The sequence below is a fragment of the Pseudopipra pipra genome, chromosome Z (assembly GCF_036250125.1).
Source record: "Pseudopipra pipra isolate bDixPip1 chromosome Z, bDixPip1.hap1, whole genome shotgun sequence".
NCBI lineage: Eukaryota > Metazoa > Chordata > Aves > Passeriformes > Pipridae > Pseudopipra > Pseudopipra pipra.
Window position 1 is genome coordinate 12,320,847 of NC_087581.1, and position 144,179 is coordinate 12,465,025.

At 38.5% G+C, this 144,179-nt stretch overlaps 4 protein-coding genes across 15 annotated transcripts; 1 reads left to right on the plus strand and 3 right to left on the minus strand.

The window, feature by feature from the left end:
• Positions 1-19,872: 19,872 nt before the first annotated feature.
• On the minus strand, positions 19,873-33,806 carry TMEM267 (transmembrane protein 267). Of its 3 annotated transcripts, none has more exons than XM_064641873.1 (4): positions 33,678-33,806; positions 31,346-31,533; positions 28,578-28,959; positions 19,873-23,340 (listed from the first exon to the last, which is right to left on the minus strand). In XM_064641873.1, the coding sequence occupies exons 3-4, from the start codon at positions 28,899-28,901 to the stop codon at positions 23,005-23,007; spliced, it is 660 nt and encodes a 219-aa protein (XP_064497943.1). In that variant the 5' UTR covers positions 28,902-28,959; positions 31,346-31,533; positions 33,678-33,806; the 3' UTR covers positions 19,873-23,004. The 3 variants fall into 3 exon arrangements, with proteins under 3 accessions (XP_064497943.1, XP_064497944.1, XP_064497945.1); XM_064641874.1 differs by lacking the exon at positions 33,678-33,806 and adding an exon at positions 33,580-33,603; XM_064641875.1 differs by lacking the exons at positions 31,346-31,533; positions 33,678-33,806 and adding an exon at positions 29,629-29,907.
• A 191-nt stretch (positions 33,807-33,997) lies between these two features.
• Positions 33,998-47,097, minus strand: CZH5orf34 (chromosome Z C5orf34 homolog). Its single transcript, XM_064642243.1, is given in 14 exon segments — positions 33,998-34,593; positions 35,321-35,361; positions 36,155-36,247; positions 36,978-37,066; positions 37,716-37,793; positions 37,795-37,887; positions 38,193-38,262; positions 38,476-38,566; positions 38,795-38,825; positions 39,348-39,471; positions 40,718-40,813; positions 41,420-42,066; positions 43,674-43,763; positions 44,012-47,097. Coding segments are annotated over 14 exon segments (1,947 nt in total). The 5' UTR covers positions 44,222-47,097; the 3' UTR covers positions 33,998-34,399.
• A 480-nt stretch (positions 47,098-47,577) lies between these two features.
• Positions 47,578-71,731, minus strand: PAIP1 (poly(A) binding protein interacting protein 1). 6 transcript variants are annotated; one of them, XM_064641866.1, is made up of 14 exons: positions 71,616-71,677; positions 71,018-71,084; positions 70,169-70,285; positions 69,078-69,281; positions 66,684-66,865; positions 61,261-61,449; positions 59,290-59,402; positions 56,970-57,081; positions 55,353-55,478; positions 53,123-53,229; positions 51,539-51,656; positions 51,352-51,406; positions 50,685-50,778; positions 47,578-48,627 (listed from the first exon to the last, which is right to left on the minus strand). In XM_064641866.1, exons 5-14 carry the CDS (start codon positions 66,792-66,794, stop codon positions 48,534-48,536), a joined length of 1,119 nt encoding a protein of 372 aa, XP_064497936.1. In that variant the 5' UTR covers positions 66,795-66,865; positions 69,078-69,281; positions 70,169-70,285; positions 71,018-71,084; positions 71,616-71,677; the 3' UTR covers positions 47,578-48,533. The 6 variants fall into 6 exon arrangements, with proteins under 6 accessions (XP_064497936.1, XP_064497935.1, XP_064497932.1 ...); XM_064641865.1 differs by lacking the exon at positions 69,078-69,281 and adding an exon at positions 68,253-68,304 and having other exon boundaries at positions 71,616-71,676; XM_064641862.1 differs by lacking the exon at positions 69,078-69,281 and having other exon boundaries at positions 71,616-71,676.
• Positions 71,732-71,774: 43 nt separating this feature from the next.
• Positions 71,775-112,803, plus strand: NNT (nicotinamide nucleotide transhydrogenase). 5 transcript variants are annotated; one of them, XM_064641843.1, is made up of 22 exons: positions 71,775-71,905; positions 72,686-72,880; positions 79,511-79,740; positions 80,854-81,071; positions 82,453-82,540; positions 83,146-83,234; positions 84,292-84,479; positions 85,188-85,321; positions 87,001-87,192; positions 88,118-88,271; positions 89,159-89,320; positions 90,108-90,218; positions 90,931-91,076; positions 91,794-91,989; positions 92,587-92,820; positions 94,632-94,792; positions 95,713-95,892; positions 100,021-100,180; positions 101,509-101,590; positions 108,126-108,244; positions 109,024-109,139; positions 110,109-112,803. In XM_064641843.1, the coding sequence occupies exons 2-22, from the start codon at positions 72,730-72,732 to the stop codon at positions 110,256-110,258; spliced, it is 3,261 nt and encodes a 1,086-aa protein (XP_064497913.1). In that variant the 5' UTR covers positions 71,775-71,905; positions 72,686-72,729; the 3' UTR covers positions 110,259-112,803. The 5 variants fall into 5 exon arrangements, with proteins under 5 accessions (XP_064497913.1, XP_064497912.1, XP_064497917.1 ...); XM_064641842.1 differs by having other exon boundaries at positions 71,865-72,020; XM_064641845.1 differs by lacking the exons at positions 71,775-71,905; positions 72,686-72,880 and adding exons at positions 72,968-75,193; positions 77,201-77,330.
• Positions 112,804-144,179: the final 31,376 nt, after the last annotated feature.

Below are 144,179 nucleotides of genomic sequence, written 5' to 3' on the forward strand. Positions count from 1 at the left end.
AGAGGAGACCAACCCCCACCTGGCTACAACCTCCTTTCAGGGAGTTGTAGAGAGTGATGAGGTCTCCCCTGAGCCTCCTCTTCTCCAGGCTGAACAACCCCAGGTCCCTCAGCCTCTCCTCACAGGACTTGTGCTCAAGTCCCTTCACCAGCCTTGTTGCTCTTCTCTGGACCTGCTCCAGCACCTCAATATCCTTCCTGAACTGAGGGGCCCAGAACTGGACACAGCACTCCAGGTGTGGCCTCACCAGCGCTGAGTACAGGGGAAGAATCACTTCCCTGGTCCTGCTGTCCACACTGTTCCTGATCCAGGCCAGGATGCCATTGGCCTTCTTGGCCACCTGGGCACACTGCTGGCTCATGTTCAGCTTCCTGTCAAAATTATTTTAATTTTTTGGAAGAAGATCACCAACATTAATGACAGAGAAAGTGTCAGGAGTATAATTTAAAAGATCTGCCTTGTGAGGTAGAATCAGGGCCATTATCTTGTTATCTTTTAGAAATTATTAATGCTGTTGCTGGGATTTGTGTTTTCTTTTGCCTCAAGGACTCCCATGCCTGAATGTGTCTCCACTGGGGAATAATCTGCTGAATTCTTTCCTGGTTGCTAATACCATCTTGAAAATAAAAAGTCACTGAACTTTAAAAAGCAGATTGTAATTCAAGGTAGTTTGTGGGGGGGGGTGTTGTATTTTTTTAAAGACAAATACTAACATCTTGGTATTTGATTTTCTCTGTGCTGGCATAGAAAGGAATTTCCTCCATCAGCTCAAGGCCAAACAAAGCTATATTGCTTAGAGATCTACCCAGGATGAAGGTCTCAAGATTAAATCTGTGCTTCAAAGTGAGCACAGAAAGGACTCCTGTGTCCATGAACTAAGGACCATGAACTAATCTGAGAGAAGTGGGGAGAGTGTTCTTCCTATTTGTTTGAATTTTTTTCCTAGCCATGCTGTCGCGTAAGTAATCATTTAGCTTTGAGCACAAGACTCACAGCAATAAAAAGAAGACAGAGAATGAATTTCAGTTTCTGTAAGCAGGAGATAAGAAGTCTGTTCAAAAATTTTCCTGTATGCAAGAAGACTGTGTTCTCTGGTCCTGACAAGAGTGCTTGCTGAGTGCTGGAATTACAGATGCTAGCACAGCTGTAGAAGTGAGTTTGAGCAGCAGGCAGGGGAACAGGAGTTGCTGGAGAGCAGTCACACCATCCACTGCAGGTTGCAGGGGGGCTTTTGTACCTGCGGGGCTGATGACCAATTCCTGGGATTTCACAGTCAGAAGGGAAGGTGAAAGATAGCAACTGGCCTAGCATTTGTCTCCTCAACAACCCAGAGAGAAGGACTATAAATAATCACGTGGTCCAGAAGGACTAATTAAGTGTTGTGTAATTTCCCTGTTGTCCTTTGCTTTTCTCTCTTCAATGCCATACTTCTTGTGAAGCCAATTAATTGATGTTCACAAATGGAAATTCAGCTCATTGAACACCACTAAGTGTAAGTTTTTTTCTGAGGCCTCAAGGCGGCATCTTGCCCCTATCCTACTTTATGTTTAAAAACATCGCTTGTTTTGATCTGATTACTCACATCTAAACCATCAGTATTGCACTTTACAGTGCAACCTTTGAACCGGAGCATTAAAGCCACTGACATCCAATTCACGCAGTTGTACAAAAGCTATGCCTTGCGACGTGAACACGGGTAGCAGACTGCATGTGAAATAGTCAATACACGAAGAGAAAGCAGACTGAAATTCTGTGTATCATGTAAGCAAGGTGGTGCTTATGTTCTTGCTAAAGAGACAAAAGTGTTTCTTATGGAGATTGAGAGGCTGCTAGTAACTTTTTATTGGAGATGTGTGCCTGGGGAGGCTTCTTTCTTTCATTGGTATCTATTCCTCAAGGAATTCTGATCTGCGCTAGTATTTTTAATGAAAAAGAAGCTGTCTCTTTTTTTGGTTTTGTTCTGTGCATGAAACTGCAGCTACAATATGGAAAATAGAAATTAATCCTTTTGAATCACAGATGAATGCATGGCACTGGGGACTTCCTGTCAGGGAACATGACAGTGTCATCAGCAACCTTCTGCTGACAGCGGCATTTGTGATAACTGGTACCTTTTTACATGGGAGCCAGTTTTAAAAGTGATATTTTTTTTCCTGGGTGTGAAGAATGATTAGAGCAGTGAGCCAAGGAATTCCTGTATTTCCCCAGAGCCTAGGAGAGCTGATGCTACTCTCCTGGAGCACTGAGCCATCCTGCAGCTCCATTATTACTCTAACTTCACTCTAATCCTGCAAGTGCAAACAAAGCAGGAGGTAATAAGCAAAGCTAATGATTTCTGCCCAACCCAATATCATAATTTTTTGTGGTTTCAGCATATAAGTCAAGGTTATTAGTAATCATTGATCTAAATGGTAGTTAAAAGGAAAGAACTGTGGTTTTCCATATGGGTGGCCTTTTGTGTGCCATTTATCAGTCAATGAGATTTTTTCAGTGCTGTCCATTTCATTTGTCTCTGTGGCTCAGTGGCACAATCAGAAATACACAGCAGCTTACCGAAAATTATTTAGACCTGTTGTCTGACACTGAGCCTCTTTAACCAGTTGCTGAGGAAAGGACCAACAAGCTTAGTGATGGATCTTGAGACAGGTCCCCTCAGGGATTGCTCTGTTGTTATTTCAGCAGGTGGTATTATCTGTTTTGGTACTTTTTTCCCTGGGAACTCTTGACAGGGAAAGACCTATTGGTTTTTAAGTTATTTAGCACATTTGAAAAAAAACCCAAAACCACTTAATTTGTTTCTCAACAAAAAAAATTCCTAAAATTTTAAATTATTTTTAAACAGCACTCGTTGTTCAAGGAATGTAGCACGTGAACTTAATTTAAACTTCCCATGGTGGCTTGTTTCTTTGGAAGTCTGTCAAATCTTTGTGTCACTTTCTTAAGGCTGAAAGAATCCAAAGCGGTTGGCATTTAGAGATTGGTGTTTTCATCTTCATTCAGCTAGACCTGTTAAAAGCTGTTCTATTAAAATGTTGCTCCTAAATGTAGAAGATCCCCAAAGAGTGTGAGTCAGTGAGTTTGAATTGATGTGATGGGGCTCTGGGGCCTTCAGGACATGGACCTGCTGCAGCGAGTCCAGAGGAGGCCACAAAGATGATCAGAGGGCTGGAGCACTTCTCCTATAAGGAAAGGCTGAAAGAGTTGGGGTTGTTCAGCCTGGAGAAGAGAAGGCTCCAGGGACACCTAATTGCAGTCTTCCAGTACCTAAGGCAGAATGGTGGGTTTACATTAGATGTTAGGAATTAGATGTTAGGAATTAGATGTTAGGAAGAAATTCTTTACTGTGAGGGTGGTGAGACAATGGAACAAGTTGCCCAGAGAAGTTGTGGATGCCCCATCTCTGGAAGTGTTCAGGGCCATGCTGTATGGGGCCCTGGGCAACCTGGTCAGTGGAAGGTGTCCCTGCCCAGGGCAGCAGGGATCTAGATGATTTTTAAGGTCCCTTCCAACCCAAACCATTCTATGATGGAAGTGGAGTACTTCGGAATGAAGCACAGTGAAAACAAAGCATCTGATGGTACGAGACCTCTGTGAGTACTATTCATATATAATGTGTCTTTACACTTGAGTTGATCAATATCAAGTCTCTTTGACTGCCTGAAGTTTCTTTTTCCATTCCCTATTTGCTACCTGGCCAAACTTAGTCCACAGAAACTTTTCTCATCCCTCTGCTTCACTTTTTTCATTGTCATTCTCAAACTTGAGAGCCACATGTTAATCAGTTGAGGAAGGCTGGGTCATGTAGGGTTCAGGCAAGAAATATTAAAAGCAGTTATTGCTGCTTTAGGCAGGACTTGTACAGCTCTTTTCTTCACAAGTTTCACTCCAGCAGTTAGTGTTTTGACCAGGCCTTTGGTGTTCCCTCCTGAATTCTGCTGGCAGCTGTCAGTACTGCTGGCAGAGCTCCTCATTAACCTTTTTGCACTGGCTGTGACCCACGGACTGCTGAGTGAAAGGCCATGCTGTAGTTCTTCTTTTATGTGACCAAAAACCGAGAATAATAGTTCTGGAACTTACACAAACTAAGGGAGCCCAGCAAATATGCATAATGTTACTGAGAAGGACGGGTTCCCCCAAAGCATAAATCTGAGGCATTTGCTGTTTCTATGCTGAAATGTGAGACCTGCCACTAATGTGCCTCAAGTTCATGCTGAACTGATGCAGCTCTGCACCCATTGCACAACTTTGGCACACCTGTGCTATTAGCTGCAAGCATTAGTGTTTCCCAATGGAATTCTTTTGTGGTTACAAAGTAGGCTTTGTACATCTGGAAGAACAAAGCAAAACAAAACAATTTGCATTGATTAATTTGATTAATATCTTGCTTAGCCAGAACATGGAAAGTGTTGATATGCTCCAGTATCAATACAGCCACAGACAAGTTTCAGCCCTAAATCCCATGTTGTTTGCTTATGAACATAGAATCCAGGCTCTGCCCTTGGAGGGAAATCTACTATCACATCGCCTACACTTTAAATTACTGTAAGGCAGCTCATTTAGTACTCATTTGTTCATGAAGCTGCCAGAAAATGTTCCTTTCATTTGAAACAAACTTGAGGCTATTTTAAGAGTTCAGCACCTCAAGGTAGGTCTTTTCAGCTTAACCTAATGCAAGCCAGTATCTATTTCATTGTGCAGAAGGCTCTGATCCTGGCTGGCAGGTGAACAAAGTGGGATGCTAGAATCCTTGACAAATGTAGCACAGCTGTAGTCTGTTAAAACAAGGAGGTTGCTTAATAGCTGGACTTGAGAGGGGAACTCAAATGCTGAAAAATGCGCTAGTGCATCCTTCTGCTTTGACTGCATGGTAATACACACAGTTAAAGCACAATTCTGAGAGATGAAAAAGGATAGAACAGTTTCTAACCTATAACTCTAAATCAAATATAATTAATAATGTAAAATCTATAAATCATACTATATAATTCTGTGGCAAAGAATAAATACAAATGAAGTTATGCAGTGATGTTTTTCCTGTTTTGCTATGAGGACTGCTGTTAATAGGGACATTTTCAAGGCTGGAAGAATGACTGGAGATAGACAGATGAGTATTTCATACACATCAGGATTGTCAGATTGGTCTTTGTCCATCAAATAATGATCAGCTTCCAAGCTCTCTGTCCCTATACAACATCCTTGATGATTATATTACAAAGCACCAAGGAAATGCAGGCTGTAAATTTGCAAAACAGAGTGTAATATTGATGTGGTCAAACAAACAGTAATATCTAGTGCCTCGCCTAGCAAAACCAAACCTCATAATGCCTTGCACTTAAGTGCAAAAAGAAGCTGTCATGTGAATATAGATCTGTTTTTATCTATAAAGCAACATTTTGATAACAGAGAACCCATCTCCAACACTGCACAGATCACTCTAGGTCTCACCGGACGAGCATTATCAGAATAACTTGAGTTGGATAACTGCAGATAATTCTTCTGGAAAGTCTCAGTCAGTCTTATTTAATTGTTATTCCTATGCTGTAGCATCCAACACTTGATTTAGATGCTATTACTGTGTAAGGATTACCAAATTTCTCTCTTCGTGTCTTCAAGATGAAGTACATTTAGGAGATTCTGAAAGAGAATTTCTGTCTTCTCAAATTGAAATTCCCAAACCAATCATCTTTAAAATAAGTTCTCTTGTCCAGCCTGCTGATAGTCTGTCATGCAGTGCTGCTCCCCTCACTGCAGGTATGGCACTGTAAATCCCTGGCACTAAGATGTGATTATAGAAGGCTATCAGGATTTTTTAAAGTAAAATTGCAAAAACTTCTGTCGAATTTTATTATGGGGAGTGGGGGTGGAGGAGTGGAGGTTGTGGCAGGGGAAATCCCCATCACACTCTTGATCTCATTTTCTGGCATTGCCTGGCCAGGCCACATTCTTTCCTGTGGCCAGGTACAGTTTTGGCCAACATATGGCTTTCCTGGCCTCTGTCAACAGCTACCAATTCACATCCACAAGCAAAGTAAACTTTTACAAGTTTACATGTACCAGCCCAAATCTCATTTGGATATCTGTACTGTCACCCTGAAATAAATGGATGCATAATGGAGAGCCTAAGAAGCCTAAGGCTACACTGGGTTAAAGCCAAATCTAGTTCAGCTCATGGTAGGCTGTGCCTGTACCCTGACAGCCAGTTCTATCATTTGAGTATCATTGCCAAGTATGGAGTGTGTTTGGGTGAGGAAAGTTAGGTGGTAAAGGCATTTCCCCTGTGCTAGGTGATTCAGTATAAAAGAATGTTCTAAGAGAACCTTTACTTTGACCTCTGCATGTACGTGCCAGTCCTATTGTGCAAGACCTTGCTGACTGGATAGATCATAAATCTAGTACAAAAGCTTTCCCATGCCAGCAGGTGCAGTTGCCATTTTAACAGGATAAAGTTTTAAGGCAGATTTTGTCCGTGTGTTGTGTAAATTTTTAAGGAAATCCATTATTCCTACTCCTACTGAAGCCAGTGGAGCTTGAGAAAGGCTCACACCAAAGGATGAAGTGCTCCAAAATCTGAGTTATCTTCTCTGTGAACACAGTTTTTTTAACAATAAAAATTACATTGAAAAACAAAGAATTCAAGCACAGCACTGGCCAATCTTGTTTGAATTTTTTTAAAATTTTTATGGAAGTGTTATTAGATCTCCTGAATCCTCAAGACATGCTGCACTGAATGCAGAGCAAAGCTGCATGCCAAACTGCTTTTCTGGTGAGAGAAATCAGTTACTTGAAGTTTATCATAAAAAGGTTTTTGAAACCTTTGCCACCCAGGGCAATTTCACTTTAAAGAAAAAAGATTAAGTGGTTCTCTAAACATATTCTCTCTGAGAAGCTTGGAAAGGAGGCATTCACACCTGAACTAGAGAGATCCTTTTGAAAAAATACTGAAATTTTACTAGGTGCTCCCTCAGGAGATCACTGCTTCTCCTTCAGCAGCTAAAATCTTTCAGCTATCTTCTTGATAATGTCTCCTAGGACAAATAATTCACTTGGCTTTTTCTTGCTTAAGCCACTTCACGGAATGATAAAGTGCCCACATCTGTTGTGGAAACACCGAGTTTGCTGAGGAAATGCTCAGGTGACTCCACTGAAAATGCCAATTGCTCTGTGGAGTTAAGACAGCCAGGTTTCACTTTTTGAATCTTCCCATGCTACAGCAGAGACCTCTAAGCCATCCACTCTGGTCCTGTACAGAGCTGCAAAGGCTTAAGCAAACACAATTCCAGGTAGACACAATTGGGGTCTTTTTTTTTTTTTTCTTTAAGAGAATAAAGTATAGAAATAGATAAAATACAATTTTACTTACTCTCAGACGTCTGACTAACCGTGACTGCTAGAACAACCAAAACAGTGACTAAGTTCATATCCATTCCTCCCAGGAGCTGTGGGAGCACAGCCACAGAGCAGGCAGCGAGCTGAGCTGCAGGACTAACACCTGACCCTACCTCCCGGCTGCTGGGGATGAACGTGGCTTAAAGCCCCACCCTGAGCAGCCGCTTGACGTTGGCTGCGTCCTGTGTGGCACTATGGACTTCAGCAGGATTCCTCTTCCCACCTGTAGACATATGGTTAAGTGTTTTGCCAGACGGGAAAATCGGCTGTATTCCACGTAGGGCCCCAAGATGGTACTGCCTTACAGCCAGGTCCTCACAGCCCCCATTGATGAGGCTCTTCAACAACAGAAATGCCAAGAGTAGAAATAATTCAGAAACAAGTCCTTGCGGGATTAAGGCAAAAGGGAAAAATCCTTTGCTATTACGTATCATCTCCATGAAGCTAAACAAGCATTGTTGTTGGCCAAACCTGCTGTGTTATAAACAGGTACAACCTCAAGGAGATCCGTGCTGTAAGGTCTGTAAGGACCCTGAGCAAGGGCCATATTATTCCTGCCACACTTGGCATTCAGCACTGGTTCAAACCTTAAAAAAACCAAAGAAAGACTAGTGTGCAATCTCAGTCTGAATGGAACACTGGCTGTATGAGTAGCAGTTGCTGTATTCCAGCAGGCTGTCTGCACTGACCTTTCCCAGGGCTGAACCAGAAAAATGAGTATGGAAATTCTCTAGGCTGCTCAACCAAGCTCATCTTTGCTCTGGCTTATTACAGCCATCCTTACCATTCCTAAATTTCCAGAACACAGAAGATATTGCTAACCTCAGGCACTTTAATCTATACTTACACTGTCCCAACACCAGTTTTGCAATTTCATCTAATAATAAATTAATATAGTGCAATCAACCTTTCTGGCTATCATTGTTTTACTTCATAGCTCTTAGTTTCTGCTTGACACTGTTATCTATCGGGATAAGAGACTGGGGCAAATGCAGAGTACAACACTTGAAATGTTGTACTTGAAATGCAAGTCTACTGTTAAGAGGAAAAAGAGTAGATGATAATGATGTGTGCTGTTTAAAGTATGATTTCAGGGAAGTAACTTATGATGAAATCAACAAGCTGATTCATTGTCACCATTTAATTACAGTGAAAAATCTGTATTATAAAAGCTAAACCATGATGGTCAGCAGTAAAACAGCTCACAACACCTTTATTAACTTGAACCTACTCAAGTACAAGACTATTAGCAGCATTAATGTTCTTCAGAGTAGCATGAAGAGGAACAAGTTAGAGTAAAAGAAATACAATAAGATAGGTGTAACTGGAGTAACATGTTAAAGGAACAGCTTCAGTCAATATTAGAATTTGTATTCCAGTGTCTGGTTGATGCTGCAAACTGGGGTGCTTTGTTTCCTTGCAGATAACTAATTAGTTTGTTCTGGCAAATGCTTCACATGGGATCTCCAGGTATAATTTTAAAAGTCTGATGCAGATTACAAAAGTATCACCACAGTGTACTATGTGTACTATGGAGTACAGGGAGCTGTAGCAGTGATGGGGATGGAGAAAGAACCAAAGCACCCTGTGTTTCTTACGACTAGTTCCTGTATGACAAGTTTGAAGTGTTCCCAGGGGACTGCTCAGACACACACACCTGCTATATTCTCAAAAACACAAAGCAAATACAGATATCTGCAGGTATTTATTTTCTCTGCTGCTGGCAACAAACAACAGCACACTGAATAAAACTTATTTCTTTCAGCTTGAACTCAAGTTTTACATCTCATGTTCCCTCAGAGTTCATAGTCTCATTCATAGGTCCAAAATAAAGCAAATGGTTTTATACTTCAATGGGAAAGTGCAGCAAGGAAACTATGATTGTGTCAGACCCGGAACGTGCTTTTCACTTTATGGAGGCTATATAATTTGTCAACAATTTGAAATGCTAAACTAATAGAACTAATAGAACTAAAACTAATAGAACAGGAAAGATGTAAACTGAGGAAACAATGCTGATTTATGAGATTGAGAAATTAAAAATAAAACCAAAGTCAGAGAACAATAGCAAATATTGTGCTATGGCTCCACACGAATGTGTAGGCAGCCATCCAATTTACAAAGGAAGAAGGAGCTAGCCAGAAACTCTTTTCCAAGAATTGGGCTGACAGAGTTGACAGTGGCATTAGTTATAAGTACAGCTGAAGGAAGGCGAAGAGTTCTATTGACATATTGATTTGGATTGCATTCAAAGCTCAAATCAAAGCGCTAACCTGCAGGCAGAAAGGGTTGCAAATGAGAAGCTAGTCATACGTCCGTCCTGAGAAACAAATTCTTGTTTTGATCCTTTCAGAAGTTCTAGCTTTTATTTGAGAATGTAAAACTGCTAGAAAGGCTAAAACTGACAGCTTTTTTAATCCGAGTCTTTAATTTTTGAGCAATGGTTAATGCTTTTAACTTCTTCTACATTAATATGCATTGTAACATGATACCCTCAGTTATATATACCTTTCCCCAGTTACTCAAGTGGAGGCAAGAGTAAATGGCCCTTCTGTAACCCATTCCTTTTCATCAGACAATCTTCTTTTGCCACAGGAGTGCTGATTACTGAGGAAGACTAAACCACTGACTCGTTTGCTAAAGCAGGATAATTCATGTTAAAACAACTTTGGATCTTTGCTGTTTCCAGCAAGACTTAATTTGATGAAGACTTCTGACATACTGATAGATGCAAGAGGGTTTATCACAGTACTTCCCATTACTCCATAAATGATCATAATCATCAACTCAAATAATTATTTTTTTTAACCTAGACTTGCTTAAATTATGAATGGAAGAGTTCAAAAAATTATATTTTGGACTTCCTAGCAATGTCTCCAATTGTTTGTGTGGGCATCAAAATCCCAAACTGTGAACTCCTCAGATGTCCCCTATTCTGGACTGCATTGGCTGGCCCTGTGCCTACCATAAACCCCCTCACTTTAAAATTCTCTGCATAACTCTCATTCAGACTTCTGCATACCTTATCTGTGGGTAGTTTAGTTGGGAAAAAAAAAAAGAGTCCAGAAAAAAACTTTGAGCTGCGAACATTATAAATGGGTAATGCACTTACTAAGAATCTAAGCCAGCCAGATTCAGTTCTCTGCCTGAGAAGAGGGTATGGATAGACCCAATTCTCAGGAAAGCTCCCCAACAGCCAGCTAAAGCCTCAGCAGGGTGTATTTTACACTCAGCATTACACCTTTTTGCTACATAAAACCTAAAAGAAACTTGAGGTGGGACTGCAGCACTCACTTCCCTTCCATCAGGTGAATTTACCCACAAACAGATAATGCTGTCATGCTCCTGTGATGCTCAGCCTCCCCAGGACCCTCTGGTGCACAGAGCTGCAGCACTTCTAGGAAAAGCTGAGAGGCTTGTCCCTGTCTGTGCTGTTGCCTGGCACTTAGGGCATGGACTTCCCACTCCCTGACTGCTAAATTATGACAGAATAGGATGAAAGTTGAGTTTTTTGGAAGAATGTAGGATTTTGTTCTGAAAAAGATATTTTGGGCTCTACAGACCAATAAAACAAAAGAACCAGTTCCGAGTGCAGTGCTAAAATTGCAGAGAAATACCTCTTATTTTCCATTGTTCATTTCAGTAAAATGTTCCATATGGGTATTCTGAATTCCATCGGAAGCAGCTGACACAGACAGACAGAAAGACAGAAACACACCCCACACCCCCCATTTTACCTTTTACCTGGGAGTGTCTCTGCTGGACTTAAGCTCTTACTGTGGCAGCAGCTATCACCACCAATGGAAACAGCACAGAGAAAGCCCCCACCACTAGGCCACAGCAAAAAGTGATTGTTCCTGACAGGAGAGGCCAAACCAAAGGAGAAGGCATAGATACTAAGAGGGATGAGAAGCTGACTGGCATTCAAAAGAGAAGTGAAAATCTCTCTGAAGCGAGAACTATGAGGAAAACTGAGGCTGATACAAGTTCTGTGACTCTGTTCCTCTATGAAGGCAAGAAACAGATACTGCAGGGAAGATGGGCAAAATAATATTGCAGTCTAGGGAGGCAGACACCCAGAAATCCATTACTGAAGAAGCAAGGAGTACCATTTGATAGAATGCTGTGTTAGCGTCTTGTTGCAGATGTTGAACCATTCTGGGAAGTCAGCCCTGAGCAGAGACCCAGGATTCCCCTCAAGAACTTTCTTCAAGACTGCCAAGGAGTACATTATTGCCAGTGAACTGGAAAGTCTGGCTTCCAATGGCATGTTCCCCTCATTTGAGATAGCCAAATTATAACCCTTCCTGTACATCCAATATGACACTTAAGGCTGACATACTATTATGCAGCATTAGAAGACGTCCTAATCCATTGAGGCACTGAGCAAAAGGAAAAACTGAAGACCCTTCCCTTCTCAATCTCTATATTTAAAAAAATCAATCATAATTTAGAGGACCACAAGATGGATGCTGAAGAGAAAGAATGGCAGATGGCTGACTGGTTCAGGAGAAAACCTGATGCTGAGATGCACAAGTGAGAAATAAGTAGACTGGGATTCGTGTTTCTGAATAGAACAAAGACCAGTACGTCTGCATGCTTCCATATTAGTTATAAAATAAACATATTTTCTTGACTACATAGTTTAGTCATTCTTGAAACCAAGTAAAAAATCTAAAATGGAACCATTTACATCAGTGTCCACACAGCCTCTTTCCAGCTCAGCCTCCCAAGAGCCTTTGTCTTTTGTCATGACAAAGCTGAGTGCCAAAGACTAGGTTCCCCTAAGTTTTGGATGTTTTTTTTGTTGTAGGCCTTAACCAACTTTTAAATGAGGAAGTAAATCTATTATTTTGATTCCAAAAGACAAAAATCAAAATAGGGGATGGACAGAAGGTCCACGCACAAAGATGTGCAAACTCATGCCCTACAGAAGCAGTACCTGACCACACAGATCAGTGCTCTGGATCAGCATGATGCTCTGTTTCTAACTTGCTTCTCCTGAGTCCTAAAAAGCTTGATGTTGGCTTTCAGGACAAGATCTGTTATGATCTCCCTATCTTTAAAAACCAACATTGCATGTATAGGGGGACAATAAAAAGTGACAAACGTTCAATGGAAATGTGTTAAATCGTTTTTAGAAGAAGGCTGTTGCTCTTTTCTACCAACACACATAAATACACAGACATTCTGTTTTGCACTTCGACTGAAAATGTGTTTACAGTCACAGGAGACTTGCGCAGGGACAAGAACAAACATAACCTCCTGACAAGGTTATACTAACATGGGTCTGTGTGGAGCACATGCAGCACACTACACCAACGCACGGGGACCAGCAGTCTTGCACCACTTCTATAGGGAAAAAATGTGATTCTCTCTCTTCTCCTGACCCAAATTCACTGACTGTTACAGTAGCTTGTGAAGTCACTACCAACCATGAACTATGATCTCTTGCAGCCCTCGTTTATACCAGGAAATGAAATTTTGTCTTCTAAAACGTCATGCCCTCGTGTTACATTTTTGTTATTTGGCCAGCACTTTTGTACAACTTCACATGACCTCACATCTGGCAGGTATCAGGTAGTTGTCCACTCGCTAAGGCTATGCTATACTCTTTAGTCTCACAGAGTATACATGGTTCCTCATTCAGAGCTGAATTCAGAGTTTCTTTAAGCCCTATGTAGACCAAGACTTTTATGCTTCTCCTAGCCCAGGCTAAGGAATGTTAGGGTGACACTAATGAAGGATCTTTCCTTTCTGAACAGGCCCACTTACTACAAGAGTAGTCTTGCATAAATTTCAGGGTCTTGCATAAATTTCCTATCAATACTTGTTCTGATTCCGGAGCTGTCAGGCAGCTTGGCAGAAGTGGGGAAATTCACCATGCAAGGAGTGGTCATCCCAAACAGCTTCTTCCTTTTTTTTGCCTTTTTTATCTTTTTCTGGTTCTTTTTTTTTTCACAGAAGGGCACAAATGAACTTCAGTGTAAAACTTCATCATATGTTAAGATTAAGCACAATAGACAGGGCTGCAGCTGGGTTAATTTCTACTGCCTCATTTGGAGAAAATCTGATTTGTCATGATTTTGAAAAAGGATGTACTTTACCAACAATGGGAGACATAAAGAGCAAATTTTTGATCAGTAAAATGATGCATGAAATGGATCTAGATCCCCCCTATCCTCCTCCATGATGCCACTGGCTGAGGAAAAGGTACCTAAGAATTTTCTTTTAACGAGAATTTGAAAGAAAATTTTAAAAAGCGTGTGACTATTCTCGGCTGCTCTCTTTTTGGAATACTAGATACATGAATTTCACAAGTCCAAGGGGTATGTGAAATGCCAACATTTTGAAAAAAGAAGTACTGATTTGCCTTTATTAGTTCTAATTTACATTTATAAAGTCTGTTACTTGAACTTAAGATCAGAATCGCTTCCTCTCTTTTCATATTTTTACAGTTAAATGTCACCTACATGATATAAACCAGACTATTTATACTGTATGACCACTTGGGCTCAGACTGTCTTCCCGCTACACAACAGCTAACATAATGAGTGACTGAAACCTTCCTGCGCTACCCAGATCAAATAAATTATTATTAAGGATGCTATTAATAATACATCTGCTTCTGTGGTTCTCACTCACTAATACCGGGAAGGACTTTGGTTGCTGGATTTGGCCTGCTTTTGTTCTGAATCCCACTCAAAGAAATGTGATCACCAAACATTCCTCAGCTGCAGGAAATACTCCTCATTTGCATAAACCAGCACAGCAAACCAAGCTCATCTCACAGCCAACAGATCAAGGCTCCACAGATTTGAGTAAATTGGATTCACAAAAATACAAAGGTACAAACTTGCACTTAAATCACTTTTATGTTGTTAACCACTTGAAGTAGGGCAAGTAAATCTGTGTTTTTGTTTAATCTCATTTACATTCAAGTACCACTGACTGTATGTTTCCAGTTAAAGATGGATGACCATCCAATCTTTGAGTTCAACAAAAAAACAAACCTTGCAAGTAAATGCTGACTGTCCTGCCCAGGCATGGTTCCATGCCCTCCAGAGGATATTACACACATTGTCTTACTTGTAATCTCTCTCAATGCCTTTTTTTTTTTCAAATTATCCAATTGTTTCCAGTCCATCAAATACCTGGATGGAAAAAGAGTCCCACACATTTGTATTTATTGACTAACTTGGGGCATGGAGGTGATTTACTTTGGCAAGTGATTTTCGTATCGTAGTTCCTCATCACTATTCCAAATCCTATTTTCTGGCATTGGAAAGTTGTTTGCAAAACCTGCTCTGTTTTTGTAACTTTAAAACCCAAACTATTTCATCACTTTAGGTCAGCTAGCAGGAAGTGACTGATACATACCATTTAACCATGAAACTCCAAGCTAGTCTTTACAAAATTGGAAGCAAGCTCTTCTCTAGAGCAGGCTTTTTCTTGAAAAACTACATTTCATCATAACATTCTCCTGTCAGCTCTACTTCTTCAGTTTCAAAGGATTTATCTTTCAACACACTTCTTGGCCCAGCTCCCCCACTTTTTCAATTTAGACAGTAAACCTCTTTTCCTCCTATAAACTAACCAGGGACCTAGTGAGCCTGGGTAATTCTTGCAAAGCACATTGAAGATAAATGTGAAATGCTACCACCAGGAGAGTCATGGAGATAGAGGAAAGAAACGACAAGTCATGGACTGGAGAAAAGAAAAGAAATGGCAGTGAAATTTTACTTTGATAAAGTATGAAGGGATAAAACATTTGATAGCATCAAAATGTATTTTATCTAAGTCCCACAAAACCTCTGCTCAACTATTTTGACTTTGAAAGCCTAGCAGAAAGCCTCCAGAACCAAATTTTCTCCTGTATGTCGCTCTGCAAGTCCTATCCTTCTCTGTGAAGTGGATAAAAGCCTGTAAGTATGGGTTGCTTTGGGGTAGAAAGTCAGCAGAAATAGCAAACACCCTTTGTAAGCACGGCTGGATGAGTGTTGTCAGACAACATCTTCAATAAAAAGTATTCTGTTGCATTTTTTCCAAGTCTATATATAGCACAAACTTGGAATATCTTAGTAGAAGCTCTTTTCATTACACAGAGACATCAATGTTTATTACCTCTGTAGAAGTAATAATGTCAGTGTGCCAAAGCACCTGGAATCTCAACTGGAAGCTAAAGCTTCTACCTCCATCAATAAAGTAACTCTGGCCAGGGAAGCTGGAGATATACTGGCATAATGAAGTATCACCACTGCCATGGAAATTACATGTTCTCTACCTTCAGTCAATATTAATCCTTTTGAGCGATTCTTCCTCCGCCCCTACTTGGTATCACACACCACTAACGGAGGAACACAGCATTCTGCTACAATCACTCAACTCACCTTCACCTGTGCACCTGAAACCTTTAATCTTTCACGTAAGCTTGGAGTTTGTGTACACTATGTGGCAACGAGAACAAACTCACCAAAAGACCGGTCCTTCTGCAAGACAGGGAGGTAGAATTACCGGGTGAAGGAAAAAGCAAAGCAACTCTTATCTTCAATTATTTGTTTTTCAATAGCCTTTTTCATGCTATCAGTTCCTTCCTTCCACAGATTCACCTACAGCCTGCTATGTAAGCAGTTTGGACAGATTCTGATTAAATGCTCAGTGTGTGACTAGTCCTAAGCACTTTCCATCTTCTGCTGAATACCCTTCATAACTGTGACAAGTGAATGCTTGTGAATATGTGCCAAAGGCAAAAAAAGTTGTACTCATCATTTCCAAACTTTTGTTCACTATAAAGTGGGGAAATGGCCACACTTGGTAACTAAGAAAACAATGCCTTTTTTGGAAAGCTAATCCAGGCAACAGAGAACCACAGAAATGTGCCAACATTCATTGCTTTTAAACAAGCAGCAAGAATATACTTACTTGTAAATCAAATCACTGCCAAACTGGTTTTCTTATCTGAAATGAGTTTTCAAGAAATTTGATCATTCAACTAGGCTTTCAGTGGCAGAAATTCATTAGGAAAAAACCCTCTTTTTTTGAAAGTCATGATTTTCTTTCTAACAGAAGCCGATTTTAACACTCACAGAATCTACATAATCATGGAGCCTCATACAGCACATACTCAAGCCATGGCTTTCCCTAATGATCCAGCACTCCTTCTTTGCAGTGAGTGTGCAGATGGCAGCAGGGAGAACAACCCACATCTCCCTGGAAGGGCTGAAGAGCAGTATCAGAGATTTCTAACTGCAATGAATATTTATCATGACAAGATCAGGTGATCAGCTTTTATATATTGCCACTAAGAGAGACTGACAGTACCTAGTACAAGCTCTGCTGTAGGATACCCAAGTAGAGCCTCTTCTATGTTTAGTTTCAAGAGAGAAAGAGGTGCAAGTTTTTAATGAATTTCATGTTCCCAGTCCAAGTCCCCATACACTGGAGCTAGAACAAACTATTTTTTCAAAGAAATGCAAAGATTTTACACTGCAAATTTCAGCCATGTTAAATGTACTAACTGCAATTGTGAAATCTTTCAAAGAGAAACTCCTGGCTTTGGACAGATTTTGAGAAATAAAATGGTCTAGTTTTACAATAAATGATTGATCTGCATTTTAAACATTAAAATTCATTTAAAAAGCTGATCATCCCTCTACTGGAATATACTGGTCTAGAAGTAATCATGGAATCAGTGCCTCATGAGATCTGCCTTTAGTTATTTCACTTTTTTATGTTTCCTTGCATGTCAAACAATCTCCTGGATAAAACAATCTTTGAAGAGACAGTTTCCTTTTTGAACAATAGGAAATCATGTGAATGACAGGAAGATAAGCCCAATCTACAATGCCAGTTACAGTCAGCTACCATCTAGTTAGTACAATCTGGGATGACTGGAATGCAATTCAGCATGTACACTGGAAGTATACATCTGTTCTAGGAAGAGATAAATTGCATTTTAAGCACCCTTGAACAGACTGACTGGCTACACACTGAATAAGAAAAAGGGTCTTTACGATGATTTGCTATGATACAGATGTCTACCACTTAGTCTGCTGAACCACGCTTTTCATCCAACCTGAGGTAAGTCAAGCACAAGGAGAGTGCAAGAAACACTGCTGATGTCTCTGTAGCCATATAAAATTACTAGAAATATGCTTGGTCAATAGTTTTATACATATTTAAAATGCAAGATGCATGTTGCAAAAACATGTTAAATTATTTTTCACTTTGGGAAAAATTATACATAAATTGTGTCCATTTTTATGGTACAAGGTTCTAAGTGCCTTTGCTTTGCTCATTTGTATTTAATGTACAAGGCATACAGAATACTCAGCCAAAAGATGCTGGCAAATCACTCAAATTTTCACCTTAGCAAAACAGGTCTAGCAGAAGGAAAGATATCTCTCTACATGAACTAATGAAAAAAAATTACTTGTGCTAAAAGGTTTTGCTAGCTAGAGCATTCTGTATCAAAACTCCCCAAGACACAACCATGTTTCCACAGTAAGACAAGGAAACAACTGAGTGCTTGTATCTACATATTATGTACAGTTAAACGAACAAAAAGACACAGATGATTTTGTTGGAAATACACTGATAAAGCCTTATTGCTTGACTCTTACAGTATTCATTTGGCCCAGAAACACTTCATATTTTTAGCAGTCATGACAAAATTTGCTACTAAATTGTTGGCAGTAATATGTAAAAAGGAGTTGGTTTTGATTATCGGCAATTTAAACTGAAATGTGAAACTAGCAGCATTATAACCTTCTAAACCCCTTATGCCATTATTACGTCTACCATCTTTGATTTAATTTCTTTACTGCAGTTCCTGTACTAGAACTCACAGCTACCAGCTTCTTTGGCTCATCTGTAAAAATTGTTGTGAATAAGATCAAGGAAATTACCCCACACCAGTCCAGGAGCCCTTGCTCAATGTTATGCAATTTTTAAAGGAGAAAAATGAGATCAAAGTAATATTAAATTCCCCTTGCAACATGAGGAAAGCTCCAGAGATATTAGTAACATTCCTTGGTCAAAGGAGTTGTTTCTGTGGTGGATATAGCAACAGCATACAGAGACTTGGCCAATTACCCCTCCAACAGTTTCATTAAACAAATCCATTTTCACACAGACCATTTCACCCATTCTTACTAATAAAAATGTTTTTGGTCAATTAATTTTGACTAAACAAATCTGTTTCTACAAACTGCCTAGAAATCTACTTAACACTTCCATCAAAACTAATACAGTATAATTTCTTTTCTAGTTTTCAATATTCTGAAGATTTCCTTCACACTGAACTAAATTTTTTGCTAAGTAGTAGCACACCTGGGTTCCCCAGTCACAGAAATAAACACTCCTCCTCATCCCAGGAAAAATCAATCCAAAATTAGGTTAAGCAAACTGAGAATTATATATGAAGACAGGAGGAAATATCATCAGTGTTTGATACATATAAACATATGTATCAACACATACACACACATATGAAAATACAAGCACTATTTCACTTCAATAGAGGGTTTAGTACAAGAAAACAGTTCTACAATACAGCATTCAAATTTATAATTCAATGCACAGGATGTAAAATTTGGGAAATTTTAAGAAATAACTGAAGGCACTAATTTATTATTTTCAGGAAAAGTCTTACTCCTGTTTTTCAGTAATGAATGCAAAGGGTACTTAAACCTGACAGCTCTTCCTTTGATTCAATGCAAGGTCTGCCTGTAGAAGGGAAGCAAAACCTAGCTTGTGGACTCAAAATTACCAGTTGATCAAAGCCTGATATGCAAAGTGATATGTAACACTTAGAATACAAAATTCTTCTGCCCTGAAAAATATGCATAACTGACAGAATTGATATTGGCTCAATTACTTAAACAGAAATGTTCTCTTCTGATGCATTTCATCACTTAGCTTCATACTGACAGTAACTGATGGAATAAAAAAAGGTGTTCCACATTAACTATGTACTAACATTTCCTTTCGACTGAATTTTTATCCCTTTTCTCTCTTTCTGGAACTTAATGGATAGGAACTGATAGGAAATCTGTTCACTCATTCTGGTATGGCCACTAGGGAATTAGGAGAAATTTTATCCTATTTCTACAGAACTGGGGAGAAGAAGCATTCCAACAGTTTTCCTTTAACTTGGCAATTATTAGTACCTGCTTTTTACAGCAGCAATCCATTAAAGCAGGAACAAAAGCAGCACAGTTCTAACAGAAAAAAAGTAGGTCAGGAAAACCCCACACTTACTTCAACTTTTTAAGTTCAACTTGAAAATAAAACTGGAAATGGAAAAAATTTAGATTGGCGTACTAAATGAACCATTGGAATAACTAATATTTTAGTGATACGTATCACACATTATGCACAAAATCATCAGCTTGAGTTTGTAAACCATCTTTTGTGCAATTCACATGCTTTTTCGCATTCACATTTACCCTCTGTACCAATGCATGAAGTAAAGCACACAGTCACTATGTTTTTAGCATTTTGTTTTATTTTCGTCGTGGTTTTGCTACACATGGCAGGCATCAATGCATAGCTGAAAAATACCAGTGAATTTGAAATGTACATGAAATACCGGCAAGGAATTGTTAGGCAATTCACCTGTAACAGGCAGGTGTATCTCCCAGGTGACATGGTGTAGCAGGATGCTCTGCCTGGAGTGGGGGTAAAACAACTCCAACAATGCCCTCTTTCCAAAGCTACGGGTGAATGGAGAAGGGGGCTGTCCTGCTGCTTTTGGTGTGGAATAATGCTGAAACTAGCCTGACTCATCAGCCCAGAGTTAAACATCCTGACAGCGAGGTGAAGGTGTGGTAGACCTGGTAAAGTACCTGCTATAGGACAACCAAGTAATACCACTGATAAACTGATTGAAAGATGCTGAGCTGACACAGCTGACCCAGAAACATATGGCCCAGTTTCCACTTTTTAATTTGAGGATCTTGTAACATCCCTCTTCCTGGAGTGTGTGTGAAAATTCCTCTCTGGAGTGGGGATGGCCCTCAAGGTTACTCCTCAAGACTGAGAGAACGAGATTTGCTCACAGTTGTTGGTATGGCTGAGTAACATCAATCTCTGCTTAATAATTGCTTTTGCTAGCTTTGACATAATTGCTTCAATAGAACTGCTTTAATATAATAACTTCAATATTGTGTCAAAAATACCGCACTGCACTATACAGCTACCAATACTCTGTAGTAAATAATTCTGGTTAAGACCTTTTAGTCTAATCATTATCACAATAAAGAATTTATTTTTATATAAATACTGCCATTCTTAATTCTGTGGGACAAAGCTGTATTAAGGTTTAATTCCACATGTATAATCCTTTAGACATAAACCATTGGCAAAGTTTGGGGCTAAGACTGGATCCAGCCATACCTAGATGCCTCTCTGAGAAGGAGTTTAGAAAGCAAGAGGGTCCCTTCTGTGCCTCCTGACTCAATGGGGGGGTACTTCTCTAATAAACTTTTTCTGAAGCTCCCACTCTGCCCGTGACACACAGGTGAGTCAAACAGTTTTAGTTCTCCTTTGTACTCTACTCTGTCTATGTACAAATTACAGCAACGCATGCAACATCTCTGTTTACTTTGTAAAGTTGCCAGTGTCAGCTATAGTTGCCTGAATGTCAGGTTGAGGTGCGAGACTGCCATGCCTGTTTGGAAGGAGAGGGAAAGAAGTCATGTATTACAAGTGCTCGCTACTTTCCTTAACACATTTCCAAGTGGTGTTCACCCATTGCTGTCGTAGAACTGGTGTAAGAACATGACCAGAAAAAACAGTATTTTGAAACACAGCTAATAATTACTGTAAAAACTCACACAAAAATAGCTAGAAATACAGAGAATGAAAATATGTGGTTTTAAACTACTGAAGACATCCCCATTAGTTGATCCTTAAAAATAGCTAGAACAGTACAGTACCAATCTTAAGGACCATTGGTGGACACATAGTTACCAAAAATCCTAGAGCTACAGTCTAAAAGTGAGAAAGTGCAATTCACTTTGTTCCTATATGCATTTCCCTTTGCAACAAATCTGGATAAAGCACAAAATTATACAAATATTATACCATGAAACAAGAATATTGAAAATTTTCTACACGGACTTCAGTGTTCACTCCTTGTACCAAATATATTCATTACTGGCATTCATAGCCTGCAGTTTAAAATACAGGACAGAAGTAAATGAATGAGCAGTGCTTCTCTAGTAAACCATCATGCCTTTGCATAAAAGACAGTTCTTGCTCTGAGGGCTCTAAAGCAAGACATTTCTTATGTTGTTTCTGGAACACTATAAGAGACAGAAATCCATGGCATGAGGATAACCCTTTAAGGAATGTTCTGCTTTTCCAATTTTCTTTCCAAGAAAGAAACCTTTTATTCATTTTATAATAAAGGCTAAACTGTACTGTCAGACAAGTTTGCATTAGCACACATTTCTAACATGAGGAACAAACAGTGCGGAGACTATTCTTTTGGTGGAAAGACACATTTTAAAGGGGTAAAACATTTTCCATAATTAGCGTAGTGTATTGCAAAGAGCCACAGAAGGTCTCTGGTACTGATTAAACCAGTAATCCCAATTAATAATAATAATAATAATAATAATAATAATAATAATAATAATAATAATAATAATAATAATACATTTTATTTAACAATTATGAGGATGATATTGCACTTAACGGAAAATGCCATTTACAAGTACAGTAAGACAGTAATGTCTTTAAGCAAACACATTTTGAGCAATTTTTATTTTCTTCTATCTTCTCTAAAGCTTATGTTTTACTGTAATAAATGTTTGCCTTCACACAACCCTTAAATATTTACTAAAATTCCTTAGTTTCAAATTCAATAGTATTCATAATTAGTGTATTTTTAAAAATTAAAAACAATTTGGTCAATACTATAACCAAACTGCCTTCTCTTTTCTAAGCTAGTAATTATCTGCAAATTTAGTACCAAGCAACTACAGGGGAACAGAATTTACTAAAACTCTACATGATAGCAGGGTTTGAAGAGGTGCATAGACAGCTGCACAGTGTGAAATACAGACAGTGTTTCTTTTAAAACAGTCCAATATAAGAGTCCAGCAGGACTCTTAACAAATAAATAAATTCAAAAGGCTAACATTTTTTTTACAACTGCCATACACTATTAAATCCCCAGTAATACTTAGCATTTATATAGTACTTTTTATTTTTAAAGCCCTATACAAATACTATCTAGATTGAAATGTATTCTCTAAAGGCAAAATACAAATCCAAAGTGAATGGTGATCAGAAGAATGGCACCATGACAATAAAATCCATGACAGTAATGCAATTACTACAGAGAGAGACTAAGAACTTTATAAATCAGCTATCTATGCATGAGCTATCATGGGAGATCACATGCTTTACAAGGGAAATGTATAGATATAAAATTATCACCATTCATTAAATAGGTTCTGTGACTACAAGGAATTGACACAGCTGTAACTGGCTCCACAACCTTAAAATGCCTAACTTGGAAGGTGTAGGAAACAGAAAGAAACCCCTTCAGTAATAGACAGCCAGGAGATAATACAAACAGCCTTTAAAAGCTTTATTGTATCATTCTTACACATCAATGTGGATTCCATGTTTTATGGACATTAATTCTCTAGTGCCTGTTAAATACATGATGAATGAACACAGATGAGGTAAAGATGCTGTAATTGCCACATACAGCCAATATGGCAAAGGAGGAGTTTTTCCAAATGGGCAGATCCAGAGGCCATGACGAATCCCGTCACGGACATGATGAGAAGTCCAGGATATGAACAACATCCAGGGAAGAAAGCACCATGAGTCCTTAAGCCTGAAAAGGTGCATAATAAACTTTAATGTCAGAGCCACAACGGGAATCATGGTAGAACAATGAAGAAGTGGTCTCCGTGGAAGAGTCAGAGCAGCCTGCAGGAAAGAAAAGTATAATAAGGTTCATGGATGTTTACAGGTATACTGTCAGGTGACTAAGTGGAAGTGCAAAGAAAAACCACTCCTTTTCACTACAGTTAATCAAAACTAACAATATGACTATTTTATGCATGAGACCTGTGTGCTCCCCTATCTCTCTATTGTATGATATGAATCATGCATCCTACTACCCATTATCAACAGCAACACAAGGAGGGAGAGGGAGGAGGTATCCTACTTGCCATACAGCCATATGGTGCGCAGGAACTTGTCTTATCTGCTGCACTGACTATTTGTATTTAATTTCAAGATAATTAAAAGGAAAACAAGCAACCAATACACTTGAAATATTTAATATGCTTTACTTGAAATAAATCATATGGTTTAATGGCATTTATTTTAAAAATCCATTTTGTATTTTACTACAGTTAGCACTTGTAAAGTTGTTTCAGTTGCACAATGTTTAAAACAGAACAGTAATTTTCAGTACAATAAAAATGGGATCGAAGTTACATGTATTTTGATTGCCTTGAGACAGACTTCTTCACAGACAGGCAAAACAAAGTTCAGAAGCCCACATCTGAAACATTTGTGACTTTTTTTTTTTTGTATCAACTATTTGTTTAACATTAACTTAGTTGAAAGCCTTATATTTAGTTTTAATCTAGCTAGTGAGATTTGATTTAGCCATTTTAAGAAGTGATAATGTAAATTTAATGTACATATTTCAGAAAATATCCTGTGGACGTACTTACTAGCAGCAGCTAGAACCACTGCCACAAATTCAAACACTGTAAAAAAAAAATGTAATAGTATCTTTAAAGATACTATTGACAAATAAGTAGATTCATTTTTCTGTAAGTACAGGAGAAGCAATAGCACATTACTAAAAGGTGCAGATACTGGTGAACATTTGGAAGGACTGTAAAAGGCACCAGAGATGTAACTTGACGGTGTATCTCACAGTTGTATTGAATAATCCCTCAGTGTAACTAATGCAGAAAGCAAACAGAGCATTGCTGTCCTGTTCAGTCTTTGGTTGTGTTTAATCGTTGCAGGGTTCAACAGCAGGAGTACCTGGTAGTGGGACTCTGGAACAGCTTCATCAAGCTTTCATGCACAATTTAGACAACTGCTTGGAACCCTGTCTTCTCTGTAAAGGAAACTTTGATGTAGCCGTAGCTAAGCAGTACGGAGATGGGAAGTTATGGACTCCCTTGGAATATAACAGCCTCTGCTTTAAACCAAAGCCAACATTACAAGGCCTGCAGAAAGCTTTGCCCTATTAGCTTCCCATCACATGCTTGTCCCTGACTCATATTCAGGTGATGGGATTAAAAATCTCACAAACTGTCTCAACCATTTTTAACTCTAATGTTTACGGACCCAAGTCTGGGTTAATGTTATGGACCTTTAAGTTGGTTCAAAAGGTGTGTTTTCTACAACTTAATTTTTGTTTCACACAAGCAGATGGATTAAAACAGAAAAATCTTGCAATGGTGAAATTGTTTATCACTTGTCCTGCAAAGAGTCAGATTTTCCTCACTGTGAACAAGAACCTCAAAAGTCCATACTAGCCTAATTCTGAAAAAACCTGGACAGTGATACGTTTTGGCAGATAGCCTACTGACTGATCTTTATTTCTGCACTTTGAAAAAATCAGTAGCAAAGTCTAAATTAGTCTTTTCCCTCTGCCCTATTGATGTTAGGCACCAATAGCAACACAGTGAGTAAGGATATTTTTAATGTTACTTACATACCCAGTTTAGCAATATTGGTGCCAATCTTTATCCAGTTTTGGGAAGGTGAGGCTTAAATTTTTTTCCTACAAATTTTAGAGGGCAGGGTTGTTCATACAGCCAACCTGTGTGTTCAATTTCAGCAAGAGAAAACCCTATTTTATAACAGCAGTACAACTATTAGGCTTCTGAAATGCTATGCCCAGCAATAGTTGCTCAGAATAGTCTGTTTCCACTTTTACAGTCTTTGACTAGAGGAACACTTACATCCTTGAGTTGCCAAGCCCAAGAGACAGACAGGTAGTTCTGTTTGGCAATATAAGCAGTTACACTCTCCTAACAGGCAGATTTGTTTGCATTTAGAAATCAACAGATCTTTTAAAAAAAATAAATTAAGTTAGCACAATTTTCTGCCTTAAACTGCCTGAAAAATGTTGCAAACAGAATTTATTCGCAAATGCCCTTTTCCATGAAATGAACCTATATGTTCAATCAGGTGCAAGATGATCTGGAAGTTCCTGCTCCTCCAGCCCCTCTCACGCACTGCAGTGAGCAGCTGGAGAGAGGAGACAATAATCACATGCAGGAGAACTGTGAGCAAACTCTTTGCTCACAGTAACACCATGGATGTTATGTAACCACACAGGCTCCCTCAGGCATATCCTCTGACTCTTCACAAGCCTGAAGTCCTTATTTTATAGTAACATATTCAATGTAACATATATAGTTATATTGTAGTAATAATGTGAACAATACAGTGTCACATTCAACACTATATTATTTGTGTTTGTGCAAAGCTTATTCTCCAGTTCCAGAAATGCCCCTGTTCAGCCCATGTTGATCAGCAGTGGCACATTAACCAGCTGTGTCATGTATATTTGCTGGTACAATCCTGTTTGCTACCAATTGCATTTTCTACACTTCCAGAGTCTTCAGTAGCAATAGAGCAATTTCTGCAAGTCTGTTCTGCAACATGAGTGTCTAGGCTATAATCCTGGGGGACACTGGGAGCAGCCCCTCATGCTTTATCAGCAATCCTGACTGATGACAGGCTGCAGTACCTATCACCTTTAGGGTCAGTCAATTAAAGAGATTCTTCAAACAGTGATCCCCTGATTCTTCTACTCGGGCGCACAGTGCAAAGCACACGGAATACAAAGAAGTACAAATTCCAAGCAGTGAAGTTCTTGTAGATTTCATACTTGTTGCAAAAATAATGTGGGCAAAAGGGCAGATCACATGGTACTGGGTACACAAGTATTTATTAGAGCAAACATATAAATACCACAGGTGACTATTTACCCTGAATACTCCAGAAAAATAATGATGGCCATGAAAAACAGACCAATGGCCACACAATCCAGGTAGTGAGCTGTGTCAGCAGGAACAGAAGTAGGTGACTGGAGTAGTGTGAAGGTAGCAAGTGGAGGCAGAAGGCAATACTGCCTTGCGCTGCACAGAAACGTTAAAGAAGTTAATCTGTCATCAGATTTAAAAGTGATGATAAAGAGCTTTATAGGTAATTGTGTAGAGTAATGTGAAAAGTACTATTGTTACAAATTAGTAATAGTGGTGTGGTTAGTTAATTAGACTTCTTAATTGATTAGTAATGTGTTGCATAAGCAGTAAACATTATAGTGTCATAAATCAATTACTCTCAATCCTGCAATTTAAAGACGAAGAATGGGATTGTAACTAACAAATACATAGTAAAAAAGTATCCCATGAAGTAATAAATTACATAGGAACTAGCCTGAAATTATGACATGAATCTGAGAGGTGCATCATATTAAACTGAGGAAAGAAAAATCACACATTACAATCAGATCTAGCTTGCCAGACAGCACACTGCAGAAAAGTTTATGGGGATTACCTTACATCACAAACCAAAGAGACTGATGGCACTGTAAGAAGACATAAAACTTGTAAAAGGTGATATTTTTCCTTCTTAGAAAGACAAAAATGTTGTTATCTGTGTGCCACTGAAAGGAATTAATCTATGCTATTTGGCTCATATGAAGTCTCAACTAAAATACTACTCATAGTTTGGGACAGGACCCTGAAGATAATTCAGATAAAAGGCAATCCAGAGGAGAGGAGAAAAACAGTATGAGGTTTAGAAAACATAAATCCAGCCCTGTACAATTTTTTTTTTAAAGTTATTTTAATTGAGAACAGAGTTTTTGTAAAGCACAATGGCTTTGCAAGTTGTAATGCTGTTACTGCTCTAAGAGTCAAGGGACCTACACTGGATATGTTTTACAGTTTTTTACATGTTTTTTAAACATCATTTATTAGCCCAGTTTAGATATGGAAAAGGAAGGAGTTTGTAGGCAAATCACTTTGAAAAACCCTTTGGACTTCTTGTGTTCTCCTTACCTCAGCTAAATAAGTTTGGCTACTGAAAGGACTATGATTCTACTGTCCACATTGTGTGTTTCTGATGTGAAAAACATTTTGGGGAAGAGCAGAGAAATTAGCTGTCTTAACCTTAAAGAATAAGAAAACAAGATCTAAATGTCAACAACAGTAGCCTGGATTAGAAAATGAATTGCTAGCTGCTTGGGAATTGAAACAACACAGGAACAAATTAATTCAAGAAATTATAATAATTTACTGTGTGTCAGATACACAAACATTCTCAATCATGGAAAGTGTAAGAATATTTAACCTTGCCTCACTGAAAACAGCAAAGAGACAGATCACCTCCCAGTTCCATGATACAATTCAATACTCAATTTTCCAAACTGACATCAGTGAAGAGAGACATCTAGTGTCCACAATTAAGAAAAAATACTGATAATCATTTCAAATGCAAGAAGCAGCAGTATAATTTCAATAATACTTTCTAATAGCTAATCATTCATTGCATTTACTGATTTTAAAACAAGAAAATAAAAATGAGAATAATTAAGACATTTAAATTCTATTCCATAATGTTAACATTATAGGATCCATTAATCAACCAAGCTGAAGAGTGGGCATAAAGAGAACAGAGCCAGGCTCCTGGTGCCCACTGACAGAGCAAGAGGCAATGGGAATGGACTGAAACACAGGAGGTTCCTGGGAGGGAACACATTTTCACTGTGATGGTGACTGTGTATGGGATCCAAACGTATTACTCAGAAAGACTGAATGAAATCAAACAGCAGCTCTATCATCTACTTTGCAGATAGTTCTGCCTCACATTTCAGATATTTCTAACCCTTACTGTAAACAGAAATGAAATAATCCACTTTATACACGAAAGCGTGCAAGGCAACACTTAACTGCTTAACTTGGGTAACAAAGCAACTACATGATACACATAGGATAGCATGTACAGCTTTCAGAACTCTTTTTCTAAATAGCAGAAACTGAACAATAGAATATTTTATGGCTTTTAAAATCATAAAACCTGCATATAATTCCATATATCTAACTTTCGTGTTTAGGACAATAAAGTAAGCAGTGATGGAGAAATAAAAGAAATAAATTACTGATCTATTGACTTGCCTTTAAGGAGAGGGATCCAGCAAGAAAGAAGTGGTCCACGTCAATGACAGAGGCGAGGAAGCCAGCCAGAGTGACCTCAGTGAAGTCACTTTTCTTCCTGAGTCCAATCACTATGGCCCAGGACCACATTCCCAGTATACCATGCACTGCATTATCAGAGAAGGCTCGGAGCCAGTCATTTTGCTGAATGAAGGAAAACTGCAGAAGTCTGTCTGCTATGAAGCAGAATATCCCCAAACCTAGACTGGAAATAACTGAAGCTGCGCTGAAAGTCTGGAGAAGAGCGTGGGCCTTTTCAGTCTCAGATGCCATGACAAAAGCCATGTCACAGCACACCAAATGTCATCAGGATACACACTGTGCATTGTCCTTTGTATTGTCACTGTTCGGAAAATGTCAGAGATCAGAAAGGAAATTATTAAAGAAAAAATCCATTAGCACAAAGCATTTATCACAACTAAAACTGAGCATAAAAAACCCCCAAATTCAATGTTTGCACTTAATATTCCTAGGGAATTTTTAGTTTCAGTTAATTTGTTGACTTGAACACCACAGCTTGGAATTAAAACACTTGTCCTGTTTTAATTAGAGCAAGCACAAATAACATGGAAAGTTCTAATTGCACTTACTGCAATATTAAATTTTACTAAGTAATTTGAAACATGTCTATGATAATACGTTTCAAGACTCCTTCTGGTCTTAAATACATTATATTACTGAATTAAATACTTTACAATGTAACAACAAAAGATTACCCAATATGGAGGATTCCTAGGACTGATGCTCAAAAATCCCAGATCTCTCTATATGACAACTGTTTAAACTGAGTTTTTAATCTATAATCCAAAGTACTATTTTAACTTACATATTTTGCAAACATACGTATGATCACCCTTGTACACTTTCCTGAGCAACTCCTTGTTCAGTTTGGAGCTGGGACGTAGAACAAGCCTTAAGAAAACCAGAACCACTTACATATCTTCACTATTTATGATAAACACAAAGACAACAACCATTCAGTCAACCAAAGTAACCAAAACTGAGTGCTTACAGGAGAAAACTACATATGCTTTTCCTCACTATGTTCCCCAGCAGCAAATTCTGCTGTTAGTTTTAGGAGTGTTGTCTGCCACATTACCTTCAGAACTCCTCTTTTTGCAGAGAAAAAAAAGCAAATTAACTAATCCCAGTCATTTTACTTTTCAAAAGTTGCTGTTTGAAAATAATGGCATTGTTATATACATTAATAATAATTCTGAAGTTCTTAGAACCTATTTATGTTCTGTGACTTTTATGAAACCCTCTGATAAAAGGTGATTCCTTGGGAATAATTACTTACCTTAAGCAATTAACACTTCAAAAGAAATTCCAAAAATAATTAAAGATCTTAAAGATCTCCATCTCATTCCCCCAAAACAATTATAGGATACCTGGATTACAAAAATACAGTACTCATTTATGTGATAACATTAAAAAGAACACTTTTGGAAAAAAAAGTCCTCATGTTAATGAAGTATTCCCTAGCTTTGTTACGTTAAACATACTGAAAAGATGTCTTTGAAGGACAGTACCAATTCTACCTGTTCTAACTGCTATGCTAGTCTTTTTGGGGAGCCATAGGAATAGACCACAGTTTTGAAGCCTATATCCTATCTAAAAATGGATTCTTCCCATGAATTTGCCATTTTTGTGCACTACATTAAACCTTGATAATCTGTCTTCATACAGTTCTTATTAGGTAAACTTTTGTTCTAAAGGCACTTTTTGTGAGTGTATTGGAATTCCTCTGAAAACGAATAACAATGTTGACACATAACAGTTTATGATTTTAAACATATTATTGATTTTAAGTCTCAGAAAATATGTTTCCTCCAGACTACTTCCATGCCTGCTTATTGTAGAATTATCTGCAAGACATGACTGCTGGCATCTTTATAGGAAAAAAAAAGCCCGCTGAACCATTTCTGTGGAAAACATTAAAAAAAAAAAAAGAGAAGAAAGCACTGTCGAGGACCAAGAATCAGAATGGGAACGATTTCAGAAGTGGAAAACTATGTACAGCGACTGAAAGGACTTTATGATGCAGACTTTACAGTTATTACGTATATACACATTGTATGTTTCCCCAGAATTTATATCTCCCGGGCATGTCCAGCCTCGTTCACTTCCCTGTTTCCCTGTTTCTCTGCTGGTTGGCTGGAGAAGCTGCAGAGAGGAGACAGCCCCCATTCGCCCTTTCCTTCCCCGGTTCCTCCTACGTTCCTCCCCCTTTTGCCGGTGTCCCTATCCTGATTCGTTTCCCCGCTTGTCTGTCCCATGCTCCGCCCCATGTTTTGGCCCTTCCCCCTCCTGAGCTGATAAAAAACAGCGTGCACGCTTGAATAAAGCATTCTACCCGCACCCTACCTTGGATCTGAACCCGTGCTGTGCCACAGCCCCTTCCCCCCATTCGGACCGCGGCAAAACATGAATAATACATAGTCTTGTACAGAGATGAAAAAAAGTAGGTCAAATTTGGCATCTGTTAACCATGACTGTGCCTCTTCTGAATGAACGTGTACACACAAAATATTTCCTGAAACGCTGTAAGTGCAATTTTCTGGTGGATGACTTCACATTTCTGAATAACTTCCATTTTAAAGAAAAAATGGTGACCTCCTCACAAATGTTTCTTCCATATAACCATCATGTCAGATTGGATTTCACTTAAAATTACCATATAATGTGTGTAAGAATCCAATCTGTGCAGAGGTGATGCAGCAACATACCTTTAAAAAGAACACCGGTATTCAAAATCAAACTTATCCTGGGACTAGGAGAACATACTTTTTTTCACTATGCAAGTGGCTTATTCCAGTAGCAGATGTGGTCTCTGCCTCAGAGTTGAGCCTCTGTGCTTTCTGAATCCAGTCTGCCCAGTCCAAAGCAGAAAACACCAAACACCATTTGTTCCATTCTAAATAACAGAAACAAGGCAGCAGTAAGACTGATACTACACAAAGCTCTTCAAACGTGTTACAAAACACACACAAAATCTGAACAATAGTAAAAAAACCCAGAAAGGATAAACATATATTTAATTCATTCATGAACAAATATAATTGAGCTAAAAGCAACTTCCAGCTAGGCCTTTGAATTGCTGTTAAAGAAAGCAGGAAAAAAAGACCATAAAACTAGAGAAGAGCACACATAAAGACAGAACACAATAATAATTAAAAGATAATAAACCCCAAAGTGGTAAACTCAGAAAAGAACACTTCCAGTCTTTTAAGTAACTGCCTTTCAAAATATAGAGCAATCTATTTTAACAGATCCCTTCTTGTGCCTGAAAGATTCCCACCTAATGAAACATTTACGAGTCACAATCAGGGATCTGTTTTTTAATTTCACCCCATTACCAAGTGGCCTTGGAATAGATAAACAGAGATCTAGAGACTGAAACAGCAACAGAAATCGGTGTCAATATGGTGTTAGACTTACACTGTTTTGCTATGAATAGTATTACCATGTGCATAAAGTACCCAAGACAAGTAACACTACAGACTTCAAAAATCCAAAATGAGTATGATTTGAGAATTATGTATCATGAAATAAAGGTAATAATGCCAACTGGACAAGAACTATTGTATGTGAATGGGTTTCTTTCATACAGAATGAAAAACAGGATGCAAAACTGGCTTCAGGTTGACCTCAGTGAAGAGCCATGTCCAAATGTTGTTTTTAAACAGCCTATTTCTGCCACCTTTTTAGAAAAAAAAAATGTATAAAAATCAAGTCATGTTCCCAGGCACAACAACATTAACTATAAATATTCTGCAAATCAAGAGTGAAATCAGACTAGAAAAGGCAAAACTCTATTCAACCAAAATAATCTCTAAAATGATAAATTTAATGTAAACCTAGAAACCCTTTTTTTCTGAAATGATAAATTTAATGTAGAACTAGAAACTTCTTTTGGCTGAAAAATTATGATTTTCAAGCTGTTTACAAAATATCACAGTAAAGTGTCATATGTTTTTCTATCCTATAAATCTCAGAAAGCATATTGGTGGAATTTACATTCCTGTTAAAACATAAAATTGGGAAATAATTCACACAGGAATGCTTAAACTGGGTGGTCAGTCCAGTTAACATGCTGAAGGGAAGCTTTATGTTGGTTTTACATAAAACACAAAAGCTGACAGAGTAACACTGCCTAGAGTTGTGATTTTTCGCGTCATTTTTATATGAGATAAAGCACTATACATAATCTATGCCTATACCCTCAAAATGCAATTTTGCTGATATGTTTAATGTAATTTAAGAAAGTTACCAATAATACCTTACCAAATGCACAGTTAACACTTTAAATTAGTGACACAAGATATTTACGTCAAAACTGTAAGTATGCATTTGGGGAAAAGAGATGGCACTAAGAGGCCTTTCAACTCATGCTGTATGAGCAAAGCAAAATTCCAGTGGCTAAAATTATCACTTAGAAATACTGCTCTCCCAAATTTTTTCTCCAGTTTTGCAAGACGTTATCAGGTATGGGAAAACGTATAGGTATTTAAAGCATAAAATGACAGAATCACAGAATCAATTAGGTTCGAAAAGACCTCTGGGGCCACTGAGTCCCACCTGTGACTGAACACCACCATGTCAACCAGCAGAATTATCTGGACTTTATGCAAGAAGTCAAAAGACTGCAGCCCCTTAAAACTCTATTATCTCCTAAAAACTTCAATATTTGATATTGGATGTTAATTTATATTAAAAACTGCATGACGTAGAATTACCATTTAAGACACCAGCTCAAACCTTAAGCATATTAACTCATGGAAAAGGAGATCCCAGCCTAAGACAATCTATGAAGATCTGGCAGTGCAAGTATTTTTGGGTCAGATAACTATAATCTATTATTGAGGCTGGAGGGCGGGAAAGGACAAAAGCCCAGAAGGAACCCGTAGGATTTACCAAGGCGCTGAAAAACCAACTAAATTTAACCCAGCAGGAAATGAACCTGAAAACCCGGAGTGTGAGGGGAGCCCGGAGCCCCCGAGGGGTGACGGGGCTGGGAGCCGCCGCCGCCGCCCGTGCCCATCCCGCCCCGGATCCCACCTGGAGCGCGGCCGCCGCCATCGGCACCCTCACCCCATGAGGGGAAGGCGCCCCGGCCGCCCCGATCCCGGCAGGAGCGGAGTAGGAAGCGCCTTAGGAAGCATGCGTGGCCGCGGAGCAGCCTGGGACCCGCATCAACCCTGTCTCCTCCCATGCCCGCCCCGCCCCGGTTACGAGGGAGAAGTTTTTCCTACGGGAGGGGGCTTAAAAACAGTGTTTGGGTATTCGTGCTGTGGTTCGTTATACCGCTGGGAGAAAGGCGTCTTCTGCCCTGATATAAATTATTTATTTACTTAAAAAAAAAAAAAAAGAAGAGAATCTAAAGCATTTGGGAAACATTTTATTGGACTGGGTAAGCTTCTGAATAAAAGCACGTTTTTTACAATTAAAACTGCCTATCCCTACCCTAGTCAGTTCAGCAGTTCACTAAGTTGTTCTATAAAATCACTTGATTCAAACACAACTTCATACATTTAAAAGTAGCGAGGTCAGGTCAGCCTTGATGTATTTATACAGCTGTGCTCTACTATTTCACCTGTTCTCTTTGTCTATACCAAATAAACCACTGGCACTGTTACTGACATTACAGTGGCAGCTCACAGACTTCACGGGTGTTACAATGGCGACTTCAGCCTTCCTGTCGCCCCTCAGAGCTCCCTCAGACACAGCTGGGACAGCTCCTACGAGGACACGGAACACAGGTCTTCATCTGCTATGAAGCTTCACTTCCCAGAAGCTGCAAGCAGAGGTTCAATATCCTGAATGACTTTAGAAGTTTTCTCCAAAGCTTTCAAGACACACCTGACACTGAGTTCTTTCGAATCACTCCTGCTTTCATTTTTTCTGACAGCGATACCAGACGGATTGGATTTTGCAGCATTCTTCCTCTCCGGAACATTGCTACTGTCTAATAAAACTAGTGTTACTTTGTTAAGGAAAAGGATCAAACTCTTCCTCCTAATGAGAAAAATAATTCTGCATGTCTGTATTTATCATTCTGCATTGCAAAGTCTCACATTTTGTAGCATGATAATTACATATAGCCAAAGAATAAAGATGGTATATTACTTAAACTGTCTATGACATTAATATAAAAATGTCTTTTAGACTTCAATTTTTCCAAGAGTTACTTTAAAAAGAAAACTAATGTTACACTGGAGTTTAACAGTGTGCACTTTTCACACTAATTGAATTGTACACTGGTTTAAAGACAATTATAGAGTGGCTTTAAGCAGATTCAGGACAGCACACATTTTGAGCTGGCTGAAGACAATAAAACAATAATAAAGTAGCTGATAAACAGAAAGATACTGTACTGCAGCAACAAGCCCCAAGGCAACTGCCTTCTCTGTCTTTCAAGAACATCAGCAGATGCCTCTTGGCAAAACTGATGCAACAACCATTAAAGGGCTTTGTTTTTCGGTGACTTCTTTATTTTGGTGCTGTGATGTAGAAGTTGGACGAGATAAGTGATAAAACAAAAATGATAAATAAGAAAAAGAGGTAATTTTAAGAAGTGAGTAAGGGAGTAAAAGAAAGCAGGAACGGGATAGAGAGCCTTTGATGATCTAAAGTGAATATTTGAACATACAGATGAACAGCAGAATATAAAAGTGAAAAATCTACAGCTTTCAAAAGGACACAATTAAATCTCTGTATTTTTTTGAGCTCAGCATCAGCAGACCTGTCCAAAGAAATAAAGGTTATTAAACTATTTAGTATAATAAAAGGTTCTCAAAGACGTTTTATAACTCAGATTTTATTTAACACTTTCCAGCAATACTGAAAGTTAGATCAGCAGAATCCAAGTGAAAAAAAATGCTTTATTTCTGTCTTTCATACCACTATCCAATGCTGACATTTATTAATCATTTGTGTTCCCAAAAATCAAGGCTCTGCTCTAAGAATAGTCTCTTTGCTCTATGCATCTATAAATATAGATACGATTTTCATTTCATCAGCTATAAAATGTATCAGCTGAATCTGCTATAATTTAAGTAACAAGTACAAGTGTAATTGACGTCAATTAACACATTTTTAATGCCCAAATGTGTTTGCATGTGATGTCAGTAGACTTCTGGTCAGTAGCATGTTAGGAAGGGCAAATACATCAGCAAGAGATACAACTGCTAAGTTCAAAATCCTGTTTTGAATTGCTTGATGTTCTGTTAAAAGACACCTTTCTTTGTCCAGTTTCTCTTTTTTTGCCTTGCAAGATACTATCTCTGTAACATTAATCCTCCTTTAGCCAAGTCACCATAATTCTGATATTTAAGTAAGACAGGCTCAATGAAACAACCTCCACCTGGAACTCACCTAACATTTTAAAAACGGAATGAAAAATATGAAACCATACAAAATAAATGGTCTTTTTGACTACTAGGAAATGCAATCTATAAAATTGGCAGTTTATAATATTTTTGAGTTTTGTTTTCAACATTATTTATAGTCAATTTTTTTAGGACAACAATGAATACCAGTTTTCTTCAGTTACAGAGTGCGCAGTATATTCAGCAATCTCTTTGCTTTCACTCAAACTTCTGCACCATTCTATTGCTGTTCTGATGTACCTATGTAAATATGAAAATTCAAAAAAGCAGTTATTTATATGAAAAACAAACTATTAATTTAAGCAAAAACCTGAAAGTGTTAAGCAATCCATTTGGATCTGAAAGAAAAAGCTATGATTCTAAATCTAGCTTTTTCTGTAGTTCACCTTGTCATTTTTTGATTCACACTTTTTGTCCAGAATCTCCTTCATATTTAGATTTATGCTGTTACAGAAAACTGTAACAAAGCTGTTATAATTTGTGATGAATAGTGTACAAGTGGTTATTTTTGTTTGTGAATATCTGCTTGCTAAAATGCAGCACAGTAAGCTTCTGATGATACCCATAATGAGGCTGTAATTCGAGCAAGGAGATTACAGAAAGTAATCTGCAGGCAGAGGTCATTATCTGTAATAAAGCAAAAATTGGATAAAGTGCTGTCCAGTTTTATGTACCAGCTCTACACAGGACAAATGCTTTTGGGTTTTTTTCTTATCCACTGAGGAAAACGCCAAGTTGCAGCCCTAGTTCTTTTTCTGAAAAGACATTGCAGTAACAATTATGATGTAATGACAGCATGCAGTGGCCCTGGGTCATACAGGTCCTGAATCTTTGCCAGATGTAAGATGGAGCTTTTATCATTATGTGTTTGGTTCAGCCCTCCCAGTATATTGTCAGTAAATACTGCTTCTTCATCTAAATGGATTTGTACAGGATTATTTTATATTTAAATTGCTTAAACTGTTTAAACCTTTCATAGACTCCAGGATGACTTATTTGTATTAACTGCTGTACCCCATCAGGAGTAGTTAACTTACACCAGCCTATATCTTCATTTATCTTAAAAGAAAAAACATTACAAGTATTAATCTTCTGCTGCAGTCTGAAGAAGAAAAAGCAAGTATAATTTGCCAACTTAAGAATTAAGTATCTATGAATGATCCAGTTCAAACACTTATAAGTTTGTGCTTTGCTAAGGATAGAATCTGGTACACAGTCTTAAGCTGTGCCAGGGGAGGTTTAGGTCAGACATTAGGAAGAAGTTCCGTACAGAGTGTGATTAGGTATTGGAACAGGCTACCCAGGGAGATGGTGCAGTGACTGTCCCTGGAGGTATTTAAGAAAAGAATGGATGTGGCACTCAGTGCCATGGTCCAGTTGACAAGGTGGTGCTTGGTCACAGGCTGGACTCGATCTTGGAGGTCTTTTCCAACCTAACTAATTCTGTGATTCTGTGGTATAGTCTGCTATGACTAATGCAGGGGAAAAAGGCCTTGGCATAGCTCCAACACCTGCTTTGTGCTATACAAGAATAAATTATTTCTAAAAGTGCATAGAAACGTCTCCAAACCTGTAGAATTTTCAATTATTTTTTATTTTTGTATTTTATAGGCATCAGAACTTTTGCTTCATTTTCTCATTGATTTCCCAGTAACACTTTTTCAATTAAAAGTTTTAAGAATAGTCCTTCCTCTAACTTATCAGTTACCTGGATCTCACTAGAGGAGGAGCTGAAATCCCAAACCACATTCAGGGTCAACCCATCCCAAAAAGCAGCATGGACTTTTATGATCCGAGTACACAACGAGTCTTCCCATGTTGGGAATAATCTTTTCATACAGCAAAACTAGCAACATTTCTCATCCATCTGTCTCAGGTACCTGGAACCAAACAGATAAATCAAAAACTTGAGGAAAGATTGCTTACATCATTATAGCTGTTTGTATATGGCGCAGATTTTCAATTCACTTGTTTTTCCCCAATTACAACCAGCTCTCTTCATCATGCAATTTCTTTCTGCTTCATAAATATAACTTTACAGTGCATGCTTTTGGTTCCCAAATATCTACCTTCTGATCTGCGAGAATACACTCAACATTCATTCCTCTAGATTTAGTCCTATTCCCTATAGTCTGTATAATCTTCCCTAGAACACTGAAAGATTAGTAAATTTTCAGCTACATACCACTTTCCAGCAGCAGAGATGATAGTTATGACTTAATAACAGTTTTGTCTTGCAGCAATAATGAAGTATTCTGAGGAGAAAAAAACCCAAACAAAATATTAAGCATTTCATTCTTATTATGTCTTCTAAGCAGTTAGGAGCTTTGTTTTTTATGTTTACATATGTCCTCAGTGCTAATATAAATTCCTTTAATTTTTATACTTAATGTAATAATGTGTTACGTGTAATTTTAACTCCTGTCCTTTCTAAGTCAGAAGAATTAATGTAACAAAGGTAAAGTTACTTGGTTGCCTGAGTAATAATGGAGGATATAAAGTATGGATTTCCTGGTACATCAGGAGGAAGACTGTTCACTGAATACATTTTTTCTTCCACTTGCAGTAGAGCAGAAAGGTGAATTAGTTACAGGTACCATAGCATGAAAACAGCATTAAAAGCTTGCAAGTTATGAAATTTCTAATCTCCCAGAAAGAAACTATAATCACATTTAAATCTGCTCCAGAACAACTATCTCCTCAAAAAGTAAAAAAAAAATATTCAGTTTCTCTGCACTCAGTAAGGGCCAAGAAGTTCTCTTATCAGAGTAGACTGTAGTTCATTACTGAGTAACGACATCTGACTATGAGTTAAAGGCTGGGTTTGAAGAGTACAAAGCTGATCCTTAATTCTGCTTTAAAAATACAAGGCACCGCATAAGCACTTGAGAGGATTTCTGCTCTGGGGAAACTTAGCAACAGGAAGACACAGAGAGGCAAAATCCTTTCTCCAGCACTGAACAGCTGGTCTTGTAGCAAAGCCAGAACACATCTTCTAGGTTCTGTCTCCATACAGTACAAAACACTTCCAAGTCCATAAAGATTAATAATCAATATGTTAGTTTAAAGAGTAAACTTCTAAATTAGCGACAAATGGTAGTAGTAGTATCTTACTCTTGGGTTTGATAAAATAAATGTGACAGTGAATAAAATTTTCCTTATTGTGTCTGTAATTTCCAAAAATACTCCTTCTGAAGCAGAAGGAGTAATCTCATTTTTTTGTATGATCGATGGCTTGATACAGGCATAATTCACTATAGAGTGCATAGCCAAATGTATTAAAACTAAGAAAGCTGCTAACTTGAAGGGATTTGGAATATACTTTAAAATAGCTTTATACCTTTTTTGTTCCTTTTTGGACTGCATAATGTATGAAATATTTTCCAAAAAATGCTCCCTCTGACTTGAAAAATGAGTCATCACCAGGATAAATTTCTGTGATGTTTGTCCTACCATGGATAAATCTAAGAAAAATAACATAATTTTTAACAGGTATTTAAAATGCTGTTTCACTAGACAAGCAAAACAGGTTAGTACAGTTGAAGAAAGCAATAAGCAGAAACGTATTTTCAGCAACTCTCATGTGAAAAAAAATTCATAAAGAGCGAAATGTACCAACAATTTCTTTTAACACAGAAGATTAGCATTACCAGGGCTGTTTCTTTGCATGTGTGCATGAGGGGGAGGATTTAAATAAGCTAATTAAAGTTTTTTTGTGTGTTGAGGTAAACGTCTCACAAGAGCTGCTCACATCACTCACCACAAAATACAGTGATTCTGAAGAGAATAACCAATTTTCTTAGTAGACCAGCCCTACCTAGTGTACACAGAAAACTGTCAGACTGAATGATTCCTGAACAATCTGAAGCTCAAACCCACAATACAGCTGTGTGTTTCTCATTAATGTCAATGGTCTTTTATCTGTGATCATATGGTATCTTCGAGCCTAAAACCCACTTAATGACCCAACTCTGTTGTTAGATGCCTGGACTTAGGAGGTGAGACTTTTTTGAGTTAAGTGTGGCTACTCACCATACTTTCAAAGATAAGAGGTTTCTGAGAAAAAAAGCTCTGAAGTGCTGCAAACCTTTTGTTCAGATGAGATGAAAATTTAGGAATTACACTAAGAAAAATGAAGAACACTGGGCAAAAGGATTAAAGGTTTCAACAGCAATGATGCTTTTATCAAAGACCTTGAGATGCTGATAGCAATTATAACAATTTCAATTTGAAAGGGCATTTTAAAGAAAAAAGTCTTTCTTTTTTTAACCATATGGACAAGGTCACTAGCCAGGAAAATCCACAGTTGAACTGCCTGCAACATGTGAATTATGGAGGTTACCAAGACAAACATTTCTAAAGCATTAAATCATTAGTATCAAAAGGAACGCTAAGTAATTTGCAAAGAAACCAAGTACCATGATTGTCAGTGAAATCTGAGGGAAGTCCAGCTGTCCAGTAAACCTTTAAGAAATTAGATCATTTCTTTAGAAGCCTTAAACATGGTTTCAGATTCAGACCTGGAAATACACTGTACTAGAAAATCTGAAGTCCAATGAACAAACAGGAGAAATGAAGAAACTCTTACATGAAGATTGTCTTCAATTTCTCAAAGAGTGATAAATGGACAAAGTAAGACATTTCATCTTAAGGCTTAATTCCCATGCAAATAAAGTCTTCCAATGATGACACACGTGACTTCCTACATACCTACAAAAAACACCCTGGCACCATACAACTTGAATTAGCTGAGGGCATGAATAGTTTTCAGTGTCTTCATTCTGAAAGAAGTCACAGAAAGTCTACCTGTGTAAAATGCAATAAAAGTGTCACTAAGTCCAAAGGTTGGTTGTTTGTTTTTTTTTCTTGTGTGTGTGTGCTGGTAATCATTTCTGGAACTAGAACTGATGCATGCACATCTATTCAAAAGGAAGGGGCCGCATATTTTCAGAGTCCTCCAATTCCTTAGTTATTCACATTAGTTACCAAATTAAACTTCTCAACCCTGCAAATGTTTTTATTTTTAGTGATGCTGACAAAAGAACATGTGCCATTGACCCACCTCAGAAGTATTATCTTCTCAAAAATAAAAAAAAAACCCCAAACCCAACCTAACACCTGTGTACTTTTTTCACTATTCTCTTTTCCATTTATATGTTTATACAGCATGTTAGAAAACAGAATTTATTTTTTTCTCTGGACTAATTACTATAGTTTCATTACAGTAGGATACAGAATGTTGGTTTCACAAATGTCATGTTTGAAGAAGATTCTAAAAAACCCCCAACTGATAGTGATTTTAATTTTTTTTTTTTTTATAGCTAGAATTCAGTTATTTCCCTAGAGGCTGAAGTTCCAAATTGCAGAATTGTGAAACACGTTAACATTTACAGTGTAAAGAGCTTAAATTACCTGTGTAAATGTGGGGCTCTGCAGCTGAGGGGCAAAGCTGTAGGTAAACAAGAAACTGTTTCATGTGTTTCAGGGTCTGTTACAACATCAGCCTTGATAGGTGTGTGGTTATTTTTCCCACATGGCTTCATTACGTTCTTAACAGTATGTAAGTTACAGCACATCAGTGCCAAAGACAAAGGATATTTCCATTCTTCGGGACAGGAGGAAACAGACCAACACTGTGTAACCCATGTGTATTCAGAAGAACAACTGGTGTAGCACAATGGGTCTCCATCTCTGTCTCCTCGGTCCTTTAGTTTGGTTGGTTCTCTATATTTACCTTCAGCACAACCATGTTAATTTTTCTTATTCGCCATTCTTGTTTGTTTCAACAACATTTCTGTAACAGAGTTACTACTTGGTTTTCCATGCTGATCTCCATTTTGATAGTCTCTGTACTTTTAAGAGGAGCGTAAGGATGCTGCAGATGACTGGCTGACTTTGCATAAGAACTCCACTGTAAATTCTTGCTGCAATTCTGACAGGTAAAGGTGAGCATAGCCATCTACAGATGAGATCTTCACACTGCCATTGTCTATACATCTTGTCAGACCAGCTGTTGCAGGGTCAGGCCATCTAATTTCCAAGATATCACTGAAAAGAATCTAATACAAGAAAAAGAACTGGAATGTGCAGCACGATAAAAATGACCTGCGTCTCAGAAATTACAATGGAGGACTTACATTTAAATGAATTCAGTTCTTCTGCAAGGTGATGTATGACATGAAATGTGGGTCTGTATTTATTTGCATATATAAACTCAAGAAGAAGCAAAATATCTAACCTTCATATCTGCTTCCTCCTGTTCTAACAAAGTTCTATCTAGCAAAAAGGTTATAATTTAATAATAATTCATAAAGTAGTGAGGTACAGGGGAATTGACAAGGCACAACTACCCATAGACTGTACGTATTTCCATTTCCAAGAAACTGCTTCTTAAGAAACACTGAGGAGAATGGCTGAATTATCTTGTACATATCAGTTACTGGCTGAGTTCATCAAGAATTGCAAAAGGACCCTAAAAAAAACCAAAACAACAATGACCAGACAATAAAGCTGTAGATAAAAATTCATAATGTGATATAAATGAGGAAAAGCAGTCCTAGCTTTCTATATAAAAGAATGGGCTCTGAGTTGACTGCTACTGTTGGATTTCCTCCAACCAGGAATGAGATCTTGGTGTTATAATTGTCAGTCCCACAAAAACATACTCAATGCTCAACAGCAGTTTAATCAGTGTATTATATGTTTGAAAATTCTATGAAAGGAACAAGAACAAACAGAAGATATAATGATAACACTGAATATGTGTTCACAGTTAACCTGCACTTTGAATACTGTTTGCAGTTCTGAAGAGGCCATACCACTGACAAGATCTCCCTCATCAAGCTGTCTAGAGATGTGGATGGTTAGAGTGGCCAAAGGAGATCCTAAGCACACCATAGTAACAGGTTGTTTTAAACTCAAGCATAGTCCAAGTAATGCAGTACAAGTGTTTTTGTGCCCTGTGGCACATACATAGTGATACTGAGTGACAGTGTTTAAGGAGCTAAGCATTAGCATGAAGTGTGTTACACTCCAAGTGAAGTGTCATCTAGAAGTTTTAAAACTCGCCTGATTTACCAGTTGTCTTAAGACTCCAACACCGGCATGCAGTGGGAACACCAGAGGGATGCTGATGAGGAGTAAAGCTCCCAGAAACGGTAAACTGGTCTCTGGATGGACATTCAGTCTGACCTAGAGTAGCCATTCCTGCAGAGTGATGCTTTGCCCCATTTCTCTCACAGGCCGCAGCAACAGTCTCACACAGGTCCTTCAATGGGGAAATAGTGGAATATTGAACCTGACAGCCTCTTGGAAAACACCATCATCCTATTTCACTGGGTCTTTCCTGAAAGGTTTCTACTGCCAAAATGAAACAACATATAAAACAGCTCATTATATCCTATGTACAAAATCCTATAAAATCTTTTGTCTTACTAGGAGTAAACTAATTTTAGTGTATGGCTACAAAGGATATGCACAAATAGAGGGCTAAGTTACAGTTAAAACTGTAATTTAAAATGGCAATATTCCAGTCAAGCTGACAGCTCCATTGGCAAACTGCACTCGATATATCTCCATGGCCTGTACTCACACAAAAGCATGTGGAGTTACATTAAGTACACCAGGGAAGTTTATTTTACGAAAGCACTGCACGTGTATCTCCCACCTTTTTTCTCTCTGGAGGTATAAGGCGAGAAGGTAATTACGGGGGAGAAGAAAACTTGTTCCGGAAATCTACAGCTCGTAGAAGTTGTTCCTATTGAAGTGTGGAGAAAAACAAAACCACCCCATTAGGGGTTTTTATATGAGGAGATAACATTTTAAACTAATTTCTTACTTATCTTTTACGGAGCTGATCTGAGGAACACCCTCCACTTCAGAGAGAGAAACAAGAACTTTATTTGTGCTGTGACTCCCCTGGGCCGCCCCGTTCCCGCGCAGGGCGGCAGCCCCGGCACCTCCATCTCAAAGAAAGCTTCCTGGGACAACACAGGGACGAGGTACCGCTGCCCTCCCCAAAGGCGATGCCCGTCCCATACCCTGTAGGCACTGGCGGGCGGTCTCCGCCGGCTGGAGCGGGCTGGCGGCGGCGCGGAGCGCCCCTTCATCCAGGTACTCGCAGCCGCACGGAGACAGCAGCAGGCGGGACCCCTCCGCGTGATGCACCTCCACCGAGTCGTCCCTGAACAGCACCATCAGCTCTTCGGCCTCCATCGCACCAGGAGGCCGAGCTGGGACCGCACGGGATCGACCGGGGCCGACAGCGCTCGGGGCGAGATGGCCCTGCCGGCGAACGGCGGGAACAGCGGGGCAGGACGGCGGCAGCGCTGAGCTCCGCCCGAGATCCCGCCAGAGCTCCTCCCGCCAGAGCTCCTCCCAGGTGAGGTACCGCACCACCCCACTCGCCCACGGGAGCCTCACGCAGTACTGCGCTGCTTCTTCCGCCTCCCTACGCACCAAGCCAGCGGCTGGGCAACCGGGCGTTCATTCCTCGCCTCCCCACATCGGCACTTCTGGAAGACTAGGAGGCAGGCTGCCCATCTACAACATACCCCAGAGACAGCCTACTTAAATATAATTCTCTAGTGACTGCTGCTTTACATTCATGTATTCGCAGGGCAGGGAAATTCAACCTGTGTAATTAGAACTGGGTAGCAGAAGTTGTAGCTGAATAGGCAAGGTCTAAGTTCGTAAAGGACAATTTTAAAATTATGCCTGGCTGCCTTTTTGGAAGATTATATACAACACCCTCCCTCCCCTAATATTTAAAATTAATCAAAGCTGGTTTAAGTGGATTGACAGTTTACAGCCAAGTGACAATTCATTATCGATCCCCATTCAAAGCACTTAATAAACACAACTGAAGATCCACACTAGAGCACATGGTCTTCCTGTAACAGTTGTCCCTTACCGACCTACGGAGGTACAAATTTCTCAGATCAGTGCAATCATGGATGAAGCGTGTTCAGTACAACTTTCATTCTCAACAGCTGTTTTCCCAGGAGAGAGTAGATCAGCATCCAGTCAAGTGGCTGCAGGCACGGCCATGCATCAAAATACCCTCATTCTGTTTGCAATACCCTTTTTAATAAGTATTATTCTGTACAGTACTTGCCTGAAGCAAGTTTCAAAGTATATACTGGGATTATGAATGAGTCACGAATATTAGTTTTTATTATGGGTGATACACTGTATTTTGCTGACAATTGCACTACTACAGTTGAAACCTTCACCAAAGAAACTGTGGAAGTAGGTTCCACAGACTGAAGTAGAAGTGGCAAATCAGCAATTCAGGGTACAAACAGTGTACTATCTTCCCTGCTTTTTGTTGTAATGTAATTTTGTGTTCCTGTACTAATTACCAGGATGCACAGGCATAAACTGGATGATTAGGACCATAATTCAATCAGAGAGAAGTTGCAAACTTGAGCTATCAGTAATAGAATGAGTTCTGTGCAGTAGGAAGGAAAGGCAGAATGTGATAAGAAAGTACTGTCTCAGAGAGAAATAAAGATTACTATTCCAAACCAGACTGAATGTCACAAATATTCAGTGCCATAATGGATTACTGTATTGAAAAAAAAAATCCCAGCTCTGCACAATTTGTGATACCTGTGATACCTGACATAGTTTTGCTTCTTTCTGTAGTGCTACAACTAACCTAAAACCCAACAGTCAAAACTGAGTGACCATTTGTTTACCTAAAAAAAAAGAAAAAAAAGGGCCAGTACCAAGACCTTCTTTGTAGGAAACTACTGAGAGTAAGTGGACTTCATTTCTGAATATGAAAATCACTCAACAGCAAAGCACATGCAAAAGAGCAACTCTGGCAGCCCAGTTTGAAATTAAACAAAGTGTGGTTTTCAAATACTAAACATTTCTGTTAAATCACAATTAGATTTTTCAGAGTGGGAAATACTGTGCACACTTTTACTGATCTGTGAAGCTTGGTTCTCCTGTTCAAATTTGAATGTGAAGCCTGTTTCTTTTCAGAACCATTGCTAAAGAAGCTTGCTTCACATCTCCCCCAAAGTTTGCTCTCCATGCTTCTGTGCCTTTGCTGGTTTACCATTACACCATAACGCAAATCCATCTTTTTAAATGGTTATATATTTGCAAGGCATTTTTCAGAAACCTGTAGATGAGAAACATATATGCAGCACTTGAAATGTGTAAATGATAAAATCAGGTGAAATAATCTTTAAGACTCATTTCTATCATACACAGAACAATGGGCAATTAAAAGTGGGCAGACAAGCAGAAAAGGGTGATTCTGACAATCAGAAACCTGCTGCTTTGTTTTGCTCTCCTCACATCTCATTCCACTGTCACTAATTTGTATTAAAGTTCTGTGAGATCTAAGACAAGTAAGAAAGACTTAAGTGTTTAACAAAAAGATTATGGTGTGTTCCTTATGCAGTAGGACAGAGTTATAACTAATTTTTCCCTACTGCGGTAATGGCTTAAAGCTCTTACCAAGCTTCACACGTACAGAGACAGCAAACTTCTCCACTACTTTGAACAAAAGTCTCACTTCATGATTTTCCAGTATTTCTGGTGGATGGAAAAGCTTATGTTGCAAACTTGACCTGAGTGGCTTCGTATATACAATTCCTAGTTCTCAACATTTTAATAATACAGGATGATTTGGCACACTTCTTATCTACATGCAAGATGTACTGTCTCCACAAGCTGACAGTAGATCTGGAACCTGAGAGCTACTTTACAGAAAAAGAAGACTCATCACAACAGATGCAAAACAAATATGAAAAGTGGAGTCCCTCTAAGTCACTATTACTTAACTGTAAAGCATGTATGGGACTTTTAAAAGGCCCAAATTCCTTGGGACTTTTAGTTTTGAGTAAATATGTTTTCCAGAAGACATCTGCTTATAAGGTCAGCAGAAAGTCTGACCTATATTTGGATTACAAATTTTGTATGAAAATTATGCTCAATGAGCAAATGCATGTGTGAAAATCAGCTAATTTTCACATTTCTAGTTTCTGGATTTCAGACTTTGAAACGCTAATACAGTCCTTAAGACCATACTGCCTTTTGATACATTTCATTTTTCCAGTGAGTATTAAAAGATTATTAAGAGTCTCTGCCACTGTGTACTTTGAAGAAAAAAAAGGAGTGTTGGGCAAAGGATCTATAGAAGGAGGTCAAAATTAATTTTTGTTTTAAAGCAAAAGGACAAAGTAGTGAAATTATACCAAAGGAAACAAAGCTAGTTAAATTTTATTTTCCAAAACTCCAACCTAAATAAGTATGTTAAATAACCATCCAAAACCAGTGCTCACTGTATTAGCAGATGCACAACTTATTTAATCAAACAAATAACAGTGAAATATTATCAGAATTATTTACATGCATATTTACAATGTGTGTTCTTTATGGTAGGTAACTTCTGGGAATATTTGCATCTGTTCTTGGTAAGTTTTTCTATTCAGTCTAACCAGTATAGGTAACAGGAAACAAACTGAGTTTGGCAATAAAACCAGTGGAGCATCCTAGGAAAACTGACATGATTATATGGAGTCCAAAAAAGAGCAGTTGGCTTCAGAATGTTAACATTTATGAAATAAATGAATTTACTTCAATTACAAAATTAAATCAAACTACATAAAATTAGAAGAATAAAGGAAGTTACAAGCATTGCCAGAAGGTTAGACATGTTAGATACATTATTGAAAACAAAAAAAAAAAAGAAGAAAAAAGAGCACTGCATGTACGCTTGAGAAGCATGGATTCAAACATAACCACGTTATTGTAGTCTCGAAGAACACAACAAATTACAGCATAGTTTTTGCTTGTAAATTTGAAAATGAGCTTATCTGAACCAAAGATCTTGAAAGCACCTCACTTCCAAAATACTGCTTGCTTTTTCACATATCAACATATAACATTTATTCAAGGGGGGAAAAAAAAAGTCCAGACCTCACCCATACATGTTTTGGAAGAGTAATAAAACAGAAATAAACAAAACAAAAATCCATACACAAAACAAAACTCTCACAAACCACTTCTCATGATTGTGATCTACAAAAAAAATTAATTTTTTCGTTATTTCAATCACACTCTTGTTGGGGGGAAGGGAAGGAATCAAATACAACATATACGGTATATGGTAAATAGAATGAGTATATCCCCAATATATACTAAAGCAAACAAGCAAGCAAATTCAGATCATTATTCTTTCCCTTTCTCCCTCAAGGGAAATTTTATGGGGCATTTCCCCATTAAACTTTAATTTCAATTATAACTTCTAAATAATTTTTATTGCAGCCAAAACATTGTTCAAAAAACATTATTCATAAAATAAACTATGATATATACACAACATTTTAAGTTACAGGGCATAAGTTTACAATTTTTGGCAGATTCTGTTAAACAAAATGGAAATTGTATAACTTTAGTACTTGAAGAAACTAAAGTTCCTCATTTTGGTACAAATGTTTTGTGTCCCCCTGTATTCTAACTATACCTAAACAGGTTTAATAAACTAACATTAATATGTAACATCTCACTGTTTTCTCTCATGTTCTGATTCTAGACAGAATTTTTCATATGCTTCTTCAATTTCTGGATCCATCTCATCATCAATCTCATCAAAATACCTAAAGAAAAAAAAAATCACCAAAGGTGTTAAGTTTACATACAGATTTTGAAAACCATTTGTGTAGATGTCAAGAATAAAACAAAGCTTTATAAATGACAGTATTTATGAGATTATTTTTAAAGGGGGATGAAGAAAAAAAAATAATGGGTACTAGAAAAACAAATAAACAGAAACCTCAAAGCAGCATAGATGTGTACAAATACCTACAGTGTCACCTTTTTAGATCTTCTGCTGCCCAGTTTAAAAGACAGAATTAGTTCCCAGTATGATAGAAAACACAATCATGCAATCCAAACTTCCCAAAATTTACTAATGCATCTATACTGATATATTTACAAAAAATATAATTACCAACATATTAGCATGGTCAACATGCTAGCTCAAGGAATATGTTCATATAGAAACCCTGTGCTCCTGTTTGTTCATATTTAAAAGGAGGCTCCCTATTGCACCTGCTTTATACTACCTTGTATTACAGGGTAGCTGGACTTTCAGAAAAGATCAGTCTTATTTAGGTCAAAGGAAAGACTGGATCCCATTAATTATGTAAGTATTGCACACAATGGAGACTACTACAGCATTTCAAAATAAAGCCAGGGAGTGATGGGCATCACTTCAGCTTTCTTTCCCCCACAGTATATTGGGAAGTAACTTGTGTGCTCCCGGTTTTCTCCATATCCAACTCTAATGTCCTAACCGCAGACTAGGACAATAGAGTTGTAGCTTGAACATGATAGTGTATGTAATTCTAAACAGCCTTAAAAAATTGAGTCAGCAGCTACTGACTCTCCAGAAGTGCGCATTAATTTCAGGTGCTCAGTTTACCACTTTCTGTCTCTCAGTTCCAAACAATGGAATCGGCATGTCTGATCTGCACAGAGGCCATAAATGTGTTTCACAGAAAACTCAGCAAGCCATAGAAAATGTGTATGAAAAGGTTTTTTACTCCAGCCTGTGCACTGAAAAAGCAATCTACATATTTATTTGTTCCTTTTTTCTTGCAGAAGCGTAGGCTGCAGAAGGCAGAACCCTCACACAGAACCCTCCTCCCTGATGTCAGTCATGAGAAATAGCTGACAGAGAATCAGCAGACATTTGTCTAAGCTTTTCTTAAGCCTTCAACAAAGAAGGTTACAGTCACCTTGCTTTAAAGTTGACTCAGAGTCACTCTTTGGATCTGCTGTGTTTTTAACTGCTGTCTGCTCCAATTTGCATTTATTCTTCTAAGCACAGAGGTTCACGTGGGTCTTTTTTTGATACCTCTGTATGAGCTTGTTGATTTCTGATGACATCTCTTATTTATCTTCTGAAGTTGCCACTCCCCACAGTTAGGCACAATCTAAAAGTTTTCTAATTTACTAACACAAATATCAATCCAGGCTTGCACTCTTACCACACATAAACACAACACAGAACATGTTCTTGGGTGTCAAATCATGATCTGAAAGTCCTTCTCTGTGAGTCCAAAGCTCAGAACAACTTAGTTTAGACCATATTCTTTTAGTTATTTTACATATTTCTTTCTTATAAACTGACACCAGAAAAGTCAGACTACATTTTCACCTATTGCTTCCCCCTTTGCTTTCCTTGCTCTACAGGAATACTGAAAAGCCCTTTAATTCAGCACTGCTTGTGCTGAGGAGAGAAATTTAAATTCCTTCCTTTGAAAGACTGAAAATTCAGTAATTATCTCTAGCTGAGATGTTTATGTACATCAGTCAAATGAATTTAGGTTGCCTCACAACAAACACTTCAAGGCTTGGTGCTCCATTTTGATTGCAAATTTTTTTAAAATGCAGAAGTTTGTTTGTATATGTGCATTAACATTTGAAATGTAACTATCCTACTCAATTGGATAAATATGAAATTGGTTTCAAACTTGTGTGATTACAATCCAATTTACACCCAAACAAACACATCCACTGTAGAACTAAGTAACAATTATCTTATTTAATTTCACTTTTGTCAAGATTGGAATCCTAATTCTGCAGCATCACAGAATCGCAGTAAAAATAACTATTATTAAAAAATATATTCCTAAAAAAGAAAACATACATATCCCCAGGTCCTAATAGATCTGCTCCGTTTTCTTCATAATATGGAAACAAATCTTCTCTTTCAAGCAGCTCTTGGTATTCTTCTTGATAATCTGGTGAAGTAAAAATAAGATTGAGTAATATACATCTATAAACTTTGAAAATAGGTTAATGATACCACGAATGTCATGAAATATATTAACAGGAAAACCTCCCCCTACAGTGTTTTCTCAGAACATGATTTGACCTCTAAGACTGATGCCTAACTTCCCACAGAACTGTAAAGGTAGTGACAGATGTCTTTACATCAAATGATGCCATGCCACATTGTGCTCAGATTACAGATAACAAGGAAACGAAGGAAGAAAATCCCTTTTGCCACAAACAATGGATAAACAGAAGAAGATTTGAATATTTCTGGCTTCCTGGAGAGACTGAGTGCTGAGGACTATTGCACAAATTCTTCTGAACTGTATGAACTCAAATGCACATTCTCCCTTTCAAGCATCTTACCTTCTTCTAATGCAGAATAAAGCATGTGTTCCACAAAACCAGGAATTCAGACGGATTTTTGTCTTGTAAGTTGTCTAAGTTTCAGATGTTTGAAGAACTTCAACAAGCCATAAACTTAACTACAACATTTTGAAAATGATTGAGAAGGCAGGTAAACTAAACTTGCTACATACCTGGGTCTGCTGCAGTGAAAGGAACACCATCAGATGTGTAAAATGTTGGCTCATTCTAAGAATAAAGTCAAACAGAAAGTTATATGTATTCAGAGACAGCTGTTTGTAGTTTTGAGTAATGTGACTATTTATGAATCAAATTAAATTCACATTAATTTAAGAAACTGAAATGGCCATGTATTCTTACCATAAAATAGTTGGGGTCATTTTCAGGGGTAGCTTCTGTATGTGAAGTTGTTCCATGAACTCTACCCCAGTTACTAGATCGCAGTTCTACTAGTTTCAGAAGCTTATGTTTTACATCTCTGAAATAAAGAAAACCACTACAAAAGTTACAATGTTTTGTGCCAAGCAAGTAATTGGGCTTCTCTTACTGTGCAATACAAGATAGTTAAATCACTCCAAAAAATGTTCTAGAAAGGACAAAATTTGGTCCAATCTGCAGAAAATTTTAAGTTAAATTCTTCACCTGCAAGTATAGATGCTTTATGTGTCAATTATGAGATCCTCACCCTCTCCACTTTTTCTGCTGTTAAGGAGCTTATATGAAAAAGGAAATTGTTATAGTTCTTATTGGGATATTGCACCGTGCAGCACAAGCTGAGGAACAAATCCTTTTCTGATAAAAGGAAAATACTGGTAGTAACAGGGGGATGATCTTCAAATTTTACTTTAACCATTTATTCTATGCTCCCTCATTGTACCGAAATGTTGTAGTTAACAGTGAGAAATAATGTCCCCAGTATGTTAGATACCTACACCCATTTCATCCCTAAAATAAGAGAAATTGCCTTCTTTTAAGCAAGTCTATGGAGAAGAGTCTCATTAAGGAATACATAAATAAATAAAATTTTTTGTTGTTTTCTCAATTCAAATGAGTTCGTTGTTCTGTGTCTTTGAAATCTCAGTTTGTGCCATCAGTTTTGATTCCTGAAAGCAAAATTTTTCTCATCCTCTTTGGGGGCAGCTCAATTACAACCCACAGATGATATGAGCTACCTCTTGGCCTCCCCTCCATATGGCAAGAGATCAGTGTCTGAACCTACTACAGGTTTTTAGTGAGTTTCAAGAAGTTGAGGATGAAGCACAGCAGAATCAGACAACCTCATGCACACAGTTGATTAGTCAGCCACTTGTACATTACTAATACATTAGTCAACCACTCACTTTTTTCTAGACCACAGTAAAGACAGTGGCAAAAAGCTGTGAAAAAGAAAAACAAGAAAAACAAGAAAAAAGAAAAAGAAAAACAAGAAAAACAAGAAAAAAAGAAAAACAAAACAAAACCACAAAGCATATTTCATTTTGCCTCTACATGTATAGTGATTTGTAGGTATTTGATACTGCTACATATTTAATACTGTTTGTATATATTTAATGCTGTTAAATTCAGATTTAAAAGTATAAACTATGAGATATGGCCACTATTGTCTCTTTGTATATACTTGTGTTTAGACCCTAAAGCACTTATGGAAGATTTAAAGACCTAAAAGGTTAAAAAAAAATAAAAAGAGTGGAATATGCACCTCTGTTAAAAGAAAAAAAAAAAAACAAACAAAAAAACCCTTCACAAAACGAAATCAAAAATCCACACACCTCTTCAACTGAAAAATACCTTCTCTTTTTTTACGTGGGAAATGACCTAAATATCATATTATTTTTAGTAAATAAAAGTAAAGATAATTTTTTGGACCTGTTAATTATTCTTGAAGATTTTCAAGTTGTTCTGTTCAATATAAACAAAACACTGCACATAAGTTTATCTTCTCACCTGCTACAGCTTGCATCCAACACAACATTTTCAATTCTCTGAATCACTTCCTCCATATCACTCTTTCCTTTTTCTTTCCAGGCATCTTCTAAAACTGAGCCTGTCAACTAAAGACAAGGGATTAGTATGTTTTTTTAAAGAAAATCAGAAAACCTTAATAAACTGGCAACTTAAGAGATTCTGTAACAATTCACGATGCTTAGATGCATTAGGTGACTATGTGAGGGCTGAAGCTCCCCATTGCCTATATCTCTTTGTTAAACAGATTAATAGATCTCATAATAGCTTATTTTAAACTACAGACAGCATAGTAACTCTATGTCCAGTAGAGGTATATGTTACCTAGACGTTCACAACCACTGTTTTCAGTCTTGAAATATGACTTTGAAACAACTCTGCAGTGACAGCAGTCAGATCTTACTTGATTTAAGTACATACTGTGACAAAGGAAACTTTATTTTTGCAGCTGATGCCACCAGCTTACATGAGAACAAATAGTTTATTAATAAACTGTAGAAACACTGCAGTCAACTTGGCTAGCATCACAGAGAATTTCATCTGGGTATATATAGAGGAGACCAGAATTATCTGATCAAGCCACCCCAAACTTTAACACATAAAGTCTGTGAGGCTAAAGCTGTTGCTAAGAAAGCTTTAGCAGCAGTCTAAAGCATAGAACTGCTGTGGATGAAGGCCTTTTACTACAAGAATAGGTACTTCATTGAGTATTTTAGTATTTATAACTTCAAGAGTTAAATAAGAAAAAATTTGGTTTGCCACTATGACCAAAGTTAATAGTAATCCCTGATCTTCTCACCATAAATATTACATGACAGAAAACGCTTGAAATGGCACCTGATGATACAAATGGATAAAATCCTAAGATAAATGCAAGATATATTGGTCAGCATTTGTTTGGTATTCACACTATTCTACTGTTGTCCTACCTTGATCCTAGATAATTAGGTAATAGCATCAAGATGATTCATTAAAAATAAACATTATACAGCAAAAAGGTGAAAAACTGTATCACCGTATTAAAATGAGAAGATAAGACCATTATTGCTTTAGTAGTAAAACCAAGGTTTTATGAGATAGCCTAGTCTAGCTACCTGTGAACTCAACATTTGTAGATACTGTAAGACACCAGAAAATATGTGCATTAAAAAAGAGTCTCTTTGTTCTGTAATACCTTTTAAATACCGCAGTGTGTCAAAATGACCTAGATCACTCTTGGTTTTTTTCAGAATGAATGCTGTCAAGCCAAATCTCCACCTTCATTGGAAAATGACTGAAAAACAGCACTGCATTTGTGTATTGTGTGTGGCCTTGCCCTCAGGGAAGCACTGTCAACGTAATGACTGACCACAGAAGCGAATGTGCTCATTGAGCACAACCTCACACTTGCTATGAAGCAACCTGCTTAAACATCCAAACATCAAATGAAGGTTTTAAACTGAAAATATCTCTCTTCCTTACTTTCTATTTACCATATCAAAAGAAGCTGTCAGAATTGAAATTCAAGCCAGAAGAGGCTGAGAAACAGTGGAGAGTGAGGAATGGTAAAGAATGAGGAGAAACAAACAAGTCAACCAAAAATCTTCAGAAAAAAATGTCTAGCACCCAACTTTCATTCCTAAAATAAACTGTGTTTTCCCAACTATGAGTATAATAATACCAGTGAAGGTAACAGTTTCTCCCTGCATAGAGGGTAACATTTTTTTTTAAAAAAAGTAAAACTTACAAGCAAAGAGGTTTGTTTTCATCATGAAAGACAAATATATATATTTCTATAACAGTAATGACACAGACAAAACAGAATAAAATAACAGATATCAAGAATCTTTTGCAAAAAAGTGGTGGACCCTAATTGCCCAGTGTCCTTCAGAACATACAACACACCCAAGATTCCACAATTCATCCAAGCTGGTTACAGTTTTCTCCCACACCGGAAGCAGCAAAATGAGACCTGAAGGGACTGCTTACTCCTTTGAACCTTAGCTTCAGTTTTATTTCTCTTGTTCATACACAAATGGCCTTGAATTCACTTTTAGAGCATCATTTTCTTACTGGCTCAATTTTGTAATGGTATTAAGGAAAACAAATAAAAGTAGTTTGCTCTGCTAATGACGTAATGCATAAAACCCTATAAATATTTCCTCATTTGCAGTTTACCCTGCTGTTCCCAAAGCTAGGAAGGTTAAAAACCATGATTATAGTACAGTCTCACCTTCAGGAGTTTCACTGCACATATCAAATTACTGTCCACAGGATTAGAGAAGAGTGCATTTAGTAATTCCCGAAGGCCTTCTTGAAGAATTTCTGCTCGTGTTACCTGTCCCCTTGTTCCTTTAATCTGAAAAATATATATTAAAAAAACCCCCCACATTTAAAAGACTTGAGTTTTAGAAATTAGTCTAGGCACATTTTCTCTTTTGAATGCTGTGTGGTTTGTTTTGCAATCAACATAGCTGATCTCCACAGTGGGAAGAACGTGCTAAATACTGCAACCATTTTAGAATGCAGATTTTCACAGAATCATAGAATGGTTTGGGTTAGAAGGGACCTTAAAGGTCATCTAGATCATCCTCGACCTGCTGGCCACACTTCTTTTGATGCAGCCCTGGATGTAATTGGCTTTCAGTGCTGCAAATGCACATTGCTGGGTCATGTTGAGCTCCTTGTCCACCAACACCCAAGTCCTTCTTGGCAGGGCTGCTCTTGACTAACTGACAGCCTGACCCAGCTGCAGGACCTTGCACTTGGCCTCGTTCACACAGGCCTACCTCTTGAGCCTGTCTTGGTGCCTCTGGGTGGCATCCCTTCTCTCCAGCACGTTGAGTGCACCACATAGCTTGGTGTCATCACTGAACTTACTTTAAGTACTGTCCTTACAATTCTGAAATAACAATGCATGTCTAGCATTTGTTTCTCTGCTAACAAATTGCTAAGAAAAGCTACCAAATGCCTCCCCAATGGGAGAAAATGGTTTAAAGATAAATAGTATACTCCACAGAGTATGGTAAATTCCAAAAGTGGACAACTCCCTCTCCTTCAAACTCTTTGCACATCTTTCTTTTTTCCTTCTAGTAAGTGAAAAGTAGATTTCAAGGACCACTTATGAACAGAAATTGAAGAGTCAGAGAATGATTTTCCTCATGGCAGCAGAACATTTTTATAGTGTCTGCTTACATCAAACCATTGAAATAATCAAGTCAAAAGTATATTTTTAAGTACACTATAGCACTTAGTGAATTTGGTGAATACACAGCCGTAAAAGAAAATTCTGTAGACTTTTTTGTACATATCACAAATACAGAAAACCAATACAAGATTTCATGCTTCATGCATAAGCCATGAAGTCAACCATCAGAAGAGATATCTTTAAAGGTCTCCATTTTTAATTCGTCATTTTGAGGATTTCCACATCATTCTCAAGGGTTTGTTAACACCTCCTATTAATGTCTTAATACTGAATTACATGGGTTATTGATCCTGATCTGCTTCTGCTAGGCTGCAACATTTCACATGTTGGTCAAGTATAGTCATATGGGGGTTTTGCCAATAAAAGAAAATGTCAAAAGCTTAATTTCAGAGGTGTTTTATGGTCAGTTCTTTCTATGGATTCTTACACTTTAATTTCTATACACTTCTCTTCTAATGATTTTTTTTTGATTGTTTGTATGTTTCTTGGAAAAACGCATTATAATGAAACTGTTCTAAAGTTCTTTTACTTTACTCCCCTCTGCCTTTAAAAAAACACCTCAAAGTATTTCAGTTCAGTGTTTACCTAAAAACAAAACAAAAAAATAACGAAGAACCAATTGACATACAATTTTCTTCTTACCTCTAAGTTAAGGTAAAGTTCAGCTAAGAACAGCACAAAGGAATGAAATTGTTTTTTAGTAGCCTCATCACCTTTGGTAGCTTCATTTCTGTTTTCATACTCTGTTCGACACCTGTAAATATTAAAACAAAATCATATAATCTATAACCATTCTAACATATGTAACATGCTACTCATTTAAGGGAATGATGAGAACTTATGACCTGCATGAAAACTGTTACATGCTGAATGCTGGGGAGTGTGATGTGTGAGGGATATGAGGCCTTCACAAAGTAACAGTGGATTTTCATCCCTTTAGACAATACATACGATTACGTGTTTAAGCAGTAAGATATCTGACGCAGCAAAATGAAACAGAGCAATTTACAACATGTAGAAATGAAGACAGTTAAATAATTTATATATTAGAATATCGTTTGAGAATGTGTAACACTAACACAGGCAGTCAAATGTCCACAGAAACAGACATGTTCCCCCCTTCAGGATGCTGCCCATGTTGTCTTAGATGCCTTTACACTTATTTAATAAATTCTTTATCTTGCTATTTTAAATGACAGTGATACACAATTCAGGACACTGAGCTGAGTGGTGCAAGTGATATTCCAGAGGGAAGGGATGGCACACAGTGGGATCTTGAAAGGTTTGAGAGGTGGCCTGGGCAACTCATGAAGTTCAACAAGGCCAGGTGTAAGGTTCTGCACATAGGTCAGGGCAATTCCAAGCACAAGTACAGACTGGGCAAAGAAGTGGTTGAGAACAGCCCTGCGGAGAAGGACTTGGGGGTGTTGGTTGATGAGAAGTTCAACATGACAATAACACTTGCGGCACAGAAAGCCAACCATGTCCTGGGCTGCATCCAAAGCAGTGTGGCCAGCTGGACAGGAGATTCTACTCTCCTCTCACGAGACCCCAACTGGAGCCCTGCATTTAGCTCTGGGGTCACCAACATAAGGACAGAGACACGTTGAGCAAGTCCGGATGAGAGCCACTAAGTTGATCACAGGGCCCGAGCACCCTTCCTACGAAGACAGGCTGAGAGATCTGGGATTGTTCAGCCTAGAGAAGAGAAGGCTTTGGTGACACCTTATAGCACCTTCCAGTACCTACAAGGAGCCTACAAGAAAGCCGGAGATTGACTTTTCACAAGGGCATGTAGTGATAGGACAAGAGGGAATGGCTTCAAACTTAAAGAGGGCAGGTTTAGATTAGATACTAGGAAGAAATTCTTCACTGTGAGGGTGGTGAGGCACTGGAACAGGTTGCCCGGAGAAGTTGTGGATGCCCCATCCCTGGAAACTGCTCAGGGCCAGGTGGAGTAGGGCTTTGAGCATCCTTGTGGGAGATTCCCTGCCCATAGGAGGGGTGTTGGAACTAGATGATCTTTAAGGACCCTTCCAACCCAAACCATTCTATCATTCTATAACTTAAATATAAATACACAGGATTCAGACAATATGGCAATGAAGTAATTTTTCTACTATTCAGCAACTGTGCCAAAACTATACAAGTTTACATGGCAGTCCAAAAACAAACTTAAAAAATAATTGAGATAAAAGGAAGGCCAGACAAATTCTAATGTATTCTCAATGATTGTGTAATGGATTCAAAAACAGCGGAGAAAGTGAGAAATCTAAAGAGCTGAAATTTCAGGTAGAAACTTTGCTGAGAAACAGAAGAGGATCTCTCTATGGTCACGTTGTAGGGTTGTTTATCTGCACAGACCCTCTCTTCTCTCAATTTCAACCATATTAGCAACAAAAACCTAAGCAACTTTGAATTCATAACTTCAGTGTGCTAAAATGAATGTTATCTACTGGGTTTGCTTCAAAACTCAGGAACCAGGAAATCCAACATACACAGGGATTTCCTTTCATTTCCAAGTAACACACAGAGTTAAAAAAACCAAAAGCATTAATTTTGAAAGCAATGAAACAAAAAAATGAGTATTTTCAGCCTCTGTATGTCCTGGTTTTAGCTGCTGCTTTGCAGTGTTTACACTACATCAAAGACTTTTCTGCTTCTCATCCTACCCCACCAGTGAGGAGGCTGGGGTGGCACAAGAAGTTGAGAGCAGACAGTCAGGAGAACTGACCTCAAGTGACCACAGGGATGTTCCATTCCACGTGGCTTCATGCTCAGCATATAAACTTGGGATAAAGCTGGCTGGGGTCTGCTGTTCAGGAACTGGCTGGGGATGGGTGGGTGGAGTGGGTGGTGAGCAACTGCATGGTGCTTCATTTGTTTTGTATATACTAATTCTTTACAAAACAGAAAGACATGTAAGAGAGTAACAGGCTTCAAGTGACCTGCTGATACTGACCTTTGAAGTAACAACTGTCGGAAGTTCCCACTTTGTGGACTAATGGTTAGATGGTGAGATAGATAGTTACACAACCGTGCTCCCATGTAGGAAAAATTTGGGACAGATGTGGCCTTCCGAAATAAAAATGGAAAAAATAAATTATTCATAAAACTAATGATTAAGCTATCAGGAAATACCTTTAAAAGCTTTTTTTGAAATCTGTGCTTAGTTACAGTTGATTAGACAACTGAAGAGCAGAAGAGTAATGATTAACAATTACTATTTGCCATGTTCATTTTTGTATCTCATCAACACTTCACTATATGCATTTCAGCACTTAAAAGTTCATTTTACTGTGATTTTGTGACTCTAAGAAAACAATCACCATTATGCCATATATCTTCAACTCTACTTCTGCATTGTGACCTACAGCCAAAAAGCATCTGAAAGTCACTGACAAACTCTTATACAAAAAAATCAACACTGGACATTAAAACACTTTTTCAAAGACATATACTTTCTCAAGGAGCAATGTAAACCTGCTTAGTTGGGTTAAATTAACATTACTAAAGCAGACACATATAAACTTCAGCAATTTTAATTGTTTTGTGATAAGCCAGGAAACAAGTATCTGGGCTTCTGCTCAAGACAGAATAATAATAAGCATAGTTGACTTACGCTTAAACACTATCCTATCCTGACATACAACAAATCTAAAATTACTACTACTACTAAAATTACTACTTTGGGATAGTAGCACAGTTTTTTTGCACTAAGTTGTATTTTTCACATAATTTCAGACTGGTAACACTGGACTTCTCAGCTGAGGAAGACACAGTAAACCTTAATGCTGGACTTGTTTTTAAGTTACATTAGATGAGAGTCAATGTATTTAAAATACAAGAAGTTAAAAATAGCATAAATTCCTCTTTTTTTCCTCAGTGAACTTATATGGAATATTTTCATCCTTTTATAACTATCCTCCTTGGGTTCAAATAAAGGATGGGAATGAAGTAATTTTTCTAGTATTCAGCAACTGGTGATCTTAATGTCTAACTAAACTGTCTTCAATTAAATGTGCATTAATTTTGTATAATAATGAGAAACTTGAAACTCTACAGTTCTGTACAATGACCAACCAGTCATTCCACTTTTACGTACTCCAGATTAAAATATTCTGCAGGTATCTGCTCTTGAATAAAAGAGCATTCAAGGTAGAACTTGAAAGCAACAAACCCATGAAAGGGTGAGACACCCAATGTAATAAATAGCAAGCAGAAGCGTGGCTTCATTCTGTGCAGTGAGCCCAAAAGACAGCAACAGCAGCTCATTTGCTAAGCAACACCTATTAAGCTGTTCTTTCCAATGGCTCCCCCAATTAGTACAGAGTTCAGCTCAAGGTCTCTGTCCTCATTTCCATGGCCATCAATGGGACTGGACCTAGTTACCCTCAGATGAGCTTTCCTCTTCTCCAGTTATGCTGTTCTGAAATAGGTATATTCCAAATTAAAGCAAAAAGCCTGTCTATAAAGAACGATTTCCCAAGAGGTGATGTGTACAGTAGGTATTAACTTATTTTTTTTAAATAACAAGGAATTAAGAATATTTTAGGATTATGAAGAATTTTTTTTGCAGGATAGAATAAAAAGGTACAAGTCTGACATTGTTTAAGAGTTTCAAATATAACCTTCTTTAATTAAGCACCATAACTTCAACTGTAGTATTTCACCAAGATCTACAAATACATAAAAAAGGAAACAGCGAGCTGGGGAAGTGTATACAAGATAGGTAACCCACATTTGAGCTACCATTTCATCTTATTGAGCAAAATCTTTCCCTGTATGTTTCAGTCTGAAAGGGTGGGGGGAAATCAAACCATTAAAATACTACACACGTACAATGAGGTAACAAATAATACCGGCACACATTCTTGGACACTATGTAACAGAGGCATAATATCTCTGTGATAAGACAGAATACACAGACTACCTGCTGGTAGATGAGTTCAACAAGTTCTTGTAAAGCTTCATCTGTAGTGACCCAGCCATTCAGTGCCTCAGCAAAATGCTCTATTTCAGTTTCAAAACAACCTGGCTGCTCAGTGAGGTGATTTAGGAAGTCTTGTACATATTCTGCTAAAGTCAGATAGCCATCATATCTATCTTCAAAGGAAGAATCCTGTAGAAGTGAAAGAATATACCAACCTCTTAAGAAGAACCTTGAAGAATGCTGTCACACTTACTATCTCCAGAAGTAACCATACAGCCCCCAGTTTTGAGTCTCTGCATACTTGATTACACAGTTCGCTTCAACATTTTTACAGAGCACAGACTTCACCATATCACAAAGCTCTTGTAGTCTTATCATCTTAACTAGGTATTTTAGAGACATAAGGGTCTTCCAGCAAAACACATCAAAAGATGGATTAAACAGAAATCAGTTTCCCAAGTTGAGTGCAAGATTAACTAACAAAGTAAGTATCTGTTAAGGGTAGGACTACCAAACCGAGGCTCAACACCCATTTCTGATGTGCACACAAACTGTATTGTGGATACATGAACTGTAGAAGTAAAAAACCGAAAATCTGAAACAAAGTATTTTGGACTTAGTGTGTACAGTACTCCAAAAGAAGGGGGAGAAATTGAAGAAATACAATAAATACAGTGTCGTGTTTCCATGTAGAAAGTATAACCAGGAAAACTGATATTTTAAAGTCAGCATATTTGCAGCACTTGGCAATAGATGAAAGATTACAAGGCATGAAATAAAACTATTCAAATGGCATTGCATTCATTTGCAGCTCCTGAGGTTAAAAACCAGACAGTAAACACACCTGTTCCCTAAAGAAAGGAGGGGCTAGCACAATATCACTTCATCAATGCTTATGCTCCCACCGATGGGACAGAGGAACGATGATTTTGTCCATTCAAAAATGAATGTATATAAGTATCTAATGTCAATACTGTTACAAATTATTATGATGTGATATATGAGGGAAATAGCAAAAAAAAGCAGCACAATTTGTGATGTCACTAGCAGTAACACAGTACAAATAATTCACTTTGTCACACTACACAAATGATTGTGAAAAGCATCTGATAGATTTCAGAAGTGTCAGACGAAGCCTGAAAAGGGACTGCTAAAAAATAACTTACAATTAGCAATTCAAGACATAAGAGTAAAAAAGAATACCAGAATTCTCATCTGATCTACTATTTAAAAATGTTTAAAGTGTAGTATCTACTGCAATGAAAAAATGAGCTAAAATGATAAAAGACTCCTTCTTTACATAGTGTATGTAAAGCAACAAGGTTTATAAGTATATTCTCCCTCTCCCTTAATGAGGGGTTTCCATTTACTTTATCTTCAAAATGCCTCCATCTCTCCTCTACTGTGAAGCAACATGGATCTGTGAAAATTTTTATCTCAGTATGAACTGTGAAAGACAGAGATACACACTGCTGAAAATCAAGTACTGACATTAATTTCATGACTTGTGAAGAATGTGTGGGAAAAAAAGCAGACTTTCCAAAATTCCCCAGATACATGTCATAAGGTTATACAACTCTAAGCTAGTGAGGTGGGGGACGCATTGATGTAACAACAGTAAAACTAGAAAGATTTCCTATGATGTTTAATTAAGTAGAAGTAATTTAATGCTGCCCATCAGAAATAGGAAAAAAAATATGGGTTTATGGAAATAATAGCAAACTGTTACTACCCACAAGGATAAAGCCTTCAACAACCTGATCTGAGCTTAGGATTGAAGCACAGGAGTTTTGGGAGGTCCTTTTCAACCTAAAGTATTCTATGATTCTAATCACTTAGAGCTTATAAAACCAAAAAGTAAAGGCTAACAGGCATATGTGTGACTTGCTAAACACTCCATGTTGCTAAAGGAAATCAACTTTTACAAGGTAATTTCAGACAGCCCAGTAAGAGTTCTGTACAATAAACTTAAAACTATTTTATTCCACAGCACTATTACATTACTGTGCAACTCTTGCAGCTTATTCATATACAGCTGAACTAGCATCTCTGCAAATAACCTGTTTCAAAACTCTCCAGCCAGGCTTCAGCAATTGCAATTAGCTGTAGCTACTAAAAGAAGCTGCTCTTTCTCACAGTCTTGAGATTGTTATGAGATCCCCATCAGCAGAGAGGAAAGTGTCTTCCTCTCATACACACTTGGTAAGAATTCAGTCTTGGAGGAGAATGAACGTAAGAGACCCCAGTACCATTTGGTGTACTGGTGTCCCCATATACTCCTTCTTCCATTTTGTAATTAATAGGCTAAACACAGAGGCTAAACTCTGTGCCATATTCATGTATCTGTACTAATTATGCAACTCCAAAAGAAGCCTAGGTTTTAGTAATTATGCCAGGGAACTGAACAAATGGGAGAGAAAAATGAGTAATCCAAATATGATAATAAGGTTGTATATTGCTAAATTACTTACACTTCATAATTTAAAAACTAACTGAATTTAGCCCAGTGACTTCTAGACATAAACTACATGCATTTCTCATTGTCAGATTTTAAGATTTAACATAAAGATAACATCATACACTGTATCAACGCAAGAAAAATACAGCAAATGGCTCCCGAATATTTTTAGTAGAAGTTGGCTATCAGAAACCTGCAAGATTACATGTTCATTACAAATCTATGATTCCAAGCCACGGAAGTCAACCAGAATTTTTTCATTAATATCAGTAATTTCTCCATCAAGCCAGTGCTAATTGTTCTCCCTAATGTTTGAGAGCTATAGGATGGGATCCTGGATTATTCACAACAAAGGGGTCACCAATTAAAAGATTATAGGTTTGCTTCTCTTCTATTAAATGTCACTTCACAAATTTACAGATATGAGAATAGAAGACTAAATACGTACTAAAACTCCTCTGATTTACATAAAGGTAAAACAGAAATTCTACAGAAAAGATTCATGAGCCAAATCTGCTCTTGGACTCACTTTCTGTACATATGCTGCTTAGCATTTTCCTCTATCTAGTAAATTCACATTTTCACTTAGGAACTTAGTAACTAATCATTGATTTGATTTCTCTTTGGACTTCTTCGGAACAAGCTTTTTTTCCCTTCAGATTATACGCACTTAACAAGTTTACAATAAAGTTATTGCAAGTTCAAGTACTAAGACTGTTGCATATACAAAACAACCTATGCATGCTGAATGAGGTTAAGTGGCATTCTTATGCTTGGCCTTCTTTTGGAAATTAATTGAAATAAAAAAAAAAAAAGGCAGGAGGGAAGGATTGTGGAATCCTAAAATAATAAAATAATCCTAAAATAACAAAACTCCTCAAACTATTAAGTGAGAGTATCATTATGCCGTTCTCTGGTCTACTGTAGACATCTACAATTTCTGATGGGTTGGACCCTGTATGCAAACAGAAGTCTGTGAAGGCCTTTCCAAAGCCCTGGTAAAGTTCTTCAGAAAATTCTAGTAAGCATTGTATGCTGTACCCCTTAAACTATCTTCACAGGTAATAGATAGTTTTGAGTATCAGAACTGACTAGAAATAACTGATCTAATAATAAAATGTTATATGGACACATATGGTAATTATAATAATGTACAATTATAATTGTAATTATAATTATAATTATAATTGTAATTATAATAATAATCAAATAATAAATCAGCGCTATTTCTAAAACAATAAATGTTTAATAGCAAAACCACTGTATATTTTTATGAGAAATTCAAGCTTTCAGACATAAAAATTCCAGGGAACTTTATAAATGAAAGCTAAAAAGTACTAATTTTAATTCAGAGAGAGAGAAAAGTTTCTCAAAACTGTCTTGATTCAAATTTTAAAAACTCATGGTCAAAATCTGTGTAATAATAAAGTGTGCTAAAATTTCCTATTTTTACTGCAAGTGAGGCCAGTTTATGAAATTAATTCAGTCATTAAAGTAAAAAACGCAATATTTTGTAACAGCAAAGGATGAAAGTCTGAAATAAAACTGTTTTATGCCTAGTATATTCTGATTAAAGTCCCTGCAACATACTTTAAAATAAGCATTCTAGGTTTTGCTAACATTTCAAGAGGTATTTTTATTAATAGATGAGTCACATTCATAACTTATTCCAACAACATAGCAACCAGGAACTCCCCCATGCTTGTGTGTTTTTGCAAAACAGCTGAAAAGCAACATTGTTGGCCTTGAAACTTTGCAATTTGAAGTGAGCACTATGTATACCATTCAAAAGGGCCTTTTTTTTTTTTGTCTTGAAACTAAAATACTTTTTTTAGAAACCATGTAACCTCTACTGGGGCAAAGTAGTTATTTTCCCCCTAGATTCACTGAAGCATATTCACATTGGCATTTTGTTAACAGTTCTATATTGGCAGTAGGCTTGTATTATCCAAGAGAGTAATCATATTCAGTAAGCTGGTAAAGCTGGTAACATAAAGGTAACATCAATTTTACCGACGAGTAAAAGATTTCAAAACACCAAACCCCCATATTTAGCATTCAAATAAAGTATTTTTATACAAGTTATTAAAAAAATCTATTTGCTTCAGCATCGTTGTTTTTTATCACTTGATTGTATTTGTAAAAGCAATAGTTCCCACCTGTTTAGTTATAGTACCAGAGTTTGCCCGCTTGTGTAACAAAACGATATTCCGAGAATTCACACAGATCTTCCCTGGTGTAGAACTACTGAAGCAGCAACATGGAAGACAATGGAGTAGAAAATAAAAGTACCAACTTCTGTTACACGATGTATCTACAATATTGATCCGAGATCACCTTTAGTCTAGCTGGAAATGTATTTCCAATTAGGTGTGTGGGTAAGTAACTGCTAGTAATGAGTGTAACCCTATTTTTTTGTCCTTTGGTGATACAATAGCACTGAAGAAATTAAAAGACACATGATGATACACTGACTTAGGCAGTCATGACGAATCACACCTGTGGCACAGGAAATTCAGGAAAAGCAAAGCCTGTGCTCATAAAAGCTAAAGTTGAAGCTTCCCCCCGCACCTTCTTCAAAAACCTGTGAACTCTGCATAAAAATGCAGTATAGCTTTTGATGAAAATGCAGCGTAGATGTCACTACAACAGAGACAGTCACCAAAAAACCAGCTTACTCTCATGCTAGATGTAACCAATGCTTGGTGTAACCAACAAGGAATGTGGTTACCTGCAGCAAGCCTTGGCAAAATATCACACACTAAAGGCTCTCATGTACACCATAATATTTGCTCATTACCACTTAACATTCTGGCTGTGACTCTGGAGGTTATTGTGACAATTTTTGCAGTCTCTTCAGCAAATGCAAAATTCAAATTATCTGATATAAAAGATCTCAAGAAAACATTGTTACCTGGAATATAAGCAAATAGGCATATACTAAGGAAGATGTTAAAATACTCACTGTGAAATTCTGATTGAAATTCTGGTTGTACCCTGGTGGATAAAATTCAGGCGCTTTAACAGACAGCTTTGATGTTACCACAGAAGCCACAGCCAACTGAGGTTCAGTCATTTCTGGTCCAGAATCAAGAACTGAAGCTTTATCTTCTGCTCCAGATGGAAATCCTGTCTTTTGCAGGTGTTCTGAAAAATTTTTGTTAACAACTTGTCTTAGAAATCACTAAAATAGTATGTATTCACACAGAGTAAACTCAGAATACATTTTTACTTAAAATATAATTTTTCTGTAAATATACTTTCAAGTTTACTTTAAATACATAGTTCTTATTATTTTTCTTAAATACAGTAAAGTTTTCATTTGAGCACACTCTAGATGTCTTTCTATGCAATGGTAAGTGAAGGGGACCAAAAAAAAGGGAGAAGGAAAAGAAAGAAAAAAAGAGCTCTTCTCTCCTGTGAAAACATGTTTTCTGGAAGAGCTAACCTAAGTAAATCTTCTTATGGTACGTTTGCTCATCCTGCGGTTTTTCATAGATTTCAAATATAAATTCAAGACTTTGGAAGGTTAATAAATGAAATAAATTTTTAGCAATTTATTTTTAACAATGCTCAGAGACACTTAGCTATCATTGTTCTCATACACGATTTGCCAAAACATCCAGCTTAAGGTGTTTTTAAAATGATATTTTCCAAACATATCATTAGAGATTAGCTCATAAGTTTATTGAAAACAGAACCTGATACCTTCCCGAAAAAGCTGACCAACAGACAGTGCTTTGTGTTACTGTTGGGTTGGGTTTATTTTTGCGCAAACCTTTAGGCTGGAATTCTTCAACAGGGGGAAGGCTGAGACCATCTGTGGTCAGATTAACAGATGGATAAAAAGCACACTCAGATGTGGGAGAACAGAGGAGGGGAAGGACAGAGAGTATTGCAAGCAGCTGCACTACATCACACCTTTACCTGGGCCAGGTCCATAACCCAGTGTCCTGGTTTCAGCTGGGACAGAGTTAATTTTCTTCCTGGTAGCTAGTACAGTGCTATGTTTTGGATTCAGTATGAGACTAATCAGTCAACATGCTGATGTTCTGGGTATCGCTAAACAGTGCTTAATTTAAATCACGGACTTTCACTTTCCCATGCTCTGACAGCAAGAAGGTGCACAAAAAGCCAGGAGGCAGCATAGACCAGACAACTGACCTGGACTGGCCAAAGGGACAGTCCATTCCATAGAATTCGATATTCAGTGTATAAACTGTGGGGGGGTCGGCCAGGAGTTGCCACTGCTGGGGGATGGGCTGGGCATCGGTCAGCAGGTAGTGGGCGACTCTGCTGTGCACCACTTGTTTCTCTTCCGTTTCATTCCTCTCACCCCTCCCTAGTCAGCCAGGTGTCCCCCGGCTCCCCAGGGCTTCCCACGCCGACCCGGCCTCAGCGCGGTGCACTGAGGAACAGGACCACCCTCCCGCGGACAGGTGCCGGTGCCCCCGCGCCGCTCAACCCCCGTGCGGCGCCGCCAGGAGCCGGGCAGGTGCCCCAGGAGAAAGGAAGGGGGGGTGTTGGCCCGTACCTGCCATCCCGGTGCCCAGCGGCGCCGTCTTCGGAGGCCGCAATGGTTCCTGTTGCGGGAAGAGGCCGCCCGCTTGGTGCTGCTGCTCCTCGGCCGAGCCCGAGCCGCGGGCAGCGCTGCCCCCGGGGCAGGCCCCGCCGCTGCCGCTCTCCGGCGCGCCCCCTCCCCGGCCCGGGCCACGGCTGGCACGGGGCACCCGCTCGAAACTCTCCGACATGCTGAGGCCGGTGGCTCGGGCGCTCATGGGAGGGAGGGAGCGGGGCGGGGGCCCGCGGGGGGCGGGCGGAGCTCGGGCCCGCCACGGGCCCGCCCGGCCGCTGCACTTTCGGTTTCGCGCCGCTGCCGCGCCTGCCTCCCGAACCCGCGGCAGCCTGGAAACGGTGTTTCCAAAGCCGCGATATTCTCTGGGATTGATCTCCCCACGGGGAAAGCGGGCGAGGTGGCCGTAACAGGGCCAAGGCTTCGGCTACAGCAGCGGGGCTGTAGCCACAGGTGCATCGCGCCACGCTGCGCACGCACAGCTGTTTCCAGCAGAAAGGGGTGGGAAAGCTGCGGGTGAAATTCTAAATTTAACGCGACGAAGTTAAGCCTCCAACTTGACCACATTATTGTATAGTTAGGGCTACTTAATATAAATGTGTTTGCCCAGAACAATGTATTTTCATGTATAATTTATGTATGATGTGGTAACAAATGCTCTTTTGATTAATTTCTAAAACCACCTTCCATGCCAACAGGAACAGACTGAAAAAGATGGTCCATGTAATGCAGCTTTCTAATATTATCATATTAACTGTGAATGATCCAACTCACATGTGCACTTACAATTTAATTCTTCTATTTTTGTTCAATTTCAGTCCAGAGTCTTGCTCTACTTGTTCTGCAAACTCCAGCTCACAATCTGCTTTCAAGATGAGGAGGGCAACTATGATCTGGGGTGCCCCAAATACACCTCAGCTGATCCTGCTGGCAGTGTTTGTGTTTTATCTCCCTGAACAGTCTGATCTTTGCTGACCTTGCCACCTGTTCCTGCCAAAAAGTCAAAAGGTTGTGTGGTGTTGGGTCAAATTCTGTTCACCACTCATGAGAGAGTGAAAAAATAGGCAAGTGTGTATGAAAGGTTTTTAAAAAAATCAGAACAGCATTGTCTTGTATTTTAAAAAAAATCCAATTGGATTGTAAAATGGTGCCTTTAAGAGTCACGTTCCTACTATGTTTACTATTACATGTTACCATTTTCAATTATCAACAGGAGGAGGGGTAGGGTGTAACATATTTTTTACTTCTCCAAGGCATGAATTGGACTGATTTTTGGTGAGATAAAAAGGTGGCCAGACATTAAAGGTGACACAAGTTAAAATTAATGAGGCTTATCAGAACACTGTTCCTAGGCAACCCCCTCTGAAAGTAAAGAATGGTAAAATAACATATCTATACTCTGCAAAATGGAATGAGAGATAATGCAGGAGGTTCTGTCAGTCTTGTGTAAACAATTGTCACAACTAACTTAAGGAATATTACCAATCTTTTAAATATCACAAATTAGTTACTAAAATATCTATATTACAAATATTCAGTGTTCTTGTGTTATTTCAGCTCTGGTTTTAAAGCCTATATTGTGACCTCTGTCCCCATCTGTAGACTTTACCTTACCAGGAGGTAAAAAAAGCTTGTATTAATGTGAAAAAGAAAGTTGAAATTCTGCATCATTATATACTGCAACCACTTTTCAACATGCCAATTTTTCAAGAAAGCAAATCTTACTCTTTAAGGTATACACCTATGAGGAATTAAATGCCTCAGGTTATCATTATTGAACCAGAAAACTTTTCACCTTTGGTCATAAATGTGAATTCTTTTCAGTTAGCAGATATTCTATATTATCATAATTTAATGACTGTTTGGCAACTACTTACCACTTAGAGTGGAATGTGATCCCAAGTCCATATTTTTCTTACAGATGCACTACTGAAGTTTGCATGAGAGCAGTTGTGTTTGATGGGGAATCCAATTTCTCCTCCCTAATTAGACATCTAAAACAAAATTAAGAAAAATAATCAGGCAGTTAATTTCAAAATTACAATATCTGAACACTGCCTACAATAGTATACCTCTTCAGACTGCCAAAACATTCTAAGCAGAGTATGGCCCGAGCAGCTGAAGTCCTGTCAATTACTACAAGCCTCTGAGACCAAACACTGAGATCGCTAAGCTAGCAAAACATATCCTAAGCACTTAATGACTGGATTAAACCTTTCACCAAAGGCAGTTAGGAGCACTTCTAAGTATCCACTAGGAGTTACCCACTTTGTCCTAAGTGTCTTACCTATTAGTCTGAAACAGTTCAGAACAAATACTGCACACACCTTTGATGCCAAGTGTTGAGAAACCACACACTGCAACCTTGTCACTATTCAGAACCCAGGCATTTTTACATGCTTGTGTTTGGGGTTTTTTTTATGCTGATAACATATAATAATCAGAAAAAAAAAAAAGGAGAGGGCTAATTCTAGCTTTTAAAATGGAATTAATAACTGAATTATGCCAATCCTTATCATACTGATGAGGCTTTTATTGGACGATGGGCCCAATGGTTATTGAGCCCAAAACATAAAGCACGGGTACAACCCGTAGCTCTAAATGGCATCTTTCATACAAACCTATTTAAAAGCACTGTAGTGAACATGTAGTAGTAGAGTATCCTAGTAATATCCCTCAGAGACTCATGTTTTCAGTGCTTATCTTCACTTCGAGTCCCAGCTCACCAGTTAGGAGCCTGGAAGCTGTGTGACATCTCCAGCAATGTGTATTTTGCATGAGCAGCGACACAGACTTAAAAAAAAAAAAAAAAAAAGAAAAAAGAAAAAAACACGCTTAACTGATGCCTGGAAACCACAGATTGTGTGAAGTAAGATAACATATGCATGATCGTATGAAGTTAGACAACATATGCAGGTATGCAGGCAATGGGCAGCCTGGGTAGTTGTCCTCGGGAATTGTCTCTCCAACCACGTGCTCTCTTCATCCAGCACAGAATCACAGAATAAATTTACAGGTTGGAAAAGACCTCTGGGATCATCGAGTCCAACCTATAATCGAACAGAACATCACCATGTCAACGAGACCATGGCATGAGTGCCACGTCCAGTCTTTCCTTAAACACCTCCAGGGACGGTGACTCCACCACCTCCCTGGACAGCTCATTCGTCTAACCACTCCTTCTGTGAAGAAATTCCTCCTGATGTCCAAAGCTCCTCATTTGCTCTTACCCTCCCTTACCGCATCTACCACCTCAAGTACAACACTTCGCTGCTTTATCACGCATTTTTAAGAAGTAACAATAATGGAGGGGGCACCACCTACGTGCTGTGGCGTTAGTCCCACGTCCCGCACCCGTCTCTTCGCCAGCCTCGACCTTCCCCTCCTGGCACCAGTCAGCCACCGCCGGTTATCCCCTATCCCGCCCTCCCGCTGCCGTCGCCGCGGGCTCGCCCAGCGCCGCGGAGCCCCGGGCCACCGCCCCTCACACGCCGCGTGACGCGACGGTCCCGACCCCCCGCACTCCCCTCAGTCCTTCCGGGTTGGCGGGCGCAGACCCGCCCCCGCCCCGCCCCAAGGTCGGTCAGACCCTCGGCGGCGGCTCCGCGGGGCTGGTGAGTGGTGTTGTGAGGGGCGCCCGCGGGGCCGCGGGCAGGGCCGGTGCGCGGCGTCGTGTGGGGCCGGGGCGGCACCGCCGCGTTTTCTGGCGCGGACGGAGAGTGGCCGCTGGTGAGGGAAAGGCTGCGGTATCCTGTTCTTGAGGGAAGGGAGGGGGGAGGGAGGACGCGCGGAGGAGGCAAGTGGCGCGGGAAGGGGCCCCCGGGAGCGCTGCCGGGCGGGAAGCGGGATGTGGCGGCTGCGGGCGGCCCCGTGGGCAGGGCACGGTGCACGGCCGGGGGCGAGCCGCCTGCCCAAGGTCACTCGGTGGCCGCGGACTATAAATAGCGGGAAGGGGCCGCTCCTCGGGGGCTTGGCGAGACTCCGAGCGAAAAGCCCCTTCCCGGCTCCCCTGCCCGACGTATCCCGCCCAGAGTGCATGCCCTGCTCTGTCCCACCCGCGGTAATTCTCTGCGGGAGCTGTGGCAGAGATTGGAGGCGTTTGTTTGGTTCCTTGGGGCGCGGCGGGTTTTCACGTGTCAGAGTTCCTGTGTTGGGGTAACGGTGCAAAGAGAAAACAGCCTGGAGTCACAGAAATGGCATCTCCAGGCCACTTACCTTGATCTGATAGGTGTCTTACAAAAATTTGATTTTGTTTTCTAGCCAGAAAGATAAAGGTGGGAAGAAATGATTGTGTCGTGGCTACTGGCAGTGAGCTGGCCTTAAACCTGCTGCGTTTACATACCTTCTGTCCAGGGCCATTAATAGCTTTTGCCTTGTTTTTGCGTGCGCCACAGGGATTCCATACGTGGCAAGGAATTTGCTGTGAGGTCTGGGAGCAATGGCGAGCCTCCTGCGTGTTGCTGTCCGTGAGTGCTCAGCTCCTGTTTTTGGCAATGTGTTACCACCAAACGCACGTTCTGCGAAGATGTCGTGTCTGCGCATGTTTAGAACCCACCAGATGTTCAGGTCTCAGGCAGCTCCAAAGCCAGGTAAACTGATTAAACTATTGTAAATAATCTATTATTTTAAAACATGAATATAAATTGTTTCTTCTTTTTTTTCTCTTTCAGATCTGCATTAGTACAGAAAACACTTAAAATAGAAATCATGGCAGCAGCATACTTGAATCAGTTGCAGCACATTCTTAGACTGGTTTTATAGGGCTTACACAGAAGGTGTTTGTGTTTATTAAAAGTACTTGGAATCCAAATAGTTTTTATTGCTAGGGGGTCCAAGCTCCTGTTAACACTTCCCTTGCTTGAGAGAAGTATTTAAACAAATGCTGTTCTTAGTTAAAAGCCTCAAGTTCCCCAGGACTTTTGGTAGGCCAGCTTTTTGTGTGCACGTGAGAAAAAATACAGACCTCACAAAGAGAGCATCTTGCAAGCAGGACTATATGTAGATATAATTATCCCATCCAAAAAAATCTGTTAGCTTTGTTCAGGAGACTCTTACGTTGTACCACTCTGAAAAACTTCTGATCTGCATCTTCATGTGTAGGGTTTGCTAGTATATTTGCACTACTTCCATTTTAGCAGATAATGGACCAGTTCAGGTATTTTCAATGAAAAAAGAAGTGTGAAAGGGGCCATCCTTGTTTCCAGTTTCTAATATGAGCCTGGTGTATGAAGATCAGAACTGACTTTTTTTCCTCTGTTCTATACTGTGCGTACCCTTACAGTTGGAGGACTGGAGAATACATAATGCAGGTTTAATGCTGTTTTTGCCCATTCATCCTGCATGGGTCATGCTTCCCTTGGAATTTAGAGACCTTGCTTCAGTGCAGATCTAGGGTCTTAGGCTGCAACTGATTAATGTGGAGAGTTGAACTAATTGCATACATGATGCTTGGTTCTTCCAAATGTAGACAGTAGGTAACTGCATTAGATACTTTAGAGTACTAGGAAAGTAGTGCTGTTTGGGAGCAGAAGTGTCTGGCTGTGAAAACACTGGACACAAAATTAGCATGTATAACTGAGAAGCCTGTGTTGCATAGAACTTCTGGGAATACTGACATTAAGTGGTACATTTTGTGGTCGTTTCAACTTGGTGACTGAAGACTTTGGAACTACTGAAGAAATGTCAGGAGTGAGGGCTCCTGATAATCTGTGTCATGTGGCCTTTTGCCATAGTGGCACAATGAAACCTGAATTTATTTGCTCTGATAGATTTGTGATGCTCCAAATTTTTTTTTTTTTTTCTGTATTAAATATATGAATGAGAGAAACATCTGTCAGTTTTGACATGGCAAATTGTCCCTTGGTTGGGAGTCTAAACTGACACTTAGGAAACTGGGTTCAAAGTTCTTTCTCAAATGTCTCAGGTAAGTGCCCTTGTTGTTGTTTGAGTTTGGAATCAGTCTTTTTAGTTTGACCACAAATTTGATCATGAAACTGAAGAATCTCTTCAGTTTTTCTGAAATTGATGTGCTACTCTGTGTGTGCATTTTCTTGTTTTTAAGAATCACTTTTGAAAAATTTTTCTAGAAGGATGGAGAATTCTGATTAGTGTCATGTGTTTAACATTCAGTGTTGCCCCTTCATATCTGTTGTGTGGAAGCCCTTATTCAAGGATTAGTAGTATTCATGAAATGCAGTTGTTTAATATGGAGAATTACAGGTTTGGTAGTCTTTTGGTTGATAATTAAGCTGTTCTTATAGTTCATTTTGGCAACACGTGATTTGTTATTCAGTAGAGGACAAATCAAGGATGAAACAGCAATTGAATGACATATTAGTAGCAGTACTACTGCTTATTTTTACTTTTTAAGTGCTCTTGAATCAAAATGTAACAGCATACAAAATAACTATGTTTTATTCTTTCAGAAATTACCTGTAATTGTAGTAACACTTGGTAAAATCACTGTAACACTAAGTTTTCTGAAAAGACCAGTGTCACAGTAATTCTTCTTAAGCCTGTAGTTATTGCTTTCCTTCTCTCAGATTAGGATTCATTCCATCCAGGCTATGTTATGTACAAGAGTAACAGCTGCTTGAGGGATGAAGAGGTTTGGAGTCATCTGAAAAGTAAACTTGGAGGATGGATAACTTTCTTACTGCTGTTTATTTTGCTGCTACTTGTTTATTAGAAACAGGAATTTTCATATAGGATTAAACAAGTATTCCTGTAGCCTGTTTCAAATAGTCACTAGTACCAGATGTTTCAGAGTCAGGCAATTTGTAATTCCTTGCTTCTGTAACAGGAGGGACCAGGTGTTTTTTTAATCTTTTGTATCATTTTTTTTCTCCTTTTGCCAACATCATATTGGTGTTCTTCGGAATATGTCCTCATCTTCAGAACAGGTGAGATGGTTTGTTTAAAGGTTATTAGAGTAACATAAAAAATAGGCAGGTTACGTATCCTGTTCTTCCATCCCAGAACATGCGGCATATAGTCAAAACTTCTCCTTTGTCTTTCCTCTAAGTTAGTCTCCAGTATTTGTTGATACTATTTTGCTGCAGGCTACTTCCCAAAATCACATTAAGGAGGTTAAAAAACTATATTTTTTCGCTATAGTTTTAACTTAGAATCTTCTTTAAGATTCTTGTAGATGGAAGTTACATGGAGATCACTTTCATAGTTTTGTTTACTTGAAGTAAGGACATACTTGTCCTCAGTACACAGTCAAGATTATGGTAAGGGGATGAGAAATAGTGACTTCTTACTAGTTTTTCTAAATTCTAGTCTATGTATAAACCATACTAAGCATTTCGTTGGAGTGTATATTCCTTTCTAAGGCCTGTGAATAATTCTACTTCTGATAGTGGCATAATTGTATTGGTATACTTTTTGTATCAAAAAAGTACTGTGTATCTGCTACTCCCATGAATTTATTAAAAATCTTAATGTGACTCAAAGAGGTGCTCCAAGTATGTGTATATCAGTCAGTATTTGGAAAATGTTCTTGATGTCATAAAGCAGTAAGTCACTAAAACATACTCAAAGCAGTTCATAGAGAGTTTGTCTGACATGAAGGATTAGAAAGGCAACTTGAAAGCTTCACAGTCTCATGCAATTTTGAACCCATGGCAAGGATAGCAGATGCACTTCTTCAAAATAAAAACTTAAATCAAGATCCTTAGTTTATGGTCCTAGATTTCAGCCTTTCAAACTAGTGACTTCAATGAAATTGCTGAGCTCAACAAACCAAATCTGTTTTCATTGTATAGCTGCTTCCAAACATGTTGTCCATCATACCCTGTTGTTTGTGTCGGCACAGACAGGCAGCCGGGACAGCCACAAACTTGTGGCGCAGAAACACAAGCGGAGGCACAGGCACCAGTAAATCATCACCAGCCTGCTGTTCACACAGCCCTTACCAAGAGTTATTTCCAGCTGCAAGGTCACTCGAGTGATTTATAATCCTCCTTGCCAGGCTTCAGCTTTTTAACCCTTTTCTCCCAAAACCTTGTCTGAAGTTTTAACATAGATCTTTTTCACTTGTAAATATCTGCTCCATTTTGGTGATGAATGATGTGGAAGGTCAGAGTAATCTACTTGAAAAATGTCCTATACCTGTTATAGCTAAAGGCTGGCAAACTGACATCTGTTTGCTTATGTGTTCATTTTCTTCTGTATTTACTGGTTGCTTTAAGTTTGGTAGTGGCACAGAGGAGAAAAGAAGGGGAGAGACTTATATGTTTGGTCTTACCAAAGCATTGGAGGAGGGAATAGTTCTCAGTATTGGTTTCTGATCATTCTGCTTACTGAATAAGGTGCTAATACTTTCTATCTGAAAAAGTTGTACCTATTTTTATTGCATACAAGATGTAACAATGCGAAAGAAAGAAGTGAGAAATGAGGAAACGCATTTGGTGTCTAGCAAGTGCATATTCCTGTCCTATGCCTCCTAGCCATTTACTTTTCTCCTCAAAAAAAACAAGTGAAGAAGAAGAAATCAGAAGTATCTATTGTCATTTCATTAAAAAAGATTAATTTTTTTGCTTGAGAAAATAAAAGCTTTAGTCGTGTCTGTGTTTAAATTTGCAGTCATCTTTCTATTCCCTGTATGCTATAATTTATTCCTTCTCTCCCATCCTCCCCCTTCCCCCCAGCCCTAACTCTTCCCCCTGTCTTCCCCCCCTCCTCCCCTCTTCCCCTTCCCTTTCCCCCCTCAGACTTCCGTTCCCCCTCTCAGCATTTTGGTGCTACAAAAACTTCCAAAAGGAGAAAGGGAAGATAGAACTCTAGTTCTTAATTTTTCTCACTGCTTCTTGAAAAGCTTTTTTGCCTTTTATCCTACCCTACAGCTACTTTCTTTCTGAAATTACGATTGGTCTTTGTTATCCTAATAAATTTCAATCTTCTAGGTTTCATTCCTGCTTCTGAAAGACAAGAGAGTTCATTTCCACCGAGATGATTTAGTGAAAATCAGAAGCAGGACTTTATTGTGTAGTAATTAGAAGAGATGAGGAGAAAGGTGCCTTCAAATGACAAAGGGTAATTTGAGTGACAGCAGCAGTTACCACAGCTGACAAGTGGTTAGTGCTGCTGTGGTGGGTATGGCCTGAGTTGCACGATTATGTTTAGATGTAGTGTCTGCTGATGAAGCAAATAATTGCAAAGCACTGTTAGCTTTGTGGGTCTGTTGTTTTAGATGTGCATTCTTGCTCCTGTTGTGACTTTATGTTCTTTTAACATATGTTTTTCTGAATTTAGTTTTTGTCTTGTAGTTAAAACATTTTAAATGTTCTCCAACATATAAAATATCAAAACACTTCTTTCTTTAAATTATTTGTTACTAATTTTTTAGTTAAATTTCAAGGACAAAGGTAAAATTTAAAAAAAAAAAAAGTAACTAGAATCATAGAATCATTAAGGTTGGTAAAGACGCCCAAGGTCGAGCCCAACCTTTGGACAAACACTACCTTGTTAACCAAACCATAACACTGAGTTCCATGTCCAGTCATTTCTTGAACACTTCCAGGGATGGTGACTCGACCACATATGTGGGGAGCCCATTCCAGCACTTAACCAACCTTTCAGTGAAGAAATTCTTCCTGATGTCCAACCTGCACCTCCTCTAGCTCAACAAAACCTTCCCTGGCACAGCAATTAGAAATACTGCACTTCTTTGTCTGGTGATTTTTCATTCTGTCTTCTTGTTGGATGTGTTCAATTTTTTTTTTAATGAGTTAGTAGACTGAGAAGTATAGGTGGGTACTCAAGTACCAGTTCTTAGCAATTCTGTACTGTATTTTCAGAACATTATAAGCTTATCTTGAAAGTTTTAATTAAAATATTTTCAGATTTTCAACTTTAAGTACTTTATAGTCCCAAGTTTTATGTAATGGAAAAATTATTTTAATATTTTTAAATGTAAATCTAGTTCCTCAAAGATCTTATTTTTTGCTTGTTTCTGTCTGAAAGTGGAAAGGAGGCCTTCCTGAAATACTCGTTGTCTGGTACAAATTTTCATAGCACAATACATACATGGACAATTTAAAAGCAGATTTGTAACTTAAAACAAGCCTTTTATCCACCTTCTCTGCTTTTGGTTTGAGGTTTTTTGTTTGGTGGGTTTTGTTGTTGTTGTTGCTTGGTCATTAATTTGAATGACTGCTTAGACAGCTCAAGTTATATTTCATTAATATATATGTGGTATAAATGTCTTGCGTAGTCATGTCACAATCCAGGTTTAAATTCTGGATAGATGTCAGTGAAAGCTGATATAGGATTGATCCTGTGATGGGCTGCACGCTGTTGGTATAATTGAAGCAGTGTGATAGTTTGATATATGGTTATTCTGCTTGAGCCTATGTATTGATAAATAATATATTTAAACACTTGTTTGGATCAGAGAAATTTAACTCCCAGATATTAGACTGGAAGCCCAGAAATTGTACATAAACAAAGTTAGGTGTTTGTAATTTGAAAATGTCAGCTAAAACTGATAAATTTTGGCTTCAGCAGTTTTCCCAGTGTTACTTAGTGGAGCTTTGAACAAGACAAGGAGATAATATTGAAGAGAAGTACTGTTGAAGAAGCTAGTAGATGGATATTCCATTATTCTTCAACTACTTCTGAAGTCACATTTTTCATTTCTGTGGCAACTTTTAGAGTACCTCACTGATGTAATTGTGCCTTTGAATGTACTTTATGATACGTATGTTACATTTGTTAATAGTGATTTGGGACAACTGTAATTTGATAGACACAAAACCATGTTCAGTTAAGATGTAGTTTCACTGCTCAAACTCATTTGTTTATTTCTTCACAATAAAGTGGAAGTGGCTAGAGATGGATTTAAATCCTTGCCTAAGGTAGAATGTTTTATCAGCAGAACACCAGGTATTGTGTAAATCTGAATGCCAGTTATACAATCAGAACTGTGTAAAGTCTGATGGGTATGAACTGCATCAAACACTTGTTGCTGCTTGTGTGGCTGATTGTGCTGACCTGCTGATTGCTGAGAGGACAAGGATCTCTAGGAAGATGGTGCAATTTAAGGAAATGTGAACTACGTTCCTAGAAAATAGCATTCTGCTTCCTCTTCCCTTAGGAGGGAGAATTGCTGGCTGTGACATGTCTGCATGTGTCTGTACAACATTGAAGAGTGCCCTTAATATCGATTAGTTATTCTAGTACAATTAATGCTGTCTTATCTGTCACTCTTACAGGAATTCCTTATAAACAGTTGACTGTTGGTGTCCCCAAGGAGATATTTGAGAATGAGAAGAGAGTGGCTCTTTCACCAGCTGGAGTTCAAGCCTTGGTTAAACAAGGCTTCAGTGTTGTGGTGGAATCTGGTGCTGGAGAAGCCTCCAAATTTTCTGATGACCATTACAGAGAAGTTGGAGCAAAGATCCTGGGGACCAAGGAAGTCCTGGCTTCGGATTTGATTGTGAAAGTAATTGCTTTATTAATGCATTTCCTATTACATTCTTTTAGCAGAAAGTTATAGGTCATTTTTTTGTAATAGTCTGCTAAAAGTTCAGTAAGTAAGGTCCTTTAGTATTTTCTATTTTGAGTCCTGACTCAATTTTGGTATTTTTTTTTAAATAGCTCAGGTGTGCATCTACATTAAAAAAACTAGTAAATGATGGTGTTGAAGAAATTGGGGGTAATTTCTTAGCAGATTTCTAGCTACTTTTTACTTGTGTTTTCTAGAGCGAGGTATTCTAGAGTGGACTCTAATCAGGTGAAATCCCTGCTCTAAGAAACCTTTTCTCCAAATTTAGTAACACATAACTCAAGTTACTTTTTAGATAGTTGTTTGGAATTTTGAAGATACAAGTTTCTAACTTTTTCAGTTCCACAACTCAGTATGTATCAAAAGTATTTGTCACTAGATGAGTTATAGCTAATTTGGGAAAACTACTAAAAGTGAAGTTACTTGAGAGGTTTTAGGTTGTGCAGAGTCCTGAAGGAAAAAAACAAAAACACCTTAAATTTAATATTGAGGCTTCCTGTAGTTGCTCTAACACATCAGGACTGAAGGCAGAATTTCTATGAGCTGCTTTGTGAACAACCCTTTTAAGGAGGTTTCTCTTTGAAGAAAAGTGAGAAACTTAAGTGAACATAGGTGGAGATTACTATCTGGATATCTGGCTTGAAATTCCCTGTATGTAGTCACGCCTTGCCACCTAATTAGTGATTCTTAGCCTGTAGAACTTAATTGGCATATGTGTTGAGTTACCATTTTGCTTAAAAATGGTAGTTTTGAGGGTAGCTGTCTGTTAGAAAAGGCGGTGGCTGCTGGTTAAAAGCCATCAGATCTTTCTGAAGGTGTGTGCTGACAACTACTGCCCTGTCACCAATCCACCTAGAACTAATTCCAGTATGTGCACTGCAATTAAGAAGGGCAGTTACTCAGTTCAGTTGTATAAACAGCCTTTGATATACGTGCTTCCTTCTGTACTTTGTGAATGGGAATGGCCAGACTGCAAGCTGGGAGAAAGGAAGTGGAGTGTGTTCTGATTTCTTTCCTGTGATTGACTTAGAAACTTCTGTCCTTCTTCAGGTGAGGGCTCCTATATACAACTCGGCTCTAGGTGTACATGAGGCAGATCTTTTTAAGACGGCGGCGACCCTGATTAGTTTTGTCTACCCGGCACAAAATCCAGACCTCCTGAAAAAACTAGCAGAAAAAAAAGCTACTGTCTTGGCTATGGATCAGGTTCCACGGGTCACCATTGCTCAGGGATATGATGCACTTAGCTCTATGGCCAACATTGCTGGGTATGATTTCTTTTTTTTCAGCTTCACTAAGTATAGCTGGATTAAAAATCATATGCTTTGATATTAGGTATATCTAAAACAATTCTACATCTCTGTTTTCATGCAGTAGTTTCAAGGAGGATGGTGCTGTTGGAGGTGCCAAACTACAGAAGTTTCTTATGGTCAGGTTTACAGCAGATGAGAACAAGAGTTTTTAAAAAAATAAACAAACTGGAGGCAATTCTAATTCCCTGACTTTGATCTGAACTGGGTCAGAGCAGTTAAGATATCATTAAGTCGTCTTGAACACAGGTTGTCTGTTGGAAGGATCTGATGTTGAGAGGAGCTAACTAACCCAAACAACACTCAGTATGAGTGCAGTTGCCATGGCAGATACAAACAAAAGATCAAATACTGTCCCATATCCTCATGCTTTGCAACTAACATTTAGGTATTGATTTAAAATGTTGTTGTCAAGCTGGCTTTCTTTTTTTTTTAACTTTGATGATGTCTGTGAGGCATAATAAGCCTTTGAGAAAGCTTCCAGATTTTGTGCACACAAGCAGTATACATCCACATACATGTTTAATGACTTCTTTCAGTTTTCATTTGGTGTAATTTTATTAAAATATAGACATTAATAATGTATTTAAAGGTATAAAATCTGCAAACTGTATTCCAAAGGTGAACTAATTTTGTGGCATACAGACCTCCATATGCCTGTTCTAGAGACAGGAAAAAAAGTGGAATGGGACTGTTGAACCACAACACTGTTAGTAAAAGTGCAAGAAAATGTGCACTGTTGTTAAGAAAAGACAAAATTACATATTAATCTTCATTATCAGATAGCTGCTCTGGTGTTAACTTGGTGTCCAACCACCCATTCTTGGATGGGGCAAATGAAGTAACAAGGTTACGCTATTTGTCCTAAGTCATGTGGCTTTGCAAAATTAGGGTTAGAATATCTTTTTTGAATGCGTGCTTGCTCTAAGTGAGCTTACTGCAGAATTACTCAGGGTGTTGCAATTACTTATTCGTTGTTTCCTTCTGTAACAGGCCTCAGGTTACAGCCTTTGAAGGTAGTTTCAAAGACCAGAGAGTTAACTTTTGGCAAGTTAGGCATGCATTTTTAGGGTAAAATTTAATTTGAAAGAGTGAATAGTTACAGACATCCAGTATACTGCAGTCCAAAAATTATGTCTGAAAATGCATTCAATGATTTAAAAAAAAAAAAAAAAGGCAAGAAATATGAAGAAAGACTATTAAACTTGTGCTCAGTAGTAAAATATTAAGATATTCTACACATGCTATGGTCAAATGTTCATCCTTTTGATTGATGTCGTGAATGGAATTTTACTGAACCTTGGGAGAATACTAATATATGTTCATCCTTAATTGACAGTTACAAGGCTGTGGTACTGGCAGCAAATTACTTTGGTCGATTTTTCACAGGTCAAATCACAGCTGCTGGTAAAGTTCCTCCAGCAAAGGTAAGTGCAATTAAATACATGGCAAAGGAATATGAGTTCCTGAGCTTAGGTAACCATTGCTGAAACTGTGTTATTTGTTTTTCTGCCTTGGGGTTAGTTCTAGAGACTTTAGAAACTGCTGTAGTTATTCTCACACCGTTTTTTTCCCCATCTGTAGTTACCTTGTTTTGGGAATAATAGAACAGTTTGAGTTTTACTTAAGTTTACTTAGTTTTAAACATCAGACCAGCCATATGTAGGTGGACTTATTTTTTTTCAAAATGGGGAAAGAAAAAGTTAAGAGAAGTCAGAGATATTGGGATTTGTGGGGCATTGAAGGGTACAGTGGAAAGTTTTACTTAATTGGAATTACAGGTGGACTGGGTTGAAGAGAAATGCAAGTAGAATTAGAGAGGGAAATAAAAAAGGAAGATAAATCAAGGAGAAAACTGCTACTTACTTACACAGACTATTAGCCACAGATGAGTTGGCTCTTAGATATGTGAAATTAGGAGTTACAGCTTTTAAACTGTTAGTTTATGGGGCAGTTTTGCCAAAGTAATTTTGTTTTCTGTGTCCTGAAGTATCTTGTTTAAATGGCTGCTTAATGAGATTTATCATTCTAGGTTTTGATCATCGGAGGAGGAGTTGCTGGCCTGGCTTCTGCAGGAGCAGCGAAGTCGATGGGCGCGGTGGTTCGTGGATTTGATACTAGGTAGGCGTAAGAAAATAGTAATAACAATCCAAAATTACTTTTAAGTTGTTTGTATTGCAGTGAAATTGTACTGCCATTTTTTAGAGCAATAGACTGGGAAAATTAGAGAGCAGAAATACTTTTCTTCTTATAGCTGCAGAGACTGCAAGCTTGATTAGTTCTTTTCTATTAAACGGCCTTCCTGTATCAAATTTTTACATGCTTAATACAGTATTCACATTAAAATTATGTACTTATATGCTTTATGTAGAAGTGGCATCTAGTGCTACTTAGCTATATCTAATATGAAAGAATGAAAATTAATATGTCTCCTGATTTATGATGTGCAATATGAGAAAAACACTCTGGTTTCTTAGAAAATCTGCATACGTCTTAAAAGAAACTGGAAAGAGGTTATTTTTCATAAAAGCGTGGTCAAAATCAGTCTAAAACTTTTCAGATCTTTTAAATTCCCTACTTGAGATGCAAGAACGTTTCTGCCGAGTTCTCTGCATGTTGTGAATATTCACATAACACTGATATTTATTCTCAGTATTTACTGTGGTCATGTGATTCAAAATAAATTACAGAATAACTATTAAAAAACCCAACTCCAAACATCACCACCCCAGCAATTTTCCCTGTGAAAATAAGACTTACTAGACTTACTTCCCATTTCACAGTTTAAAGACAGCACCACAGGTTGTGTATTTATCACCCATCTTAGACACTTAAGTTTGGGCTGTGGATTTACCTAGTCATGGCATAAGAAATGTGTGTGCAGAGCTAGGCTTCAGGTAAATCTTCCCTTTTGAGGCTTTTCTTGGAGCAACTCTGCTGACTATACAGGAAACTGTAGGCTGCCTTCATTCCTCATCCAAGTCTGTCTGGAACCTAAATTTTGTGATGCAATTATTCTTTTCACTAAATACAGAAAGTTGAGGACTTTAGTTATATTCTCCTCAATCCTGAAATAAGTTTTGTATCTCTTGTCTGAAGACTGCTACTGAAAACACTGGTAAAGTCATGGTGTATTTTTAAAGTGGTGGCTTCCTCTTCTACAATTTTCTTTTTCTAGAGCTGCAGCTTTGGAACAATTCAAGTCTCTTGGTGCTGAGCCTTTGGAAGTAGACTTAAAGGAATCTGGAGAGGGACAAGGTGGTTATGCTAAAGAGATGTCCAAAGAATTTATTGAAGCTGAAATGAAACTCTTTGCCAAACAGTGCCAAGATGTTGATATTATCATCACTACAGCATTGATTCCAGGTATGTTTTATGTGTAAAATGCTAATTTTTGTTTATCTAAGTAAGTAAGTAAGTAGGCATATTTTGGAGCTGCCCCTGCAGGGTTAGTGAATTTTGTCTATGTGAGCATTAACTTCCACCATTCTGTGATAAATGCCCGGTTTTAAAGTGTGTGCCTCCTTTAAAAACTTCTGTTTTCATGAAGTATCAATCTTTGGCTCAATACCATCATGTTTTTCTTGTTAAACAAGGAGTAGATAGTAATAAAGTAAGAGTATATAATTCTCTTGCATACCTACTGCATCACTGCTACTTCTGCTCTACAGCTTGTTGTGCACTAAAACAAGTCTGATTGAAATGGTACTGTCTTTGCAATTGAAATGTAGTAAGGTAGAGCTTATATTTCAGTTTTGTATTGCGCAATATCTGTATTTCAATAACTTTATGATCAGGCTTTTTTTTGGTTATGACTTGAATTGTAAGATTGGATGTTATCAGTTTGCTGACAAAATTGGACTTGCTAGCATCTTTTTTTATATCCTTTGGAGCAGGATGTTCTAGCATCTCTTCTCTCTGTCTTAACAAACGTTCTGTGATATTTTATCCTAGCTACCGACTACTTGAAAATTTTGCTTACGAAAGTAATATAGGTAGAAGTGAGAAGTAATCTGAGCTCAACAGATACAAAGCTGTATTTTCTTTTTAACTTGCTATGTTTTATCTTGTCAGGTAAAAAAGCTCCTATCTTGTTTAAGAAAGACATGATTGAATCAATGAAGGAGGGTTCCGTTGTTGTGGATTTAGCTGCAGAAGCGGGGGGAAATATTGAGACTACAAAGCCTGGAGAAATGTATGTTCATAAGGTAAGCATTTTAATCTGCAGTTCATTCTCAGTTGGCCTGAACTCACATTGTGTTTTGTAAACTGGATCCTGAAAATGAGTAGCTGATTTTGCTGGTTTGGGCTGAAGGAATCCTTTACATTTGCATTTGGTCACTGTAACATGTGTATGAATTTGAACACTTTTAAAGAAACAAATACCTTTGTGGTGTTGTTAATTTGCTTGTTAATGGATGTTATGGAATTCTTGCTACTTAGACTTCCGAGTCCAGTGGTTTGTCTCTGCTGAGCTGAAGGTGTGGTTTGACCTAAAAGAGATAGTAGTAGAAATAGGTTCTTTGACTTGCTTATCACCTCCCACGACTGGGGGTTGACAATCCCTGCCATAGGTAAGCTGAGCAGGATCAGACTGTGTCAATGTTTACTTCAGTACGAAGTCTCTGGCTTAGTTCAGTACAATTTCAGCTTCAGGAGGGTACTGGCTTTGTATGTCTTTAGCTTCAAGAATGTGTGTCTTCTGTAGAGTATCCAAAGCACTTGTAACCCAAACTAGGTGTCCTATAAATTGGTTCATTAAAGGAAGCAGTTTGGCTCTGCACTGAACTACTTTGGTCTTGCTTTGGTGTTTACTGGTTTGGTTGAGGACTTGTTTTTCTACTTTTTGGGTTTTATTTTTGGTACTTATGAGAAATCTACTAGCAATTATAAAAATCTGGTAGCAGATTATCAGGGTTGTTGCTTGGTATTGCAAGGACATAATGCTGTTATTTGTGAAGCCTGTAGGATGTTGCTGCCGTGGTCGTCGTTAACAAAAGCAGGGCTCTTTGTGTAAATATTAAAGACTCCTGTTACATTTGGCTTTGTGGCTTTCTAGGGCTTTTGATGTCATTGGTTAAAACCTGAAACTAGAGAACATGGAAGACAAGTAAGCACGTACTTCCATGAAGAGTTTATATGGGGTGCTTTTAGAGAAGTATTACCCCTGGATTTAGTGTACTGGCACTGTGCTGTAGAAAATGGCAACAATGCAGAAGTATTAGGATTGTGCCAGAGCATTACATTAAGAAGGCAGAGTTCTGGAAGCTTGCATGGATCTTAACTGTAAGTTGTGGGAGCAGTGTTCTAACGCAAGCCTGCTTGAACACTTACGAGTGTATACCAGCCTCAGTTTCTGCTTCCTTCCAAAAGTCTGATAGCCAGGTGTACTCTCACTTGTTCTTTAAACAGTGAGGATCTATTATGTTCCATTTTTACATACACACGAACCCAGACATATTACTGGCACAGCTAGCTAGCTCTGAGAAGCTCCCTTCACTCTGCTGGCATATAGAAAGTTGGCTTCTGTGTTTGCCTTCCAGAAAAACAGAGAAGATACCAAGCATTAGGCAGGATAATCTGTTACCTGATTGCTTAAAGAAGTTAAGTTCTGAGGATTTGGAGAAGACAAGCTCTTGCACCAATATGCCTTCCTCTTTGTGTAGGAAGAGCTTGTTGCTAATAGCATTTAAGGTGTTGGGTTTGATCATGATGGATTCTGTAACTGTCTTAATAATGTCAGAACTGCAGGTAGCAGTTTTAGTGGGATGAACAGAAATAAGTGCAAGAGTTGGGATATGTGTTTCCAGAAGTATATACTGGAAAAGATGATGCTCTTTCAGAGATTGTACGAATCCTCATTATTTTACTTGGATTTTTTTTCCAGGGTGTTACACACATTGGGTACACAGATCTGCCTAGCAGAATGGCTACTCAGGCCAGTACCCTGTATTCCAATAATATTATCAAACTTCTAAAGGCTATAAGTCCTGACAAAGAGAACTTCTACTTTGATCCAAAAGATGAATTTGATTATGGGACTCTGGATCATGTTATTAGAGGAACTGTAGTAATGAAGGTAAGTCGGTAAATATTCACTTCTTAATTTGTAAGTAAATCTTTAACCTTTATCACTGCTGTCTCTTCGAAATGCATTTGAAGATACTGCATGTCAACAGACTTCAGAGGTGGCTTGATGAGAGTGTGAGTGTGGAAAATTGTGTTTATTCAGCTGAGCATTCCTCTGTCCCTTTTTGTTGTGGGAAACCTCTTTGCTTTGTCTTCCTGTCAAGGTTAAACAAATACCTAATGCGTCTACTGTTGAAAAATAGCAAAAAGATAAAGTTTGCCTGTTGTATTCGTGTGATAAAAACATAATTATTTAGAACATATTTGAGACTTTACTACAGAACCAGAAAAACATTCTTCCTGTATTTTTTATTTAATTTTTTAAAATACGTTTTTCTTTTATAGTAAGAGTAACTTCAGAAAAAGTGGTGAAACTAGAATATGCAGGATACTTTAAGCTTTATTAGGAAATAATAAAATACAAACTCAGGGAATCAACCAGTAAGGGCTCTCCTTCTATAAGTATTAGGAAATAATAATTTGCCGTTTAGGTAAGAGGTATTAATTTCAGTTGAGTTTTGGTGCATAATGTTGCTAATACTTTATGATAGCTACTCTGGAGGAGACTTACATTGACTTAAGCTCTCCCAGACCACCGTTGTGTACAGCTTGGGACTGACAGCTCCACAGTTCCCTCTCTGGATACCTGGAGAAGAGCAAAAAATATGAGACATTATGCTTGGTCTGGATAGGCTCTGATTCCATTCAGACCTGTGGCAGATTTTGCAGACTTGTACTGATGCAGGAAGATATTCCTGTGGTATGGCTGTAGGATGTTAGAACTTAACTTGAACTTTGCAGTATTAAGAAGAAAAGGTTTCTCTAACTACAAACTGTCTGCCATGTTAGGCATAACTGTAAATATTTCTTGTCAGGATGGCAGGGTCATTTTCCCAGCACCTCTACCAAATAATATTCCTCAAGGAGCACCTGTGAAGCAGAAGACTGTAGCAGAGCTGGAAGCGGAAAAAGCAGCTACTATTACACCTTTTAGAAAGACTATGACTAGTGCATCTGTATACACAGCAGGTAGGCAACTTCCAGAGTTGGAGAATCAGTGTAGAGTACTCCTCATTTGTCTAGTACTTCTAAAGTGACTCATAATCTAACACATTCAATTTAATAACTATTTTGGAGTGCACTTGATTGTCTGGAGTATCCTAGTGCAAGATCAATGCAGTGTGATAATTGCTTTTAAGAGGGAAACCAAAACTTTAGAAATTTAACCAAAAATATTAACATTTCAAGAAGTGCTGACTTATGTGATATGCATTTATGTTTGGCTCTATTTTGATATCCGTAAAATGCTTCAAGTTCTGAAGGACTCCTGACAGGGACTGTGCCCATACTTTTCAGCAGAATCTGTTCAATGCCATTTGTTTCTTCAAATTTTACTGTATTGGGTGAGACTTAAATGCTCGTAGTCTACTGAAATACCAGGAATAGGACCTTCATCTTGACAAAAAAATATTGTCTCTGTGTAATGTCGTACTCTCAGTGCATCAGAATGTCTATATGAGGTAATTAACGAATTGAGTATTCTTAATTTTAATCTCTGTTTTTCATATATATGCTTTGCTGTGTTCCAAGTAATATCTCAGCATGATTGTGACTCTTCTACATTTTTTCTATACAACAGGAGAGGACAGGATTCAGTGTTTGTGTAGAAATGTATCTTTGCTATGTTGTGTGTATGCATAACAAATATGTGTGAAATCTGGCTTTATTTTCTATCATAAAAGAAACAGTAGCACTGAAAGCACTTTGTATTTCAAGAAGGTGATCCACCTGATCTTGAAGCAAATCCATGCACAGAACTCTATTTTGTTTTTATGTCACTATTGGACTCCTGTTGTATACAATTTAAATGTAAGAAATCACTGAAAAGTTAGAGTTTTTCTGTGCTTTTCTCCTAGGTTTAGCCAGTATGTTAGGACTGGGCATTGTAGCACCTAATGCTGCTTTCACTCAGATGGTGACAACATTTGGCCTAGCTGGAATAGTGGGTTACCACACAGTGTGGGGTGTGACTCCTGCTCTGCACTCTCCACTCATGTCAGTGACTAATGCTATCTCAGGTGAGTAGCTGTGACACAGCTGTTTATTTCCTATTTGATGTAGGCACGGCTTCTTTTACTTGAACTTTAGGCAAAAGTCTGCTGATACGCCTTTTAGAATGCCAAAGAGCCTTGTAGTATGTAATTGAGTTTACTTTCATAAATAACAAGGACACCTGAAACATGGTCTTTCTGAGAGTATGATTTTTCAAAGGAAGGGCAAATGTGCTGCATAATTTAATTTTCATAAGTAATTTTTTACTCTTGACCTGTTTGCGTTAAAATTTTGTTTTACTTGAGTGCTGCAGTCTGCTTTCATAGAACACATCATTCCTCCCAACTCTCCAGAACATTGCCCTGAAAATAACTTGTCTCTCATATTTTTTGCATTCTTTTATTCTTCACCTCTAACTATGTGTTTTGAGAGAGGGGAAAAAGAAAAAATTCCTGAATTACCCATAAGACTCATAACTCTATAAATAGGTAGGATTTTATATATCTGTGTGTGAGTAGATGTGGCAGGTCACAAGTCTGATTTACCTTGGTTGTTAAAAGCAAAATTTCTTTTATTGAAAAAGTACTTATAGGCTAACTCTGCTTGAGGTGCTGCTCTTTAAAACTACATTCATACACTATTTTTTTTTTCTTTTGGAACATGTTTATACTGCTGAAAAAAACCATGGTAGTCTTTCTTCAAAGAGTAGTGTGTAGAGTAGGGGTCAAAATTTGAGTTGGCTGATGTTTGTTTGACTGTTGAAGACATATAGAGCCTTTTAAGGTTCAGTAACACTTCTTCTCTTTTAAATAGGTCTAACTGCAGTTGGTGGGCTGGTATTGATGGGAGGACACTATCTCCCTGAAAACACTCCTCAAGGTTTAGCAGTGCTTTCAGCCTTTATCTCTTCAGTCAATATTGCAGGTATGAATGTTAGGTTTTCTCTTGAGAGTAATTTCAAGCACTTTTGTATAATTTTATAATTTTTTTTAGCTCTTTAATTGTATAGATTCCAGAAATAAAAATCTGGGAATAGGATCTGAGAGCTTTCATCAATATAAAGACACCACCCCTCCAATTTTCGTATTAGTTATTGTATCTGGTTAACATACTCTGTAGAGTAACCTTTTTTTAGGAAAATATTTAAATGTGCATTTTTCTTTTACGGTAAAATTTGGGTGATGATTGTATTACATATTATATTTTCCTGTATAATATGTGTAAGTGGCATAGAACAAAATTCTGCTTGTTTGAGCTTCAGAAGTCCCAGCTGCAATAATAAAAAAGATAGGAAAATGAGCAATGTGACTTATGAATACTGCTTTTGCTAGACTAGATAGAGAAAAGGACAGAGCTATAAACTCAGCTGTATCCTATAGTCAGTGTAGAGTATAGAGCCAGAGCAAGTCCTCCTTTTCTTCTGAATTTCTTCCACAGGCTAAGCGACAACAGGATCGAACCCTGATCACACCTTTGTTTCCTGGTGGTTTTCTAAGTTGCCAGCTTTTCAGAGGCTCTATTGGTGTCAATTGCTAAAATGTGTGTTCATATGGTTTTACTACATATTTCTTACATTTTGGCATATGCTTAGTTTCAGATTTTATTTTTCTTAAGATTGTTCCTTTACTTTGGCCAGGTGGGTTTTTAGTCACACAGAGAATGCTGGATATGTTCAAACGTCCCACAGATCCTCCTGAATACAACTACTTGTACCTGCTTCCTGGTGGTGTATTTGTAGGAGGCTATGCAGCAGCTCTCAGTGGTGGCTATAGTATTGAACAGGTAAAAGGTGACTTTATGGTTCCTAGCCCACTGTTCATTGTGATGTTTTGTCATGCCCATGCTGTTGAGGAGTAAATAAATAATCCAAGGTCTTTTCGTCAACTGCATATTCCCACAAGGCCAGTCTGAAGCTTATTAAGTTTGCAATCATACTCCAGATGACGAATCTTCAAATTTTAAAAGCTTGGTTGTTGCTGTTTGTTTTTGTGTAAAGCAACAGGTACTTTTATTTATTGGGCTGTTTTCCTAAATTCGAGCTGTGGCCTCACCGGTACCGTGTACAGGGGAATGATTACTGCCCTAGTTCTGCTAGCTATACTATTGCTGATAGTTCAGAACTATCTGAACTATTAGTTCAAATGTGCCATAAGCAAATTCTGAAACTATTCATATGATGAACAGGATATTTAGCTTTGGATTTGTACTAGGGAAAAACTTGCTTCTGAACTGCTGAGGGAAATTGGTTTGACTCCTATTCATGCTGCAGATAAACAAATGTCTTAAACTGTGGGAAAAGTTTTATCAATATCACATTTTAATTGGCCAAAATCACAACCTGTACAACAGTTTCTCACAGTCAGGAGTTTTGACTTCATTTGAGAACTGTGACTTAAACACATTCTGGAAAAATCAGCATTTTTATTTAATAATCAGAAATATTTTGAATAGTGATGCAATTTGTCACTGCTTTATGTTGATGGTTTACTTATTTTAAAGGTGATGTATCTGGGCTCAGGACTGTGCTGTGTTGGTGCCCTGGCTGGTCTGTCTACTCAAGGAACAGCTCGTCTTGGAAATGCTTTGGGTATGATTGGTGTTTCAGGAGGTTTAGCAGCAACTCTTGGAGGCCTTAATCCCTCACCTGAATTGTTGGCGCAGATGTCAGGTGCAATGGCACTTGGTGGTACCATAGGTATGTGTATGATATTATGAACTAGCAAGCTATGTTCTGTGCATGCATTTGTGCAAGCTATATATACATAAAATACTGTGTAGCTTGCAGGTGAATTGACTAACTTACATTTGTGGCTTGTGCAGTATTATTTTGCAAATGTGTGAACAGAAAAAAAAATGACTTCCAGGGCTTTTATTAATGCTTCAGATTGTGGTAAAGAATGGGGAGACTGGTGGAAAATCAGGAGCACATCATCTCTATTAGGGAAGCTGGGTGTCCAAAGCTGAATGAGGTTGCCCAACTTCATACTTGTGTTCAGTTCCTGACCGAATACTTCAAATTCCCTTTTCACACTGTGCTTTTGTCACAAAAAGCATTAAATTTCTCAATATTTAGTGATACTTCTAAGAACACGATATGTTTTAATCTTCTGTTTTTCATGATACCCCCATGTACACATGTGCAGCCTTCAGTTCAGTGCCATAGAGATTTCTAGTGGGAACAGTGTTGTGTGTGTGTATATTCGTTGCACATTGAACCATGCTCCATTAATTTCTAGCTGAACAGATTGATTGTGTTTTGTAAGACTTCCCTTCTGCTTTCAACTCTCCATAGGTCTGACAATAGCTAAACGCATCCAGATTACAGATCTGCCTCAGCTGGTGGCTGCTTTCCACAGTTTGGTTGGTTTGGCTGCTGTGCTCACCTGTGTAGCAGAATACATGATTGAGTATCCTCACTTTGCTACTGATCCCGCTGCAAACCTCACTAGGATTGTGGCCTATCTTGGCACATACATTGGTGGGGTGACTTTCAGTGGCTCTCTTGTTGCTTATGGAAAACTGCAAGGTGAGACCTTCTATTCAGAATTAGGTATTTGTTAAAGGTTCCCCCCCCGAATTTAGCTCTGAGTTCAGATTGCTGTGTAATTACAAAGAATGCCAACGTTTTGCATCAGGTAAAGGTTTATATGTTTAATTCTAATGAGCATACTTTTTTGTTTTTAATTATAGTTAATTTGTGTACAACTTTAGCTACGAAAGGCTGTCCTCAGTGATTATTACTACTGTTCATTACTAAGTCATGTAAACTTCCCTCAGTTCATCTTTTCTAGAAATAAGTGTTGCTTTAGTATTGCTCAGACACTACCTGATGCTTTTCCTCGCATTGATTGTATTGAACTTTTATGATCACAGCCTTGTATTCCTGAACAGACATGTTAATTCAAACCCTGGTGTTACTGGATTCAGTGAGCACTGCTAATATTTATGGGATTTTGTTCTTTTGTTCAGATGGGCAGCTTGCAGTATTGGTTGAGGCTGCCTCACTTTAAACCATTCAGTTCGCTGTCTGTCTATCTACTGTGCAAACTCCATGCTCCATACCTCTTACTGTTTTAGTAAATACACTTTCTAAGTTAAATACTTGCTAATTCCTGATTCTTATGCACGCGAACGTTCCTTATTGCATTTATTTTTGGTTTTGTAAGCATATAGCTTTTGAGAGACTCAGGTAATACCTTTACTAAGAATTTCAGGCTAAGAGCTTCCTATTACTTGTTTTGTTGTTAGCTTTGCAATAGTTCCTTTGGGAAACGTCTGTTCGCTATCTTCAGTGTTTATGAGACCAGCCATTGAAGGAGGAAGCACGACATGGATGGAAAGCTGTTGTCTCTAATAATCTTTCGAAGTATTTGTCAGTAGTTTGTATTTCTGATGTATCTCTGCTAAGTAGTTATTTGTTTCTTCTCAGTTACGTTTTTTTCTCCCTTCATCATACCCCCCTTGTGATTTGTGTGCATGTCCCTGGTGAACTTCACTGCCTGCTTCAGCCTACTCTCCTGTTTATTTTTCCCCCCCTCGCATTTTCATATCATCATGATATGAAATACTAAGCTTGTCTGTACTATTGAACTACCGATTCTATACTGTGGAAGAGGTAGTAGGTCACACACTTTGACTCCCAGTCCTGAGACCATCAGTTCCTTCTTCCTCTGAATTCAGCTAAATTTAAATGAGATACTCTGTCACTTCTGATGTAAGTAATTACTGAGAAACTTGCATTACTTCTACTCTTTACGATGCTGTTTGGGGAAAAAAAAAAGCCTAGTATGAGAATAAATATGTGATTGTCTTTTTAAACTGACTCACAGAAATAGTGAACCTCTTTTTCTCCTTAAGTCTCTGCCAGTGTGGGAAGCTTGAGAGGTCTGTGTACCTGTCTGTCCTTGAGAGGTCTGTCTCTCTTTTGAGAGACAGATTACATCTGTGTAGAAGTTCCAGTTAAAAGCTTGCTACTACAATATATCTTACACAACATGCCAAGACTTGGGATTTTTGAAGAAACATTTTTGAAGGAAAAATTAAAAGGCTTTTCAAGAGAAGAAGAGATTTTTGTGACTATTCTAGAGCACTTTAGTGAAATTAGGAAGTAAACCGAGTTTAAACAGGAGTATTTTAGAATCTAGAGTGAGTTGAATGTTTTGCAGTTCTGAGTCATCACAAGGTGATGTCATCAGCCTCAACTAACTTGTTTTATCTTCCACCCCTCCCTTTTTCTCTTTTTAATTTTTCTTTTGCTGAGTTACTCAGACTTCTCTGAGGACAAGAAGCAGGCTCTCCTGAATGCATCTGTCAGTCTGAATATGTGTTTTATTGCAGGTATCCTGAATTCTGCCCCTCTGCTCTTGCCTGGTCGACATGCATTAAATGCGGGATTGCTGGCTGCCAGCATTGGCGGAATGGTTCCGTACATGATGGATCCCAGTTACACTACAGGAATTACTTGCCTAGGTTCTGTGTCAGCACTCTCAGCCATCATGGTAAGTTGAGAAATTATAGAAGGTAAGACAAATTAAACAAGCAGTTTGCTCTCCAGCTTTGCAAGTTTCCTCTTAAGGATTCTTTTTTACCCTCCTGAGTCACAGTTGGCATAGTGCCTGCCTGCGTGGTAACTTGCAGCAGCAGTTACCAGCTGACTTCCCCAAATCTAGCAGTAAACCAGAACTGTTCAAGAGAACAGGTGTATATGTATATAATTACTTTTTGCAGCTATTGATTAATGAAGCATTCTATATGACAAAATGATGTTTTAGAAGACTTTTTGGGAAATTAATGCTTAAAATACTTAAAAGAGCTCTGGATCTACAGTTTGTCATGATAACTTATTAAGATTATCCCCATGTGTAACTTCTTCCATTAACTCACACCGGTGCACACCAGTGTTGCAAAATTTACCCTGAATATTACCATTTTGTAAACCAATTCTTGCAAAGACTGCTCAATATGAATCCTTTAACAGTATGAACAATTCCAGAGAGCTGGTAGGATATTTTTGCAAGTAAAAATATGTGACTAAGCACAGGATGAGGACGGTGGGGTACCTTTCTGTACTCTCTCAAAAGGCGGAATTGGTAAATCCAATCCTCAGGTCACAGCTTGAATAACTATACCTACACTGAGAATACTTTAATAGGTTATTAAGTAACTTGATACTTGCCTAGAAAGTTTGTGGATGTCCCTATTCCTGGAAGTGTCCAAGGCTAGGGTAGATGCCTTGAGCAACATGATCTAGTGGATGACCTCTCTTCCCAAGGCAAGAGAGTTGGAACTGGGTGATCTTTAAGGTACCTTCCAACACAAACTGTTCTATGCTTCTGTATTTTTCATTGCTGCAAGAAGAATGTCTTCTCTTTTCTCTTTAGTCATAGCTTACATGGAAGTATTTTCTTTCCTTTTCCAGGGTGTCACTTTAACAGCAGCTATTGGAGGTGCTGACATGCCTGTAGTTATTACTGTCCTGAACAGTTATTCTGGATGGGCTTTGTGTGCTGAGGGCTTTCTACTGAACAACAACTTGCTGACCATTGTTGGTGCACTCATTGGCTCCTCTGGGGCCATCCTCTCTTACATCATGTGTGTGGTAAGAAGTCAACAGAAACTCTGGTTGTTTGCTGAATAATGAAAAACTTTATTCAACATGTTTTCTAGGCAGATAAGCCATTAGATCTCAAACTGTTAGGTCTTTACAGACTAGAAAATTCTTGATTGAAACTGTTGGACTACATGTCAGTTGTCTTTGTTTGGTTTAGAGAGATGCATAACTCAAAACTGAGGACAGCCTTTGTATTAACTTGGGCATTGAAGGTTTGAATTTGGGCTCAAACAAGTATGATTACTTGTGCTCAGCTGTTTTTTTCTAGTCATATACCTATGCAGTTTTGTTAAATTTAAGCTAAATTTAGTATTTAGCAGGAGATACTTAGGTATCTCTTGTAGTGTGTACTGTGTTCCTTTAAAAAGCTGTTTGATTAGACAGTAATTTACAGTTTGTTTTTTGACATGCAGGAAAGTGTGCTACTTTCTTCATAGCAGCTACTTTGAAGTACCACGAGGTGGCAGCAGGCTTGCAGGAGTTCACTGCTTTGCCAGTGTCTGTATCAGCAAACTTGAGCTTCAACTCTGTATAAATCGTATTGCGTTATTAGTAATGACCTCCTTTTCTCTGCAACATTTATATAGAAGTCTTGTTTTCAAAGATGTAGAGGTAATGATTTAAAGAAAACAGTTCACAGTGCAACAGATGCCAAACTCCTGATTCTCTGTTGTCTAATCCTGTTTAACTTCTGCTCGTGTTCTTGCGTGATCACTGTTGCTGTTCTCCTCTCTGATGTTTTCCTGTGGTCAGTGCTGGCTGTCATCATTTGCTTTGTCTCAGCTGATAAATAGTGTTGTTACCATGGTAGGAATGTTTAGTATCATTAATTTTTATCTTTCTTGAGGAACAATTTCAGAAAAGTTCAAAAAGGCATTTTTGTCCAGCTTCTTGAAGGTGAGCTCAAATGAACAATTCCAGGTATGAATGTCAAAGAATCTTGTTCTTTCTTGAACATTTTCTGTCTCCTTACCAAAAGGAGATGAGATTATGTGGCTCATATTTATTTGTATACATTCAGGACTTTAGTCCATATCAATAGAGAGATGATGCTTATGGCTAACACAAGTATGAAAGTCATGTTCTTTAAAAATCGAATTCTTGTGAAATCTTACTGAAAATATGAACTGTTTGATATATATTTACCAGTAGGCAACGTCTTTCTATACACTGATTTTTCTTTTACCATCTCTTTCCCTTTTAAATTTATTTTATTGCTAACCCTTCTTAGCACTCTTATATAAGAGAGTTTTGAAATACTTTCAGAGTTGCTTGGAGGAATCCAGATAAATAGGAAACCTGGGGGAGTAGTTAGCAAAATAGTTATGCAGTGACAGAGTATCTTTCCTCTAAATATTTCTCAGGACTATTTCAGGAAATCCAGCTTTTGAGATAGTATTCTAAAAATCTTGTGCTGCTTTATATAAGCTTAGACAATTAAAGTTCATCAGCCAGTAAAATGAAAATTATTTTGTATAATTTCTGCACTTGCTGGCCCAGCATTTTTAATTTCTGCTTTACTTCCTTTAATGGACATTATTTCTTTTAAAAGTAATGTTATAATCAGGGAATTCAGTATCATTGTCTTGAAGCTGCATTTCAGGAGAAAACAATGCTCAAGGGTTTCACTAAACTCTGCTTTAGGTGTTGCAACCTGTGCTAATGAAGCAGCAGTTTTCCCCTCCCTTTTTTTGTTCTTTTTTTCCCACCCCTGCACCCTTTAATATTACTTCTATCAAAACCAGTATATTTATTGAAACTTATCTAGTACAGGTGAGAAGGTATTTGTGGAAACATCTTAATGGTCGAAACCTTATTTTTACAACATTTTCAATTACTTTTTGCGATAAAACTGTAGTTTAACCATCCAAAATCTGTCCAGCTAATCTCTTAAAGCTTCGGTTGATAAAATTGGCCAATATGTATTCCAATAACCACTTAGTTTTTGCACTCATACTGCTTTATTTTCTATCTGTCTTTCTTTGTACCTATTAGTAGGCTGAATTAAGGACAAAGAATTTCACTTCAGATAGCAAAGGCCTGTACTGTTCACTTATCCTGTGAGTTGTGGCTCTTAAAACACCAACGCACCTTCTTCAGAACAGTTGGTTGTATTAACATGTCCTTCTCCCTCCTTTTTTCTCCATAGGAAATACTTGATTGCAACTGTAGTGTTAGAATCACTATGCTCAGGGATGGGGAAGAAGCTTGACGTTGAAGAATAACCGTTAACTGGGAGAATGAAACAGAGCAAGAGAAGGGACAAACAGTGTTAGTCTTATAAATTGTGGGCTGGCCCATCACCTACACTAGCTGTGTAGTTTTTCTGAGCAGAGTGGAAACCCTTGGAGTTCTTCAGGATCAGGTGTTTGGTTTTCCCTGGACTGTATGCTCCTGACCATTGTCACCTTGTATGCACAGCACAGAGGGCTTTTTGCTGGTTGGTGGATTATCAGTGAGTGCTGAACCCTGAACTTTATACCTCTATATTTGTGGTCTGTGGTGGTAAAGAAGGTGAAGGAGGCTATAGAAGAGTTTTCACACTGTCCCAGTGCTGAGCAGGTTTTAGCTGGTTAATTGTTGCTTGATAAGGTTTTTGCTCTTCTATACCATCCACTTTTGTTTCCCGGACTTCCCTCTTGGAAGGCAGGTCATCTTGGCTCTTTGTGGTAGAGCCAGGCAAATGTGCTTCAATCTCCTGCTTCTCAGATTTCTGATAATACTTTAACTTTTTTTTCTCTCTGGTCTAACTGTAGTCCTTTGATTTAGATATGTGTATAAAGTGCTTTGCTTCTTGTAAGCTTATTGTGTGCAACATCTGAAGAGGGTATTCTTCTGTCTAGACTGTCTTACCTGACACTTAACTGCTATAATATACTACATAGTCTGGTTGTTGTTTGGTGTTTTAATATTGTGATACATGTCAAAGGCAGTGTGTTCTTAGAGGACATGAGCTACTGTGTACTGCAGACAGTAGAGAGATGCTGATTTCACTGCATTTGTGTGCTTCCCTTACAGTATCTGAAATACTGATGACTTACCAGGACAAACAAAAGTTCTATTGTCTTCACTGTGCTTATTTGCTAGATGATGAATTTCAAAGAATGGCATATCTTCTCAGGCAAAACACCTGTGGAATTGCATGATTTGAAATGTCGGTGGAGAATGGACAGCTGGAAGCATATTTTATGTGTGTGGTTCCTCCCACACATCTGTGTCTCTCCAGATCCATTCCTAAATTTTGTTGTGGTTTCTCAGCTAGTAGAGAAGATGTGTGTCACATATGCAGTTAAAGAAGCAATTTGTCCTGTTTCTTTCCTGCTTCTAAAGTTTTGTTTCATGCAATTACAAGTTCTGCCTATTTCCAGTTATTGACAGATATTGCTTTGGGACCACACTCACAAGGAGACATGCCAGTGAAAGCGTTTAGCCAGTGGCTTTTCTGGCTTTGTGTCTAGTGGAGACAGATTTTCAGGATGTGTTCTTCTCTTAAAGCTCCTAGTTCAAATCTCTTGTTTCCCTTTGGTGCTCAGCCAGTAAGTAATGGCCCCCTTCAGTTCATTAAAATTTGACTACTTTCGTATGTCTTCTTAGCTGCTTTTTCCTTTCTGCCTTGTTGCTGTAAGAATTTTGCTTCTGTACTACCTGTAGGAGCTTTGTGGTTTCCATGCTGTCATTAGCAGTTCTGTGCTCACATGTTGAATAGGTCAGGAGCTATAGAAAATATCTTGCAAAAATTTCATGTGTATGTGTATATGTGTATGTAAAATTTTTAAAAAAAATCCTGTCAAGTATGTTTTCTTTTATAGCCCTCCGTTTTAAGAACAAAAAGAGACTAATATTTGCTTTTTGCTGCCTTGGGGAAATGCTGGTGCTTTCTTGTTAGATGTGTAATGTAATGTGTTAGAAGCTGGTGTTTGGTTATTGATGTGTTAAACTGTTGTAAGGAGCCTGTTTTAAGAAGTTTTGAGTTATAAGAAGGCAAAACCTGCAGGTAAAGACTATTGTTGGGAAGTCTTTAATATTTTCAGAAAATATTTTCAGAAGTTCTTCGTGGACTCTCACCGTTATTTTTGCATTTTATCTTTATCTGATCAAAACCCTCTTGTCTTTCAGGCTATGAACCGTTCCCTTGCAAATGTGATTCTTGGGGGCTATGGCACTGCATCCACAGCTGGAGGGAAGCCCATGGAAATTACTGGAACCCACACAGAAATCAATGTGGACAATGCAATTGAAATGATAAAAGAAGCCAATAGTATTATTATTACTCCAGGTAAGACACTCTTGACTCACAAGATGTTTAGAGGATGTATTATGAAAAAAAAGACCGCAAACAAACAAAAACCCAAACCAAACCAAAAAACTGTAGCCTACAGAGGCAGCATGGCAGCAGCATGTCAAATGTTGACTGAGTCCATGTGATTTGTTTTTGTTCCCAGCTCAGTTATCATTCTTCTTTGCAGAGATGTATGCCACTTCATTTTTTTTATGTGTGTTTCTTCAAACTCTGTCATTTTTATTTGCATTTTAAATTCTTCAGAACAAAGACTCTCCTGTAAATTAAGCTTACACCACAACAGCTGTACACAAAATTAATTGTGTTTCCAAGCACTGCCACAGTACCAGTGGTTTCAGTACATCTGTCTGTTAAGTTACTGAAAAGATTTTGTTTACAGTTTTCATGTACTTGCTTAATTTTGCATGGATTTATGAAAAAAAAGGCAGTACACTCATTTAAAACTTAGTTAATGTAAGTACTGTAATTAAAGTAAAAAAAAAAAGACTTGAAAACCAAAACCCTGAATTGTCTGAAACTACTATGTTGAGTGTAGGCTCATATTGTTCAGTAGCACACTCCCTCATAGGAGCTCAGTTAGGGAATAGCTCAATATTTCTTCAACTGAATGGCTTGACTGCTGTGTTAAATTTATTTTAGCATTGGAATGTGAAGAATGCTAAAATACAAAGTCATCTTTTGTTTTGCTTCAGCTTAAAAGAAAATATCAGTGAGGTAGGGTTTTAATTTGGGATGTTACCTCTGTTTCCCGTAAAGCTTGCAGTCATCCTCAAGGAGTTTGCCTCTTTCTCCTGTGGTCAAACCTTGAGGACACCAATAATAATTTATACTCTTTGTATTTCTCAGGGTATAGTTGCTCTGATGAATTAGCTCAGACAGACTTAGAAGACAAAGCCATATCCAGCTACTAGATTTGAGTTAAGCAAATTCAAAATTCTCTTGAGGATAGTGGTTGTGAAGTAACATAATACTAGCCACTCTGTCAATTTTTCAGAGTACTTGTCTGAAACAACCTTTTCTGATAGAGAAAGGAACATGTATTTTTGTGAAGCTGAAATAAGTTGCTTTTGTTGTTGGACTGGCCAAATCACTGCACTATGAGTGGTCAGGAGATCAAAAAAGAGATGAATTATAGTGGTCAGGTCACCATGTAGTGGTGAATATATGAGAATCTGATGTGTGTATTTTTGTATTTATTTTTGGTTATAAGAGCTTCTGTTTCTGTGGAAGTTACTCTTATTGTCTGCAACTAGTCTTTCCGCACCAAAACAGAAAAATAGCTTAAGATTTTGAAATTCTTTCAGGTTATGGTTTGTGTGCAGCAAAAGCTCAGTACCCAATAGCTGATCTGGTGAAGATGTTGAGGGAACAAGGGAAGAATGTCAGGTAAGTGCTTTCCTTGATGACAAGTGTTACAGTGTTCTGTTCCAGTTTGGTTTTTCTTTTCATTCCATTAAAACCCCCTACAAGTAAGTCTTAGTTTTGGTTTAATATTTCTTTCAGCATTGACAGAGTCACAGAATGGTTGAAGGTAGAGATCTCGGGGGATTGTCTGATTCAGCCAGCCTCCTTGCTCAAACCAGAGTCACCTGGAGCAGATTGCTTAGAATTTTGTCCAGTTGGGTTTTGAACATCTAGTTTCCAGAAATGGAGACTTGTCAATCTCTTACAATGTTCAGTCATCCTTAGAGTAAAATAGGTTTTTCCTGTATTTGAATTTGCAACTGTTGCCTCTTGTCCATTCACTGGATACAACTGAGAAGAAACTGGCTCTGTCTTCTTTACTGCCCTTCATCGACATTTATACACAGTGATAAGATTCCCTTGAACCTTCTCTTCTTCTCCCAGTTTTCAGCCTCTCCTCCTGTGGCAGGTACTTGAAACTATTGAGAACTTAGATGTACACTTATGGGATTCCCATAAGATTTTGCTACTGCAAGCAAGGCTGTTATTAGAGTTTTGAATATTGAATGGAAAGATTATTGGAGTGCATGACACCAGTCCTATGAATTTATTCTGCTGGAGTGCTGCTCCAAAAGCAAAGATAATTCTTAGATTGCCAGTATTAGCCTCCTTTCCTCCTTCATTTTTTTTGTAGACCTTATAGATACTGAAAGTACTAGAAAGCAAACAAGATGCCTCCCCTGCTGATTGTTTGAAATTTTGCTTGGTTTCTAATTATGATAACTTAATATTTTAAAATAAATCGAGTCTCAGTTTTTATTTCAAACAAGATATTTGGGCAGATGGTGGTTAGCCAGACTTATTCTTTGACTTCCATGTGTTTACTTCAATTAGATGGTGACTTCCCTTTGGAGTCAGTACTCTAGTAGTTAATGTTTTTTGCTTTTGTTTTCCTTCTTCCGCTACTTTTTGAACCTTATTGAAAAGTTGCATGTAAGCTTTTGCAGTGTGTTACAGCATCTGTTGTGATGGATAACAGCAGAATTGTAGGGTTTAACAGCAATTACTTGTTAGTGTTTAGCCAGCATGTTGCAGTTTTGCATATAGAATTGCTGTATAGATGTGTTTGTTCATGGATACATGAGAAGTGAGGGGGTGTGGTGGTGTATTTGCTTCCTGAAGCAGTTCTCTTCGCACCTTGTTTTTCTCCATGTTTAGTGAAAGCTGTGTGTGTGTCCAGATTGCATTAAAAAATTTGAAGACTCCTTGTTGTGCAACAAGAAAACCCGTTTGTGGCTAATGCGATGACAGTATTGTATACTTTTGTCTTTATTTCAGTGCTTCTGTGGGGGAGAGCTTTTTTTTTCACCAACCTTGGTGAAATAAAAAAATACTGTTTTTTCCTTTTATATTGGCTTTACAGGGTAGAAAGGTGAATGAGTCCTTGAAATAAATGGCTTATACTTGAAATGAGTCAATTTCAGGAAGGGATCACTGCAGTGGTTACCTAGTATTTTAATGAAATAAATCTGTATTTACACTTTGTGGTAATTCAGGCCTTTCATCACTTCATTGAGCTCCCACGGTGTTCATTGAGTGCAGCTGTTGTCCTCTGGTTTCAGTAGGCCTGGAGTGCCTCGGGACCCTAAACCACTCACTGTCCAGATGTAGTGACGCTCTCATACATACGCTGTGGAGGGGTGCCAGTGTGGACGTAGGATTGCATCAGTCTGTAATGCCCACTGTGTGTCAAGAAAAACTGCGACTGTCATATGGTCTTGGTTTTTTTGCTTCATGGCTCACCATTGATCCAGAGGAGCTGTTGTTTTCATTTGCTCTGCCTATAGCCATAACATTCTCAGTGAATGCATATTATGTAGCATGACACATAACCTTTGACTAGGGTTTAAATTTAGAAATACAGGAGAGTTCTGGGAAAATTTAGACTGTTTTAGTTACTCAGTTGCATAGCTAACATCATTGCTCACTTGAGATGGTCTTGCAGCAGATCACATCTTTAATGCATTAGTAAAGTCACATAGAAGGCTGGATATTACTGAGCCTAGAGTATAGCTTTGCCCTGTTATGGAGGGATAAAACAACAAAACTTTTTATGGGCTAAATCCTGTAGCCCTCAGAATCTGTTGGCCTTGGAAAATGGCTGTTCTACAACTAGTGTTGTATTTTTGCAATGTCAGAACTAAGTAAATTGCTGAAAATTCATGCTTTACCCAAGTTTGTCAGCCACAAGTTGTGTTGTTTGTAGGAACCTAGTTATGGAATTCCGATTTTTTTTCTATACAATAGAATTATATTCTGTAGTAGTTTTGCATATAGATATATAATTACTCTCTAAAACTGTATACATTCTCATATGCGTGTGAGTTATTGATGCTCTCCATGTCCACATCAAATTATCTGTCCTATCTTTTGCCACAGTATGACATTTCTTAAGATATTTTCTATTCAATGTGTTTTCCTGCACAATAAGAAGTTCTTTATGAGAAAAATTAATTTTAAGATGAAAGGACTCTTAAATTGTGCTTTTTATAGACTTTCTAAATAATTTCATAGTAGATAAGTTGATTCTCTGGTAACCCATAGTTGAGAGTGATGCACATTACCTCTTTAACAGGCTTTCAAAATAGTTGCTAATAAATTAGTGTTTTCGTTGTTTTTTTTTTTTAACCTACTTTTTATAGATGGATATCTTGAAGGACTTGAATTTCTATCTTCTGATGCTGGAGAATCTAATTACTTTTAAGCATATGGAAGCTAGTTTTTTACGTTTTTGAAAACATGGTAGTACTGATTTAGTGTTGTACCTGCATTTTTTGATTTTTTTTTTTCCATTGATACCTCAAAGGTTGAGCTCTGATCAAATGTGTTCAGAGCTCTGTTCCCCCTCCTCCATTGTTCTAATTTCTTGGAAGTAATAGAACATGTGAATGGTATCAGTTACACATTTATCTACAAATTAATAAATAAAACTGATTAACTACAACTGTTTAATTATATCAGTTTACAGTTATGATTCTTTGTGGCTCTACAGGAAAATTTAGAAGAATTTTAAAGCATGAGCTGTTGAAATGCTGTCCTAAGCAGTCTTAACATACCGTGTATCTCAGGTCTGCAAGATGGAATTTACTGTCACTGATGAATGACAGCATAAGAACATTGTGTGCTAATACAAGTTTCTGGGAAGCTGAATTATACTTAATATGAAGACCCAAAGTGTGTACATGTGTGTCAGTTCTTGGTTGGTTTGCTAATCAAATTAACTGGGTGGGTTCTGAATTATTAATGCTGCAAATGAAGGGACAGATGGAGCCCAGCAGATCTCTTAACTCCACTGCCTTATTGGTGGTGTAGTTAGAACTAGCAAACCTTGCTGTACCTGATCTGCCTCTGCAAGGATGCAGCTGTAGCTGTGTGCTCCTGTACGTGTGCCATTGCTTCCATTGGGGTCAGCTCAGCTCTGGGTGACCTCACTAGGTCCATGTGTGATGTTTTGTGGAAGCAGGCTGTACTTTTTTCCCTGTAGTTGGGCTGTTGGGAGGATTATTGCATAGAGGTAATGTCCATTTGGATCTTGCCCCTGCTGTGATAAACCATAGTGGTTGGAAATAGGGAGCCAATATCAGAGCCCTGTTTAAGTATGCTTAATTTAGCTAATCTAACTCAGTTTAAATTTAACTGACCTGATTGATTTTGAGGCATATGTTGCCTCAGGCGTGAAACCAGGTCTAGGCTATCTAGGCTAGCAGTATGTTTTGATTCTAGTAATCTACAGAGTTATCCATAAGGTGTGATGAACATGATTGTGAATATGTGTTGTGGGTTAAGATTTCTGCTTGGTTTATAAACAAACCAGCCAACCTACAGGAGTTCCTGCATAACTAATACTAAAAGAATATCAAAGAAACTTCGCAAGTTTTCACTTCAAAGCATTTTTACCATAAAACATGTCTCTCTTTTAAAATAATTTCCATGTTGAATTTTTGAACACAAATGAGGTTCATATTTTTAACATCTGGGAGAGCATATGTAACAAAATGTTCTGCTGTAATGCACACAGCTTTGAAGAACTGCTGCTGTTGTGAGCTGGGAGCAGCTTTTATTAGACATGTTGTGATCCATCAAGGATTTTAGGTGTCTATTTTCCATGGTTACCTGAATTCTGAATTCTGCTTTGTATTGGACAGGCTGATTTCACTCCAGAAATGTGTAGATGTTACCTTTTGACATAATGAAAGCCTCAGATAAGCACATATTTTTTCATTATTCTTTTTGACATTCTTGCATATCCAATTACAAGTAGTACTGGCAGGCTACTGTCATATTTGGTTAACAGGCTCTTAGAAGCAGACTTCAATATTTGTCCAACAAAGCTTTTGTATGAGCAACTTTCTCAAACTTCGTGAATACGCAGTATGTGGTTTCAAGCAGAGTCTGTCAGAAGTCTTTAACTACTGATGCTTCATGCCATAACTCTTCCTGAATGAAGATAATTTGTCCCTTTCTTTCCTTCTTTCTTTGCCTCTTGCCAGGAATGGTAAAGTCAAAGGTGAAATTTATTCTCTTGGCAGCCTAAATTTTGGCTTTCCAGCCCTTGAAATAAAATGGTATGTGTATATAGTATTTAATAGAAACCTCACAAGTATTTTGTTTTGTGTATTGCCAAAGCAGCTTTGGTCACAAAGGCACTCAAATAATTTTATTAGACACAAAAGAGAATTTTGTTGGAAAATCTGTTTTCACTGCCAGAGGAGTGATGAGTTTTCTCAAGGGTACTTCAGAATAAGAGTTCTCCTACTTTACTGTAAGTGATTGAATTTGGTGTACTTAAGGTCTATCTGCAGTACTACACATGGCTTGTATTACTGAGTCAGTGGTGTGAACCATAAGCTGTTTGTAATTTGTCCTATTTGCTCTCCTTTTTCTGATTCCAGGTATTATCCTTTGCAACAGTATCCCAAATGTTTACTAGCTGAATACAATCTATTGTCTTTGTTTCTTTAAAAGCATTCCTTTTAAAGCCAGGTTTTATCCTGCTGTTTGGTATGGATCTTAAAGTTGTAGTATACCTAATACTATGTGGATTAATCATATGTCCTTAATTTTGTTGCTGGAGTTCAGTTGTCTCATTTTTGTATTGTCTTAATGTTGTCTTAATGATGGAGCTCTCAGTTGCCCTTTTAAGGATGTATTTGTACAGTGTTACATTCACAAGTGATCTGTGTTGATTGGACTGTGACTTGTGGTCAATCAGTGATGTTATCCATTTCCATCACAGTAGAGTTGAAAATAGAAATGTATAACAATCTGTCTGTCATGGCAAGTTGATTTATCAGTCTTTCTTTCCTTTCTGAAGAAGTCTGAAGTCCTTTTATTTCATTCCTGATTTTTTTGGATTTCTGCTCAGAAATTTCTGTTCCAAAATCCAAGAATTCAATAATCCAAATTTACTCTTGACTATTTTCCTTCTCTTCCAAAGGACGTATAGGCTTCCTCATTGAACATTTATCTTTAGCCCCCTACAACATTCGTCTGATGCACTTCTGGTGTGCTTGAAGTCTGCATACATCTGGTGAGAGCTCCAGAGCTGGAAAGACAGAAAGTGCATAGGACGGTAGACATGGATTTGCCTTGCTTATAAGGGCCAGTAGATGACCAGAAGAGTATAATATGCCAACACAAAATAGATTTGCTTCTAACCAAATATGGCTTTGATAGTTGCAGCTAAATCAGTTTAACATCTTCATTCTGACTTTTTCCTTACAAGAATGATATGCATGCCTGAGCAACCCTGGCTTGCCACCGTGTTGTCTGTCTGAAGTTTTATTAATTCATAAGCAGTGTCCTTTGTCTAAGTTGTTTTTGAGCTGTTCTGAAAACATTTTTTTAAATGGTTATACTTAAACTTTTACAGTTTCTTAGCTCTCCACCTTCTCACTCCCCCTTTTTTTTCCCCCTTTTTCTCCTAAGGTCAATCATGAGAAGAAAGTGGCATGTTAACCTAATTCAGCAAAACATTGTCTTGTGCTTGATGACTTTACTGTTGGATTGGAGTGCTAGACTGCGATAACAATACATACTCTAGAGACACCTGAGTCAACAAAGATCATTTGCCAAGGGCATTTCTAGGTCTAGGAGTGATTTTGCTTCAGAAAGGCAGCACGGCCTTTTGTCTTTTTCATGAAGAGTATTACACTGTGGTGATTTTATTTAGTCTGCAGTGATGTAAGGGATCTACAAACCATATTAATGTGGGTGGCAGTTTTGCAGCTAAAAGGCTTATTTGTATAAGTCCAGAAGTGTCTGTGACAAGGTTTTAAATATGGTACTGCTTGGAAAGTGAACTGTTAAGGTTTAACCATTTTATTTTATTTTATTAATTCACGTGTGTGCTCATATGTAAGAACTTCTCAGCCTTGTAGGTCACTGGTGACAGTTTTACTGTATAAAACAGAGCAGTCTGTATTTATTAACGGAGTTGGACTTTCTTCCCTTTCAGGTTTGGTATTCACCCTGTGGCTGGCCGTATGCCTGGTCAGCTAAATGTACTACTAGCAGAGGCTGGTGTTCCCTATGATATTGTACTGGAAATGGATGAGATCAATGAAGACTTCCCAGGTTAGCATGTGAGCCATAAGTTTCCAGTAGATTGGATGATGTATTTGATTTTGGTTTTGTATCGCACAAGGATTTTAAAAATGGAAAATCTCAGTCAGGTCATTCAGTTTCACTTTGTGCCTCTGGTGATGGCATTGTAGAGGACAAGAGGTCTGTCTTTTTTTTGTGAGGAGGGTGCATTTTGTTTTTTAATTGCTTGTAGCTGTGACAAATGCTGGGTCATTATTATCTCTGTTACTGCCCCAATCCCTGTAGAGGAAAACTGTTGTTGCTTCTTTAGGTCAGGTGTTGTGGATGACTTGATCCTCTCATATCTTGCAAAGCTGTATAGCATTGTGCTGGCAACCTTTTGGTTCATTACATCTTTATTTAAAAATCAGAAGGTTGCTGGTAAAAGGTTTTTCAGAAGAATATTCAAAGGAAAAGCCAGGCACCAAAAATTTGAAAGTGATGATACTATGTGTGTATACAAACACATTTAAATATTAAAGGGTTTAAATTTTTGTGTGGCCCGGTGGTCTAACAAGTCCCTTGGAATTGGCTTGTGGATGCTTGCAGTTTGCTGGAGGTAACTGGGAGCACACTTGAACTCTCACATATAATTTGCCTGGTATAAAATATTTGTGTGAATGATGTCCTCATAAATTTTTGTAGAATACTTAACCATTATGGGTTCTTCTGCCTGTAAAGATCAGAATTAACACAAAAATGTGCATCAGCCTCTGTGTTCAGATTTCAGATAATTTTTCATCAGTGTTATTTTCTTTGTCTTGCTGCAGAAACTGACTTGGTCCTTGTAATTGGTGCAAATGATACAGTTAATTCAGCAGCTCAGGAAGATCCAAACTCTATCATAGCTGGAATGCCAGTTCTTGAGGTCTGGAAGTCCAAACAGGTGAGATTAAGAGAGTTGTGTTAGGACCTACCTTAGGTAGCATGCTTTTACAAACATGGTGGATAAGCTAGAAAGATTCTCCCACTGTTCTGGTTTCCATGAAAAGCTTTTCTCTGAGTTGTCCAGCAAAGCAGTCAGTGCTTTGCAAGTGTGATGCACTGCTCATGATTTATTATCATCATCAAGTGCTTTAGCGAGACTACTGACAACTGGAATAGAAAAGACCAATGAAAGTGCTGCTACTAGAATATGTCATCAGAATACGTAATGTCCTGCTCACCTGCAGCCCTGAAGCATTTTATACAAATACCTGTTTTTTTAGGTTTATAGGAAATTTGATTGACAACTTTAATACTGAGGTAGAAATACAAGAATGGATAATATGCTTAAATAACAAATAATAATTAAAAAACAACTCCTCCAAAAAAAAACCCCAAACAACCCAAACCACAAAAACCCAAAACAGTGAGTGGCTGAGTTGAGTAGAGAGCTTAGTCTGTCCAGGTTGAACTGACAAGTTTTGTTTCTTAAAGCAGTGTCATCTGATCCAAAGTACATAGACTTGTGTTTCTTTGATGTGAAATCTTTAATATCTTTTTCTGAACCCAGCTGTACCCTCAGTTCTTCTGTAGGTTAGCCATTCATGTACTCAGCCATAGACACATATATTTATCAACAGTGTTTGTAGATGTGTGTTGCAATTTGAGAAATAAACACGAATGTAGTTAAAGTTGGTAGAGCTTTACTGCTGAAGGTGCCATGGTTAACATGTTTTTGAAATTGATTTGCATATCAATTTGTCTGCTAAATTAAAATCCGAAATACAGCTTATAGCAGTGAGCATCTGTTTTTGGCCAGGGATGTCTATTCCTCTTCCTTTGTTTGTGGAAGCTGGTTTTTTGTGGTCTTTGCTTGAGGGAGGATGGTGGTTGTTTTTTGCTGTTTCAAATATGAGCTCTTTATGTGCAGGTCATTGTAATGAAGAGATCTCTGGGAGTTGGTTATGCAGCAGTGGACAATCCAATCTTCTACAAACCCAATACTGCCATGTTGCTGGGAGATGCCAAGAAGACTTGTGATGCCCTGCAGGCGAAAGTCAGGGAATCGTATCAAAGCTAAATACTGATTTGTATTCTGTTTATGTTTGCAACCACAGTTTTGTCAGAGAGGTCATGGAAAACAAGAGGTAGAAGAATCTCTCATTGTTATAAGGCAGCTGGCTTTTGGAGAAGACTGCATTGACTCCTAGGAGATGTAGTTTGGTCAGGGGATATAGACTTTTATAAAAAAGATGGGCAGATTAGCCCTTCGAACTAAATCTCCAGTAAGGCAATGCATTAAAAAATGAAAATGTGCATTTTAAGGTTAACATTTTGCTGTTACAAGAAGGAACTAATAACTCAGTCATCTTTAAGTAGTTACTGACTTCCTCCTTCTTACTGTCTGTACTTCTGTCATGGAAATTCACTAAAAAATGCTGTGCCAAAACTGTATTCAGTCTTATCATCAAAGCGGTATTTTGGCTGGTATGGACAAAACAACTGTTGATTTTATCAAAACTTAAAAATAAATTTCAAACAGATGCAAGCAGAAGTAAATCCTTGCATGTCCCTTTGAACTCAGGATGTTCTAGCATAAAATAGATGCTTACAGGATTTGAAATTCTAAGCATCATGCTCTTTTTCTTTTGGGGATTGTGTGGATGCTGTGAATCAGGAACATTTTAGGAAAGTTACTTTTCTTTAAAAAACGGTTCCAATTTTTTTATGGTGCACAGTTATGTTAAATGAAACACAGGATTTCAGGCACTTGCCAAGTAATCTTCAAGTCTGACAAGGAAATGTACATTTACTTGCACAGCTTAACTATTTTAAGCAACTGCTCAATTCTCCATCTTTTCCAGTCATTGCCTTTTTAAGTGTCTGAGAAAAAAATACAGTCCAGTTCTGCACAGACAGAACATCTTGCATACCTGATCTGTTCACAGAATTTGGACCACAGTGTTTCAGTTTGTTCACTGGGACTTTTAATTCTATTTACTACTTCAAAATTTAGTGATGCTTTCTCAATTAACGTTTTTGTAATGCTGGAAGAAACACTTCTGAACTCTCCCTCTCTACTCTGCTATTGTGAGACCTCACCTGGAGTGTTCTGTTGAGCAGCTGGGCCCCCAGAACAAGAACAATGTTGACCTGTTAGCGCAAGTGCAGAGGAGAGACACTAAGTTGATCACAGGGCCCAAGCACCTCTCCTATGAAGACAGACTGAGAGGGCTGGGGTTGTTCAACCTGGAGAATAGAAGGCTCTGGGGAAACCTTAGATCACCTTCCAGTACCTAAAAAGAGGTCCATAAGAAAAATGGAGAGGGACTTTTCACAAGGGCTGATAGTGATAGGACAAGGGACTAGAAAAGGCTGGTCAGAGAAGCTGTCGACTCCCCATCCCTGGAAGTGTTCAAGGCCAGGCTGACGGGTAACGTGATCTAGTGGAAGTTTCCCTGCCCGTGGCAGGAAGTTTGGAACTAGTCCCTTCCAACCCAAACCATTCTGTATTTAAGATGCTGGAGTTTATTAGATTTTTTTCTAAATAAATGAGCTATTGTTTGGACAGCACAGAAACATACTAAACTTAAAATCCAGTGTATTTGATTATTTGATTATTCTCACTGATCTAATTAAAAGCACTGTTAAATTCCCAGCATAAGTCCAGCAAAGTTAAATTATGACATGGATTGCTGTTTTGCTTTTATTATATTAAGTATACTTGAATGAAACTCAAATATTTGCCTCATAAAATGAATTTGTCGTATATCCATAATGTTTTCCTAATGATGTGACAACTGTCCATGGTGATGAAGGCTAAATAGAACTAGCTGTGCTTGTGTTAGAAAGCATTCATACCTGGGGAAGACAAACTATTATGGATAAAGTCTTGAATTTAATCTGTCTTGCTTGATAGAACATTTTTTTCATTACACCATGCACAGAGACCTCATATAAAATACCGTATTTCTTCTTGGCTACCTCTGTTTTTATGTGAAGATCACCTAAAACACAGACTTTGAATAGGTAATGCATTAAGAAATGTAGCAATATACAAAAGATCTACCCTTTTTGCAGATCTCTTTTATATAATTTGACATAAAAGTTATCATGCAAGCATTAATATGTTGTATACTGCAGGAAAAGACTTGTAATTTTTATTTGAAACATCATGGCAGCTATATTTGAATGTAGCACCTATGGCCTCTTGATTTCATTGTATTCAACTTTTCCTTCAGGTCTGCAAACACTAGGGAAATGGAAGAAGAAGAAAGACAAGGAAATAATCCTCTATCTCTCTCCCTTACAACTAAGAAGAAAAAAGTAAAAAGGGAGATTTGAAGGGATCTAAAATCCTAAAGTATTCATTTTTGTCATGTTGAGGTATCTAACTGCAGTATACATCATGTCTCTGCTTATGGGTAGCTAATAAAAGACCAAGCTTTTCTTTAAAAAATAGCAAATAACAAGGGAGGGGGAACAGTTTACTTTGTATTTGGAAAAAAACCCACACTTATTACCTTGGATGGGAAGTACAGTGTTACCTTTAAAATGTGCTTTACCATGGAACACCAGGTAATTGTTAAAGTGCTAATAAAAAGTCAGTTGTTTTTCTCTGTTGATCACTGCTTCTGTTCTCTCCTATTGTGTTTCCTGAATAGGTAACTGTATCTGAAAACAGATCCAGTTCGATCAGATTGCTATAGGCTTTGATTTGAACATCCTGGTGGAGATGTCACAGCCTCGCTGTCATTGCAGTGTTTGATTCTTCCAGTTGGGAATGGATTATTTTTTTTAATTGTAATCAGAATTTCCTTTTTAATTTTAATTAGAATTTCCTTTGATGAAACTGCCTGCAACCTTGCAAGACTAGTTTGCCCAATTGTTCAGTCTCCATCAACATTTCATACCCTTTTACAGGCTGACGTGCTCCAAAGTCAGTGTAAACATTTCAGCTCCTCTATCTCTGCAGTACATTAATTGTGCAATCATCCAGACAGTTCCTCCTGCAATACCTACCTGGTGTTCCTATCTTAGGCAAACCATACTGAACATCAGAGATGGGTGAAAGGGAGGGAGATGGAGGGTGTGTATGAGGAGGCTGCAATGAAAACAGAACTAAAACTAACTATCTTTTGCCATTGTCCTACCCTTCTTGAGCCAGTGACTCAGAAATTTAAATTTGTAAAATGTGCTATTTCTAGCAAATATGCTGCTTACTTTCTATCCATAGAAGTACAAAGTTTGTTTTTGCGCTGTTAAATTGGCTTTGAAATTTTTTGTAAGTAGGGGAATTTTACTGAGTACAAAATGACAAGGTTTCAATAATGTGATCAACTAATCTGTTCTATACCTGAGCAGTGCAGTTCAAATACTCATTTAAGACTTGCAATGAGTATTGTTCCATCAGTGTTGAAAAATAAATAAATAATTTACAAATCGTAGTAGCTTGCATAATGTGACTGCTCTGTAGCTGCCCAGAGGATGTATTACGTTACTGTTTTAGGCTAATGTGATACATGGTTCTTCCTGAAAGGAAGATATGTACTTAGATGTTTTCATAAATGGGCTTAGTAATATTGAAAGCTCCAAATTCTCAAAAGGTGATGTTTTGGAGAAGCATAAACAATCCTAAAACATTAATTGAAGGTATTACTTGAGAAATTAAGGGACTAATTTATAGCCCTTTTTCCAGGGTGATCAACCTAATGACTTGTAAGGAAAGAGCTTTTTCTGCAGTTGCAAAAGGTAGTGAGGAATCTCAGCTAATGAGGAGACAGCGAACAGAAAAAAGTGGCAGAGGAAATGTAACTATTCTGCTTTCTCTATTTCACTTTTGCCTGGAGACAGATTTTCCCCGAAAATGAGAGGGATTGTACTCTTTAACAGAACACGTGCTTAGGAAGTTTGTGTTCTTCCCTTAATGACAGATCATCAGTTTTATTTTTCCCTGTATACTACAAGACTGCATGTAGCCCAGTACATCACTCTGACACCTGGCACTCCAGAGTCCAATTTTCTGCACAGCATATATAAATTATATATTAATAACAATTTTTGCACACTTGCTAGAGAAATGACTTTCTGAATTCTACATCACCAATTTTTAAATTCACACCTCTTGACACTTTTTTGAACTCTGTAGACTTCTGCAAAGCAGTTTTAGTTTGACAAGGATATAGAAAATAGCTATCAAACCTTATTTAGCAACTGCAGCTCTTTTTAGAATATTATGCGAATGAGGTACAAAATATGTCTGTTACTCGTTTTGATAATAGAGTCAAAGCGGGTCAGACAAGGGCGAAGGAAATTGTATGTCAGAGAATTAAAATAGTCATGCTGCAGAGATCAGACCTTTACCTCACATATGAGTATGGCTTTAAAAATAGTGTTATACCTGATGGAGTTCTGTTACATGTTCTGAGTATGACATTTACTAAGTGTGATGTTTTGCAATTAGACGTGAGACTGGGAAGAGGCCCTGTGTCTATCCTGACCTTCTTTTCCTGCCCCAACTTGACAAAACCCATAAAACTGGTTATTATCCAGCCATTTCCCCATTAAAGGAAGGAAGCAACAAAGGAACTGGAGGACAGAAGGGCTCAAGGGGCTTCACGCTCAGTAAGAAGTGTCTTCTGAAAGAAGATTGAGGTTGAACTCTAGCACAGCATGAAATTAAGTTATTCTATTACATGGTCAGTCTAACCTATAATTTAAAAAATCCATAGCAGAATGGAAACTAACAGCTAGTGAACATAAAAAGCTCAAGCAGATGTTAAAGCTGTCTCATGGCAGTAATAACTAGCAGTTGCCTATTCCCCCATTAAAATATTACAGATGTGGTAGGAAAAACCATTTGATTTTCTGATTCTACACTATCAGAAGCTCATTGTTACAGACCATGGTACAATGAACTCCAGTTTTCAAGAGTTTTATGGTGGATTTGTTAATGTACGGACACAAAACATAAAGTCTCTTAATTTATAGGCACATCAACCATTCTTATTTTTCATCAGCATTTTGTCCCCAAACATATCTATTGAATGTTAGTTTAGTGAACCATATAATTTGAGGTGACTGAATTATAAATTGAATTTTAAAAACTGAGAACTGTAACCAACAAATGCAATGTGCTAAGCATCGCTATAATTTTCATGTTACATTCCTGATGTGACACTGACTTCTTTTTTTAAGTTTTCAGAGATATCATAAACCACACTTTATACGTGGCCTGTTTGATCTGTGAAAAGTGTTAAGTTTTTCCATGGAGCTGCTGAACTTCAGCTGTAGACCTGAGAACCATTTCTTTTTCTGCAGGGCAATGTAGCAAGAAGCATCTGTTGCCTTTTTACCTACTTGTTCCTTCTTTTGTTTTGTATGAAATTATTATGGCATTTGGTATTTAAATGCTAACTCTCACTAAGGGATCTAGTTTCTGTTGTCCACCTTGGAAACTAGTCACCTTTGCATGTTTTTTATGGAACTGATATTAGAGGAAAAGAGAGGGAGCTTTCCATCTCTGCTGGACCAACCATTGTGGTTGGTTCTAAAATGTTACTCTCCTGCTCTAACATTTGTTTTCAAATACAAATCTGTCTCATTTGTCTTTACTGTGGTGATGGTGAGGCACTGGAACAGGTTGCCCAAAGAAGTTATGGATCCCCCATCCCTGAAAGTGTTCAGTAGTATGGCCAGTCTTCGCGAGTGAAGATTTGGGAAAGGTCTTTACCCTTCCAGCCTGTGCAGTGGATTTTTTTTTTTTAGGTGAGACACAGTGTGCGCTGAACTGAGCCCACCCTTTAATCCTAAGGTTCATCTGCTGGGGCTGAGTGAGCTCGGACAGTGGCAGCGAGGTCCTCAGGACGTAGGTTTGTTTAGAGTGACCTTCTCTTAGATGGATGGCCTTACAGGGCTGACGAGCTCTGTCTGCCTGGGGGAGTTTCCTTGACCGGGAATCGAACCTGGGCTGCAGTGGTGAGAGTGCTGCATCCTAACCACTAGACTACCAGAGGTCCCCCTGAAAGTGTTCAAGGCCACGCTGAATTGGACTTTGAGTGACCTGGTATACTGGAAGGTGTCTCTGCCCATGGCAGGGGGTTAGAACTAGGTGATCTTTAAGGTCCCTTCCAACCCAAACCATTCTATGGTTCATTTGTTCTTTAAGTTAGTTGTAAATCTCTTATGTTCATTAGAGATCTGAACAGAATGAATATGGCCTGATGGGAGATGATATGAGTGAGAAACTTCACTTTTAGTGTGGAAACATACCCTAGTGTATTGTGTTACTTGGGGATTACTGTAGTCTTCATGTTAGACGTATGTTGCAATTTTTCAGATTTATTAAAATTATTTTTATTAAAAGATTAAGCAAAACAATGTTGGGATGAAGCTGAGGTGACAGTGAAGACCAAAATACAATTTGAAGACCTCAGTGTAATAAGCAATGTAACACTGGACATAAAAAGCCTTGCTTTGGTTGTCCTGCAGATATGCTGGATTGCTCTCCCTAATGAGTTGCAGTGTGTCCCTCTGAATAAGGAGACATCTGAAATTTTATGTCTTTTGTCAATGACATGAGAAATGAGAAAATTTTCAAGAATGTGTGAGTTTGACTTTTGTAACAATCAATTCTCTTTCACTCTATTCCAGCACCAGCTCTGTGGCTTTGGGTTGAACAGTTAAATCTGAGTGTTTGGAGGGGTGTGATACCCTTCCCTCTCAGAAAATGTACAATGGCTTACAAACAGCAACCATTTCTTAAAGTAGGTAGTAGGCTTAGCAACACATTGTTTCAGTGCAAGCATTCTTCTCAAAATAATTGTCCTCAAAATCATCAGCTCTTAAAAAGAAAAAGAAGAAAGCTGGATCTTTGACAACCAGAACCTGGAACACATGTAGTCTACAGACTGCTCCCATGTTGCTCTTCTGTTTGTAGAGTGATATTTCTACCATTAGATCTTCATAAACCTGTAGCAAAGCCTTCCACAAATAATGTAATTTCTCCAAATAGCTGTGAAAACTTTTTAGCTTACCTGTCTCTTTAATTTAGAGTAAGTTCTAGTATTTGGAAGGCATGTATTTAAGAGGATGCTTTGTTAGGATTCTTCCAGCAGGCAATGCTTTTTTTTTTTTTTCCTCAAAAAAGCATGTCAGTGAGGTGCAAAAGTTAGTATTTGAGCCATAGTTTTCAATCAGTATCTTTTTTATTCTGTCTTCAAAATACACTGATTTGACTCTCATCCAAATTTACCTAATATATTACAAAGTTGGGACAGGGAAGTAGCTCAGGTTTTGATCAGTTTGACGTAAGGTTTACTATACCTGTAGACTTAAGCTCTTTGCAGAAAATACCGAAGCATTCTGCCAGAGTTAAAATTCATTAATATTTTTCCAGTTCCAAGCAGAGTTAGTATCAACTCCCTTTTGTCTACTTATCTCCAAAGATTGCTTCCCTCATGGCTTGTACTTTTAGAAATAGTTGTAATTGCCCTGGGAATTATTCTGATGGTCTTGCACTATAACTTTTAATAGGTTGTTTTTGTGGGTGAAAATTTGTTTTGGTAATTTTCTTGATTGTCTGCGTTTTTATTGGAGGAGGTAGCCATAGTTTATAGGAATGGAAATGTGGAAAAGAATTATCATGCTTTGCAAACAATTAAATTGTGTTGAATACAAATATAATAGGAAGGGAATAGAGACAAATAGGAGTGGGTATCTAAAGCATCTTTTATTCCCAAAAATTTTAGTGTTTGTGTATTGAAGTTTCAACAAAATAAAGACACAAGAATATACTTTATCCGACCTGCATCTGATGCTGTATCCAAAAATTTCCATGCTCCTAATAGGAATTATTTTTGATTTATTTCAGTATTCAGAAGCTGTCAAAATGGAGGCATTTAAGAAATGTAAATGTTGAGATTTTTATCTTTAAAACATGAAGTTAATGTTTTCTGATGGAAGCATAGATAAACCATTGTCCCCTTACTGGATTGTATTTCTTGTGTAGAAAATATGTTTGTGAGTCCCAAAATAAAGGATGGTTGAAAAAAAGGGACCTTAATAATAGAAAAGGTTTGGTAGTCTGAGAAGGGGAGTCCCACTGTGCCTCATGACTGTCCTGTGATGGGAGTGCTACTTTACAAGAGGACTTATGATCTTTGTCACCCCAATGACTATGTAAGTGTTCAGGATGTGGAATGTGAGTTCCCACAAAATAAGAAGACCTTTTAAGGCTAATGTTTTGCCATTGTTTATTAAAATCCTGTAGAAGTAAGTACTGTGGAGGTAAAGCTCTGTTTGTATGTGTGTTAGAATATGTAAATATGAGTTGTCAAAATGTAGGTTTCACCTGATACGTATCTCTACAAACACATTTTGCTCAAATATCTAAGGCTTTTACATATGCTGGTGCCTGGTTGCATATTTAGAGAGGGTTTTTTAAACCTTTTTCCATAAATCTCAAGGTTAGGGCTCTTTGGCTTACCACTGAGAAATAACCTCGTGCCGAATGTGTAATGGAGCAGCTATGACATTGTCTTCTGAAAAAGACCTTTGCCTCTTGGTGGTTGGTTGTTGCTATTGTTTGGTGGTCTGTTGTTGTCATAACAGACTAAAAATGAAAGGGAGAGTTGACATCTTTTGTTAGGCAACTGCTGTAGTTGGGAGAAGAATAGACACATTTTTTTCAGACCTCATTTTATTCTTCTAGTCAGAAATGGCCTTGTAACTTAGCTTTGAAGTGTGTGTTAGCTTGAAATACTATCTGGTCCTTCTCCCAGTTATATTGTTAGGTCTTACATTATTCTTACAAAAATTGCTTTCCATGGTATGTCAGGCGAGCCTGTACCTTGTAAAATTTCCTATTGCTGTGGCATCTAAAATTATTAAGTATTAATATTAAATCTATCTAGTGTGGTTTTTTCTGGCATTTATTCTTAAATGACTGCCTATTTTCCTTTTTCTCTAGCAGCAATGTTTGTTAATCTTATTTTGAATACTAAAGTATTGAAAACTCTTAGAAAAGAATTTAAAATGGAATGCACGTTTCTATTAACACAGAAAAAATGAATCATATTACTGTAAGTAAGCAACAGCAAATAAAATAATATGTGCATGCATGGTAAATAGGTATAGAGGATACTTCAAGGCGGAAAAAAAGGGCAACATTTTTTAAATACTATTTTGTGTTTTCTGGCCTTTGGTGTCTTGCAGACATCAAAGTTTAAAGTTAAGTAAAATACATTAGTCTCTTGCAGAATTACATAGCTTATAGCATTCTCTCATTACTTAACTGGATCATTACTAATCATCACTAATCCATGTCCCTAAGTGCCATGTATAGTAGTTTTCATGTCAGAGATGGTCAGTGGCTGCCTTTTGATGGGACCTGAGAATCTTTTCTGTGCTGTGTCCTTTTATGGTGGGTTCTGGTGGTAAGAACAACAGCAAGGTCTAACAAGTCCCCGATGCTGTGACTGGGCCTTATGCTTGTGACTGTCATAGGAGATCTCATTTTCTTGGGATCGTTCCAGAGTGTCTGGGTTGAAGATCAGCCCATCCCTCTTTCCCCTTGTGTATAAATTCTGTCCATGTGATATTATTGTGAGTAATGTTCAGTAAAAACAGATGAATGATTTCCTAGGTCTTTATGTAACTATCTATTTTGAGATAGTTACCACGCAAATGCTTGATTTTTGAGCTCATAAAAGTGAGGTTGAATGTAGTTTGTAAATATGAAAGTACACAATATTACCCAGGAAAAATGCTTAGTGCTGCTTCTGTGTTCCTGTTTTCCTTTGTTCCGGAGTCTTCCTGAGATTTTTCAGAAACAGTTTCTAAATACATCTTCTCAATTCAGCTGTTCAGCTGTGCTTTTTGAGAGTATTCTATGCAGCGCTTTGAGAATTGATGTATATCACAGACAGGTAGCAAATTACATTTTGCTTTTTTGAGGATTAAAACAAACATCAACATAAGTGGCCTTGCCATCAAATTCCACTGCAAACCTAAAGATCAAAAGTCTCACTTAAGTGTGATCTGGGCTTCCTCTCTGCCTCCCTAATCCTTGTGTCAGTCTCCCATGTGATTTTTTTAGTGAGTGTCCTGAGGTAGTTCTTCTCATACAGAAAAACTGGGTGACTTGCTTTGGGCCCTTGGAGTAAACAGGAAGCAGAACAAAGGAAGGAGAAAGATTGGATGCTGGAGCACCTGGCTTGGAAGTTGACTGGTAATTGAGTGTATCGGCCACTGGATGTCACTTGTTCCACATAAATACATCTAAGAAGTTATTATTCTGGCATCAGAGGCAATAGTTTGCATGTCTGTTGTGAACATGGAAATGGTGCCTGGGTGAGCACGAACAGCAGAATTTTTCTTTCTCTGCCTCGTTCTTTTTCACCTGAAAGTCAAGAGAGCTTAAGTTAAAGTGATGTCTTGTTACCTTCCAGCTGACTTTTGCCTATATTACCCTATAAAGCTTCTTAACCGGGGTTTGGATGATGGCTTTTCCTATAATGTGGAACCATGAGACAACCACCAAGAAGGTTCTATTTTTGCCACTACCATGCTGGTCACCATGCCATTTGTAGCATTGACATCATCTTGCGCTATGAGTTAAGTCAACAGAAACGTGATTTTCACAACAGTGCTTTTGGTCTTCTGTGCATTTGTAGGTTTGCCTTAAAGATGAAAATGTGGGTGTAGAGAAAGATACAACACAGTCAGAGAAAGGAATGGTGCAGAAAAAAAATAAAGCAGAAAAAAAAGATAGAGAAAAGATAGAAAGGAGTAAAACCCAATAGGTGGTATTCTATTCTTGAGGCAGTGACCTTTTGCTGCAGAATATCTAGCTAAGGAAATTCATGTCTTGCAAAAAAATGTGCGGGCAGTGTCAACCAGTCAAATATTAACTGTTCTTCTGTCTATTGGCTTACGTAGTTGCACTTGATCTGGTCATGTGCTGTGCAAACAGAATTGTGTCTGTATGTACAGCCTGTCTATTTCACCAGTCCTAATGGCAGCATCTTTCTGATGGCATTATCAAAAGACTGGAATAAAAGGGTGAAGGGCCTTCTCCTGACTAATCCAAAGAGAACTGTGGTAAGTCTGTGTAGACTTAGGTGTCAATGCACATGCTGGTAACCCTCAGCCAGAGCACAATGTCCCATCACTTCTTTTACTGGCTAAGTTTTCATCTTTCCAGTAAGTATGTAAAATAAGAAAATATAAATAATGTTCTAAATATATTAGCCAAATGTAGTATAAAGACATGTAAAATAAATATAAAAGATATAGATTGCATAATATAAGCTGTGTATATATATATGTATGTATGTATAATGTCCCATAGTGAGTGAGTTATACCAATACAGACTTTCTGTAGTGTCAGAATGCTTCCTGGCTAGATGTCAGCTCTTAACATTTTACTGGTATTTAGGATGTAGAATAACACTTGTCCTTAGTGAAGTGGGATCTGCTTCTTCAAATGACTTCAGATTGAGCATGTTTTCCTCATGTGAGCTGAGTTGTTCTGAAGTGTTATTGCATTCTTGCAAATAAAAACCAAACACTCAAACAGAACTATTCCGTCATCTGGGAAACAACATTTAAAAAATCATCCACCAAAAAATCAATTCTGATTTTTATTTCTAACCACAACTTTTTGTTCAAAATGAAAATACATATTGTTGCATCTTACAAAATTCTGTGCATTTGACTTGAAGAATTGAAGTTCAAGGGTGGATGCAATCTAAAACCTCACAATTACTGTTAAAAATTTCCTACTTGTCATTTCCCTGAAACTTATGACACAAACACTGAAGTGATAGTGTCTTTGCAGAGTACATTAATACATTTTTAATATGATTGTATTTGTAAGTTTTTATTGTGTTTTCACCTATTTATGGTAAATTGCTATCTTGAAGTTTTATTTAGTACTTTGGAAAACTTTTTAGTTTTTAAAGTAATATATCAAATATCTCATGTGTTTAAAACTGGAACAGTATTTTTTTCCCTTCTATTTGTGTTTTCCATGTCTGATGTCATCTGCTATTAAAACTTAATGGTCACTGCATGATAGAGAGCCTCAGGTAGCTGCCGGTTAGCAACTCTACAGGTTATTTTGTTAAAAAACGGTCTCTTACCAAGAGTCTTTTAGTCACTTGTGTGTTTTTTATGTCTGTTTTTTGGTCACATCTTTTAGAAAGCAGTTTTGTGTCCTCAGTTATGTTGTGTCTTAAAACTCTACAGTGAGGTTTGAAGTCCCAGTTTTTCATTTTTCTATGTAGTATCAATTTCCCAACAGCAAAGATTGCCCCTGTCTGGTTGTTACAATACCATATTAGATACCAATGGAAACAGCAGAGCTTGTTTACTCTTAACTACATACAATTCAAGCAGTGTATAATACAAACCTTTGCTAATTTTTTTTTAACAGTTAAACATATTGGTCAAATTTGGTAAATGATGCCCTAAAGGAATGTGTTACAGATTACGAGAGCTGTAGGAGTTTGTAAGCTGCTTTCTGGCACTGAAGATTTTAATTAAAAATATGAGGGAACCTTTTGTAATCACGCATGTGAGGACTGGAAGAAAAGAAAGGAAATAAAAAGTTCAGCTTTAACTTATTGTTGTGCCCTTCAATGTATTTTTTTCTTCTAACAGCTATACCATGCTATTTCAGATGCTCCCAATGGAATTCAGATAGAGAGGGACACAGCTGTTCGTGGAGGTAGCTTTCATGTGCTACATCTCCATCCCCACTTTCAGAAGAAACTGTTTGCCACAGTTTGTCATTAGTATTCAGTTGGTGTCTCTTCACATTTGAGGAGGATGACAGAGGGCTGCTGCAGGTAGTTAGTGACTAATGTATTATGGCTTCACATTCTGTTTCCCCATTTGTCTTTTCTCCTCTGAGCAGTGTGGATTTCACCACAAGCAAGGTGGGTTTTTTTTGTTTTTTGTTTGTTTGTTTGTTTGTTTTTTAGTGCAAGGTTCTACTTCATGTGATGAGGAATTTCAGGAGGAGGAGCAAAGAGGAGGTGGCAGGGTTAGTGTGTTCTGAAGCTTCCACTTCTTCCTTGCTTTGCTTCTGAGGAAGACCTTGCTGGATATTTTTATTAATGTACTTCTGTATTAATGTACTCTCTCTAGGAGCCCTGTAGGTCTTCTTGTTTTGGGAAGTTATCCAGTTCTAAATTACAGATGAGTAGACGCAGGCAGATGAATCTCAAGTTGTTTGCTTGGCTTGAATTGTATCAGCTACATCCAAAGGAACTCTTCTGCAAGTTTCATAGAATTATTTCCTATGTTTGATATACAATATTAAACACGCAATTTAAGGAAATATTTGCTACCTTTAAATTCAGGTTATGTAAAGTCATAGATAGTATCCCAACAGAAACACATGCATGTAATGATACCAAAAGTATAGCAGATTCTCAGGGCAGTAGTATTTTACTCGTACAAAAGCTCAGTGCTGTAAATTTTACTGCAGTCAGGTTGCACACACAGTAAGTGATGAAATGAAACAGTACCTACTTGAGTTCATTTTCGTGCAAACATTTCAAACAAGCTGAGGCAAAATGAGTAATGCATGCAGTAGTGTTCCACACTTGATTAATATATATATTGATATATATATTAATTCTTTTACAGTGTATGGTGGACCTCCTTTTGAAACATGAGAAAAATTAAAGTTGTTCCAACCTGCGGAATGTCAAAAGCTATCTAAAAATGGTAGAAAAACTTATCTAGACTTTGTTTTGTTCATTCTTTTTAAAACTTGTGTGCCTGTGTACTTTAGGCTCCTGATAGGCTTATTATGAAAACCCTTTTTTTCTCTTTTTCTTTTCTTTTTTTTTTTTTTTTTTTTACAGCAAATAGTGAAACAGTTCTGCTACTGGTACCACCCAAAAGAAGTAGAGAGGAGAAAAAGTCAGGTAAAATGGTGTAGCCAGAAGCCATTTTGTCCAAAGAAAACAGGCAAGAAGATGTGACTATTTTGTTGAGTTCTGGCAAGTGTCAAAATGACTCATGGTGTAACAGTGGGTTCATTTAGGCTCCAACCAGGAGAGCTAACACCCAGGAGAGCCCTGAGCTCCATGTCCTGATAAACTCACCATTAAATTGGAAAAAAAAAGAATCTTTATGTGGAGTGTGAACATCCTCTTTCTGAGTCTTAAAATGATCTATGTCAGTGAGGTGATCATATCTTAGAGGAAAAGGGTACCTTCTTGTCTAAGTTAAGCAGAATTCCCTTCTGCTGCCCTTCTATCTCCAATGAGGCAGATTTTGTCATCAAGTCTGTTATATTTGCATGAATGATCTCTTTCCAGCAGAAAACCTTTTTGACTCTGGACTCAGGAGAGCAGGCCCAGCTGAAAGCTTCAGCCTGTTGTTAACATGGGCAACACACTGCAGCACGTGGACAGTCTGAAGGGCTGAGCAGCACATTCTGCACCCCCAGAGGCACAGACCTTTCAAGTCTTGGATTTGAGCCCAAGGGGAATTTCTGTCTGGAGAGTTGGCGCAGACAGAAACTCCTCCCCAGGTCAGAAAATGGGGAAGGACCTAATTGCACACAGTCTGTGAAAGGCAGGCATTCCTCCTCGTGAAGCTTTGTAAGTGAAACTGTGCAGTCATGCAAATATATTTCAATAGGCAAAATAATGTGTAGTGCTTTCTATAATTAAAAAATGTTTATGAGAATAATCTCTTAGTAAAATGGGGAAAAAACTATCAATTTTTCTACATTTTGATATCTCGAATGTGACCCTGATAGGAGAATTACCTTTACCAGCAGATTTTGAAGCTGGATTCCTCTCAAAATAGAGTTATACGAATGCTTTGTCTTAAAACAGGATCAGCACAGAAAATGTCAGTAAACTATATGTAAAATAACCTCCTACTCAGAGCACAGGCTCTGGAAGTACAGTGTGTAAGCCGTGAGGAGACATTTGCCTCCTCAGAGGACTAAGACATGTCTCCAAGGCATTCGTTAAAGTATGATCTTGACTTTTTAACAGTTCCAGGAACAGACTTATAGAAAAGGGGTGCACAAGTCTGAGTGGTGAGGAGTAGCTGGGTCATCTCCTCCTTTGGTGAATGTAGTGCTGTAATGAAATTTATTACTCCTACTGGCCACATCTGATTCTACACAAATGAACATCTATAACACAAACACTGAGAAAGTATAAAGCCTCTAAAGGGACCAAAGAAAGACCAGTTTGGAAGTTGGACTTCAAATTTTTAAGTACTTTCTAAACATAAAAGTGCCTATGAGTATAAATCTCTCCCAAGGTAGGTTGGCTTTTAGTGTCATAAAATTCTTCCTTTAAGCCCCAAGCTGTGGCCGTTTTCCCAAGGTAACTTTGTGTGTGATGCAGCAGTCGAGAGGGCTTCCTTGCACTATGCCCTTGCATTACGACCCTATGCTCTGCAACCATTCTCCTTTAATAACTTGCTGTGCAGAGCCCCAGGATTGTGTGTCACTGCTGGTTGCCTAAAGGGCCAGTGTTCATCTCCCAGAGAAACAGAGCCCTTCTGCCAGTCTTGGGATGGTTTCAGTGGGTGCTGAAGGTAGTTTCTGAGGCTGCAGCACACGACCAAGGAAAGCACCTCCAGGTGCCTCTGCTTCTCATCCCTTTGTGGGACAGAGATCTCTGGCCACTATGAGTGGTCAAAATAAAGCTGGCTTTGCTGGACTAACATCCTGCAGGTATATTGGCTCCACCGAAAATTCTCAATAAAACCCAAGAGACATTTTTAAAAACTCATAACTGCTCAGATATTCCCAATTGCACATCTTAAAAATACTTGGTATATCACTAGGATTAAGCATTATTTGCTTTAAGTCACCTGTGCTTTAGAGGTTAGCAGTTAGAGGTTTGCTTTTACTTTTGATAGTGCCTTACTTTACTGAAAAAATGGTGGTTTTTCTTGCTAGCAAGTTCCTTTTCTGTTGGAACTGATGTATAATGTCATTCACAAAAGACTGATGACATTATTTATGGGATATATAAGATGATCTTGATAAACAGCATTTTCTAAACAACTTGTGGAAATTGTAACTTTCTTACGTTGTCCTACATTTTAAAACCAAGGTAAAAATTATGAGAAATTAAATGTGCAAGACAGGTTTTATGCAGTAAATTCAAATGGAGATGTTTCCTATAAGAAATATATAATTTTATAAACATATTACCATTTTTCTGGAGAAGAATTTGATCAGTATTTCCTCTGTTTAAATACTCTTGATGTACTTGTTGTGGTTGGTCACAGGAAAAGTAGCTAGACATTTGGCTAGTGGAAATGGAAGATATAATATTATTTTAATTACCAATGGTAGCTTCACTGTTAGGACAAAAGATTGTATTTTCCTTTAAAGGGCTATAGGTTACCAGGTTGTAGATGCTGTAATGAAAACTACTACTGATATGGTGTGTGATTGATATAAGATAAAGAATTAAAAATGAAAAATCTGAAAATATTTTAGTTAGGTTTTTTTTTTCTTTCCCCCTTGCATTTTTCTCTCCCTAGGAAGTGAAAGCAGGCCTGTGTGTTGGACTTCAAAAAAACCCCCAAAACTATTTGGTTTCAATTACTAGCTTTTATAGATATTTCTTAAAAATGCAACAACATTAGGGGCTTCTTAAAATCTGAACTGTTCTTTTTGCTGGGCTAGTTTAAAATAATGTTAAATTTTGTATTAACTTTAAATTTTTGTTTAAAATGTTATCATTAAATTCAAAATTTAGATTATCCTGGCACCATCTCTTTAAGAAAATTTCAGCATACATTTCTGGATATGCTTTAAATTTAATTATTGTAGAGGGCTTTTTGAGGGGGAGGGGAAGGCGGCAGGGATATTGCATTATTCTGAGCAAAGAGGAAGAAAACGTAACAAATTCTTGGGTACTGTCCAATTCCTGAGCTAAGCTATGAACTCCATATTTGGCTTGAAATAAGGAATTTTCTCCTCAACAGCTGTCCCTGGAGTCAATATAAACCATTCTAAAATATTTAGTTACCAGAAGAGAGGTACTACAGGAGACACAACCAAACTGTCGTGAAGCTCTGGCCATGCAAGGGAGCCCTGATTCACAGGCCAACATTGCATAATGGTGCAGATATTCCCCTGCACATTTTCAGTGTTGTGGCATGTTACATATTGAGAGGGCTTCTGAGGCACCTAAGTAATTTTTTTGGGAGGAATGACACAGAGATCAATAAAGCTGTTTGTGAGGAAGGAATGCAGATTCAGGCATGATGGTAGAGGCTGAATTACCTTTCCTTTATTCCATAGAAGACTTCAAAAAAAGAGTATGGTGTTCACCTATTAGCCTGCGTTTGCACCCTTTAAAGATTTACTGGTCTCATAAATGATGATTTTTGGATAAAATACTTTCTGACAATGGGAGAAAGCCAAGACCCTATTAAAACCTAAATAGAGCAATAGAAGTAAAAGTACGCTCTGAGTAAAATTTTACCATTTTGAAGTAAACTATGTATTAAATCGAAATCTCAAAATACTACTTAAAATGAAGCCTTAAGAAAGACATTACTTTTCTTCTTCCACTTCTAAATCTTCATAAAATCAGGATAAAAATCTTTCTCAAATGCTGCTTGACTCCTCAGCTGCTGAAATGAAACCCTATGCTAATGCAGTGTATGCAACTGAGTAATGAACTGAGACTGAGATTACCTACTCTAGATTGTATATTTATACTGCTAGAAAAGCAGCAACCTTACTGTATATTTAAACAATATATAAAAGAGAGTGCATGCAAATAAAGAATGTCAGGTAGATATAAACCAGAACTGGCTGGAGTAAGGAGGATGTGGAGCTGTATCTTTTCTTATGGAACATTTTTCAGTCTGCTAAGAACTGTGTGTATTTTATTATTATCAAGGATGATGACTGTTGTTGAAACCTGAAATATTGACATAAAAGGTTTGGATGTAACACCTGCAAAGAAAGTACTACCAGAATGCATCACAGGACAGAATGGTTTATTTTTGCAAGATTTTTCCCTTTAAGAACAGTTTAAAAGAATGCAATAAAATGGGTAAATTTTGTACTGAAATGCAACAATTGGCAATAGCTGTCTTGCGAGCAATGCAAAAGATTAAACCTGTCTTGGGGTTGAATGTGATACGACATCAAGAGGTTGAAACTAAAGCCTTTAGCTCACAGGTATTAAATAAAGATTGCTGGCAACAAACTCATTCATGTTTTGGATTTGTTTGTTTTAAATGTGGTTAACCTCATTCTGTTAAACTGGAGGACTGTTTATACTGTTACTAAAAAGAGCACAGCACAGAACCCCCCCCAACAACTTAGTATTTATTCAACTGCAGAAAACAGAGACAGTATAGGAAGAGGATGGTAAGGCATAGCAAAAAGAAAAAAGACAGACAAAGTAAATATGTATGCAATATGTAAGAATGTAAATAACTGTGGGTTCTGAAAAGATGAAGGTTTTTTTTGTATTGTCCATAGTATTTGGGACTGAGCAATTCCCAATAACAACTAAACTGTGTATTTTCTAAGCTCAGGTAAGAGTTGGTATTAGATTTCTGTACGTAATCGCTGTGTTCCTCAGTAAAACTACTGCCATGAATGAAAAATGGTGTCATCTTAAAATTATACCTAGACACAGGAACCATTTTTTTCCATAAAATGGATCATATACTTTGATATGTAATAACTTTCAAATGAAAAGAAACCATTTTCTAGGGACAGTCTTTGAGAACTGTTTCCTCTAAAGTCATGGCACATGACAGCTAACACGAGAAGTCAAACTGCAGTCTACAATAAATCACATCTCATTTCCATAAATTTTACTGAGCATACCCTTAAAAATAAAAATTAGTTTACTACTATAAAATGATAGTCAATAATTCCTACTGGAATTCTTCTGGAATAATTGTTTTTCTAAAAATATCCAGTAGAATGTATACTTGGTACTTGGGCATGACCTGCACTCAATATGGAAGCAGATTTGTAAGTAATAATGTCATAAAATGTATGGTGCTCATAACATTTCATTTCTGTGAATGTAAAACCTGGAGTTTTAAAATTGTTAGAAACAAAATGATCTAGAAGGAATTCTGTTTCAGACTCAGAAAAAGGTTTTATGCAATGGGTAGGTGTTTTTTTTATCTTCCTCTAAGGAGAACAGCGCTATGACCATTAGGATCAAGGTCTTAAGTAGACCTGGTTTACCTTCATTTGGTTCAAGTTTCCTCTGAGTGGCTACAGATACATTAGTAAGATATATGGCTGTTCTAGTAAAACTGCTCACATAGTTCCTGGCTGTGGCCCAAGACAGCTGGTACATTCAGAGAGAAGACCTGGTTGTGAGACCTTCCAGGGACCATTTGCAGGACCTGGTTTTTATGCTTCTACCCTGGTGTCATGGGTGGGGAGGGGGATACATGTGGTGCTTTGTGTATGACCTGTTGACCTCAGGACCAGCAAACAGTACCAGTTCTGCTGTGAATAAAGCCAAAGCATCCAGGAGGCCTGAGCTGAGGACTCTCCCTCTTGCCTGTAGAAATCTCCAGTGGGCAAGAACAGTTTCATAGAATCATAGAATCATAGAATCATAGAATCATAGAATCAGCTGTGTTGGAAGGGACCTCCGAGATCACCAAGTCCAACCCTTGATCCAACACCACCGTGGTTACTAGACCATGGCACTAAGTGCCACATCCAGTCTTATCTTAAAAACCTCCAGGGACAGAGAATCCACCACATCCCTGGGCAGCCCATTCTAATGCCTGATTACCCTCTCTGTAAAGAATTTCTTCCTAGTATTCAATGTAAACCTCCCCTGGCAGAGCTTAAGACTGTGCCCTCTTGTCCTACTGCTGGTTGCCTGGGAGAAGAGACTGACGCCCACTTGGCTACAACCTCCTTTCAGGGAGCTGTAGAGAGTGATGAGGTCTCCCCTGAGCCTCCTCTTCTCCAGGCTGAACAGCCCCAGCTCCCTCAGCCTCTCCTCATAGGACTTGTGCTTGAGTCCCTTCACCAGCCTAGTTGCCCTCCTCTGCTCCAGCACCTCAATATCCTTCCTGAACTGAGGGGCCCAGAACTGGACACAGTGCCTTATCAGTACTTTCTGGAAAAACACTGAATAAGAAGTTTTTGTTATGCCCCAGAAAAAGTCTGTGCAGCGTGCTTTAGCAGGGAAGTGTGTTTTGCAGGGATCTGCTTCTTAGCAACTTATTTTCTTCCTTCTCTACCCAAAGCCTCCTCTCTGAGAAACTGTGACGTATCTTTGCATTGCCATTCTGGGCCTTATTTCACTCCTGATGTGAGCTGATGCTGTTTCTTTGCAGATCATCGAGAGTTCATACACTGCAGCATATTACCCTACAGAGTCTCCCCATAAATGCAGGTGGACAAACAGCTCCATTTACTTCTTCAGCAGATGTACTGTCTTATTCTAGTAGCTCATCTCAGCGAAAGACATAGTTTCTCACCCATTTTTCACCACTTTCAGAAGAAAGAGTGAACAAAACATTCCTCAAACCTTAAGACACTAGTAGTGTATCGAGACAAATAATGTATAACCACGAATTTTGCACATAGAACATTTATGGTGAATTCTAAGATTCTTTCCCCTGGGCTTGATTTCATATTAATGTGTGCCAAAATCAGGACCTGCAGCACAGTCTACTGACGAATTCAATCTCCCAGGGGGGTGGGTCCCCAGGGCGTCAATTATTTTAGTTAATATATTTGGCATTCAATACCTCCATCTGAAATTCATCATGTCCAAGACCAAGAGGTCAGAAACCCGCAACATTTGGAAACAACTGACAAAGGCATTTTCTTGTTGTTACTGCTTCTGGGATTAGCGTGGAGACATTTGTCTTCTGCGAATATTAGCTCAAAGCATTCTGCTACTACATTTCTAGTCCATATCTTCTTGTGAAGAAACCAGTATCTCTTGACTAGACCTTAAAATTGAGACTGTTTGTGGCCAAATCTTTTGGTGTCTTGCCAGATCTGAGAGGCTAAGTAGGATAGGATGTGCTGGGAAACTCCTGAGGAGAGACTGCAGTTGAATCTAAGGACAATCAAAAAATCACTTTTGTCATAGCTTTCCTGGTCTTGCACTTAGTTTTTCATGCGCTTCTTATTTCTCAGCGTGAGCAAGGCTATGTCTGGTCACAGGCCCAAGATCAGGTGTTTGGGTCATGCAATGCTGTGTCAAAATGCTTTGAATCCACACTACCCTTATGATGTCTTACCACAGCACCATATGGTGCAAGCTGGTTGTGAGGCTTTTACTGAGTGGATCAGCAAAGTATGGGGGCTGGGACTATCCTAAGCTGTTGCATAATTGTGTGGTTTTGCGTCTCTGAGATATATATGCTCTGCTCCCAGGGACCTGCATGGGGAACTCAGTCAGAAATGCAATTGTGTTCATCACCCTCCTGCTTGCACTCCTACAGGCTGCAAACACAGCCTTGAGGGACTTCAGGGAGACCCTTTGATGCAGAAACCAAGAGTGATCATGTGTTTCTATTGGGTCTACAAAACTGGGTATCTTTCCAAATATGTTACTTTGTGCCTTGATTTCCCTCTGATTTAAAATACAACATTCTTGTCTTAGACAGAAGCTCTGAAAACAAAAGTACCAAAGAAAGGATATTCTAAGGCACCACTGCAAGAGGGGCCATCCGTGTATTGTCTATCTTTTATGTTGCAAGTCTAGGATTTCAGATGTCCTTTATTAATTTCCTGGGTTTTATTTTAAGTGTTTCACTTTGAAAATGTAAATACACTCTTATTTAGCAATATTCATGTTTTTTACATAAACTTCATTTTCCCTGTTAACAAAAACAGCAGTTTGGACCTAGTAGAAGTCCACTTGGACCTCTTAGAAGGCCTACTTAGTTCTTATATGTGTTAAAAATTACACACCAAATGACATATGTCCATAAGAAAAGTAGTTTTTCAGTTTTTAAAATGACTTCTTTTTTTAACATCATCAATATGGTGTAAATTTTGTTAAATGAAAGCTTTAAATCTATCTGTATCTGTATTTTCCCATGCTCTTTTAAGGCCTTAGGGAATAATTTATAGGGCTATAATTTTTGGGTTAATGTGTTATGACCATTTATAAGTGGCTCCTTAGGGCACTAAAAAGGCCAAGAATATGTAAATACAAACATAAACCAGAAAAAAATACCTGCAACATGAAGAAACCTACAGGGAGAGAGACCATATGGCCTAACAATTCAACTCCACTTAATGGCTCCATTCATCTCTAATTGAAATAAAAGCACGTTTATTACTGACCATAGTGAAAGAAAAATTGAATGCTAAAACCTCATCTGTAATATGACAATCACCTAACTCTGTGTTTGATAATATTGTGCTAACGTATGTATTTATTTTTTTTTAATATTGGTCATCAGTTCTTTACTACCAAATATAAGTCCTTGTTCCCCCTTTCCTTCAAATTTAATGATGAGTATTTTCCAATACTCCTTTAGCTTTAGGCTTGGCTGATTAAAGACTTCTTTATGATTTTTTATATTGGAGTAGTTAAAGGGAATTGTTGGCTGGGACACCTGATGGGAGTCAGCCACTGTGGGTCCTGGTCAGCGTTTATGGAGAGAGATACATGATCCCGTGGGGAGAAATGGGAGCTTTCCTGGACTGAGCTGCCCCGTGGAAAAACACACCTTGTTGTCCAGAGCATTCAAACATCTCTCATGGGCAAAAAATTTCTTCTCAGAGCATTTTACTGAATTTATGTCCTGTTAATATCAATTTCTCAACACTAATATGCCTACAGAGAAAAAAAAAAAAGAGAAAACTGGCAGTCAAAAAAAATCACTTGAGCCAAGCACTTTTCTCTCATACTTTCCTGGGGTCAACTTCCCCTGTATTTGCTGAGGTTAAACTCAGTCCATCCTATTTACTCCGGTCAGGTGATGGGTGGAACAGGACGTCTGGAGTTGTGTGGGCAATGTTTTTTTTCTGCTGCCTTCTTCATTTACTTATTTTGTTCTGTTGCACTTTGCTTTTTATGGCATTTTCTGTGCTGCTGGTTTTTTATTATTTATTTTTTTTTGTTATATTGCTTCTTAGTGTCTTTCCTCTGATGTGGGTCATCTGTTGGTCATAGTCACTCAGGTATCTCCCTGTCTTGATGTGGAACAGCTGGGGGCTGCAGTCCCACAGAGCTGTCCCCACTGCAGTGTGGGTCCCCTGCAGGCTGCAGTCCCATGGGGTGTCCCAGCTGCAGCCTTGGTCACCTGTGGACCACTGTCCCTCAGGGAACTGAAAGGTATTTACAATATCCTCAAAAAGCTGACTGATGTCATTGCAAAGCTCCTCTTGATGATTTTTGAACAGTCTTGGGAATTTGGAGAGGTCCCAGCTGATTAGAAGCTAGCAAACCTTGTCCTGATTTTCAAGAAGAGCAAAAAGGAGGACCCTGAAGGCTACAGGCCTGTCAGTCTCACTTCAGTGCCTGGTAAAGTTATGGAGAAGATTAATCTGGGAGGTGTTGAAAACCACATGGAGGACAATGCAGTCACTGGTCACAGCCAGCACAGCTTCATGAGGTGAAAGTCCTGCTGATCAAACCTGATTTCCTTTTATGACAAGGTAAACCAACAAATTGATTAAGGGAAACCAGTAGATGTAATCTTTTTGGACTTCAACTTTTGATACCATCTCTCACAGTACCCTTCTGGACAAAATGTCCAACACACAGCTGGATAACTGTGTGATGTGATGGGTGAGTAACTGACTCACAGAGATACAGAGAATGGGGTAATATCAGGCTGGTGTCCACTCACCAATGGGGTTCCACAGGGCTCCACCCTCAGCTCATTTCTCTTCAACATAAATGACTTGGATGCAGGACTCAAAAGAATACTAAGTAAGTTTGTTGATGGCACTTAATCGGGAAGAGCTGTCAATTCCCCCAAGGACAGAGAGACCCTGCAGAGAGACGTTGACAAATTAGAGAGATGAGCAATCACCAACTGTATGAAGTTTAACAAGGGCAAGTGCTAGATTCTACGCTGTGGACAGGGCAAGCCTGGTGGCATTTATAGACTAGGGAATGAGATGCTGAGGAACAGTGCTGTGGAAAGGAGCCTGGGATCCTGGTCAATGGCAAGTTGAATATGAGTCAGCAGTGCTCTGGCAGCCAGGAGGGCCAACTGTGTCCTGGGGGGCATCAGGCAAAGCATCGCCAGACAGGCAAGGGAGGGGATTGTCCCACCCTGCTCTGCACTGGAACAGCCTCACCTTAACTATTGCGTGCAGTTTAGGGCACCACAATATAAAAAAAGATATTAAGCTATTAGAGAGTATCCAAAGGAGGGCAACAAAGATGGTGAAAGGCCTTGAGGAGTGGCTGAGGTCACTTAGTCTGTTCATCTTAGAGAAAAGGAGACTGAGGAGAAACTTCACTGCAGTCACAATTTCCTGGTGAGGGAAAGTGGAGGGGCAGGTACTGACCTCTTTACTCTTGTGGCCAGGAACAGGACTCGAGGAAGCTGAGTCAGAGGAGGTTTAGGTTGGATATCAGGAAAAGATTTTTCACCCAGAGCGTGGCTGGGCACTGGAACAGGCTTCTCAGGGAAGTGGTCACAGTACCAAGCCTCTCTGAGTTCAAGAAGTGTTTGGACAATACTCCTAGGCACACGGTTGGATTCTCCGGGTGTCTTGCACAGGGCCAGCAGTTGGACTCAATGATCCTGATGGGTCTCTTCCAACTCAGCATATCCATTCTATGGATATGTTCTATCTATGTGAGCATCTTGCTCTGCATCATGCCTTGTGAAGTTTCTCTCCACTGTGAAGCTAAAATTTCTGGTGTGCTTCTAATTTCTCTGGAATTAGACTCCCGAATGTATATATGAAAAGCTATTCCTTCCTTCTTTATTTGTCCACTGTTAAAATGGTTACACCACATATAGTGTGCATACACAATCTACAGACTGTGAAGTACTTTGAGGGTGAGGCCATATGGAAAACGTGTCTCATTTTGAAGAGAAGATGTCTTTTCTTTTATTGTGTGATAAGATTTTTTTAGTAACAACCTGCAAAGGCCTTATGGGTCAAATCATGGGCGGTAATCCTGCACAGGACTAACTTCCTGGCTTCACAGAAACAAACGTTGCACAAGCTAAGTTCTGTGATTTAATGATTTAGGATAGTGTTTTTCTACGGGGAGTCTGTGAAAGACATCTAATGAAATCAAGGCTTTGCTTAACTTATGTTTGCTGTATGTCTTCCACCTTTTCTGCACAAACTTCGAAGATCCAGAAATGAAAAAGGCCAAAACTCACTATTTCAGTCCATTCTTGCTCACATTACATCTAGTATGAGTTTTTCCAATAAACCTATTTGAATTGGGACAGGAGGCTGTGTGAGAATGTTTAATGTGTCTGAGGTTAAGAGTCCTACCTTCTTCCCACCAGAGGAAACTTTTATTAAATGGTAAGAAAATGAGAAGACGTGATGTAATCAGGAAGCTTTTTCAGCCACTGATGGTTTGCAGAAGGGTAGGTGCCATGTGAACAATGTTGCGTAAGCCTCAAAACCTCCTGGCAAAGAAGTGAATTCTGAATGAAAAATCCTTGCCAAATGCACCCTGTCATGTTTTCCATCATTAGAGCTGGATATTTGTGTATAATTCCTGTGGGATTGGAGGATGGTAACGTATACACACAGAAAAAGTTCAATTTCAAGTAGCTGCTAACATCCAGTAAACAATATGTTCCAAATTCCTTTCAAGGAATATACCAGATGGCCTTATGACAGTCCATTTTTAACAACATAAAATTGGGAAAATCTAGGCCCTTATATATGGGACTTTGTGGCAAAGGCAGGCAAAACACACAAAGCTGCTTTTGGTACTGGAGAGACACTGAGTAGCAGGGACACTCTCAGAAGAGTTTGAGATGCACCTGTGAGTCCACTGACTTTTAAAAAAGAAAATAAAAACCCTTTTCAGGGTTTTTGTGATGCATCACATGCTTGTATTTGTGTTTACACATGCTCATGATGAGCAGAACCTTTGCTCAGCCACATGGCAGCATTGAAATCCCTATCATCAACACTAAAGTTATGGAAGAAAATTCCTCTGTGTTTAAATCACAGTTTGTTTCTTTGCACAGCACAAGCCATAAACATCAGCCACTGCAGCTCATCCAAACACCCTTTAGGTTTGAAGGGTGCATGGATGCAAGTGACCAGCCCTCTCTACTCTCAGACAGCATTTTGTTCACTTGCCATTAACGTCACCAAGTGAAGGAACAGCTCGGCCTTTATTTAAAGAGGAAGACGTGTGATGGGCCATACTTGAGAGCCAAAATATTTATCCAAGAGCTTATACAGTGCTTCCGGATATCAAATAAGCAGACTTCAAAAATAGTGAGGGTAGCTTAAAAATCATGACTCGATGCATCAATAAAATGTACCATGCTTTGCATTTGGACTTTGAACTTTTAGACATAGGTGACGTTTAGGCATATCTTTAAAGCTCAACAGGAGAAACTTAATTTGGTGCCCAGGCCACCTAACCTCTGGTGTCATTTTAACCACAACAGGATACTCTTCTAGGACCTCTTTCTCATGAAGAAGTGTCTAGAAGTTTTTGCAGTTCATTTAAGGTTAAGGTATCTTCTACCTTAAACTGAAGTGGCTGAGGCGAGATCTCCTACTGCATGATTCTCCATCCAAGGTAAGTCCAAGGCTGCAATCACTGGATTTTTTCCAGAGCAACCTGCAATCCTACATCTTGGACAGCATTGGTTAGAGCAGTAACAACAGATTGCAACTCAATCTCTTTGGCCGTGGCAGTTAAAATGTCGTCTATGTAATAGTAAATGATTGCTGAGGGATAAAGCCTTCTGATGGGGTGAATAGCTTTTGCCACAACATTCTGACATATGGTCAGACTGTTCCGTATCCCCTGAGGAAGAACAACCCAGTGGTATCTCTGCATGGGCTGTGCATTTTTCAGAGTGGGGATAGAAAAAGCAAACCATGGAGCATCCTCAGGGTACGGAAAGATGGTAAAGAAGCAGTCCTTTAAATCAATTACCATTAACAGCCATTCTGCTGGAAGCATAGGAGGTGAAGGGAGTCCTGGTTGCAATGATCTCATGGGTTCTATTACTGAGGTAACTGTCCTTAAGTCATGCAACATCCTCCACTTGTCACTTTTCTTGGGGATACAAAACACAGGTGTATTCCAGGGGCTCGTGGTTGGCACAATGTGTCCGGCTTCGAGCTGCTCTTTAGGAAGTTCTCTTAAATGAGCAGCCATTCCTTTTTTATGGGCCATTGATCAATCCATATAGGCTCATCACTTTTCCAAACCAGCTTAATCTGTCCTTGGAATGGCTGTTCAATGGCCTCTACTGAAAAACCTGGTTGTCTGCAGGAGCAATTTGCATGGCTGTGCCAAAGTGTCCCAAGATGTCTCTCCCCCACAACGTGCATGGTATAGGAGCAACAAAAGGAGTTATCTTGGCCACTTGTCCCTCTGGCCCCAGCACTGTGGGTATTTGAGCACTCTGCCTGGGCCTTTGTGTACCCCCCACCCCCTGAATGGTCGAAGCTGGGTAAACAGTAGACCAGTCAGGAAGCCATTCTCTGGCCTTAATGATGGTAACATCGGCTTCTGTGTCCACCAAGCCTGTGAATCTACGCCCATCTATTTGACACATCATCTTAGGCTGTGTTGTTGTAATGGCGCTTGCCCAATAGATTTGTGGCTCGTCTGTGCTTCCAAAAGTCCCTGAGCCCCTCTTCCCCTCCCCAGCAGGAGATGTACTGAAAAAAGGGATCAATTGGGCAATCTTTTGTCCTTTAGGGATGTGACAGGTGGGTACTGGAGTCCATGCCATTATTTGAATCTCACTGAGGGAGTCTGAGTCAATCACTCCAGAACAGGCAGAACAAACAAACCCATCCTAGTGGTTGACGATCTCCCTATTAACAGTGCATGTACCCCTGAGGCCAATGGTTCCCAAACCCCTGTAGGAATTAACACTACAGCAGTGGATGTTATAGTTACTGGTCCTCTGCTGGATAAATCCAGCCCAGCGCTGGCTGTGGTGGAGGGGCACAGATCGCCAGCCTGTTTTCCTGAGCCGAATTTTTTTGTTGTGCCAGGGCGTGCGACCTCGCCCTCCGTCTCCCATTTCCCTGCTGTGAGGAGTTTTTTGACCCCCGCTTCCCATGCTGACACTTTTGGCACACCAAGACCTATAGCAACTGCTTTTAGGTCTTGCCCCCTCCTGCACTCTCAGCTGCGTGCTTAAGGCTGTAGCCAGAGAAGCAGTTTGGTGTTTGACCAACCCAACACCCTGGCAGGCTCGAACTATCTCAGCAATGCTGCAGCTTTCCCTTTTAGGGAGAGTTTGCAAAACTCTTTTACAGTCTTGATTCGAGTTCCCATATGCCAGTTGCTTAAAAAGCATTTCTCTAGCTTCATCATGCTCAATTTGCTCATTTAAAGCAGCCTGCAGCCAACTGAGAAACTGAGAGAAGGGTTCAGTAGAAACTTGCAAAACTTTTGTGAAGGACAGATTACTGTCTCTGTACTTGGGAGTTTTCTTATTGCTCTTAAAGCCAGTTTTGTAATCACTTCATAAATTTCTTGGGGGTAGCCTGTTTGTGAATCTACTGTGGCAAAATCCCCTTCTCCTGTTAAGTGATTGCATGTTATGTCTGCTTGTGGATTATTTGCATACACTGCACAATTCTCCCTAAAATCTATCAACCAAGTGCTGTACTGTATATTTGTTAGAACCAGTTTCAGCAAAGTTTTCCAATCATGTGGCGTAAAGACGTAAATTGAACTCAACGTCTCCAAATATGCAAACGTATTAGTTGAGGAAACACCAGTTGCTCTTACTAACTGCCTCAGTTCCTTTGTTACCTCATGAGGCAAAGGTTGAAACTGAGGGGCCTGGCGCTGGCAGAATATGACTGGACATGCATGAATCACTTGCCAGTCTCCCACCCACATCGCTTCCTTGTGGCATCTTCCCCACCGGTCGACCGATCTCCCCGCGCCACCCTCTCACTCTCTCCCAGGGGGACCACCTCCAGTCCCTCCTCATCCTCTAATACCTCTCCACCTGTGGCCCTGGTATATTCAGTTCCCTGTAGCTGCGTGGTAGAGGATGACTGACACGGCGGGAAGGGACCTCCCCCCTCCCCATGCCCACGATTGGAACGAGTTGGCTGTGCAATCAGAAGAGACAGGTCAGGTTCTGGTCTGTCTCACGCGCCAGATGTCTGCGCCCATGCCAGAGCACGAGGTCGCTGTTCATCTGCAGCTTGAGGAGGTGAATTTGTTGGGTTCCCTCCCCCATCACTTGCAACGGGGCCCTGCGCCTCGCTCCTGTGGGCTGGATTCTAGAGCTAAGGTTCCTGTTCCTTTCCTGCTATCTGTGCTCCCGCTAAGACCAGAATCTAACCCGACCCTTAAATCACGAACATCCCCTGCCTGCCCATGCAGATCCTCCCCTGAATTTAAATCTATTTGGGTTGTGTGTGGTGTATTCCCCCCACTTTGTGTATGTCTATGTTGTGGACTTGGGCTGCGGTTAACAGCCTGAGTGGGGGATTGTATATTGGTGTGGGTTGGGTGTTCTGTTTGTCTTTGTGCTCTGTGTAAGGCATCCATAATAATGGACCATGCAGGGATGCTGTTATTAGCTTGGGCGTCGCCTGCTCTGGCCTTATCTCTCATGAGCTTTCCAAGTTTATCTCAAATTTCTGTATTTAGAGCTTCCACCAATGGCAGTTTTGGTGCTACGGATTTTATCCATTGCATAGGTTCTGTTAACTCTGCGCGTGTGGTTTGTACTTGATATGATCTTAACAAGAGGCACAGAGCCTCTGTGTCCTTGTCTACTTCTGTAGAGAGACTTTTTCCCACGTTGGCTTTACCTTACCTAACCACTTTCAGGTCCCACATGTGTGCTGACTTTGTTCGCGGCTTCTGAGATTTACTTTTGATTTCGGCTTGGGCTGCAGCTTTTCACGTTCCTCGGCAGCTCCAGTGTCTCATTGGGGCGATGATGGCGACTCCTTGCTGTCTTTGCAGACGGCAGCACCGGCTGCTGCAGTGGCGGCTCCAGCAGCGGCGATTCCTGCTCCCTCTGTGGCAGTTTGCGGCAGATCCCATGGAGCAGCCACGGGCGGCAGCTTCGCCCTCTATCTGTCTTCTCTCGGCTTTTTTCTCCTGGAACAGTGCATTTCCTATCTTTTTTGAGATCGGTTTAATCGTGCATCTCTCAGGCGCTTGCTGAGATTGGACGCTTTTAAGACGTCTAGGGTTTTTTTCAGTAAAAGTGTCCCAAGTTTTAAAACAAACTTGTTCTGGACACTACCGAGTTGCCTTGCTACAAGGCTTTTAAAACTATATCCTAATGTAGGTTGTGCCCCATGCCAAGGGGTGATATAGTAATATAATATAAAGGGACAAGACTCAGCAGCTCAGTTGGCAAGCACCAAATCTGTTTATTTAAAGGAAAACATCCCTTTATACACCCTCTGGGGGGGGCATGTGACCCACCAGGCCAGTGACAGCAGGACACACACTGCCCATGTGCCAGTATGCTGTCCAGGGACTTCAAGACTCAGAATGCACCCCTTGCATCCCTGGGATGTGTCCCTACAGAGCAGGTCACTAGGTGCTCCTTCCTGGTTTACAGGTAATTTTTTCTGTTCCCCGTCCTTGTCTACCAGCTGAGGGGACTGGTTGCCCTGAGGATCACTGATCTTTCTGTTAAAGATTGAGGCAAAGAAGGCGTTAAATACCTCAGCCTTGTCTTCATCCTTCATGACAATGTTCTCCTGGATGTCCAATAAAGGATGGAGATTTTTCCTTGTCCTTCTTTATGTAGTTAATGTATTTATAAAAATTTCTTTATTATCTTTCACAGCAGTGGCCAGATAGAGTTTTAGTGGAACTTTCACCTTCCTAATTTTCTCTCTGCATGACCTCCTAACATTCTTGTACTCTTCCTGAGTTGTCTGCCCCTTCTTCCGAAAGTCAAAACCCCTCTTTTTATCCCTGAGTTCCAGCAAAATCTACCCATTCAGTCAGGCTGCTCTTTTTCCCTGCTGGCTTGTCTATCAGCACATAGGGACAGTCTGCTTCTGTGCCTTTTAAGATTTCTTTCTTCAAGTGTGTCCAGGCTCCCTGGTCCCCTTTGTTGCTATGGCCTGTTTCCCAAGGTACTTTCTGAGCCAGTGTCCTGAACAGGCCCAGGTCTGCCCCCTGAAAGTCCAAGGTAGAGGTTTTGTTGACCCTCTTTCTTACTTCAGCAGCAATCAAAAACTATCATTTCATGGTCTCTATGCCCAAGATAGCCTCTGACCATAAACAGCTAAAGCACATAAAATTTTTTCCTACATGTCACACCTCAGTGTTTAACTTTGTGCAGGATTTCAAATACAGAAGTAAAAAGCAGGATCTAACCACGCTGACATTCCACTAAGCTGGAGAAGAATATATTTTGAATTTTATGAGTAAAAACTGAATTACAATTCTAACTGATGAAAAATGTTGCCTTGCCCTAAATAAGCTATGAACTGAAAGAAATAAAATTTGTCACATTTTAAAGTATGGAATAAATCTTTATGACCTATGAGCAGGACTGGTAGTTTTATTAGTTGTGCAAGCAGTCTATCTTCTCTTGACAAGATAACAAAAGTGCCCAAACATGATTCTAACACTGCTGGTTAGATATAGTCATAAATTTGTGAAGCAGCTTTAATACTTCGCATTTCAACAGGGCCTGTTATCTAAGGCAGAAGACTTACAAATATTAATTGGGCTTTAAAATGTTCTTGTGAAGTAAATGTAATAAATACAGTGATGTTAAGTTTAGACAAAAGATTATCTGAAATGTTAAGCAACTTGCCAGTACAGTAACCCAGTGCCTGACCTAGGAATGCAGCACTCCAGTAAATGCTCTAACCCTTAAGCTGCACTGGATTACAGTTCACTGAAACTGCAAATGAACTTAGAGCAGTCCTAATACATATGGAAAATATGCCCTAATGTTTTCTGTCAGCAAATTGCAAGGCAGCAAATCAGTCACACTGGAACTTAGTAGAAAATTTGATGCTGGAGCAGTTGGATTCAATAACGCAACTAATTATACTTGATGTGGCATTTTATGAGAGGGTTCTCCAGCACAGACAGAAATGGCATGGTTGTTTTGAAAGTAGGACAATCCCACCTTGGGAAAGTCAGTTGAGTATTCAGGCTTGACTTTGAAGCCTTTGATGAGAGAATCACGTCTAGTCTAATCTCTGAGTGACAGGTTCATAAATGCACACACCGCAGTTGATACGCTAATGGCCACATTCTGCTCTGTTGATTTTCTTTGCCCTGCTTATTCAATTTCTTTAGAGACATCCAGAGATGAAAGAGAAAAGTGTTGTAAAGACTAAAAAGAGGTCTGCAAACTCTCTTGTTATCAAGCAAGGTACTAGAAATGTACAGCAGCTCATGTAACTTAAAGAGGCCATGTAGCATGAAAGAATACCACCCTTTTACATGAAAACCTGTCAATGTCCACAGGAGGTAAATATAGATTACTGAAGATACAAGGTCACTGAGAACTGCAGGCTTCTGTCTTTGCTCACTTTGCTAGTCACATCTGTGGAAATCATTTGCTACCAATTTTGACTCCCTCTCCTACTTTATGTCGTGATGTTACTTAAAAGCGGAAGAACAACTGGCTTCACTTCTTACTAGGAAACTCTTCCAGAGAAGGATGAAAGAAGTCTTCAGCAATTGCAAACTGATGGTGAAAACAAGGGTTGCTGTGAGGTTATATCTCTTACTGACAGCTGCCACAGCAGCACTGGAACTCTGGGTAGCTGGGGCAAAACTCAGGTTAGCCTATGAACTGTGTTAATGCAAAGCAATGCTTTTGACTGGCCCTCTTTGAGTGAAGGCAACTGACTTGCTGTGCATCCAGCAGGATAGAAAACTCTCTCTGTAGTCATTAACAACAGCTGGTACAGAAGATTACCAAATTAATAATAAAAAATGTTTGGAATCAAGTAATTTCATAATGATAATTTCATTTCAGGTCCCACTGGAAAATCATATATCTTTAAAATCTCTGAGTTTAATTCTTGGTATATATTTTTCTTTACAAAAGATAAAGTAAAAAATTTAATATTGCATTCGTAGGTGAGATATTTTTGCCAGTTTTATAGACATAAAAATATTAATCTTTACAATGAGGATTAAAACCAAAAGGTTCATTAGAGCCTGGGCTGTCTGGTCTGCTGTATAGCTCTTGTAGCCATAAAACTGAGTTTTCTCATTTTCAAATGTCCTCTCTTGTGTCAAAATCTTAACTACATTAATTCAGGGACATGTCATGATGTCGAAAAGGACACTCTGGTGGCCTATGGTGAGTGACCTTCCAGCTTATTATGTCTGAATGTCCTTTGCCCTTTGCCCACTTAGAGCCTACACAGTCTTTCCCCAGTGGGATTCTATCCTGATTTGGCATAAAGAGGCATTCAAAGAATGAATAAGAAAGTTTGTACACTTGGAGAGTAAGAAGTAAGACAATAGGTAGGAATCCACTTTGTTCTCTATGCTTCTCTTCTCTGTCCCTCTCCTCTCGTGCTGAAGCATAAAAGGGACCAAAAGTCTCCAAAGAGAGCCACTGCTCTCCCATATGACCTCGGTGGGAACTGAAAATACAGCTCACAGCTGATAATGATTTGGAAGCTGCGTCATTTTATAAGAAGATGCACCATTCCTCCTCAGCCCTTCCTCCAGTTTGGATGTATCTGTTAACTGATCAAGGGAGCACTCTTCTTTGATCTGGATGTCTAGAAAACCTTTCCCTTAATCTACTTAATCTACTACCATGTGACTCTGAAGTTGCAGTCTGTCCTTTTTTACATGCTGTTGTGCCCACAAATGCTTATCAAATATTTACTGTTTGC

What these genes read in the sequence shown, in the direction of transcription:
- TMEM267 (XM_064641873.1), bottom strand. Translation starts at nt 28,901, where the DNA reads ATGGCTTTTGTCATGGCATCTGAGACTGAAAAGGCCCACGCTCTTCTC. An exon ending in CTGGATCCCTCTCCTTAAAG is followed by an intron (nt 23,341 to 28,577) that starts GCAAGTCAATAG and finishes TCTTTCCTGCAG; the next exon opens with GCTGCTCTGACTCTTCCACG.
- PAIP1 (XM_064641861.1), bottom strand. Translation starts at nt 68,496, where the DNA reads ATGAGCGCCCGAGCCACCGGCCTCAGCATGTCGGAGAGTTTCGAGCGG. An exon ending in ATGACCCCAACTATTTTATG is followed by an intron (nt 51,407 to 51,538) that starts GTAAGAATACAT and finishes CTTTATTCTTAG; the next exon opens with AATGAGCCAACATTTTACAC. An exon ending in CTATTAGGACCTGGGGATAT is followed by an intron (nt 48,628 to 50,684) that starts GTATGTTTTCTT and finishes TTTTTTCTTTAG; the next exon opens with GTATTTTGATGAGATTGATG.
- NNT (XM_064641843.1), top strand. Translation starts at nt 72,730, where the DNA reads ATGGCGAGCCTCCTGCGTGTTGCTGTCCGTGAGTGCTCAGCTCCTGTT. An exon ending in CACTACAGCATTGATTCCAG is followed by an intron (nt 84,480 to 85,187) that starts GTATGTTTTATG and finishes TTATCTTGTCAG; the next exon opens with GTAAAAAAGCTCCTATCTTG. An exon ending in AGGTCTGGAAGTCCAAACAG is followed by an intron (nt 109,140 to 110,108) that starts GTGAGATTAAGA and finishes CTTTATGTGCAG; the next exon opens with GTCATTGTAATGAAGAGATC.